Source organism: Hyla sarda, chromosome 1, assembly GCF_029499605.1.
Source record: "Hyla sarda isolate aHylSar1 chromosome 1, aHylSar1.hap1, whole genome shotgun sequence".
Classification (NCBI taxonomy): Eukaryota; Metazoa; Chordata; class Amphibia; order Anura; family Hylidae; genus Hyla; species Hyla sarda.
The window spans coordinates 410,626,951-410,771,129 of NC_079189.1; the positions used below are offsets into that span (position 1 = coordinate 410,626,951).

General features: G+C 42.8%; 1 protein-coding gene, 1 long non-coding RNA gene and 1 pseudogene across 4 annotated transcripts; 1 reads left to right on the top strand and 2 right to left on the bottom strand.

The window, feature by feature from the left end:
- Nucleotides 1–28,348: 28,348 nt before the first annotated feature.
- On the bottom strand, nt 28,349–115,011 carry NF2 (NF2, moesin-ezrin-radixin like (MERLIN) tumor suppressor). Of its 3 annotated transcripts, XM_056528710.1 has the most exons (18): nt 114,360–115,011; nt 107,668–107,966; nt 103,717–103,842; nt 103,507–103,629; nt 103,105–103,188; nt 102,087–102,155; nt 101,110–101,192; nt 100,929–101,004; nt 96,862–96,996; nt 94,628–94,702; nt 93,603–93,716; nt 80,623–80,745; nt 79,521–79,738; nt 76,317–76,422; nt 64,306–64,439; nt 62,521–62,668; nt 61,560–61,606; nt 28,349–32,566 (listed from the first exon to the last, which is right to left on the bottom strand). In XM_056528710.1, the coding sequence occupies exons 2-17, from the start codon at nt 107,779–107,781 to the stop codon at nt 61,583–61,585; spliced, it is 1,752 nt and encodes a 583-aa protein (XP_056384685.1). In that variant the 5' UTR covers nt 107,782–107,966; nt 114,360–115,011; the 3' UTR covers nt 28,349–32,566; nt 61,560–61,582. The 3 variants fall into 3 exon arrangements, with proteins under 3 accessions (XP_056384685.1, XP_056384683.1, XP_056384684.1); XM_056528708.1 differs by lacking the exon at nt 61,560–61,606 and having other exon boundaries at nt 28,352–32,566; nt 114,360–115,010; XM_056528709.1 differs by lacking the exons at nt 61,560–61,606; nt 114,360–115,011 and adding an exon at nt 108,740–108,880 and having other exon boundaries at nt 28,352–32,566.
- Nucleotides 115,012–130,375: 15,364 nt separating this feature from the next.
- On the bottom strand, nt 130,376–131,398 carry LOC130279591 (uncharacterized). The gene is made up of 2 exons (XR_008846011.1): nt 130,826–131,398; nt 130,376–130,725 (listed from the first exon to the last, which is right to left on the bottom strand). It is a non-coding gene; the product is annotated as an uncharacterized LOC130279591 (long non-coding RNA).
- Nucleotides 131,399–131,931: 533 nt separating this feature from the next.
- Nucleotides 131,932–132,097, top strand: LOC130344794 (U2 spliceosomal RNA; annotated as a pseudogene).
- The last annotated feature ends 12,082 nt before the right edge of the window (nt 132,098–144,179 follow it).

A 144,179-nucleotide genomic window follows, 5' to 3' on the forward strand; every position in this document is an offset into this window, starting at 1 on the left:
AACACTTTAGGAACCGCTTGACAATCAGACTGAACATGTGTGACATGCAGGGCATGGTTCAGCCTTGCTTGTCGCAGCGCAGACACGATGTTCTTCCCATTGTACGTCACCATGGTTCCCATTTCCGGTTTTCGTGGAGTAAGCCATGCTCTGATTTCTTTATGAATGACTTTTAGCAGTTCCTCCCCTGTGTGACTCCGTTCACCAAGGAAAACCATGTGAAGAACAGCGTGACACCACCGTGCCCTGCACACATGGTATGCTGAAGGGGCACTGAGACTTGTCCATGCAGTGGAGGATGAGGAGGCGGATTTGCACCCTGTCACAGGACCAATGGCCTGAGAGCGTGGAGGAGGAAGAAGCGTGACCTGTCCATGTTTGTGTTGTGGCTGTGCAGGAACCACATTCACCCAGTGGGCCGTAAAGGACATGTATTGTCCCTGACCATAGTTACAGCTCCATACGTCGGCGCTGCCGTGCACCTTGGTACACACTGACAGGCTCAAGAACTGGCTCAACTTCTCTTCCACAAAATTGTGCATGGCTGGTACAGCCCCCTTCACAAAGAAATGACGGCTTGGGACTCTCCACTTCGGCTCGGCACAAGCCATCAGTTCTCTGAAAGGTGCAGAGTCCACCACTTGAAAAGGGAGAGACATCAGCACCAGCAACTTGGATAGGAGCACATTCAGCTTCTGCTCCGTTGGATGAGTGGGCACATGCTTTTGTCTCTTGGCTTCGTCGATGGATTGCTAGCGGAATGACTGACTCAAAGTAGGAGGAGCAGGAGCATCTGGAGCGACAGGAGGAGAGTATGACATACAGCTCCTTTCGGCTGAGGTGGTGGAGCCTTGGCTGGCTGAATCATGGAGTGGCGTGCCACTGGGTGATGCTGCAGGCTTGACCACCACATCGGAGCCACAGTTCTCCCAGCCCACTTTATGGTGGCGCAGCATATGTTGACACAGGGCTGTGGTGCCAACGTCAGGACCCTGGCCACGCTTCACCTTCTGCTGACACATCATGCATGTGGCAATGTTAACCTCCTTCGGATGCTTGATGAAAAAACTGCCACACCGCTGAGTAGCTGATTTTCCCACCAACAGTCCGCACTAATTGACTGCTACTGCCGCCGTCTCCAGGAACCCCTGTTCCACTACTTCCCGGGAAGGTAGGCTGCCACGAAGCAGGTGGTCTCCCCCGGGCACGTTTGGCTCCAGAATTTCCACTTCTGCCACCATGCTGACTGCCAACCATGCTACCACCTTGCTGGCTCAGCTGCTGCCTCACAGGCAACCTGCAACCCTCTTCTCCTGATTATGATGAAGCCCCTTCTTCACCCGGCTCCCAATTGCGATAGGCTTCATCATCATCAACAAATGTCTGCACATCACTGATGTCCTCCACAGGTTACTCAATAGCATCTGCTCCAGGACCCTGAACGCTGGCAACACCACCTCACACGTCACTATCCTCATCACTACTAGCCCGCCTAGAGGAGGAAGCAGCGGATTTCTCCTCCACTTCTTGGTTGGGCAGTAGCTGCTGACTGTCTTCTATTAGATTGTCCTAACTGAATAGTGGAGCTGAACCCACAGCATAAGATACTTCTGTAGGGTAGGGAACACCATAGGACAGAGGCAATGGGAGGACAGGGACTGCTCCCGGGCCATGCCAACTGAGGGTTGTGTCTGAGGAACCCACTGACTGTTGACTGGGGTATTAGATGTCACTTGTGATGAAGGGGATCACCGTGTTAACCAATCGATGACTGCAGATGGGTTGCTGTTTGAGACACAACCACTAGCTGATACCGGGAGATCAGGCCTCTCGCTGCAACTCCTGCTGCCACTTGCCTTTAGTCTACTGTGACCTCTGCCTGTACCTGATGAATTTAGGCCTCTGCCACTCCAAGACTTTATCAGGAACAAAATGGTACAACACTTAGATGTAGGTATGTGGTATGCACTTATGAGGGCAGTAGAATGCGCTCCACTACGCTTAACAGTATTTGTCTAGAACATCAGCAGGTGTGTACTTTGGCTGTCCTTTCACAGTATCTAGGCCCTTGAGACTTAACAGGAACAAAATAGTACACCACTTAGATGTATGTATGTGGTATGCACTTACGAGGGGAGAAAAATGCGCTACAGTGCACTTAAAAAAGTATTTGTGTACACCAGCCGGTGAGTACTTTTGCCTGGCCTTTCACAGTATCTAGGCCCTTGAGACTTTAACAGGAACAAAATAGTACACCACTTAGAAGTACGTATGTGGTATGCACTTATGAGGGAAGAAAAATGCGCTGCAGTATGCTTAAAAAAAGCATTTCTGTACACCAGTCGGTGAGTACTTTTGCCTGGCCTTTCACATAATCTAGGCCCTTGAAACTTTAACAGGAACAAAATAGTACACCACTTAGATGTACGTATGTGGTATTCACTTATGAGGGCAGAAAAATGTGCTAAAGTACACTTAAAAAAGTATTTGTGTACAACAGCAGCCGGTGAGTACTCTTGCCTGGCCTTTCACAGTATCTAGGCCCATGAGACTTTAACAGGAACAAAATAGTACACTACTTAGACGTATGTATGTGCTATGCACTTATGAAGGCAGAAAAAATACGCTACAGTACGCTTAAAGAAGTATTTGTGCACAACACCAGCAGTACATACCAGTTCTGCAGCACACAGTCGCTGTGTTCTACACCCAAAATTGCACTCTTTCTCTCAATCTCACTCCCTTCCCTATCAGTGCTTCTAGGCAGGATTTGCGCTTGAGCTGAATCGCTGCTGGGAAGTAAATCACTGCACTAAGAATGCTTTTCTGTGAAACACACTGCCCTCTTTCCATCTTTCTGTGTAACAGAACGCTGACTTGACTAGGAGATGAATCACTGCTGGAAAAAAGCTTTTCTGTGCAACACACAACGCTGTCTGTCCCTACTGTCTCTTTGCAGTGAAAGGCTGAAGTGACTGGCTGCAATATGGCTGCAGATTATATAGGGCTGTGACATCACAGGGGTGACTGGCTGGTGATAGGCTGCATGCTGCATGTGATTCAGGGTCATCCCACCTTTCCAGGATTCCTTGCCCCATGTCCTCACATGTGGATCCGCCTTTTTAGATTCCCTGGAGCCTGGACCGCACTAAAAGGAGTTTCATGAAGCAAGGAGTTTTTCCTGAAATTCGTAAAGGAATTCGAAATTCGAAATCTACCTTCCAGATGGAGACTTTCAAGATGACATCAGTTAAACCTGGGCTAATTGCTCCAAACTTATGTGGAGAGGAATACTTTCTTTATAAAAACAAGAACACCTCACTTTAATTCTTTCTTACAGCCCATTTTACAAGGGCTCATTCTACTTCTGTAGCTAAGCACTCCTTAGTTTTTATAGAACAGATTTGTATCACAACCTCCTATTAAACGTCAAATACATTATAGACCTTTCTTGAGAAAGGTCTCCTTCAAGATCTGTACATAAGTAGTGTTGCTCACGAATATTCACAATTCGAATATTCGTCGCGAATATCGCATATTCACGAATATTACGAATTTCGCGATTAAAATTCGCTATTACGAATATTCGTCTTTTTTTTTCAAACTGTTTTAAAAACTGAGCACATTGTAGGGATCTCCTTCGACTGATAAATGCAATGCTTATATCATTTCAATAAAGACCCAGGGATGAGACTGTGAGGCGAAAGGTTTATGCATGGAAATTCCGCCCTACTTATGCCTGTGAGCCAATGAGAGTTCTGCAAGCACAGTTGTCAGAACTTAGCAACATCCCTAGCAATGTCCCTCGCATGATGTTATAGCGCGTATGTGCAGATGAGCGAAATTTCGCTATTAATTTCGCATTCGCAATAGCGAAATTTTGCAATTCAAAAAAACGTCACGAATATTCGAATTTCACGAATATGGGACGAATATTCGTCCTCATATTCGCGAAATATCGCAAATTTCCAATATGGCATATGCCGCTCATCACTATACATAAGATCCTTCCCTAGGGGATTCTTCTTGCTCCACTTCTCTTTACTTCAGGAGATGGAGATGCAGAGTTCGTGCATCCCCATCTCTCCCATGGAACTTAATGGAAGGTGTGTGTCTGTCGACCTTTTAGTGAGGTCGACGACACATGCATTAGCCACGCAGAGTTGGATAAAGGGAAAAGTTGTCTAAGGCTGCAGTACTCCTTTTATGCCAGGCATCACAGCGATCACTGATGTCTGACATTAACCAGGGGTCCCGGCAGCTGGTAGCAGCCGGGACTATCCCACTATGAGCTGAGGGTGTGTCATAGAAGCAGAGCTCTAAGGGTAAAAAGTTCCCTCAGTCCTATTATTTCTAGGGGTGGTACCACAATTGTGCTGCTGGACTGACTAAGAAAAAACTGATTAACATTCTAAATTTTAAACTTTTCAAGTCTTCACACACTTTTCCATTAAAAGGCATCCCCCATGGGAGACGGATACCACTGTTTGGTTATAGAGTGGCATACAGTGAAGACATCCATCAGAGTTAAGTTGACATGAATAGGTCTTAATATAAATTCATAGGACTATGAAATATATGCATAGATTATATTAAACTCTGAAAGGTTATCAGTCTTTCTGATGGCACAGACAGGCTCTATTAACAGCAGAAGAGATGTGCTTACTCAGGACAAGCAGTACCATCCTACCGTGTGTGGCAAAGGTACAAAAACCTTATTAATAATGCTAGCTGATAGGTAAAGTGCTAAACAAACACAACAGATACTTGGACAAACAGCTCTATCAACCCTCAATCTGCCATATCTAAAATGGTATGTCCATCTTAGAACATCATTTTAGTTTATTGAGAGATATAATTATCATTACATATTTGCACTGACCCAAGTTAAAGTTTGTATTATTGCACAAAGTTCTTTATTTCCTATACTAAGGAATAGGATTACCTTGCCATAGCAAACTGTTTGCAGACAATGACTCAGCAAGGAGTGCTGTGAGTCTTCATCTCTGAAGCCTGCAGATGTGTGAATAGAGGCCTGGACTGCAATACAAAACATACGGGGTTCACTGCAAGATAAATAATTCAATGTTATTTCAAGTAAGTTAACTTTTACAAAATGTGGGGCATTCTGGAACCATCATTGACTTTATCAATAACATGTTTATATTGGTAAATTCTTTTTTTAATTAATAAAGTAAGGATGGGTTCACTTATGTCTAGGGTCCAGTGAACCCAGCCAAAAACATGTCGAAAGAGATGACAAAAGTGCATTCAATGATTGACGTTCATTAAATGTGCATGCAAGATATGTTTCCCTGTCCGGCGCTCATGTTGTATGTCCCACCATCAAGCAGTGTCCAACTTGAGACGCCAGATGAATGTGAACTCTCCTTTTCAAATTAATTGGGATCAATGCTATAATCAGTTTCCCCCTGATGCTTTTTTTTTAACAGCGGCAGAGGATTTATTTAATGGATTCATTATTATTATTCATTGTTATCATTTCTGAGAGCTGGACACCATTTTGTTTTGTACTGTATATTCCTACATGGGATGTGGTCCATAGCCATCCATGCTTTTGGACCAAAGCCTGGTGCCTTTTTCTATGTGGTGGTGTCCTGGCCTTCTAGCCTTTTATTTTATTTATTTTCTGATATGTGAAGGGGGCTAACAGTTCTGGAGTGCCGGTGAAAAGATGGTGTTGACTCATACTGGCTAGCTTGCACAGTAGCAGGAATCACATAACCACCTGTGTAATAGGGGATCTAGGCATGTCTGTCCATCAGTACTGGACACATTAGGTGGAAGTTCTGGGGAAAATTCAAATAAACACCAACAGGATGCCATATGAAATGTGTAACCGCAATATGGTTTCCTCAACCTAAAGACTTTTGTAATATTTAATGATGGGACAATCCCTTTAACATCCTTTTCTTAAAGTAGTGTTACTTAAAGGGGTATTCCAGTATTTTTTTTAAATATGTTGCTGTGGCTGGGTTAACAAAAAAAAAAAAAATGATAATTACCTGCCCCCGGTCCCACTCTTATCACCTGTAGCTCCTGTTAGGCTCTTTCCTGTCCCCCAATCTCCTGTCTTCTTCCTGTTTTGGAGACAAAAGCGTTGTGCAGGAGCTGCCTGTCCAATCACTGCCTACAGTAGTGTCCCATCTAGGCAGCGATTGGTTCAGAAGGCAGGTCCTGCACCAAATGTTTGTCTTGGAAGTAGGCAAGTATTTTAACTGGGTCCAAGCAACATTAATCATTTTTTTTAGATGTCAGAATAGCCTTTAAACTGTGATGTGGACATCATTGGTAAGATGCTGACTAGCTGTGAATAAGGGGCTGCTGGGGAGGCAGGTTTGACCTTAGTGCAATGTATGCTGCACAGGTCTTTTTCTGGCTGCAGCTATCTTTGGTTTAGGAAGATAAATGCTTATTTTGGACTTCACATTTAGTTTTCTACTAGAGGCATAGGCCAAGTGGATAAACTGAGATAAATGTTTAATTCTGTTTTGGATTGTGCCCAAAGATGAGCACCAGGCATCATTAGGTTTATGGTTGAGAAGCCCAGAGTGTACTTTCATTTGTTTGTTCTTGCTCCCAACAGAGAATTTGCTGCAAGCAACTGCTTCAAACTGAAGTGCTACCTAAGTGTTACTGTCTGGCATTTAAAGGGGTTGTCCGGAGACATTGAATTTTTGATAATATGGCAGGGGCTGTTGTTAAAATTAGAAATAAAAAAGACCTCTCTGCTGAGGCAGCTCTGATATGAACTACCTAAGCGGGAACTGACTGAGGTGCATTATCGCTGTAGCCAGTGATTAGATGAGCGGTTTATGTAGAGAAGAAGGTCTCACAAGAAGGAACCAACCTTGACGAGCGGAACACAAGATGGCATCAGATTGCGGGGGGACCAGGAGAGATAAGAGTATATATAAATATTAAGGGTACGTTCAAATGTCCTTTATCCGCTGCAGATTTGACATGGTAGATTTCAGCTATTAATTTATATTGATTAAACTCACAGTAGCATTAAATCTGCAGCATGAAGACTGCAGAGGATTAAGTACTTGTAAATGTAAGTATAAAGCGTTACTGTCATTTAATTAAACTTTTGATATGTTGCACAGACATGTCAAAAGTTAAGATCTAAAGCAAACGATCGGAGAGGTTTGGGTGACATATCAAAAGTCTAATAAATGACAGTAAAACCTTTATGTCCCCAGACAGCCTCTTTAATTCAGGTTTTCACAATGAGTTTATTTTTATTTACTGGCTTACCAGTGCCCTGTGTGCCCATTTTGTCTAGAAAATACAATGTTGACGATAGTTTCCACTGTTGCACTTGCATAAAGCGGTCATGCATGCATAGTCCCCCCCCCCCCATATCTCTCTCTGTCTTGTCCCTGTATAGTTCTGTATGTGATATCTCTTCTGTGTGCGCAGGGGAACTGTGGTAGAGCAACATCATGTCAAGAGAAATGTACAGCGTGCCCACATTCAGCCAGGGAGTATGCCAATCCCATGGTTAGTCTAGAACCATAAAGAAATTGGTATTATTAAGAAAATATATGACCACTTGTATCATCTTACATGTGACCACAAACCCCCTTTAATGTGTTATCTAAAGATGTGGACGTTGCCATATAAAGTACCGTATTTTTCGCCATATAAGACGCACTTTTTCTTCCCCAAAACTTGGGGGGAAAAGTCGGTGCGTCTTATACGGCGAATACACCCCTATCGCGGCAGTCCCTGGGGCCATCAACGGCTGGGATCCCGCGGCTAATATAGGACATCACCGATCGCGGTGATGCCCTGTATTAACCCTTCAGATGCGGCAATCAAAGCTGACCGCCGCGTCTGAAGCGAAAGTGACACTAACCCGGCTGTTCAGTCGGGCTGTTCGGGACCGCCGCGGTGAAATCGCGGCATCCTGAACAGCTTACAGGACACCGGGAGGGACCTTACCTGCCTCCTCGGTGTCTGCTCTCTGCCGGGATCCCCTGCATGGCCAGCATTCTCCTTTGTCATCATCACGCCGTTGCGCATCCCGGTCCGTCATCCCGGTCCGTCATCCAATAGGAGTGGCACGCATAGCGGCATGCATAGCGGCATGCATAGCGGCATGCGTAGCGGCGTACGTAGCGACGTGATGGCGGCGACGGAGATTGAGGATACCGGGCAGCAGAGATGTTCCGGAGCGATGGGGACACGGCGACAGTGATGGAGGGTGATATTCAGTGCAGCGGTGACGAGCAGTGACGGGTCCGGAGCGGCGGGGACACGTGAGTATTACCTCCTATACCAGTGGTCTTCAACCTGCAGACCTCCAGATGTTGCAAAACTACAACTCCTGGCATGCCCGGACAGCCAACGGCTGTCCGGGCATGCTGGGAGTTGTAGTTTTGCAACATCTGGAGGTCCGCAGGTTTAAGATCACTGTCCTATACTTTACATTGTATTTGGTTCAGAATCTTTTTTTTCTAGATTTTCCCCCTTTAAAATTGGGTGCGTCTTATGTGTCGGAGCGTCCTATATGGTGAAAAATACGGTAATAGCGGTGAAATACTGTTCCTTCTACCAAGATCTTTTCATTCTCCATTCTCTGCATGTGCTCTGATGAAGTGCTCTCAGGAATGATTACCTAAGATGATGTCATATTATTTGTCGGTGTAAAACCATGTATCAGTGTATTCCTTAGCATGTTTGAGCTCATTGAGGATTCAACGGCAGAACATACTCATGTGATACCTTGAATCGGGAAAATCTATTTGTAAGAAACAAAGCAGGGAGGAGATTTTATATTCCACTCGAGAGCCACAGAGGAATTGTTCCAGGACATAAATTAGATTAAATAAGGGCTATTTATATGGTGATGAGGGGACCCCGGTACTTCCAAATTAAGGATTATGGGAGAGCAGTGCCTCTCCTTCAAAACTCCCTCACACACGCTTGCTTGCTTGCTCCCTCACTCTCTTTCTGCTGTAACTACATGTTCAGCCTGCAGATTAAATAACTGACAAAAATCCCCGAGAGGACATTATAAGGTTAACTCCTTCCTACCCAGCATGAGGCATACATTTAAAGAAAAAAAAAACTTTCATGAGGGAAAGAAAGCACAGCCTTAGGACAGAAATGGCCTTCTAGATCCCCTGAGCCGAGCTGCTATCAGCATCTAGTATAAACATGCTATTGTCTAAACATACATTCAATTACATTTGTTTCTAAGCTATTGTATCATCATAAACATGCAGAATATGATATCATCAAACAGTATTCATGTTTAATGTGAACTGAGCGATTTATCATGTTTGGTTAACACAGTATGCTGTTCATTTGTTTCTTTATTAAAAAAAAATTCTTTTAATATAGATATTGAATACTAAATGCCAGAAATCTTTCCTGATTGGATTTGCTTTGATAAATAATGAAAGTGAATCTGAACTAAATCTAATCAGGTCTAGTGAACCCCAACATTTCCAGGTCAATGTTCTAATGTATATGGAAGCATCCAGACTGTTGTCCAATGTCTGTTGTCGTGGGGTAAAATAGCAAGTCACAGCACAATGCTATAAATGCTGTTGGGTGTAACGTTTATTTAGACAGAGTTAGATTCCAATACATGGAACAATTCCTATATGAAAATAATGCAGTACAGAAATGTGACTGTTTCAAGACAATGGCCCTCATTTACTTAGAAAATCGGGTTGTAAGTCTATCTTGCTTTCTTACCCGACTGCTTTTTTTCCCCTGGTATTTATTAGTATGTCGCATCCGGTTTGTCGCACATGGGTTTTGTTGGTTTTGGTTTCCAACTCCTCTGAGTTGTCAGGAAAAAATCCACAACAATTGAACAAATTCGGGTTGGAAACCTTTATAAATATGTGGGAAAACTCAGAAATGTCGGGTTACGCCCCTTTTTCGGGTTTGGGAGAATCCACATCGGGTCCGTCGGGAAAAAATGTTTCATTGTGTCGCAGACTGGCGCACGATGTCTGCAACATTTCGCAGACAAAGATGCGCCGAAAAAACCCGACAAAACAAGTCGGGTTTAGAATAGTAAATGAGGGCCAATTTGGCCTTTCCAGGCCTTGTTTACCATTGCAGGGTTACTGGAACAGGAGACATTAGGTAATGCAGGCATGGCACTATATGCACTTACCCCCTTGCCTCCTGTTCTAGAACAAGGCCTGGGAAGGCTGAAAAATCTACAGTCACATTTCTCTACTGCATTATTTACATGTAGTCATTTTCCCACATACTGGAATCTAACTTTGTGTAAATAAACCTTATACCTAAGAGCATTTATGGGAGTGTACTACTCTATGGTTGTTTGGGTATTACCCTTCACATAAACACCTCCACCATCATTGGGGTTGAAAGCACCTCATTTTTCTACAGTTGTGGGGTAGAACAGTGGTCCCCAAACCAGTCCTCGAGGCCTACCAACGTTCTTAAAAGATAACTGTAACTATGCATATAGCCAGCTAAAAGATATCTATTTGTCGCCTAAATATGTTACAGTAAATATATTACAAGGATGGGTGTGCTTTCCTATTAGCCACAGCAGTACAAAAATATTCTATCATTTGGCTAATAAATAAAACAAAATAAGTGATAAAACAATACAGCAGACTTTTAGTTATAAGTCCACTAAATTCATAAGGGAAGCACTCCCCCTCCCCAATTCACTGGTGACTGACAGGTGACAATCAATCATTGAAGGGGTGAAGACTCTCCTACTAAACCCTATCAGGCTCATTGCTATCAATCTGCTGTATTGTTTGATCACCCCATCGGAGTCATAACTATGAATCTGCTGTATTGCTTGATCACTCATCTTATTAGCCAAATGATATCATGTTTGCACTACTTTGGGTTAAAGGAAAATGGGCCTAACCTAGGGAAGCAAATTCAAGTGACATAAACGCTTGAAGTGTACACCACATTTCTGAAAACAGGAGGGATGTGACACCCATAGGAAGTGCTATTAAAAAGTTACTTTTATTGGTAAAGTATAAAAACCACCAAAAATAAGTGACCCAAGTAAAATAGTATTAAATCTGATTGTATCAATAGTATATGCCCAGCACATTTCCACTGCTTTCAGCAGCTTCCTCAGGGGACAGTGTTGATACAGACACTAATCTCCTATTGCCAAGACGCAAATACAGGGTCAGTAGAAAATAGTAAGACACTTGGCAAAGGCACTACTCAAGTTAGCTGTACTATTGTGGCCAATATTTTAATTGCTTTTGGCCCCGCATTATGCAATGTACAAAATAAACAAGAGTATATAAAAATACTTAGCGGACTGATCAAGCTCCCCACTGGACCACCTTTCGTCCTGGGGAAAACGTTTAAGATGTCCGCATGCCTAGCCTAGTTATGTGCCTGAGCGCTACCTACAATGGTAGGGAGCCATGTTGCTGGCTTCCGGCACTCTCAACACCATATTTCTGTCATAATTTAATAATGGATAAAATAGCAAAATATCCAAAATATGACCACTGGATTCTCCTGTATGAGCAAAGAGTATGCAAAAAGGCATTTATTTTTGGCATGTTTACTTGTGCCATCAAGACATAATGTCAGGCATACCCTTTTCTTGCTGTACAAAACAACTTCATATGCTGTGCTATCTGTACTTAAAATATAAATTAAAAAGTCTTTCTTTTCCTACGTGGGTCAATGAGAAGCATTTTGAAAATATATAGCTTGTGACTCAAATTGTTTGACATACATTTTCAAATATACTTTTATAGTATGTTTAAAATAGGGGGGGGGGGAACAGAATATGTATATTAATATAGTATGGCAAAATCTAGTTTGTACTTAGCCTTACTCAAAAGAAAACTTTGCTGCCTAGAACCTGTCAATGGCAGGCTAGCTGCTGCTGACTGATCTTATTATGTTTTACTTCTATTTCTTTACCTTAATGTGCCCTCCAGCAAACATTCAAATCATCTGCTTAACATTAATATTCAATACTTGCATTGGGTATTGTATTAATGAGCCTTGTTGCAGAGGGTATTAAATCTTCACTCCTTGCATAACTTTACATGTATTAAGCCCCCATAGTCTATCAGCGATGATAGACTTTGAAGTTAAGTGAAAACATATAAATCCACTATTATTTCGGTCAGGCCGCATGATTTATTGTTTCCAGTTGCCATTTTGTAAAAGTTTCTAAGCCCTGGGAGGAGCTTAGAAGTCACATGACTGTGGGGACCCATCAACAAGCGGTAAAGCATAATTAAAGCGTATCTCCAGTGAATCAGTACAGTTCTCTCCACAGACAGCTTGTCGTTTCCTGTTACAGTAATAAAGTTGTTTTAGCTATATCTCTATTAGACTACCTTGCTTTAACGGTCTCATGGCAGGGAGGACGTAAAGGGCTCATTCTACTCTGTTCTATACTCAATGCGCAGTCTGCAAATGAATGAAGTCTATGAACAGCATAGTTATTACTAATTCTGTGGATTGACTGGAGGTATGTTGTCATAAATAGCTGATAAAATTCTTGCCTATATGACATCAATTGGGTGACGTGTAACTATGCCAATTGGACAATGCATTCTTGTTAATTGTAGAACTGAAATTCTAAACTAGGAAGTAGTAAGTGGACGTGGCAGGGCAGAGGACAAAGCAAATGGATTTTTAGTGACTTCTGAACTAGGGCAGACAGGTAAGCATGCTATAAGCAGCCATTCTTTCCTACCTGACTTTGGAGTATCCCTTTAAAATGGCTTATAACTGCCAATTTTGTTTTCATTATCCCATCCACTTCAGACCAGACAGGGAAGTGATGGTGGGGTGGGTGGTTAGGGGGTGGCAGTGGTGTTAAAGGAGTAGTCCAGTGGTGACTCAGTGGTTAACAACTTATCCCCTATCCTAAGGATAGGGGATAAGTTTGAGATCGCGGGGGGTCCGACCGCTGGGGACCCCTGCGATCTCCTGTATGGAGCCCCGACAGCCCGCGGGAAGGGGGCGTGTCGACCTCCGCAGGAGGCGGCAGCCGACACGCCCCCTCAATACAACTCTATGGCAGAGCCGAAGCGCTGCCTTCGGCAATCTCCGGCTCTGCCATAGAGATGTATTGAGGGGGCGTGTCGGCCGCCGCTTCGTGCGGGGGTCGACACCCGCTATCTGGGCCGAGAGCCGGGGCCCCGTACAGAGAGATCGCAGGGGGCCCCAGCGGTCGGACCCCCCCGCGATCTAAAACTTACCCCCTATCCTTAGGATAGGGGATAAGTTTTTCACCACTGGACTACCCCTTTAAGGGAAGTGAAGTTCCAGTAAGTAAGTTTCCTGTTGGTATGCCATAATTGTCAAAAACGTACATTATCCTTGAATGTATACAGTGCAGAGACCTGCAGTCTTCTGAATAAAACATGTTCAATCTAATATAACATGTTTTTTGTAGATGCTTATAGGATCAAATGTTTATGGTTTATCCAAAATACCTATAAACATTATACAGCTGCTGCCTGATCCAGCTAATTCTTGAAGGATAAGGCACCTTGGCAAACTGATCTCAGGGAAAATATATATATATATTTTTTTAATCAAAGTGCTTTGGTTTCCCTGACCATATGCTGGATACAGAGCCGTCTGGCTGTGCTTCCTATTCCAGCCTGCACTGGCCTAAGAATGAACACTTGGGATATCAAAAATGCATGCTTATGGATCTTTTGGGAAAGCAGCAAGTGCATGCTTATGTATCCTACTGTTAGGTGTTTAGCTATTGTAATCCAGTCAAAATGATCCCTTTATGTCATAAATACAGGTACATTGATGAGGTCTGTGACCTCATGTCACCACCGATTCCAAGAACGAACAGGTTCTGTAGAGACACTAAAGAATAGGTTTGTATTAAAATCGCTATCACCAAAAACATAAACCTAGCCTATAGCTTTTATTAAAATACTAGCTGAGTACCCAGGCATTGCTCAGTTTTTCCTACTCAATGAGTAGGTTTGTATCCTTTCCTCAGGTGGGGCTGAATTGTGATGAAGAGATTGTAGGCCGTAAATAGAAGGAGGTGTGGTTTTGTGGGAGTGGGTGTGACTTGCAAACCAGACCGATAAACAAAAAGGGTAGAAACCAAAAGGGGTGTGGCTTAAATTATGGGTGTGGCTTTGCGAGATGAAGTGTGGCATGCGGGAGGGGTGTTGCTGAACTGGCACACACACCAGGAGATGCAGAACTTGTGGAGTAAGGTACTGGAAGTCCCTATCTTACATTTCACATAAAAGTAATTATATATATTTCACACTGGTGTGGTGCTGTGCGGTGTCCGTTGCTGCCGTGGCGCCGTGTCTGCGGGGGGGTGCGGCCCATAGACTGGTTTGAGTGGCATTGGGGCTGCTCTGCCAGTGGGTTGTTCCCCCCTGTGGGCATTGGCGTCGCGGCGGTGGTGGTCGCCGCCCAGTGCTGCGCCATTTTATGCTAGGGACGTTAGGGACCCACTCTGGATAGGTGGCCTTGACGTGGCGAGTGGGCTTGTACTTTTTGATCAAAAATGTATACTAACAACCTGTTAGTTTTTGATATTATGCTGAGAAGCAAACAGATCATTATACAAGATTGTAGATGTGCACCATGTCTGTTTTTCTACCCGTATTCACATATATATATATATATATATATATATATATATATTGTGGCAGTGTGGCAAGGAAAGGGTGTATTTCCCTTGCTATCTCTGCAGAATGCTCTACCTGTGGCCTGATTAATGAGGTATCAGGAAGGGAAAGTGTGTTTAAAAGGAAAAGAAACAGAATAGTTTGGGCTCTCCCTGGGTAACAGCATGACGCTGTAGGGGGAGACACACGGACCCTGTTGAGGAAACACACAGCGAACTGTGAGCGGTCCAAGAAGTGAAGAAGTGGTGTGAACTGTGAGTAACTGGTTGCAGGGGCACATGTTTTATGCTGGCTGAGGGTAGCTCACCAGGTAGTAGTCAGGGCATGCTGATATGTGTAGTCAGTGACCAGACGGTCTAGGACTTTGGTTTGTTCCTGAGTTATGTTTTGTTTTACCTGCAACCTGTCTAAATAAAGCTGGCAAGGTGCCAAGCTTGCATGAATAACCGTTGTCTGCGGGTTTATTGAGTGGAAATGTGTCCCGTGGCAGTGTCCAGGACGATCCCGAAGCTAATCCCCAAGGAGGAATCCTTACAATTGGTGGAGGATGCGGGCAAACACGTTGCTAGGAGCAACCAGTGGTATGTGGCAGTGTGGCAATGAAAGGGTGTATTTCCCTTGCTATGTCTGCAGAATGCTCCACCTGTGGCCTGATTAATGAGGTATCAGGAAGGGAAAGTGTGTTTAAAAGGAAAAGAAACAGAATAGTTGGGGCTCTCCCTGGGTAACAGCATGACGCTGTAGGGGGAGACACACGGACCCTGTTGAGGAAACACACAGCGAACTGTGAGCGGTCCAAGAAGTGAAGAAGTGGTGTGAACTGTGAGTAACTGGTTGCAGGGGCACATGTTTTATGCTGGCTGAGGGTAGCTCACCAGGTAGTAGTCAGGGCATGCTGATATGTGTAGTCAGTGACCAGACGGTCTAGGACTTTGGTTTGTTCCTGAGTTATGTTTTGTTTTACCTGCAACCTGTCTGAATAAAGCTGGCAAGGTGCCAGGCTTGCATGAATAACCGTTGTCTGCGGGTTTATTGAGTGGAAATGTGTCCCGTGGCAGTGTCCAGGACGATCCCGAAGCTAATCCCCAAGGAGGAATCCTTACAATATATATATATATATATATATATATATATATATATATACATATACACATATATATATACACACACACACACAGAGATTTCAAAACATGTCTCAGCCTCAGATGCAGTCTTGGTCAACACATTCAACTCTCTCCTTAGCCCAAAAGTACAGACACCAATTACTGATCTCTGTGCTGAAAACCAGGCCAAGTACTTTAAAACTAAAATTGATGACATTCGAAATTAAATCCTCTCCCAGTCCCCCAAAAGCTCTGATCCAACTCCCGGCCACATCTCCTCTACATCACTCTCGGTTTTTGAGCTCGTAACAGAATATGAAGTTTCCAGGCTCCTCTCCTCCTCCCGCCCCACTATCTGCTCTAGTAACCCAATCCACTCACACCTCGTCCAGTCTCTCTTCCCTGCTGTCACCTAACTAACATTTTTAACTTCTCCCTCTCCTCTGGTATCTTTCCCTCCTCCTATAAACATTATATCATAACCCCATTACTGAAAAAAACATCTCTGGACCCGTCATGTACAGCCAACTATCGACCCGTCTCTAATCTCCCCTTTATCTCCAAACTCCTGGAACGCTTGGTCTATTCCCACCTAATCTTCTATCTCTCTGAGAACTCTCTCCTTGACCCCTTACAGTCTGGTTTCCGCTCCCTACACTCCACAGAAACAGCCCTAACCAAAGTCACTAATGATATTGAGTGCCAAATCTAATGGCAATTTCTCTCTTGTGATTCTCGTGGACCTCTCTGCGGCTTTTGACACTGTGGATCATCAACTCCTCCTCAGTAGTCTCCACTCCATAGGTCTTAAGGACTCTGCTCTCGCCTGGTTTTCCTCCTATCTCTCTGGCCGCTCCTTCAGTGTGTCATTTTCTGGCTCTACTTCTCCTCTTCCCTTTGCTGTTGGGGTCCCCCAGGGATCAGTCCTAGGTCCTCTACTCTTTTCTCTCTACACATCCCTCATTGGAAAAACAATCAGTAGATTTGGTTTCCAGTACCACCTCAATGCTGAGGACACCCAACTCTATACCTCTTCCTCCGACATCACCCCTGCACTCCTACATAATACCAGCGACCGTCTCTCTGCTGTCTCAAACCTCATGTCCTCCTTATATCTGAAATGATATCTTTCTAAAACAGAACTTCTTGTTTTTCCCCCAACTGATGTACCTAAACCTGACATTTCCATCTCTGTATGTGGAACTCGCTGTCTTTGAGTTGTACTAGACTCTGATCTGTCCTTCACTCCCTTCAGTCCCTTTCACATGCTTGTAACCTGCACATCAAAACCATCTCTAGAATCCGCTCATTTCTCACTATTGAAACTGCTTTGATTCACTCCCGACTTGTCTATTGTAACTCTTTACTAATAGGCCTTCCCTTTTCTAAACTCTTTCCTCTCCAGTCCATCCTCAATGCCGCAGCCAGACTCATCTTCCTCTCCAGCCATTACACCGATGCCATCCCCCTGTGTCAGTCACTACATTGGTTACGTATTCAGTCCAGAATACAGTACAAAACCCTCAGTCTCACACAAAGTTATCCACAATGCTGCACCTCCCTACATCTCCTTTCTTATCTCTGTCTACCATCCTACACATTCTCTCAGCTCTGCTAGTGATCTAACATCTTCTATAATCCGAACCTCCCACTCCCGTCTCCAAGAATTCACTCGTGCTGCACCAGTTCTCTGGAATGCAATATCTCGATCCCTAAGACTCAACCACAACATCAACAATTTTAAATGTGGCCTAAAGACACATCTCTTCAAGCAGGCCTATAACATTCCCTAGTTGGCTTCCATTACTACCACATTTGAGACCTCTGGGTCTTGGAGATATCAAAAGCTTCATATCTGACAGTCTTCCCCTATTCTCTATGTACTTAAGACCTTCTGACATTGGCTAGTGACTGGTTCTGGTTACTGTATGTAATCTTTTTATTTATAAAATATGGCTGGACCATTGTATCAATAAAGCCCTTCATGCCTTCTGTCTCAACCCCATTCCTTGTAGTCTGTAAGCTCTCATGAGCAGGGCCTTCACTCCTTCACTTTGAATAGTTAGTGCGTAATATTGTGTCGGATACTTGTCTTTTATTTGTACCCCAAAATTGTAAAGTGCTGCGGAATCTGTTGGCGCTATATAAATAAAATTATTATTGTGTTAAAGCCAATATTCTATTCACAATCTATCTTGAAAATCCTCCAATGTAGCCACATTAATAAAAAAAAAATTAAAAAAAATGATATAAAAGAGTCATCCCTAATTTGGAGGGGTGGGGGGATTTTTTCTCCACCACGTAACATTTGTAAAGGGGGGAATTTTTTTTCCCCACATAGTAACATTCGTAAGGTTGAAAAAGACATTAGTCTACCAGTTTACGCTATTATGCTGCTGTGTTGGCCGAAACAAAGGATTTTTTTTTTTCATGAAGCAGAAGCCAATTTCTTCATTTTAGGGGACAGCATTTCTTCCTGACTCCAAAAACGGCTATTAGAATAAATATGTTAATCAGCAATCCTTCTCAAGAATCTAGTTACTTCAACTTTTATTTATTTTTACACTCCAGAAATGCATTTAACCCCTTGGGGAAGGAGCCCATTATGACCCTAAGGACGGGAGCATTTTTTGCAAATCTGACCACTGTCACTTTAAGCATTAATAACTCTGGAATGCTTTTACTTATAAATTTGATTCCGAGATTGTTTTTTCATGACATATTTTACTTTATGGTAGTGGTAAATTTTCGTCGATACTTGCATAATTTCTTGGTGAAATTTTTTTTTATGAAAAATGTGAAAATTTTGCATTTTTCTAACTTTGAAGCTCTCTGCTTGTAAGGAAAATAGACATTAAAAATAAATTATATATTGATTCACATAAACAATATGTCTATTTTATATTTGCAACATAAAGTTGACATGTTTTTTACTTTTGGAAGACATCAGAGGGCTTCAAAGTATAGCAGCAATTTTCCAATTTTTCACAAAATGTTCAAAATCTGAATTTTTCAGGGACCAGTTCAGTTTTGAAGTGGATTTGAAGGGCCTTCATATTATAAATACCCCACAATTGACCCAATTATAAAAACTGTACCCCTCAAAGTATTCAAAATGACATTTAGTAAGTGTGTTAACCCTTTAGGTGTTTCACAGGAATAGCAGCAAAGTGAAGGAGAAAATTCTAAATCTTCATTTTTTACACTCGCATGTTCTTGTAGACCCAGTTTATGAATTTTTACAAGTGGTAATAGGAGAAAAAGACCCCCAAAATTTGTAACCCAATTTCTCTCAAGTAAGGAAATACCTCATATATGTATGTCAAGTGTTCGGCGGGTGCCGTAGAGGGCTCAGAAGGAAAGGAGCAACAATGGGATTTTGGAGAGTGAATTTTGCTGAAATGGTTCTTGGGGGGCATGTCACATTTAGAAAGCCCCTATGGTGCCAGAACAGCAGAACCCCCCCACCACATGGCATACCATTTTGGAAACTACACCTCTCAAGGCACGTAACAAGGGGTCCAGTGAGCCCTGGAGTAACACAGGTGTTTGACGACTTTTCGTTAAAATCGGTTGTGTAAATGAAAAAAAAAATGTTTCACTAAAGTGCAGTATTTTCCCCAAATTTACAATTTTTACAAAGGGTAATGGGAGAAAATGCCCCCCAAAATTTGTAACCCCATTTCTTCTGAGTATGGAAATACCCCATGTTAGGACGTAAAATGCTCTGCAGGCAAACTACAATGCTCAGAAGAGAAGGAGCGCCATTGAGCTTTTGGAAAGAGAATTAGTTTGAAATGGTAGTCAGGGGCCATGTGCGTTTACAAAGCCCCCCATGGTGCCAGAACAGTGGACCTCCCCACCCACATGTGACCCCATTTTGGAAATTACATGCCTCACAGAATTTAATAAGGGGTGCAGTGAGTATTTACACCCCACTGGCATTTGACAGATCTTTGGAACAGTGGGCTGTGCAAATGAAAAATAAAATGTTTCATTTTCATGGACCACTGTTCCAAAAAACCACTGTCAGACACCTGTGGGGCGTAAATGCTCACTGCACCCCTTAATACATTACATGAGGGGTGTAGTTTCCAAAATGGGATCACATGTGGGGGGGTGGGTCCATTGTTCTGGCACTATGGGGGCTTTGTAAACACACGTGGCCTTCAATTCCGGACAAATTTTCTCTTCAAAATCCCAACGGCGCTCCTTCTCTTCTGAGCATTGTAGTTCGCCCGCAGAGCACTTTACATCCACATATGAGGTATTTTCTTACTCAGAAGAAATAGGGTTACAAATTTTGGGGGGCTTTTTTCCTATTTTCCCTTGTGAAAATGAAAAATTTAGGGAAATTTTTTATTTTTTTTTATTTGCCCATCCAAATTTAATGAAAATTCGTCAAACACCTTTGGGGTGTTAAGGCTCACTATACCCCTTGTCACGTTCCGTGAGGGGTGTAGTTTCCAAAATGGGGTCACATGTGGGTATTTATGTTTTTGCGTTTATGTCAGAACCGCTGTAAAATCAGCCACCGCTGTGCAAATCACCAATTTAGGCCTCAAAGGTACATGGTGAGCTCTCACTCCTGAGCCTTGTTGTGCGCCTGCAGAGCATTTTACGCCCAAATTTGGGGTATTTCCGTACTCAGGGAAAATTGCGTTACAAATTTTGGGGGTCTTTTTTTCCATTTACTGCTTGTGAAAATAAAAAGTATGGGGCAACACCAGCATGTTAGTGTAATTTTTTTTTATTGTTTTACGCTAACAGGCTGGTGTAGCCCCCAACTTTTTCTTTTCATAAGGGGTAAAAGGAGAAAAAGCCCCCCAAAATTTGTAGTGCAATTTTACGGAAATACCCCATATGTGGCCCTAAACTGTTTCCTTGAAATACGACAGGGCTCTGAAATGAGAGAGCGCCATGCGCATTTGAGGACTAAATTAGGGGTTGCATAGGGGTGGACATAGGGGTATTCTACGCAAGTGATTCCCAAACAGGGTGCCTCCAGCTGTTGCTAAACTCCCAGCATGCCTGGACAGTCAGTGGCTGTCCAGAAATGCTGGGAGTTGTTTTGCAACAGCTGGAGGCTCCGTTTTGCAAACACTGCCGTACAATAAATTTTTCATTTTTATTGGGGGGGGGGGCAGTGTAAGGGGGTGTATATGTAGTGTTGTACCCTTCATTTTGTGTTAGTGTAGTGTAGTGTTTTTAGGGTACATTCGCACTGGCGTGTTACAGTGAGTTTCCCGCTTGGAGTTTGCGTTGCAGCGAAAAATTTGCCGCAGCCCAAACTTGAAGCAGGAAACTTACTGTAAACCTGCATGTGTGAATGTACCCTGTACAACCTCCAGCTGTTTCAAAACTACAACTCCCAGCATGTATTGACAGACCGTGCATGCTGGGAGTTGTACTTTTGCAACAGCTGGAGGCACACTGGTTGGAAAACCTTCAGTTAGGTTCTGTTACCTAACTCAGTATTTTCCAACCAGCGTGTCTCTACCTGTTGCAAAACTACAACTCCCAGCATGTACTGATCACTGAAGGGCATGCTGGGAGATGTAGTTATGCAACAGCTGGAGGTACGCAACTACAACTCCCAGCATGCCGAGACAGCTGTTTGCTGTTTGGGCATACTGGGATTTGCAGTTTTGCAACATCTGGAGGGCTACAGTTTATAGACCACTGCACAGTAATCTCCAAACTGTGACCCTTCAGATGTTGCAAAACTACAAATCCCAGCATGCCCAGACAGCAAACAGCTATGTGGGCATGCTAGGAGTTGTAGTTTTGCAAGATCTGGAGGGATACAGTTTAGAGACCACTGTATAGTGGTGTCAAATTGTAGCCCTCCAGTTGTTGCAAAACTAGATATTCCAGCATGCCCAAACCGCTTGTCTGGGCATGCTGGGAGTTGTAGTTTTGCAACATCTAGAGGGCTACAGGTTAGAGACCACTGTATAGTGGTCTCAGACTGTAGCCCTCCAGATGTTGCTAGGCAACTTACCAGCTTACGTAGGATCCAGGGAGCCGTCCTCTTCTGCCGCACGTCATCGCCGCACGCCGATCACCTTCGCCCGCTGCTTCCGGATGGGTAAGTGGATCTCCTGCCATCGGTCCTCTTCGGTTTCCCCTTTCTGCCTCGCCTATTGTGGGTGGGCAGGATGGGGAAAACGAAAGTTAACCCCCCCCCCCCGCCCCCGATCTGCTATTGGTCGTCGCTTCTGATGACAAATAGCAGGGATAGGAGGGGTGGCACCCCTGCCACCTCACTTCTATCCCTTCAGGGGGATCGTAGGTGTCTTAGACAACCGCGATCCCCCCTTATATTCCGGGCCACCATAGACCCGTAATGACCCGGAATCGGCGCAAATCGCAAGTGTGAATTCACTTGCGATTTGCGCTGATCGCCGACATGGGGGGGTCTGATGACCCCCCTGGGCATTTGCGCAGGGTGCCTGCTGATCGATATCAGCAGTCAACCCGGTCGCCCTTCGTCCTTAAGTACCAGGAAGCAAGGGCGTATGAATACGCCCTTCGTTCCCAACAGGTTAAAGGGGTATTCCAGCTTTATACATCTTATCCCCTATCCAAAGGATAGGGGATAAGATGTATGATCGCAGGGGTCACGCCGCTGGGGACCCTCACGATCTTGGTGCAGCCCCCGGCGCTGCCTCTGAGACAAGCATGTGATTTCATGGCCATGCCCTCTCCATTCATGTCTATGGGGGGGAGGGGCTGCACGAGATTGTGGGGGTCCCCAGCAGCGATCAGGACAGGACCCATGCGATCATATATCCTTTGGATAGGGGATAGGATGTATAAAGCCAGAATACCCATTTAACCCCTTAAGGACGGACCCATTTTTTACCTCAATGACCAGGCTTTTTTTTTTTTGACATGTATCTCTTTAAATGGTAATAACTTTAGAATGCTTTTTCTGAGCAGAGCGATTCTGAAATAGTTTTTTCGTGACATATTGTACTTTATATAAGTGGTGCATTTTTGTTGACACATGCAGCATTTTTTGTGAAAAATGTAAAAATATTGTGAAAAACTGGCAAATTTCTGGCGTTTTTTTTTATGGTGTACACTGTGTGCTAAAAGTGATGTTATATTTATTCTGTGGGTCGGTACGATTATGGCGATACCCATTTTATATAGCTTTCTATGTTCTTTTTCCTTTTCTAAGCAAAATTCTTTTTCTGCCATTCATTTTCCAACAGCCGTAACTTTTTAATTTTTTGTCCGACACTATTGAGTAAGGGCTTACTTTTTGCGGGATGAGCTGTACTTTTTATTGGTATCATTTTTGGTAGCTACGTGCTACCTTTTGATCTTTTTTATTCCGCTATTTGTAACAAAATTGGCGAATTTTATGCTTTTTTTTATGTTCTTTTTTACGGCGTTCACCATGTGGGATAATTTACATTATAGTTTTATAGTAAATGTCATTACGGACGTGGCAATACCTATTATGTATTTGATTTATGTTGGTGATAATACAGGGCTTTTATTGGGAAAGGGGCATTTTTTTTTTACACTTCATACTTTTATTGAAGAACTTTTTATTTTATTTTTTTACACTTTTTACAGATTATACTATGCTGCAATACATTTGTACTGAAGCACAGTATGATCTGATGAGCTGCATACACTACAGCCTGTGCGATCCAGCCTCTGGCTGGATCTCACAGGCTTCCGTAGCTGGCATACAGGAGGTCATGATCTGACCTCCTGCTGCCATAGCAACCAACGGCGACCCGCAATTGTATCGCAGTGCCACCATCGGTGAAGAGCACTTCCCCTGTCAACACTAGGGGGTTAATGCTGCCGGGACCGGCACGATCGCGGCTCCGGCAGGACTCAGATCTCCTGTGATGCCCGCGGCAGTGACGGATATCGCTAGGACGTATGCATATGTCCAAATGCGCTAACGTGTCGGATGCTTGGACGTATGCATTCGTCCCATAGCGGGAAGGGGTTATGCCTCTTTTAAACTCTTCCGTTGGCAGACATTTCTATAGTCTCACTGCTCTTGCATTAAAGAGCCAACTTCTCTGTTGATGTAGAAATGTTATTTCCTCCAGATGGAGAGGTTGCCCCCTTGTTATAAAGCAAATACATCATGGAAGAGATCTCTGTACTGACCTTTGATATATTCATACATAGTGATTAGGTTGCCCAGTCAGATGGCCTTTTTTTAAACTGATTGATGCAGCTTTTTTTTTTTCAAAATCTATATCATTAAAAAGCAGAATTTGTTGTTTTTTTTTTTTGCATTTTGTGTTGCCATTATTTAATACTAACCCCCTTATGTCCTCCGCTGATTTGTGGTTAGAAAAAATTGGAATCAAAATGTGATAAAAAAAATCACATACATGCAAAAGTGGTACTGATCAAAACTGCAGTCCTCATACAGCCCTGTATACAGAAAAATAAGGGTCAGAATAGAAAAATGTTAAAGCATTAAGTATACGTACTTAAGTTGTACCGTAGCAGACAAGCATGTAAACATGGGGATCAATTTAATTGTATTGACCCAAAAGAATAACTAAAAATACCACCACTAGGGGTCCCCATACCTCCTGGGACACTGATGATTCCCACAGCAGCATGAGTGTCTCCAAGTGTCATGGACACGAGATGGCTGATTGACAAGGCTGCAGGAGGAACACAGCTTGCAGCAACACTGCTGTAACACAGTTTTACCAATCAAGTGCCTCCAGCTGTTGCAAAACTACAACTTCAAGCATGCCTGAACAGTCAGTCAAAGAATGTCTGGGCATGCTGGGAGTTGTAGTTTTGCAAATGCTGTAGGCACACAGCTGAAGGCTACAATGCTGTAAAAAAAAAAAAAAATCTTTAAAATACTGTGCCTCCTACTTTTCCAAAACTACAAGACCCAGCATTACAGGACTGGAAAAGAATGATAAACATGAATGACATAGAAACAGATAGAAAATATATGCATAAAAAACCCACTGTACTTTGAACACTAAACCTTTGTACTAATTTAGGAATATGTAAGTTATACACTCACCATATTGTCTTTGGTAATAGAGTACAGGCAATCTACAATAATCATTGTGTGTGTATATATACACAGAATAAAACCAGAGAGGAAAGGGCTACAGAGCGGGGCTGCCAGGCTCCCGAGAGCAGTGAGTCAGCAGAGGGAGGAGTCATCTCAGTCCAGGCAAGAGGACAATTGAAAAGACATTGAGCAGCTGTAATATGCTATTTTTTAGTGAAATATCGGTGATAGAGGCATAAAAATTACATGTTCATGATGAGGTACTGAGTAACATATGACAGTTTAGTTTTTTTAATGGAATCTGACATGTACGCTTTAAGAGGTTTAATACAGATATGAAACATTAAAATGTGGCCCATAGTTATTGAAACTGTCAAATTTCTAGAAAACTTAGGTCAGAAAGTTTAAAGACTTAAAGGGGTACACCGGTGGAAAACAATTTCTTTTAAATGAAAGGAGTACTCCGGGATGTTAAAATTGTGTCCCATACTGCTGACAGTAAAAAAATAAAGGGATACATACCTGCTGCCGCTCCTCCGGAAACCCATTTCAGCCTCCACTGCGATCCTCTTCCTGGTTTCCAGTGGTCGGTGAGTCATAGTGCACTCAGCCAATCACTGGCCCCAGTGAAGTCCCACCTCTGCCAGCAATAGGCTGAGCGGAACTGTGACGTTTTCAGCCCCAGCACCAGTTTTCAGGTTCAAATGTCACACTGCCGCTCAGCCTATCCCCTGCCAAGGGGGGACTTCGCTGCGGCCAGTGATTGGCAGTATGACTCACTGACAACCAGGAAGAGGATCGCGGCAGAGGCCGAAACAGGTTACTGGAGACACTGGGGGAGAGGTGGCAGGTATGTATCCATTTATTTTTTTTTACTGCCGGCAGTATGGGACACAATTTTAACATCCTGGAGTACTCCTTTAACTGGTGCCAAAAAGTTTAACAGATTTTTAAATTACTTCTACTTAAAACTTAATCCTTCCAGTATTTAGCTGCTGTATGCTCCACAGGAATTGCTTTTCTTTTTAAATTTCTTTTTGGTCTGACCACAGTGCTCTCTGCTGACACCTCTGTCCATGTCAGGAACCGTTCAGAGCAGGATAAGTTTACTGGGGATTTGTTCCTGCTCTTGACGGTTCCTGACATGGACAGAGGTTTCAGCAGAGAGCACTGTGGACAGACAGAAAAGAAATTCCAAATGAAAAGAACTTCCTCAGGAAAATACAGCAGCTGATAAGTACTGGAAGGATTACAATTTTTTTAAATAGAAGTAATTTACAAATCTGTTTAACTTTCGGTCACCAGTTGATTTAAAAAAAAAAATATATTGTTTTCCGCCGGAGTACCCACTTAAACCCCTAACCATAAGGCCAATTTGTGTTAATTTTTCCATAGCATATGCTCCAAAATGGAAGAAAAAAAATATTTGAGAGGCGAAATTGAAAAAAAAATTGTGTTTTTTTTGCCATTCACCGTGCGGTCAACCTATCATATAATCTGTATACTTTAGGTAGGCACAATTAAAACCATAACCAATTTGTATCGTTTTCCTTATGTTTTACTAATTTTAAAAATAGTAAACTATTTTTTTTATTTTTGAATTGCTATTTTCTGACCCCCAGAACTTTTTTTTTTTTTGTTCACCAGGCTGTATGAGAGCTCATTTTTTGCACCGGGATATGTAGTTTTTATCGATACCATTGTGGTATTGATCAGACTTTTCGATTGCTTCATTTTTTCTGGGATATGATGTGATACATATTATATATTTATTTTGATATTCAGTTCCTGAGCCATCTATGTTTTCACAATTAGATCCCTGCAGCAGGCATTAAGAGACATCAGAGTCAGGAAGTGAAAGCTAATACAGCTCAGGGACATGCCCCTGCTAGGAAGAGGAATGCAGGAGACCTGAGCAGCCCAAATGGGCTGTTATCTGGGCAGAACAAGAGTCAACACAGGGGAAAAAAAAGAAGGCAGGAATATGATACTAATTACAGTGTGAGTAACATCATTGGGTTAGTTTTTTATTTTAATTTTCTTTGGTGACAGGTATGCTTTAAATATATGCCAAATTTAACAAAGTGTCTCAGGCGGTTTCATAAATCTTTTGAATTTTTAGACTGTCTAGACTGTTAATTGGTCTAAACTATGCAGCATTTTGCACCAGAAATTTGGCACACGGTGGCTCATCTTAACCCCCACCCATGAATATAATTCCACCCACTGTACCTCTGGTATATTATTGCCACACACTGTACTGCTGCATATAATACTGCCACGCACTGGGCCCCTGGTATATTACTACCACATACTATACCCCTGGTATATTACTGCCACACACTATTCCCCTGCAATATTACTGCCACACGTTATGCCCCCAAATACATTTTCGACAAACACTGTGTGCCCTGTAATTGTACCTCTGTGCCCCAGTTATTTATGCCACTATGCCCCCGGAATTAATGATGCCGCTGTGCCGCACAAAATTTATGATGCCGCTGTGCTCTCCCCATCCATCCAGTCTCCTCACCCCCCCAACCCATTCATCCACAGTTAGACTCGCTGCTAATTGTTGCGCTGTGGTGGCACTTCCGCTGCCCTGACACTTCTCTAACTACTAGTGCGGCGAACTGACCTGTTTTGCGGCCTGTGCCCCCGGCGGGGGCCTGGTTCGTCAAACAGCAGGTACGCCACTTTTCATTTGTATCGGTGTCTTAAAGACAACGATACAAATGAATAAGGGGAGATGTGTGTATATTTTTTTTTTGTGGGCAGTCTGCTGTGCTTTCCTATATCCAGCGAAAAAGGGTATATGAAACCCTACCAACCCGGCTGAAGCCAAATAAAGTAAATGGTGCTTATGGATACATTTAATGTATGTGTATGTTGGGCTTTAACACAGTCAGCATTCAGCCTCAGATCATACAAAACAACATTTAGATACCGCGTTTGTCAAAAAATTATGTTTTACATGATCTAACAGAATATTAAGGCACACCTGTCATATTACAGAAAAAAATGATGCTCCTGTGTTACTCACTAGGTTATGCAGATTCTTTCCATTACTTGTGTGTCTAGCGTCTGTATTTGACATTCACTGTTCACAAAGGGGCACGTCAGAGGCAAGCACTGAGCCCGCCTTTACGCACTATGTATTCACTTTTGCCTTGACTCTGCTGTGCATCGCTGGGTCTCTTCATCCAATCACTGCAGGCTGCTCTTTAACCCCTTCCTCTCTGTTTTTAGACAGGACAGAAGTGAGCACAGGGAGTGCTAGTCCCACCCTCACTTACTGGACTTTGTCCCTGTCTGTGCTTTAGCTGGGACAAAGATAATGCTGCAGCTGGACAGGATTATGTTCTGGATGGTATGGGGATCCCGAGTGGTCTTTTTTTTTAGAAACCATGATTTTTTTTTTATAAAAAAGGAGATAATTTTTTTAATGAAGTTTATTAGAAATTTTAATGTTTTGCCAAGATGTGCAACATATAAAATGTTTTTGATACTGACAGTAGCCATTTAATATGTATTCATACAATACGAATTATGAAAGGTTATACCTGTGAAATTGCTCAAGTGAATCCCTACTAATAATAAATAAACTCAAAAATTCCTGTTTCTTGAACATTCTATAAACAATGTATTCAGTTGTGTTTTATTTCCTCTATTGACATATTAAATGTTAGTGCCGATGGTCTCTGTTCATTTGTTTTTTGAAAAAACAAAAGAACTATAATCTTTTATCATGATTACTGTACCAAATGAATCATTCTTTACTGTAAACATTATGAGTAGGTGTATGGATACACACAATACCCTTTTAATATCTTATGCAAGATTAATGAGTCTCATTCTACACCCTCCCAAAACACAAGCCCAATCATGTCAATAAGCCACACACTTTTTTTTTTATATATATTTTCTTTTTTTATTTAAAATCAACACTTTGTTTTAACAAAACAATACTGAAACACTCCCTACACCAGTCAAATAACCTCCAGACTGGCAGGAAGAAACAGAGTATATATAAAATATACATATAAAAATACTGCAGTTTCATTTTTAAAATCCATCAGAGAAACCGGAATTAGGTCAGTACAATTTCATGGCAGCAGCCTCTCTTCAAACAACTCCCTCCGTTCTCTTCTCAGTCCCCCGCCTCACTTGCAATGTCACAGATTTAGAAAATGTTACTCATGCCAAATGTGTAAGGCTGGTGAAGAAAGAGAATTAACAGGACTTCACAAACAAAAGAGAGTCAACTTGTCAGTCAATTTGTTGGAGCAACGAATGGTACATTTAAACCCATTTCATCAATTATAGATATGGCATCCTCATTTATATCAACATGCGGGTAGTCCTGCAACTTTGGTGATATGGCCTGAAGCACCAGTGGCACTGTCAATGGGACTACAGGAGAGTAACGCTGTGTAGTTAACTATTAAAACTAAATGTAAAATCTGATACAAAAATAAAAAGCGATAAAACAAGCTGTGGTCATACAAAAGAAGCATTTGTAACAGCACAACAAGAAAATATTTTAGTGTTCAGAACTAGTTATTAAGTTCTTTAAGGTCTTATTCCCAGGATGGGCCATCAATATTATATCAGCAGGTGTCAGACCCCTGGCATTCCCACTGGTCATCTATTTGAAGTGGTCATTGTGCATGCAGTGCACTCTTTAATGTTTACTTGACCTTACGTTGCTGTACTATTATAGCAGCAGTGGTGTATGAACAGCACAACACTGTAGTATCATTTCAATGGGACAGTGCTGCAGTACCTTGCACCACCAATACAAATAGTATGGTGTTGCAAGGACAAGAAAAAATAAACACTAAAGAAGAGGCTCCAGTGCTCGAATGAGTATCCTAAAGAGAGGTCATCTATTTTACAAGGCTGAATAACCTCATTAAATTACCCGTTCCAACCAAATGAATGGAACAGCAATCATTGTAGCTAGGCAATTCCCAAAATAACATTCAGAAAGATACCGGAAGTTGAGATATTATGAGCTGTTAATGGGAAATTTGTACTAAACTGTTTCTGTTTTATGTGTACAAAAAAACCATTATCTTCAATTGTGGTCCAGACTAGAGTTCAAACACATAATAGTGGTGTGTAGGGTTGGTCATCAATATGCATTTGTTTATCCTCAAAGGAATACTATCTGGGGAAAGAATTATGTAACCACTATTTTCACTCAATGTGCAAAAACCATGCATATAACTCCCCATAACTCAGTTATCCAGGCCTTTGCCATTATGATGAGTGAAAAGTAGCATAAACTGCAGCATGTCTTGAATACTTTTATTAATAAAAAGCATATGTCCACATTTGCCACCAAAATATTGTCGCTGTCATCCAACAGCATTATCAGACTACAAAAGGGTTTGTTTGTAGTCTGTAACAAATCGACATGTGTCTGCATGAAGGTGGACATACCCTTTAAGGTTGGTGTTGCGTTAAACGTGATGTTTATTTACACAACTACCATGCATAATAAATATTCTCGTCTTCATGTTACAATATGATTTTGTACAAGCATTAAATATGTTAAGTGTTATATCTAATAATATAATAACTGTATGCAATAATAAGAACCCCTGAACTAATGAGGGATGCCAAAACATCTGCTAGATACATTCTAGCAGGACAGAACAGGCCTGAAGTACAATAAGTGTTTGTAAAAAGGAACCACTTGCCTGCAAACTTTTTTTTTTCAGCGTAGTCAAACATATAGCTTAATGCAATTCCTCTCACAAAAAAATTCATGAGTTTATAATATTTTTTTTTAATAATAATAATTTTATTTATATAGCGCCTACAGATTCCGCATTGCTTGGTCATCTATTTGAAGCTTCATCACCCTGGAATCTGCTTACCTTAAAAACCACCATATGTTACCAGCGCTTGTCAGGTTTTAATAACTTGCCTACTTTTCACTTAGCAGTAAAAGTTTTGGCAAATCATTTAAATTTGGTTCTGAGCTGAAATCTCAGAGACTTGCAGCAGTATGGAAGTGTTCTATGCATATATACATACAGTATGTGCGCTAGGCATACTTGCCAGCTTTCCTAAAAAGGGTCCACGTACATCAATAAATGGCAGCTTTCATTACTTTCTTCCAGAGGATGACAATGTGTCCTGAGCATGAGATGGACACAATACAAACAAGCTCATTACAGCCAACACAGTTCTATTTGTAGAAAGGGTAGTTTGCCTTTAACCTTGGTTATCTTTACTTATATGTATGAAGATGTAACTGACCATGTCTTTCGTGCGTGCTGCTCATGGTTCAACATTAGGGGAGGTGCTATTTAAAGTGATGGGGTCTATAGAAAGTGCCATGGTTTACATGGTTTGTATGTACAGTCAATTTTTAAGATACAGTTTAATAAAGTTATCAAAACATCAGAAGCTTTAGGTAGAAAACTGATACTATTCTATAGCAGGATTTTGGAGACTGCCACCCCCCCTCCCCCAGCTGTAGAGACAGTGTTTAGCTACCGAATGCATTTGATTGGTAGGGGACAAGTTAGCTGCTTACTGGTACTTCAAACTGACCACTGTTCTTGACAGGAGGGGAAAAAAATGAACACTTAGTTATTCACGGTAAAATACTAAAAAAAATAAGAAGCCAAGAGAGGTTTCCTTTAAAATGTATCTGCTTTTCAGAAAACAAAAAAAAAAAAAAAACTTCTGACATGTAATAGCAGCATAAGGCAAGAGATATGTGTTAAAAAAAAAAAAAAAACCCTGCTGGTTGGGCTACCATATATAGTCCGAAGAGTTAAAACCTATTGATCATAATTTATTGACACCACATAAAAAACTATAAAAAGGTACCACCTAAATTGCATAATCAGAAGTGTCTACATTATAAAAGGAAAAATGGAGTTTAAATAGCCGGTCTGTGGTGCCAAACAAGGGGGCATGGTCATCATACAGACACAGAAATTTTGATCGGTGGGGTCTAAGTGCAGACACTTCACCAATCCCTAAAAACACTCTTGCTATGATATGTCAGAAGTTTTTCAAAGAGACAGTTTACCTTTTAAAGTTGATAATTTCTCTTTTTGTGTGTGTGTTAAAGACACCTTTATGCCAATTGTCTGCAGACATTTGCCCCCTCTTTGTTTCTTGGCCTTACCAATAAGAAATTAATAGACCATCAGAAAATTACAAACAATTGTGTAAAGGCTCTAGAACAGGGCCTGAGCCATCCTGTACACGTTGTGCAGAGAGGGCCACACAATGGATCAGTCATCATGAGGCCCTTAAAGGCAATCAGCTGTTGACCACACATCTATTACGGAAGTATGGACAATGTTTTTAGCAGTTCAAAACAACCCGATCAGCTGACAAACTAGTGATTGCATTATGGTGGTCATATCCACTAGAGACAGTATAAAATAGGAAAGGCGATACTTAAATGTAGTGGAAAGCAACCTATTACACACTTGTCAGCATGATACATAGCACAAATAGAAACTCTTTCCTTTCAGTGTATGGAAATATATGTCACATCATTGTACTATTATTCTTTTTTTTTTTTTATATATTGGAGCTAACACAGGCGGCTTAGTGTAAATAAAATTAAATAAAAAGGCAGTTCCAACAAATTCACAGAAGACCCTGGTTACAGTTGTGTTGATGCCTTCATATGGCTCTTCCCATCATCTTCAGAGAATTTTCTACATCTGCAATTCACGGGTGATGGATTACAGTTCTTCAAAGAATGCTACTCTGCATTGTGTACTCTGCAAAGTGAGCTAAAAGAAACAGAGAAATAGAGAAGGTTATTTCAGAATATGTGAAAAATACGTACAATGCCATAAGAGTATGTTGGATCAGTTCTGAAATGGAAAATGGAGACTCCTGATTGTCCCCACTGACTTCCATAAGCACCTGGCTCAAGATTTTTATTTTTTTTCACACATCAAAAACATTGATAATATGGGGAAGCTCAGCAGACAACAGCACTCTAAAGTGAAGCTGACATCTTCATTTTCTTTTGGGCCTAACACTGATTAATTTCATATCTTTAAAGGGAAACTAACAGCCTGTTCACCTGCACTAAACCTAATACACTGGCTTATATAGTATGGGTGCACAGCATTAAAACGAGGGGTTATTTACAAAAATTGGTCCAGCAGATTAAAAGTTTTGCCTCCCAGTAGCTGCATTGCTACAGCGCATGTGTGTGCAATAAAGGCATACAACCAGCTTTCCAAGCTCCCCTGCCTCCTCTATATGCAGCACTATGTCCGCCACTGACATGAATATTCTCAGTTCTTTACTCTCACGTATTGAGGAGGGCATAGGGCTGCATATAAAGGAGGCAGGAGAGCTCGACAAGCCGACTCCCAGCCTCCATTGCGCACAGAAGCACCGCTACAGTGCAGCTATGGGGGTCCTAATATTTAATTCGCTTGACCAATTCTGTAAATAACCCCTCATTATAATGCTGTTCACCCACACTATAACCCAGTGCATTAGGTTTAATGGGGTAATGGGGCTGTCAGTTTGCCTTCATCTTGTCAGTTTTCTGAGCATCTTTTCATTGGTGTCCAATCCACAGAACAGGCCAATATCTGATCATCAGGGTAATGTCACTTCAATGGGAGCAGTGCTGCGCCTTTTCGGCAAAGGAGCCAGGTGTCATGTTATTAGGCCAACAACGTAAAATGCATGAAAAAAACACTTAATGCAGCTGGAGCTTTACTTTCCTCATACAGAGCTTCAAATTGCTGGCATAGTTTGAGAAAACTTCTGACATTTCTTAGTGAGTTTTCATTGGGTGGGTCCCCTGGTGCAAAGAATACCAATGATGCTGAAAAGAGGGTTTTGCTTGCTAGTGATTAGCATTATTTAATGGCTCGTCAGAGAGGGTGGTAAACAACTATCTATAAGCATATACAGGACTCTCTTCCTGGGACAGCAGAACAAAGCGGATTATGTCCAAATTAGGACAACACTCAGTAGAACATATCTTCCCTTTTGTTCCAGCATTTAGTGGTGGACTGCCTACGACTCGTCTAAATGTTTTTTAAACAATACCTACACTAAACATTTAATCATCGTATGGTGATAACTTCTCTAGATTTGATAATACAGTATATGTATTAATTCCTGTTTTCAGGATTTCTGTTGCCAGTGAATGTAAACAGGCTTCCAGACCTGCAGACACAAGAGAGACACTAAATTGTGACACTTTCCGCCTATGAATACAATAAAGGGTTCTATTCTTTGAGTGTAAACTTAATTCAAGTTCGACGAAGTCATATATTATATAGTTGCATTTGTGTGCTCTTACACTGTGCAATTATAAAGCCAAAACCACATGTGGATCATATGCATCAGATAATATAAAGAACAGACACCATTTCTTCTACTACTTTCTTGAATCCACTCCTGGTATGAAATGTACTCGAAAAAGAAAAATGATCCACATCTGGTCAAAACGGCAGTGTGTAAGAGCACCCTTCGTGTAATTTACACAGCCAATGTCATATGGCTTCTGATAAGGAGCCCCACTGTTTTCCTCCTCAAAAACCATCTCCCAACAAATAAAACAGGAAATCCACATCAAAAACAGCACCAAGATCTGCTTGTCAGCATCGAGACGATGTGGATTTTTGCTGTGTGAAAATGTCCTCATTTTTCACTGGTAAAGCTTTATTAACACAAACCCAGAAATATGGAATCATTTAAAGTGTTAGGCTAGGTTCAGATTACGGAATTTCCGCCTGCAATTCCGCTTTGAAATTGCAGGCGGAAATTCTGCTTGCTAAAATGTATAGTGTAGTGAATGGGTTTCCGTTCACTAATTCACCCTTTGGAATTTGTGAAGCGGAATTTGTGAACGGAAAATCCGCTTGGAAATTTCTGCCTAAAGAATTTTGCTGCTCTTTCTTCAGGCAGAAATACTCACGGAACACATTGCAGTCTATTGGAGACCGCAGTGTCCACATGGTCCTGATTCAGTCGGCGCTGGCCGCACTTGGAATCTCAGGGCGGAAATTTTCTGCCCGGAGATTCCGTAGTCTGAACCTAGCCTTACTGTTACTTAAAAACATTTTGGCATGTCAAAAGGGAAGTTGTTCTCAGCTGAATGTTCCCTGGGCTCAAAGAATAGCTAGAGTCTGCCTCCTGCAGCAAGGAGATGGCGTGTAGAAACAGTGCTCAGCTGAGCGCTTCTCCCTGCTTATTCAAGAGATTGGTGGGGGTTTAAGCACCCAAACCACCACAGACCACCACTTTTGACATGTTTCTTAGCCTTACTTAGTGTTAACGTTATTTAAGAAAAGTGTCTAAGATTTATGGTACGTTCGCATCATTTTAGGTTCTAGGATTGGCATATACACCACTCTGAATATATGCGCTAAAATGCATACTATAGGGCTCCATTTGCCTGATGGAGACTAAAAGATTGTTCTTTTGGTCTGTGCAGGACAAAATAAATGTTTTGAAATAATATTGCAGTAGACAATGCTATTCCAGTATAGTAAAAATTCTTACATTGCTCAGTATAAATTTCCTTTTGTAAATGGGTGTCTATAGGCAATGTATCCCACTATATGTCTATACAGTGGGATAGGTTCCAGACTTACATTGAAAGTACATATCAGGGGATCTTTCTGAAATCTACCTCCAATGAGTACAGAGTGTAATACCTGAATAATGTTGTTGGCATTAAATGGCATAAATTAAACTATCCAAGGCAGGGCTCAACGAGCCTCATCCCTATAGACCCTTTCTATTACATTTTCCCCATTGTTGAATCCACTCCGATTTGTGGGTTTAAAAAAAAACGCATCAAATCCATGTGTAGTTCCAGCCTAAGGCTATTTACACACAGTATTTTGGTCAATATTTTTAATTAAACCCAGAGTGGGTTCAAAACACAGAAAATTGTGCAAAGCATCCCATTATAATTTTTCTCTGTTTATTTTAGAATGTATTCAGATGTGTAGATTTGTTGTGTTAATTTACATGACTGTCAAAATCAACTAAATGGGGCTTACATGAATTTGTATGTTAGCGGCCAATACATCCCTATTCACATGAGTAGAGCAGCTTTTTAGCAGCAGAAGTTTCCTCAACAAATCTCCCACACATTAATTTCCCCCAAAATTTTTAGAAAACCGCCACTGCAGTTTTTTTTGCTGCAATTTACATCTATAATCCCTTAAGAACATGCACCGTAAATGTACACTAACGGCGCAGCTATGAAGCAAGTGAAGATGAGCTCCCAGATAATAGTGGATTTCAGCGATCAAGCTGATATTTCCCCTTAACTCCATAGATGCCAAGATCAATACTGATCATGACGTCTATAGGGAAACTGGAGGATTGGGTGGGTTTAACAGACCACCCGCTGTGAGTCCATTAAGTGCAGATAGCCGCCAGAGGTGTCCTTACCATACTCTGGCGTCAGGATAGCCGATACTTTTTTGTACAGCCCGGCTCTCCAGGCTGCACTAAAGATTGCCGATAGTACTGTTAAAACATAGTACTGAACAATACATAGCAATCTAATGATTGTTATTAATAGTCCGTTACACAGACTTTAACCCCTTAAGGACCAGGCCATTTTACACCTTAGGACCAGAGCGTTTTTTGCACATCTGACCACTGTCACTTTAAACATTAATAACTCTGGAATGCTTTTAGTTATCAATCTGATTCCGAGATTGTTTTTTCGTGACATATTCTATTTTAACATAGTGGTAAAATTTTGTGGTAACTTGCATCCTTTCTTGGTGAAAAATCCCAAAATTTGATGAAAAATTTGAAAATTTTGCATTTTTCTAACTTTGAAGCTCTCTGCTTGTAAGGAAAATGGATATTCAAAATATTTTTTTATTTTATTCACATTTCCAATATGTCTACTTTATGTTTGCATCATAAAATTGACGTGTTTTTACTTTTGGAAGACACCAGAGGGCTTCAAAGTTCAGCAGCAATTTTCCAATTTTTCACCAAATTTTGAACCTTGCTTTTTTTCAGAGACCAGTTCAGGTTTGAAGTGGATTTGAAGGGTCTTCCCATTAGAAATACCCCACAAATGACCCCATTATAAAAACTACACCCCCCAAAGTATTCAAAATGACTATCAGTAAGTGTTTTAACCCTTTAGGTGTTTCACAGGAATAGCAGCAAACTGAAGGAGAAAATTCACAATCTTTATTTTTTACACTCGCATGTTCTTGTAAACCCAATTTTTGAATTTTTACAAGGGGTAAAAGGAGAAAATGTATACTTATATTTGTAGCCCAATTTCTCTCGAGTAAGCACATACCTCATATGTCTATGTAAAGTGTTCGGCGGGCGCAGTAGAGGGCTCAGAAGCGAAGGAGCGACAAGGGGATTTTGGAGAGTACGTTTTTCAGAAATGGTTTTTGGGGGGCATGTTGCATTTAGGAAGCCCCTATGGTGCCAGAACAGCAAAAATAACCCACATGGCATACCATTTTGGAAACTAGACCCCTTGGGGAACGTAACAAGGAATAAAGTGAGCCTTAATACCCCACAGGTGTTTCACAACTTTTGCATATGTAAAAAAAATATTTTTTTTTCACTAAAATGTGTGTTTCCCCCCAAATTTCACATTTTTTCAAGGGTTAATAGCAGAAAATACCCCCCAAAATATGTAACCCCATCTCTTCTGAGTATGGAGGTACCCCATAAGTTGGCATGAAGTGCATTCCGGGCGAACTACAATGCTCCGAAGAGAAGGAGTGATATTTGACTTTTTGAGAGAAAATTTTGCTCAGGGGGCATGTCGCATTTAGGAAGCCCCTATGGTGCCAGAACAGCAAAAAAAAAACACATGGCATACCATTTTGGAAACTAGACCCCTTGAGGAACGTAACAAGGAATAAAGTGAGCCTTAATACCCCACAGGGGTTTCACGACTTTTGCATATGTAAAAAAATATATATATTTTTTTCACTAAAATGTGTGTTTCCCCCCAAATTTCACATTTTTGCAAGGGTTAATAGCAGAAAATACCCCCCAAAATTTGTAACCCCATCTCTTCTGAGTATGGAGGTACCCCATAAGTGGACCTGAAGTGCACTACGTGCGAACTACAATGCTCAGAAGAGTAGGCGCACCATTGAGCTTTTGGAAAGAGAATTCGTTTGGAATGGTAGGCAGGGGCCATGTGCATTTACAAAGCCCCCCGTGGTGCCAGAACAGTGGACCCCCCCACATGTGACCCCATTTTGGAAACTTCACCCCTCACAGAATTTAATAAGTGGTGCAGTGAGCATTTACACCCCACTGGCGTTTGACAGATCTTTGGGACAGTGGGCTGTGCAAATGGAAAATTACATTTTTCATTTTCACGGATCACTGTTCCAAAAATCTGTCAGACACCTGTGGGGCGTAAATGCTCACTGTACCCCTTATTACATTACATGAGGGGTGTAGTTTCCAAAATGGGGTCACATATGGGGGGGTCCATTGTTCTGGTACCATGGGGGCTTTGTAAACACAAGTGGCCTTCAATTCCGGACATATTTTCTCTTCAAAATCCCAATGGCGCTACTTCTCTTCTGAGCATTGTAGTGCACCCATAGAGCACTTTACATTCACATATGGGGTATGCTCTTACTCAGAAGAAATTGGGTTACAAATTTTGGGGGGCTTTTTTTTTATTTTCCCTTGTGAAAATGAAAAATTTAGGGTGACACCAGCATTTTAGTGAAATTTTTTTTTTTTTTTTTTCACTTTCCCATCCAACTTTAATGAAAATTTGTCAAACACCTGTGGGGTGTTCAGGCTCACTATACCCCTCCTTACGTTCCGTGAGGGGTGTCGTTTCCAAAATGGGGTCACATGTCTGTATTTATTGTTTTGCACTTATGTCAGAACCGCTGTAAAATCAGCCACCCCTGTGCAAATCACCAATTTAGGCCTCAAATGTACATGGTGCGCTCTCACTCCTGAGCCTTGTTGTGCGTCCGCAGAGCATTTTACGCCCACATATGGGGTATCTCCGTACTCAGGAGAAATTGCGTTACAAATTTTGGGGGTCTTTTTTTCCTTTTACCTCCCGTGAAAATAAAAAGTAAAGGACAACACCAGCATGTTAGTGTAAAAAAAATTTTTTTTTTACACTAACAGGCTGGTGTAGACCCCAACTTTTCTTTTTCATAAGGGGTAAAAGGAAAAAAAGCCCCCAAAATTAGTAACACAATTTCTCCCGAGTTTGGAGATACCCCATATGTGGCACTAAACTGTTTCCTTGAAATACGACAGGGCTCCGAAGTGAGAGAGCGCCATGCACATTTGAGGACTAAATTAGGGATTGCACAGGGGTGGACATAGGGGTATTCTACGCCAGTGATTCCCAAACAGGGTGCCTCCAGCTGTTGCTAAATTCCCAGCATGCCTGGACAGTCAGTGGCTGTCCGTAAATGCTGGGAGTTGTTGTTTTGCAACAGCTGGAGGCTCTGTTTTGGAAACACTGCCGTACAATACGTTTTTTATTTTTTATTAGGGGGACAGTGTAAGGGGGTGTATATGTAGTGTTTTACCCTTTATTAGGTGTTAGTGTAGTGTAGTGTTTTTAGGGTACATTCACACTGTTTACAGTGAATTTACCGCTAGGAGTTTGCGCTGCGGTGAAAAATTTGCCACAGCCCAAACTTGAAGCAGAAAACTTACTGTAAACCCGCCAGTGTGAATGTACCCTGTACGTTCACATGGGGGGGCAAACCTCCAGCTGTTTCAAAACTACAACTCCTAGCATGTACTGACAGACCGTGCATGCTGGGAGTTGTACTTTTGCAACAGCTGGAGGCACACTGGTTGGAAAACCTTCAGTTAGGTTCTGTTACCTAACTCAGTATTTTCCAACCAGTGTGCCTCCAGCTGTTGCAAAACTTCAACTCCCAGCATGTACTGATCGCCGAAAGGCATGCTGGGAGATGTAGTTATGCAACAGCTGGAGGGATCGCAACTACAACTCCCAGCATGCAGAGACAGCAGTTTGCTGTTTAGGCTTGCTGGGAGTTGCAGTTTTGCAACATCTGTAGAGCTATAGTTTAGAGACCACTGCATAGTGGTCTCCAAACTGTGGACCTCCAGATGTTGCAAAACTACAACTCCCAGCATGCCCAGACAGCAAACTGCTGTCTGGGCATGCTGGGAGTTGTAGTTTTGCAAGATCTGGAGGTGCACAGTATAGAGATCACTTTGCAGTGGTCTCAAACTGTAGACCTCCAGCTGTTGCAAAACTGCAACTCCCAGCAAGCCTAAATAGCTCTCTGGGCATGCTGGGAGTTGTAGTTTTGCAACATCTGGAGGGTTACAGTTTAGAGACCACTATAGTGGTCTCAGACTGTAGCCCTCCAGATGTTGCTAAGTAACTCACCGGCTTCCGTTGGATCCAGGGAGCTGCGTCGCGGTCCTCTTCTTCCGCCGATCGTCGCCCGCTGCCGCCGCTGATCGTCGCCGCTGCCGTCGCCGATGGGTAAGTGGATCTTCGGCGCCGGTCCCTGTCGGTTTCCCCGTCCTGCCCCGCCTATTGTGGGAGGGCAGGACGGGGAAACCGAAAGTAAACCCCTCCGCCCCCGATCTGCTATTGGTGGTCGCGTCTAGACCACCAATAGCAGAGATAGGAGGGGTGGCAACCCTGCCACCTCACTCCTATCGCTACAGGGGGATCGTGGGTGTCTAGGACACCCGCGATCCCCCTTCTATTCCGGGTCACCGGGTCACCATAGACCCGCATGACCCGGAATCGGCGCAAATCGCAAGTGTGAATTCACTTGCGATTTGCGCCGATCGCCGACATGGGGGGGTCTAATGACCCCCCTGGGCATTTGCGCGGGGTGCCTGCTGATAGATATCAGCAGTCACCCCGGCGCGATCCCCGCCCGGCGCGCGGCGGGGACCGAAATTCCCACGGGCGTACAGGTACGCCCTTGGTCCTTAAGTACCAGGGAGCAAAGGCGTACCTGTACGCCCTTGGTCCTTAAGGGGTTAAAAAGTGTAAAATAAGTATTAAAAAATAAGTTTTAAAAAATATAAAACAAAAAAAATAAGAAAACTTATAAGATAAAAACACACTTCATATCTGGTATTGCAGAGTGCGTAAATGTCTGATCTATTGAAGTATAATGTTTATTCTCCTGCAAGGTGAACAGTGTAAACGTAAAAAAAATACCAGAATTGCTGATTTTTGATCAAGTTTAACAAAAAATAAAAAAAAGCAATACAGTAATAGTAAAGCATGTAAACATGGGTATTATTTTAATCGTATTGGCTCACAGTATAAAGAAAGCAACATGTCAGTTTAACCATAAAGTGCACCGTGTTAAAACAATGGAAGAAGCAAAAAAAACAGATAGCTAGGTCGAGAAGACAGACTTATGAGTTTAGCAATAACATTTGTAAAACACTAGCGGCAGCAACAAGGCACAAAAAATAAGCTCATACATACCTAAAATAAGACAGGAATCACAGAATGTCACATGCTGCCCATCCGAGATAGCAGAAACTTTCAAGAAATTCTATGAGAAGCTCTATCATATCGATAGAAACAACCCTGCTATATTATGTAGCAAATTCAGAGAAAAGGTAAAATCATACATAGCTGACTCAGGTTTACCACGGTTAGACAGTAAGGTGGTAGAGGGATTGGAAGAGGAAATAACATCTGAAGAATGAGAATGTAATAAAAACTACAGCATAGAGGAAGGCCCCTCGGCCCTGATGGGTTTTTCGTTGAGTTACTATAAAAGCTTAAAAGGAAGTTCTTGCCCCTTATTTTTTTTAAACATTTAACACAGTTCGTTTGTGAGCGCCTTTACCCAGAGATGGCAGCAGGGCAACAATAGTTATTCCAAAAGACGGGAAAGATATAACGCAATTATAGGCCAATCTTGCGGTTGAATGTAGATTATAAATTGTTTTCCAAGATTTTGGCCTCTAGATTAGCAAATGTCATAGGGGAAATTGTCCATTTAGATCAAGTGGGGTTTATTGTAGGGCGAGAAGCTAAGGACAATACTATTAGGACCATTAATTTAATCCAGTTCGCCCGGTCGAAAAAGGATTCCGGCGATGTTATTGTCTAGACGCTGAGAAGGCGTTCGACCAGGTGAACTGGATTTATATGGAAGAAACACTCCAATATCTGGGAATTCAAAAACACTTTTTAAATTGGGTCCTCAAGCTCTATAGATACCCTACGGCTAGGATACGAGATAACGGGATCCTCTCGGGTGAGTTGGAGATCAAGAATGGCACGAGACAAGGGTGCCCACTCTCACCCCTGATTTTTGTTATTGTATTGGAATCATTTTTATGCAGAATCAGGAAAAATACAGATATCTTGGGGATAACAGTTCAGGGCGTCACGCACAAAGTGGCAGCGTTTGCGGATGATTTAACTTTATTTTGAAACCAATAGTTACCCTACCCACCCTTATGAAGGAATTTGAGATTTATAACCACTTATCTAATTTTAAGATTAATTTTAGCAAATCATCAGCCCTTCACATTACATGAAAGAAAGATACTGTGACGCACCTTCAGAATAATTTTAGTTTTACTTGGGCGGTACAAGCAGTTAAACTATTAGGGGTATGGATCTCGCCAGATAGGAAGGAACTATATAACTTAAATATCCCTCCCCTGATTAACAAGATTAGTCAACAGTTCCAGAGATGGTCCCCCAATCTCTTCTCCTGGTTTGGACACTGTGCATTGTATAAGATGTCAATTCTTCCGAAAATTTTGTATATTTTTTCCAATGCGTCCCAATTAAATTCCCAATAGTTTTTTTTTAAGGAGATGGCTTTAATTCAGTAGGAGAAGACTGACAGAAAAAACCAGCAGGTGTCTGAGGGAACAAGACATAAAATAACCAAACTCTACCCCTCAGACAGAAAACAAAACCGTAGTAACCAAAACAAAAAAGGGTGGGTGCTGTGTGCCCCAATGGATACCTCAGAGAAAAAGATTTTACGGTAAGCAGAAAAAAAAAATTCTCGGTCGGCTCCATGGGGGGGTGGCACAGAGACTGTGGAACGTACCAGAGCAGACCCCAGGGTGGAAAAGATACCCAAAACGGAATCAGACAGAAGACTGAGCCACTGCCGCCTGCAAAACATTGCGACTCAAACCGGCGTCTGCAGACACAAAAGTGTGCACCTGCTAGAATCTAGTGAAGGTGTGCAACCTTCCCCTTACGACGGTACCATTCCGACCCTTGCGACGACGCTCTGGAATCAAAGAAAGTGTCACCCTGCCGCAAAGAGGAGGAGATGGAAAGATAGATCCAAACAGCGCGAACCACATCCAGACAATGGAGGGAACGCTCCTTGGTGTTGGATGGAGCCAGACAGAAGGAAGGAAGAACGATATCCTCGTTCACATGAAAGGAGGAGACAACCTTGGGCAAGTAAGACAGGCAGCCGAAAAACAACCTTGTCCTGGTGAAGGACCAAGAAGGGAGAGCGACAAGATAGCCACCAGCTGAGACCCTCTGGTGATGAGGAAGGCGACCTTCCAGGAAAGAACGCGAAGGGAAGCATCCCAAAGAGGTACAAACGGAGCTTCCTTCAAAGCACTGAGCACCAGGTTGAAATCCCAAGGAGGGTAAGGAGACCGGTATGGCAGAGCCGCAAGGGCCATGCCCTGCAGGAAGTCACGGACGTGAGGGTTGGAAGCCAACGGCCAATGAAAGAAAATAGAAAGAGCTAAACTTGACCTTTAAGGTAGCTGAGCGCCAAACTATGATCCAGACCGGATTGCAAGAAGGCCAGGAGACGCAGAAAGGAAAAAAGATAACCGGAGAGAGGGACTGAGCCTCCCACCACCTGATATAGGCCCGCCAGGTGCGGTGGTAAATCCTAGAGGAGGAAGGCTTACGAACCTGCAACATGGTGCCAATCTCCCGGAAGAAATACCCCGAGCCCTAAGAACCGCAGTTTCAACCGCCACGCTGTCAAATTCAGCAACAGTAAATTGGGGTGGCAGAGAGGACCCTGGGAGAGCAGATCGGGGTGTACCGGAAGATGCAGAGGTACATCGGCGCACCACACACGTCTGGCCCAGTCTGGGGCCACCAGAATGGCGGGAACGCCCTCCGCCTTGAGCTTCCTCAGAACCCATGGCAGGAGAGGCAGGGGGGGGGGGAAGAGGTAGGGAAGACTGAAGGACAACCATGGAATTACGAGCGTGTCCATCGCCAGAGGGTCGCGTGACTTTGCTACAAAGCAGGGAACCTGTCTGTTGTGGCGAGACGTTAAGAGATCCACGTCCCCCAAAGAGCGCAGATCTGCGTGAACTGATCTCCCCCGGCTTCCCAATTCTCCATGCCCGGAATGTGAATCGCGGAGAGAGCAGGCACTCGAGTCTCGGCCCAGAGCAGAATCTTGGAGACTTCCTCCATCGCGAAGCGGCTGCATGTGCCGCCCTAGTGATTGATGTAAGTCGACTTGAACGGGACTTGACTTGGACAGGACGACCCTGAAGGAGCATCTCCCAATGGAGGAAGCATAGAAAAATGGCACGAATCTCCAGAAGATTAATGGCGAGGCGAGCCTCCTGAAGAGACCAGCGACCCTGGACCGTCAGATCCCAAAACACACCTCCCCAACCCAGGAGACTCACATCGGTCGTGATGATCTGCCAGTGGAGGGGAAGAAACGACCGCACCTGGAGGAGGGGAGAGTGGAGCCACCACAGAAGAGACAGACAGAGGGGGCAGAAGAATCCAAAATGGCCAGCTGGAGAGGGCGACAGCGGAACTGGGCGAAAGGAACCGCCTTCATGGCCGCCACTATCCTGCCCAGGACCTCTATGCAAAAGTGAATCAGAACAGGAGAGGGGCGCCGTAGTTGACGGACACACTCCGACAGGGAGCGCCACTTGTCCTGCGGATAATGAACACGGGCAACCGCCGTGTCGAAGAGGAGACTCAAAGACAAGGGACCGAGTGGGAGAAGGGTGGTACTTTTTCCCAGTTGATCACCCAACCGAAGGCGGAGAGAGAGTCTGCACAGTGAAATGAAGGCTCTCCAAGTCTTGGAACTGGGACGGAGCTTTGATCAAAAGATTATAATCCAAACAAGACAAACAGACCACACACTATTATAGAGAGCACACCAATAATTTATAAGAATTCCATAATTTTATTTTTAAGTACAAAAAAGGGAAAAAGGCACATATAAAATTTAATACATGTACAAAATAGTGAACAAAGCTCTAAAACCAATTAAAAAGGCTCATTAGGAGCCACAACACAGTCCTAGCCAGGGGCCATGAACCCCCTCGGCTAGTAAACCACAGTCCTGAAATATACAATAAACATATGACATATACCATCCGTGTCACAATAAATAAACAGCACTATGTACAGGTAAGGAAGGTATGATGCAATAGTGTAGTCTAGCAGAATGAATTCATAAATATCAACTGAATGTATGCACAAATAGAAAACCCTGGCCATACAAACATCCTACAAGTGTATACAACCTGTGAGTGGACATATAGAGGTGACCGGCATGGAAAAAATCAAACAAATAGAACAGGACGGTGCCACGGAGCCCCACGCGTTCCGTCGCTACTCGGCGACTTCCTCCCCTGAGGAAGTCGCCGAGTAGTGACGGAACGCGTGGGGCTCCGTGGCACCGTCCTGTTCTATTTGTTTGATTTTTTCCATGCCGGTCACCTCTATATGTCCACACACACTAATTATATTGCTTTTTTGCACACTTGTAGAGCACCCATGTCATGTATTGGATAGATTGAGCCCCCCATTATCCACTTGATCAAAAGATTGTCCAGGTAAGGGAGGACAGAAATCCCCCGAGCCCAAAGAATGGCAATCACCGACACCACGACTTTGGTGAAAACCCTGGGAGTCGTCGCCAGGCCAAAGGGAAGAGCCACGTACTGGAAGTGGCCCGTCGGAACAGTAGAGCGGAGTAAACGCTGATGGGTGGGAAAAATGGGAATGTGCAGATAGGCGTCCCGGATATCTACTGAGGAAAAGAACTCCCCTTGATCCATGGACGCGGCCACCAAGCGGAGGGACTCCATGCGAAAGTGGCATAGCCGCCAAGTGGCGGTTGACCAACTTGAGGTCCAGAATGGGGCGAGCAGAGCCCTCTTTCTTGGGGACTACAAACAGATTTGAGTACAACCCCAGAAAACCGCTTCCCTGGAGGAACTGGAACAATCACCCCCTGAGCAAGGAGGGTACTCAAAGCGACCTGAAAGGCAGCCGCCAAAGAAGGGGAACAAGGAGGACGGGATCGGAAGAACCGGTCCCAGGGAAAAGAAGCGAACCCTATCAGGTAACCATCGGATAGGACGTCCAGGACCTAGGAGTCCTGAACCTGCGCCAGCCAAATGTTCCGGGAAAGAGACAGATGTCCTCCCACCCGAGAAGAGGATACGGGTGGGGGAATGTCCCTTAGGAAGAGGGAGGCTTGCGGTTACCGGACGTGGCTGAGAAACCGCCAGCACAGTTGTCTTGTCTCCAGGAAGGACGTGCTTTGAAAGAAGGGGCATTCCATGCTTGGGAGGGCAGCTGCTTGGGAGGACAACCCGATGCAAAGGACCGAAAGGAAGCAGTCTTATGACAGGGGTCAGAACGGCGTGGTTTGTTCTCCGGCAGCAGAGAGCTTTTACCTCCAGTAGCTTCGGATAGGATCTCATCCAGCCATTTCCCAAAAAGCTAAGAACCTGAGAAGGGCAACTCATAGTAACATAGTTCAAAGGGTTGAAAAAAGACCACCAAGTTCAACCTATATCCCTAATCAGTCCCTACTGAGTTGATCCAGAGGAAGGCAAAAAACCCTCATACTAGAGGTAAAAATTCCTTTCCGACTCCAAATATAACAGTCAGAACAAATCCCTGGATCAACCTTCTGTCCCTATAAATCTAGTATACATAACCAGTAATATTATTACTCTCCAAAAATGCATCCAGACCCCTTTTGAACAATTTTTCAGCATTCACCATGACCACCTCCTCTCAAAGAGAGTTCCATAGTCTCACTACTCCGTATGTGCTGGTGTAGAAACCTTCTTTCTTCAAGATGTAAAGGATGCCCCCTTGTTATAGATACAGTGCTAGGTATTAATAGATAATGGGAGAGATCTCTGTACTGTCCTTGAATATACTTATACATAGTTATTAGGTCGCCCCTAAGCCTTTTTTCTAAACGAAACCACCCCAATTCTGATAATCTTTCTGGGTATTGTAGTCCTCCCATCCCCCATATTACTCTGGTTGCCAGTCTTTGAACCCTCTCCAGCTCCACTATTATTTATTTCTCGTACACTGGTGCCCAGTACTGTACACAGTATTCCATGTGTGGTCTGACGAGTGATTTGTACAGTGGTAGAATAATTTCCTTGTCGTGGGCATCTATGCCCCTATTGATGCACCCCATGATTTTATTTGCCTTGGCAGCAGCTGCCTGACACTGGCCGCTACAGCTAAATTTACTGTTAACTAAGACTCCATGTCAGTCGTTCCAAGGGTGCTCCCATTTAATACATAATCCCAACTCGGATTTCTCTTCCCCATGTTCATTACCTTACATTTATCAGTGTTGAACTTCATCTGCCACTTCCCAGAACTCAGATTTCTTCGAAGCAGCATCTGCATCCCACGCCTTCAGCCACATGGAGTGACGAATCGCAACAGATTTAGGGCAAAAACCTGAGGCAAAAGCAGTACATCATGCAGACTCCAAAGCAGCCAAACAGAGGAAGTCCCAAGTGCCCCCCCCCCCACCCCCAAGGCCGGAAAGGATGCCTTGGCGCAGCTGAGAAGCCCAAACCGAGGCGGCCTTTGATACCCAGGCGGAAGCGAAGGTAGGTAACAAGGAAAACCCTGCCGCTTCAAAGGCAAACCGACAAATTCTCAATCTTCTTGTCCGCTGGATCCTTAAAGGATGCTGCATCCACCAGAGGCAGAGTAGTAGACTTTGACAGACGCGAAACTGGAGGATCAACTGCTGGCGGCGTCGACCACTTGGAAATCAGTTCCTGAGGGAAGGGAAACTGAGCTTGTATCTTCTTGGCTCCCTGGAACCGTCGATCTGGATGCTTCCAAGCCAAGTCTAGCAAGGTTTTAAATTCAGCATGAGAGCTGAAAGCCTTGAGGGGGGGTGGGGGGGGGGGGAGAACGACAAGAGCAGCGAAAAGAAACTTCCGGATCACAATCCGACATTCTTAAGAACGTGTCCCTGATGGCTGACCCCAAACTTTCCACCATATCCGACACGGCAGAATTCTCCTCTTGATCCGAGGTGGCATCTGACACGTCATCCACTAATTCCCCTGGAGAGTGGGAGCGTGCGGAGTTCGCCTTAGACTGAGGCGTATGTGACCTGAAACGGGGAGTCGGGAGACCTGGGACGGACACCAGTGGAGCGGCCCCTAGAGCGGAAGTGCTGCCGGTGAGCTGAGGAAGTGGATCGAGATCTACGGGAAGAATGACTATCCCGATTGCGTGGCTCAGGAGAAGAGCCTGAAGAAAGCACTTTTGGGCGCTTGCGAAAGTGCTGGAGGTAGGGGTCAGGAGAAACTGAGCAGGACTCCCTGTGGGAAAAGCGCAGGGAAGACCAATCCAAGGCCAAAACCACTGACATGGAGACCCAAGCCAGATCAGAAATCAACTGGGAAAGGGAGGAAACCCACTCTGGAGGGGGGATGGATAACGCAAGTTCCAGGGGGACATCTTGAGAAGTAAGTACAGGAGGGATGGTGTGCATGGTGGAGTAGGTGGAGCAGGTGGATTCAGTGGAACTACCGGGCATTTCAGTCTTGCAGCCCACACAAGAGTAGTAGGTGACCATGGCTGCAGCCGCCTGTCTGGGAGGAGGTTCGGGTCTGGGGTCAGACACAGGAGCTAGTAAACAGCAAATAAAATGGAGAAATCTCCCCCAGGTCCTGTGTCCCGCAGCTGGATCTAAAAATCAGGCTGAGATGTCCTGAGACCGGAGCTGAAGAGGGAGGTAGCTGAAGACAGATGGTCCGCAGAGCAGAGGATGGAAGAGGAGGAGCGAGCTGCACAGACCCAGGGAGTGACCTCCACACCAGGATGTACCCCATTGGAGGAGAAGGGGGAGGAGTACCGCAGATGACCCCCCCCCCAAGTAGCAAGAAGACTACTGGCCGGAGGAGGGCGGGAGCCCCGCCAGCATACAGTGAGTGGGCGGAGCTAAATCCCAGACTAGGCCGCAGCCTTGGCCTCAAGTAAATTTCCCCCACCGTGCGCACCGTCCGTGAAGCAAAAATAAAGTGCGGCTGGCCGCACGATCGTGTCCCTGCTGACAGGGATTGCGGTAGCGCGCTGAAGAAAGAAAAGTACAGGCTGCTGCAAAAAGTAAGCAGTGCCGGGGAGTGGGAAGGGGAGGGAAGCTGCCCCGCAATCCTCGACAGTGCCTATAGTGAGCTCTGAGCAGATCAATATCCCCAGCCCCAAGCCCCAGAATAAAGAAAAAGTCATCCAAATGCCCAGAAAAAGATAGATAGGATGAGGGAAAGAGGGAGGGAGGGGGAGGGATGGTGTGTTGAGAAATCTACTCACCCTGCATACAGCCACACTCACCTAAGATGTCTTCAGCCAGCAATGGTCACCTGCATCATATCGGGCTGAGACAGTGGGACGAGCAGGGAAGATAGGGGGACCCGGACCAAAGGTGCAACCCCAGGCCATTGGCGGGAAGGGGTTAACGGTGCATACTCTATGCCCATGCCCTTTAGCTGCATATGGGGGAACAGGTAGTGCCATGCTCCTGAACCCCCACCTAAAAACCAGAAAAGAAAGGGAGATAACAACCTAATTACAGGCCCTAGCTAGAAAATAAAAAGAAGAGAACTCCAGACCTGTGTCTGCCTCCTACTGACACTAAGCTAAAAGGATTAGCTGAGAGTCAGTAGGCAGGGTATATCCTGCCAGGAGGGACAGACTTCTTTTTGTATGCCTAGTGTCAGCAAGTTATACTCACTGTATCTATGTCCCCCAATAGAGCCGACAGAGTTTTTCTTTTTTTTTATCCATTTCTGGCTACTGCGCTGTGTGTGGCATAAATACTACATTACCCACAATACATTACATGCACTGAATGCTAATAAATGAAGACAAATGGCAATGGACAGCTGTTTAAGTAATAATAAATGGATCGGTGGGGGCCACCAGAGTGGAACATTGGTTCATAGATAGGTGTCATCCCACCCACAAGATGACTATTTGCTTTAATAGTGCATATAGAAAGGGACAAGATAAGACTTTCATGTACAGCGCAGTACAATGCCAAAAGTTATAAATAGAGATTAACCTTCAGCGTATAGTGGTTCACATGTGTCCCACAGCAATGCTATATTGCTCTTTTTAAATAGGCATCTATAACAAATGTAACCATTCCACAGAACATTCAGAACCATTGCTCAGATGGGCAGACACCTATCATATTTTCTGGCATATAAGACGACTTTTTAACCCCGTAAAATGTTCTCAAAAGTTGGGGGTCATCTTATATGCCGTGTGTTGCAGTCGGCCGGGACGCCCGGCCGAGATTAACTCCCCCCCCCCCCCCCCCCCGTCACATTCGGTACATCCCTGTGTCCAGAAAGATCTTTTCGGGACACAAGGATGTCCCAGTTACCTTTCTGTAGGCCCACGTTAACTTTAAAAATGCAGGGGCCGCCAGGGGAGTAGCGCACACAGGGACACAGACATACAGCCTCCAGCCAAGGCTGTATGTCTGTGGGGTCCACTGCCTAACTAATGTGGGGGAACTACAACCTGATGTGGGGGGAACTATACTGCCAACCTAATGTGGGGGAAATACAACCTAATGTGGGTGAACTACAGTGGGGCTCAAAAGTCTGGAACCCCAGGTAAAAATTTGTATTAATGTGCATAAAGAAGCCAAGGAAAGATAGAAAAATCTCCAAAAGGCATCAAATTACAGATTAGACATTCTTATAATAAGTCAACAAAAGTTAGATTTTATTTCCATCATTTACACTTTCAAAATAACAGAAAACAAAAAAATGGCGTCTGCAAAAGTTTGGGCACCCTGCAGAATTTATAGCATGCACTGCACCTTTGCAAAGCTGAGACCTGCCAGTGTCATGGATTGTTCTCAATCATCATCTGGGAAGACCAGGTGATGTCAATCTCAAAGGTTTTAAATGCCCAGACTCATCTGACCTTGCCCCAACAATCAGCACCATGGGTTCTTATAAGCTGTTGTCTAGAAATCTGAAACTAAAAAAATAGTTGATGCTCACAAAGCTGGAGAAGGCTATAAGAAGATAGCAAAACATTTTCAGATGTCAATATCCTCTGTTCGGAATGTAATTAAGAAATGGCAGTCATCAGGAACAGTGGAAGTTAAAGCAACATCTGGAAGACCAAGAAAAATATCAGACAGAACAGCTCGCAGGATTGTGAGAAAAACAATTCAAAGCCCACGTTTGACTGCACAATCCCTCCAGAAAGATCTGGCAGACACTGGAGTTGTGGTATACTATTCCACTATAAAGAGATACTTGTACAAATATGGTCTTCATGGAAGAGTCATCAGAAGAAAACCTCTTCTACGTCCTCACCACAAAAATCAGCGCTTGAACTTTGCAAACGAACATATAGACAAGCCTGATGCATTTTGGAAACAAGTTCTGTGCACCGATGAGGTTAAAATTGAACTTTTTGGCTGGAATGAATAAAAAAAAGGTACGTTTGGAGAAGAAGGGGGAACATAATTTAATGAAAAGAACCTCTGTCCAACTGTTAAGCATGGGGGTGGATCAATCATGCTTTGGGGTTGTATTGCAGCCAGTGGCACAGGGAACATCTCATGAGTAGAAGGAAAAATGGATTCAATAAAATTTCAGCAACATTTGGATGCTAACTTGATGCCATCTGAGAAAAAGCTGAAGTTAAAGAGAGGATGGCTTCTACAAATGGATAATGGAGGATATTTATCAAAACCTGTCCAGAGGAAAAGTTGCCCATAGCAACCAATCAGATTGTCTCTCATTTTTAACAAGGCCTCTGCAAAATGTAAGAAGCAATTTGATTGGTTGCTATGGTCAACTCAGCAACTTTGCCTCTGCACAGGTTTTGAAAAATCTCCCCCAACGATCCTAAACACACCTTGAAATCCACGGGGATTACATCAAGAGGCAATACAACCCCAAAGCATGATTGATCCACCCCCATGCTTAAAGGGTACCTCTCATCAAATAAACTTTTGATATATTTTAGATTAATGAATGTTGAATAACTTTTCAATAGCATGTTAATGAAAAATATGCTTCTTTCTATTGTATTTTTCCCGATCAGTCCTGTCAGCAAGCATTTCTGACTCATGCTGGAGTCCTAAACACTCAGAGCTGCCAGCCTGCTTTGTTCACAGCCAAACAGGCTGTGAACAAAGCAGGCTGGCAGCTCTGAGTGTTCTCCTTTGTGAACAAAGCACACTGGCAGCTCGTGGTGTTTAGGACTCCAGAATGAGTCTGAAATGCTTGCTGCCAGGACTGGTAGGGAGACCCCTAGTGGTCATTTCTTCAAAGTGGAAAATTAAATAGAAAGAAGCATATTTTTTAATAACATGCAATTGTAAAGTTATTCTGCATACATTAATCTATAATATATCAAAAGTTTTTTTGATGAGAGGTACCCTTTAACAGTTGGACAGAGGTTCTTTTCATTAACCCCTTAAGGACCCAGCCAATTTTCAGTGTAGGACCCGGCTATTTTTTGCACATATGACCACTGTCACTTTAAGCATTAATAACTCTGGGATGCTTTTACCTTTCATTCTGATTCCGAGATAGTTTTTTTCATGACATGTTCTATTTTATGTTAGTGGTAAATTTTCATCGATACTTGCATCATTTCTTGGTGAAAAATGCCAAACTTTGATGAAAAATTAGAAAATTTTGCATTTTTTTTTTACTTTGAAGCTCTCTGCTTGTAAGGAAAATAGACATTCCAAATACAATATATTTTGATTCACATACACAATAGGTCTACTTAATGTTGGCATAGTTGACATGTTTTTTACTTTTGGAAGACATCAGAGAGCTTCAAAGTTCAGCAGCAATTTTCCACAAAATTTTCAAAATCTGAATTTTTCAGGGACCAGTTGTTTTGAAGTGGATTTGAAGGGCCTTCATATTAGACCCCATTATAAAAACTACACCCCTCAAAGTATTCAAAAGGACATTCAGTAAGTGTGTTAACCCTTTCGGTGTTTCACAGGAATAGCAGCAAAGTGAAGGAGAAAATTCAAAATCTTCATTTTTTACACTCGCATGTTCTTGCAGACCCAGTTTTTGAGTTTTACCAAGGGGTAGTGGGAGAAAAAGTCCCCCAAGATTTGTAACCCAATTTCTCTCGAGTAAGGAAATACCTCATATGTGTATGTCAAGTGTTCGGTGGGCGCAGTAGAGGGCTCAGAAGGGAAGGAGCAACAATGAGATTTTGGAGACTGAATTTTGATGAAATGGTTTTTGGGGGGCATGTCACATTTAGGAAGCCCCTATGGTGCCAGAACAGCAGAAAATCCCCACATGGCATACCATTTTGGAAACTACACCCCTCAAGGCACGTAACAAGGGGTATAGTGAGTCTTAACACCCCACAGGTGTTTGACGACTTTTCGTTAAAGTCGGATGTGTTCCTGAAAGATTTTTTTTTTCACTAAATTGCATTTTTTTCCCCAAATTTTCAATTTTTACAAAAGGTAATGGGAGAAAATGCCCCCCAAAATTTGTAACCCCATCTCTTTTGAGTATGGAAATACCCCATGTTAGGATGTAAAATGCTCTGCGGGCGAACTACAATGCTCAGAAGAGAAGGAGTCACATTTGGCTTTTGGAAAGCAAATTTTGCTGAAATGGTTTTTGGTAGGAATGTCGCATTTAGGAAGCCCCTATGGTGCCAGCACAGCAAAAAGAAACCCACATGGCATACTATTTTGGAAACTATACCCCTCAAGGAACGAAACAAAGGGTACAGTGAGCCTTAACACCTCACAGGTGTTTTACAACTTTTTGTTAAAGTTGGATATGTAAATGAAAAAATAAAAATAAAAAAATTTCACAAAAATGCATTTTTCCCCCCAAATTTTACATTTTTTTTTTACAAGGAGTAATAGGAGAAAATGACCCCCAAAATTTGTAACCCCATTCCTTCATAGTATGGAAATAACTTATGTGTGGACGTCAAGTGCTCTGCTGGCAAACTACAATGCTCAGAAGAGAAGGAGCGCCATAGAGCTTTTGGAGAGTGAGTTTGTTTGGAATGGAAGTCAGGGGCCATGTACGTTTACAAAGCCCCCCGTGGTGCCAGAACAGTGGACCCCCCACATGTGACCCCATTTTGGAAATTACACCCCTCACAGAATTTAATAAGGGGTGCAGTGAGTATTTACACCCAACTGGCGTTTGACAGATCTTTGGAACAGTGGGTTGTGCAAATAAAAAATTACATTTTTCATTTTCACGGACCACTGTTCCAAAAATCTGTCAGACACCTGTGGGACGTAAATGTTCGATGTACCCCTTATTACATTACATGAGAGGTGTGGTTTCCAAAATGGGGTCACATGTAGAAGGGGGGGGGGGTCCATTGTTCTGGCACTATGGAGGCTTTGTAAACACAGGTGACCTTCAATTCTGGACAAATTTTCTCTTCAAAAGCCCAATGGCACTCCTTCTCTTCGGAGCATTGTAGTTTGCCCGCAGCGCACTTTATATCCACATATGGGGTATGTTCTTACTCAGAAGAGATGGGGTTACAAATTTTGGGGGGGGGGGGGGATTTTTTCCTATTTTCCCTTGTGAAAATGAAAAATTTTGGGTAACACCAGCATTGAAGTGAAAAAAAAAAAAAGTTTTTCTCATTTTCCCATCCAACTTTAATGAAATTTGTCAAACACCTGTGAGGTGTTAAGGCTCACTATACCCCCTGGTACATTCCGTGAGGGGTGTAGTTTCCAAAATGGTGTCACATGTGGGTATTTATCTTTTTGCATTTATGTCAGAAACGCTGTAAAATCAGCCACCCCTGTGCAAATCACCAGTTTAGGCCTCAAATGTACATAGTGCGCTCTCACTCTTGAGCCTTGTGCATCCGCAGAGCATTTTACGCCCACATATGGGGTATTTCCGTACTCAGGAGAAATTGCGTAACAAATTTTGGGGGTCTTTTTTTCCTTTTACCGCCTGTGAAAATAAAAATTAATTTTTTATTTTTTTACATTAACAGGCTGTTGTAGCCTCCAACTTTTCCTTTTCATAAGGGGTAAAGGGAGAAAAAGCCCCCCAAAATTGTAGTGCAATTTCTCCCGAGTACGGAAATACCCCATATGTGGCCCTAAACTGTTTCCTTGAAATACGACAGGGCTCCGAAGTAAGAGAGCGCCATGCGCATTTGAGGACTAAATTAGGGATTGCATAGGGGTGGATATAGGGGTATACTACGCCAGTGATTCCCAAACAGGGGGCCTCCAGCTGTTGCTGAACTCCCAGCATGCCTGGACAGTCAGTGGCTGTCCGGAAATGCTGGGAGTTGTCGTTTTGCAACAGCTGGAGGCTCCGTTTTGGAAACACTGCTGTACAATAAGTTTTTCTTTTTTATTGGGGAGCCTGTATGTGTATATGTAGTGTTTTACCCTTTATTATGTGTTAGTGTAGTGTTTTTAGGGTACAATCGCACTGGCGTGTTACGGTGAGTTTCCCGCTAGGAGTTTGCGCTGCGGCGAAAAATTTGCCGCAGCTCAAACTTGTAGCAGGAAACTTACTGTAAACCTGTTTGTGTGTACCCTGTACATTCACATGGGGGCAAACCTCCAGCTGTTTGAAAACTACAACTCCCAGCATGTACTGACAGACCGTGCATGCTGGGAGTTGTACTTTTGCAACAGCTGGAGGCACACTGGTTGGAAAATACTGAGTTAGGTAACAGAACCTGTGTGCCTCCAGCTGTTGCAAAACTTCAACTCCCAGCATGTACTGATCACCGAAGGGCATGCTGGGAGATGTAGTTATGCAACAGCAGGAGATACGCAACTATAACTCCCAGCATAGCGAGACAGCTGTTTGCTGCTTGGGAATGCTGGGATTTGCAGTTTTGCAACATTTGGAGAGCTACAGTTTAGAGTCCACTGCACAGTGATCTCCAAACTGTGGCCCTCCAGATGTTCCAAAACTACAAATCCCAGCATGCCCAGACAGCAAACAGCTGTGTGGACATGCTAGGAGTTGTAGTTTTGCAACATCTGCTGGGCTACAGTTTAGAGACCACTGTATAGTGGTCTCAAACTGTAGCCCTCCAGATGTTGCTAGGCAACTCACTGGCTTCCGTAAGATCCAGGGAGCCGCATCGCCGTCCTCTGCTGCTGCCGATCTCCACCGTCGATTGTAGCCTCCGCCGCCGCTGATGGGTAAGTGGACTTACCGGTCCCCACGTCCTGCCTGGCCTATTGTGGGTGGGCAGAACGGGGAAACCGAAAGTTAACCCTCCCGCCCCCGATTTGCTATTGGTCATCGCTTCTATACGACCAATAGCAGCGATAGGAGGGTGGCACCCCTGCCACCTCACTCCTATCCCTTCAGGGGGATCGTGGGTGTCTTTGACAACCCCGATCCCCCTTATTTTCTGGGTCACCATAGACCCGTATGACCCGGAATTGTGCAAATCACAGGTGTGAATTTGCGCCGACATGGGGGGTCTGATGACAGCCCTGGGCATTTGTGCGGAGTGCCTGCTGATCGATGCCAGTAGTCACCCCGGTCCGGTCCCCGGCCAGCATGCGGCGGGGACCAAAATTCCCACGGCCGTACATGTACGTCATGGGTCCTTAACTACCAGGGTCCCATGACGTAGCGGTACGACATGGGTCCTGAACAGGCTAAATTCTGTTCCCCCTTTTTCTCCAAACGTAACTTTGCTCATTCTGGCCAAAAAGTTTCATTTTTGCCTTATCGGTACACAGAACTGGTTTCCAAAATGCATCAGGCTTGTCTATATGTTCATTTGCAAAGTTCAAACGCTGATTTTTGTGGTGAGAACGTAGAAGAGGTTTTCTTCTGATGACTCTTCCATGAAGACCATATTTGTACAAGTATCTCTTTATAGTGGAATAGTGTACCACAACTCCAGTGTCTGCCAGATCTTTCTGGATGGATTGTGCAGTCAAACGTGGGCTTTGAATTGTTTTTCTCACAATCCTGCGAGCTGTTCTGTCTGATATTTTTCTTGGTCTTCCAGATCGTGCTTTAACTTCCACTGTTCCTGATGACTGCCATTTTTTAATTACATTTCGAACAGAGGATATTGACATCTGAAAACGCTTTGCCATCTTCTTATAGCCTTCTCCAGCTTTGTGAACATCAACTATTTTCACTTTCAGATTTCTAGACTTCTTCGAAGAACCCATGGTGCTGATTGTTGGGGCAAGGTCAGATGAGTCTGGGCATTTAAAACCTTTGAGATTGACATCACCTGGTCTTCCCAGATTATGATTGAGAACAATCCATGACAATGGCAGGTCTCAGCTTTGCAAAGGGGGCAGTGCATGCTATAAATTCTGCAGGGTGCCCAAACTTTTGCAGACGCGTTTTTTTTTTCTGTTATTTTGAAAGTGTAAATGATGGAAATAAAATCTAACTTTTGTTGACATATTATAAGAAAGTCTAATCTGCAATTTGATGCCTTTTGGAGATTTTTCCATCTTTCCTTGGCTTCTTTATGCACATTAATACAAATTTTTACCTGGGTGCCCAAACTTTTGATCCCCACTGTAATGTGGGGGGGAACTATGCTGACAACCTAATGTGGGGGAACAATGGTAAGGTACCATATCCCGATAGAGGGGTAGTCTTATACGGCGAGTATATCCAAAACTCTATATTTTAACTGTAAAAGTTGGGGGTTGTCTTATACGCCAGAAAATACGGTACATTTTCTCTGATCAAGTATTGTATAGACTTGGCACATGTTTAAAAGAAACAAATTTAAATCACCAAGGTAGCCTGACTATAAATGATTAATGCAGCTTGACCAAGCAATAGACTTTACAAGGAGAGGTTATCCTTAGAAACTGACAGCTGGCAGCCCTGCATACACTGTCCATTTACCAAGGCCTTTTCTAACCTCAATTAATCTTCACACATGCCAGGCAAAATGAATTGAGAATCCCCTATGACCTTTCCAGTCAGGTATTGGAAAGTTCTTTTGTCCCTAGATTTTTATGTTGCAATCTGTATCACACTGTGCATGTCAGATATATAGTATGATAGGCAACAGCAGCACTAAACGGAGGGCAAGAGCACACAGAGGATAAGTAGATTGAGCTTGTGAGTATAGGATATATAGTATTGAAACATGGTCTTATTTCTAATGCAGTTGCTCTGTCCCCAGGGCTCTACACTGACCATAAGACCTAACACTTACAGGCTCAGAGATCCCAGGACAATTTCCCAGGGTAATTCGGTACCAGGACTGGAGAGGTGCATAAAAATATATATTTTTTTAAATAGATAATATACATACTTTTCTGACTTTTTTTAATCTTCTGACCTTGGTACCTGCCTTACAGCCTAATGGAGCAGAGGTGTCTGTACTACTGCTTCATTCACTATTCTATATCTAGAAACCATAGTGGTGCTCCATGTTCAATGGCAGTGAATGGCAGTCTGAAGTCATGTACAGTACTTTGCAACTATTTAGTCAATGACACTTTGGTAAAGCACTATTCCCTGCTATGCTTGGAAGTCTCAGTGAATAAATGAAGCACTTGCTACACATGCACAGCGTGCTCTGTTAATTTAGGGTCACATTTTATACATGTTCTTGGGATTGGCAGTGGTCCCATTGCTTGGATTGCAAGGTTCCTTTAGTTATTCTCTAACCCATGGATACCTCTTTACTATCACACTCGCTCCAACCTGACATCTTGCATTTGGCTCAGATGTCAATACATGTGGAGGAATGCAGACAATGTCAGACAGTAAAGTTAGGTGGAAGGCACCCATCTCTCCCCCAAACACCTGAGACAAAGCCAGAAGTGGATCGAAAGAGTGTGTGAAAGGAATTCCTTAAAAATTCTCATTCCAGTCCACTTTTAGCTTTAGCTAAAACAACTGAATGAAAAACTGCCACAAAAACAGCTAAGTCTCTCCAATAATGCATAAAGCTACCCTAAGTGTACGGTCACACTATTTGACGCTGCAAATGCACTACTGACCATCCATAGAGTGAGCCTCCAGCTGTGCCCATGTGTCCTACTTTGTCAGCTCGTAGCAGCAATCCACCCCTACAAGCAGACACACAGTGATCTGCGAGTTGCTACACGCACATGAAGCGTGCTCACAGACATTGTGGCCACTCTCAGGCTAGCTAAGGGAGCAGGGGGAGTAACTGCGATGTCTGAGTACACTGCGCATGTGCGCGGTGACTCTAAGATCACTGTGTGTCTGCTCGTATCAGCGGATTGCGGCTAGGAGCAGATAAAGCAGGACACTCAGGCACACTCTAGGGACGGTCAGTAGCGCATCCGCAGGTTCAAATATGCTGTAGATGCGCTATGTGTGACCCTACCCTAAGGCCATGTTACCACATGGCAGTTTTTGTTTGATAAAAAACCACGGCAGTTTTTGAGCCAAAGCCAGAAGTGGAACCAGTAGGAAGGAAAAGTATAAGTCCTTCCTTTATATTTCTCATTCCTTTTGGATCCACTTCTGGCTTTGGCTCAAAAACTGCAGTGGTCGTTTACATAAAAAAAAAAAAAAAAACTGCCATGTGGAAACGCAGCCTTACTGTACTCATAATAAAGGAGAGTTGTGCAATATAAATAGTGGGCTCATTTGGCTAGAATCCTTCCTCTTTGCAGAGAACAGTTCTCCATTGACTTCTTTATTGAGCTCTTCATGTATTACAGGATACCCACGATTCTTGTGACTGAACCATCATGGGAAGCAGTAGGCCAATGGCATCACACATTGACTGCATTAAAGATGTATTAGCATTTACATTGTATAAACGAGTTAGAAATAAATATTTAAGTGGCCAAACACAGACAGGATACATATTTTAGACAGTTCTGAGCTCAGTGCTGAGGCCCATGTGATAGAAATGTGTTAAGGATTCTGAGAGGTTATCACAGGCAGCTGGAGCACATAGAACTCAGGGTTTCTGCTCTGGTGCACATCGCAATGTGAACAGGGAAAGCAGGAGAGGGGAGGGGGATTCCCTTGGGGCGCCTCCGGCTGCCCCCATTCTCTCTGTTGGCCGGCTCAGCTCTCGCATCCAATTAAGAGTGATGCAGGGCGGCTGGCTTCCCCTGGAATATGGAACACCTCGTGTGTGAGAAGAGGAGGGCGGCGTGATGAGACAGAACTGTGGCATAGAGGAAAACCCTGTGCACGGGAGGGGAGCTCACTGATTCACACTGCAGCTCTGAATACCTGTTCCAGTGCAACGTTTAACCCATGGATGATCTAATATGTGTATATAGGTATAGGATCATTTAGGAGCAAAAATTAAAGAGTATAGGAGAACATACAAAAAAAAAAATTTAATTTCCAGAGCAAAGCAAGAGATAGAGGCCTTCTTTACAATCCTTATAATACACAGCTGGTGAAGATAACCTTTAAGGATACGTTCACATGGACATAATCCACTGCAAATTTTCTGCAGACCCGTTGAAGTCAACTGGTAGGAACAGTCAGCTTGCGGAATTCCCGAGTGGATCATGTACATGTGTAGGTACCCGAAGAAAGAAACGTTTTATGTTAATGAGCATCTACTGTTCTCTCATGGTTCACGTCCCTGAGAAGGGGCATGCCTGGTATAAATTAAATCTGTATAATAAGCACCAACTACAATAATGAAAATCACCACTTGGGTCTGCTTTTTCACGTTCAGGTTTTGAGATGCAGCTTTAAAACTAGTATATTTTATTTTTTTTAGGCAGGGTTCCCATGCAGCAATTACCGCACGTCAAAATAGCCTTACCCTTTTTTCCGCCATAATGGTCAACAACAGGTTTTGGATTCATCTTCTGCATCGCAAATCCTGGAAGAGTAAGATTCCCCATGCTGCAGTTTTCTTTTTAAATCTGGTCCCCCAGTGGTCCTATTCTTACTTGTTCCAGTTGCGTGTCGTGGAACTCGGCACATCACAGAAACTACAAAAAGGAGGACTGCGATAGGGACAGACACTCAGGAAACTGGCAGCAGTGGGGTATCGGACTCTTATTTTCTCTGTAATCTTGGTCACATATTAAAAAACCCTCCATGCCTGGAAAACCCCTTTAAACACAAATTCTGGATCTGGAAAATAATCTGCTCTTATCTTTTTGGTGAACTAAGAGATTCTGCTGAAATCAAAAATGGCCAACCTTTCCTATCTTCATATATCAGGAGACGGTTCAGTTGCTCCCATATGCATTAGACTGGTGGTCAATCATGCAGAAATCAGTTACTTCCCCTAAAAAAATGAGGGTCCACTTATTGGTGTGCCATTTATCTAAGCTCGCACAATGCACTGTTCTCTGGTATCAGGAATCCAACAGAGCTATGAATTTATCATTATCATTACAAGAGAAAATACTGTAAATGTGTTAGAAAAAAGCGGGATACTAATCTGATATAAACAGCTCCTCATGCTATAGGAGAGCTGTGTTCACATACACACACACGCACAGGTTAGTTACATAAAGATTAAGATTACATGCTCACACACATACACAATACCTGGCACACACTATGCGTCACTCTCAGATGCAGACTGCTCTCCTTCCCTGACAGGAAAAAAACAAAAATGCCACGACATGTGAACAGGATATTATGCAAGCAGATAAAACCAGCATGGCTGTCTCATATAGGCAAGCACACTGTAATTCATTTCAGCTTCTGCACTGTTGATGAATTCATCCCTATCACTACAGCAAATTGCATTTTCCTCTCTTACTACATGTTCCTGAGTGAGAATTAAATGTATAAACAATAACCAGAACACTGCCACCGCAGTATAATGGAAGTGTGACTACATCAGGACTGTAGAGATTTCACCTAGCCTTCAAAGCCACACTCATGTCCATGAACATTGGGTAAAACTGGGAATCTTAGTGACTTCAATGTTTCCCATGTAAAAGGAAGTTTGCAATATTGAACAGTGCAACAATTCCATTTCATGCAATCTGCTGCGATCTTACTGAAACAGAATGGTAACCTCTAGAGATGAGCGAAGTTACAGCAATTTGATTCGTCACGAACCTCGCGGCTCGGCAGTTGCTGACTTTAGCCTACATAAATTAGTTCAGCTTTCAGGTGCTCCGGTGGGCTGGAAAAGGTGGATAGAGTCCTAGGAGAGAGTCCCAGGAGAGACTCTCCTAGGACTGTATCCACCTTTACCAGCCCACCGGAGCACCTGAAAGCTGAACTAATTTATGTAGGCTAAAGTCAGCAACTGCTGAGCCGAGACGTTCGTGACGAATCAAATTAATGTAACCTCATGTTGTTCTGGAATCCTAGCATCCTACTATCACCAACATGGCTTTAAAAAGGAAATATCAATTCATTCTGTGGCATGAAATAGTTATGAAGTCCCGGTGACCTGATCTAAAATTTCTTAACAGTGTTAGTGACAATCTCAAACTGTAAGAACTGATGACAGTCCTTCTAGCCACACAAAATGTGACATAACCCGTCTCACCTTTTTGATCGTATTCTGCTTGCTGCCAGAATTCTCATGCATTATGTCCATTGCACTTTCACGTTCCTTTAACTTTAGGGATTCAATTTCTGTTTTCAGCTCATTCAGCTGTTCCTGTAAGTGTCGGCTTTTTTCCATGTACTCCACCCTGAATAACATAATATATAAATATATATGTTATATCTTACATTAACATGAAAAAATAAATAAAATAACCTTGCAAACTAATGTCATTACAGTTTTAGCTCTTGACCATCATACCTGGTCAAAAAAAGTTGTCACCAATATAATAATCAAGTTACCTATAACGTCCACTCATTTTATCTTTAATTTAATTGAGATTATATATATATATATATATATATATATATATATATATATATATATATATACATACATACATACATATACATACATACATACACATACATACACATACATACATACACACATACACACACACATTATATATATATATATACACACACACACATATACACACACACACACATACATACATAAAGAGGAGAATACAGCAGCACACTGCCAGCACAAAGATACAGATAAAACATGAAATGCTTTATTACTACAATGCAAAACATGAAAAAATGTAGGTGCTTTGCTCACCATTTGGCCAAATAGTTTAGACCATCCCACCGCGATAAGGTGACCTCATTGGGACGGACCCTACGCTGTGAATGTGCCTCTGTGCAATCAGTTACCAGGCTTGTAAGGTCTGGAACATCCAGCACCTTATAAGATGGTTGGGGTGCAGGAGCCAACACAAACAAGGATAACATACCCTTACTGGCCAACTTATCGTTGTTTATTTTTTTGTGTGTGTGTATGTATGTGTATATATATCACACACAGCCCTGTGCGTCAATCAAAGGCAGTGACATAGGTGAGAGAGGCATTTATAGGCACAGGTGCATTAACATATAGGAAACTGGGACATACGCATACATCCTGCGGCGGGAAGGGGTATTAAAAAAAAATAAAAATAAAAATAAAAAAAGGCCATGGTCAAAATAGCTTTGGTGGGAGAGGGGTTAGTCCCTATTACTGCACTTATCATAACTGTCCACTGTCCATTATGAATTAATTGAATACTGGCCATATGTATACGAGTCCTAAGTGCCATATTTTTTCTAAAGAAAGGACATTAGTTAATGTCAAGCTTAGTAACAATATACTATAATGAAATGCCATTAATAAGCATAATCACCTGGTGGGCATGATATTAGCATAAATCTTTCTTTCACAAAACCATTTATAGCCAGACCTCTATCTACATACAAATTATTGTTAGCTCAGGTCCTGTCATATGTAGAAGTGCATGGGCAGTCACGCATCAATATCCAGGAACCCGCCTTAAAAATGCATATTCTGAAGTACATCTTAATGTACTTATTCACAGAGATTAAAGAGGTTGTATTGTGGCAAAGCGGTTGAGTGTTTTGTACTGTTCCCTCGCAGTGCTTGGGTCTGACCAAGGACAAAACCTGTATGGATTCTTTGTATACTAGGTATTTTGGCGGCTCACTAAAATATATGTTTAGTGGTGGCTTTGTATAAAAATAAGCCCTAGTGTGTGTATGCTTGCCTGGGATAGTAAAATTACACTGTGATTCCAGCGGAGGACAGACAGCAGTAACAATCAGTATACATGGCTGTAGAATATACTGGCACTATATATTAAATTAAATAAACCATAAAGAGAATTCAAAGATTTCATTAAATGCTTAGATCATTTACTAAATATACAGGTGAGACATCTCTTACTTTTCCTTTTCAATTTCCATAGACAGACGTTTCATATCTGTGTCCTTGAAATCATAGGGCAGGCTGTCACCGAGCATGCTGAAACTTGGCACGTCGACAGGGGGCACAGAGCTACTGCTAGTTCCTGCTGCTTGCTGGAAAAGTAATGACTTCCGTTTAGAAAAATTGCATGTTTTACAAAAGAACAGGAAAAAAGAAAAAGAAAATAACAACCAGATTGCCATTCAGAAGTATTAAATTCTGTTCAATGTTTAGTGAAGTATTGTAGCATTTAAAGAGGTTTTCTTTCCGATAGAGGTTAGCACCATAGGGAATAACTGTCTCAGGAATGGTACAGTGTTTTCCATCAAAATAGATTAGTCCTCTTTGACAGAGGAGCACTGTACTCTGCTAGCTCAATAGAGCGTTAATGGAGTGTTGATGTGCATGTGTGATCATAGCTTCATTCCGATGGAAAAATCGGGTCTCCGTTCTTGAGGTCGTGGGGTGGTCTCAGAGGTTGGACCCTCCCTGCAATCAGACAGTAAGGGCCCATTCACACTACTGAATTGGAACCCATTGGGATTCTGCTGCTTAGTTCTCACTACTGAAGTAACTGAATTGAATTCCGCTGAAGATTGAACATGTTCTATCTTCTGGCTGAATCCACCAGAGCAGTCTGGTGTGCCATTTTTGGCTTTAGATACAGAAATTACATCTGGAATAATGAATAGAATAAAGTAAACCATGCTCATATTTTAATAAAAATAAGTAGGGTAAAGAAATTGGACAGCATCTGGAATACTTGGGGCTCATTTCCACTACGGAATCTCCACCCAGAGATTCTGTCTGCTGCAGGCTCCAACTAGGACATGGACCACTTAGACATGAAACGTATCTATAGATGGCAATGCATTTTTGAGCAGATTTCGACAAAAGAATGAACATGTTCATTCTTTTGGCAGGTTTGGAGTGTGGAAATACTACAACGTGAACAGTGTAGCAGAAACCCATTAAAAAACAACGGGAGGCTGCTGCATCGGAATTTCCAAGAGGAATTCTGCTTGGAAATTCTGTAGTCAGAATGGGCCCTTAAACTCTTGGGGACGAAGAGCGTACAGGTACTTAAGGACCAAGGGCGTACCTGTATGCCCGTGGGAATTTCGGTCCCCTAAGAACCCCCATGTTGGCGATCGCCGAAAATTGCCGTTGAATTCACACCGGCGATTTGCGACTATTCCAGGTCATACGGGTCTTCGGTGACCCGGAAAATAAGGGGGATCGGGGTTGTCCAAGACACCCACGATCCCCCTGAAGGGATAGGAGCAACGAACAATAGCTGAATCGGGGGCGGGGGGTTAACTTTCGGTTTCCCCGTTCTGCCCACCCACAATAGTTGGGGCAGAATGGGGAAACCTTCGAGGACCGGTGCCGAAGTCCACTCACCCATCGGCGGCGGCAGCGGGCGGCGATCGGCGGCAGAAGAGGATGGCAATGCCGCTCCTTAGATCCTGCGGAAGCCGGTGAGTTGCCTCGCAACATCTGGAGGGCTACAGTTTGAGACCACCATACAGTGGTCTCTAAACTGTAGCCCTCCAAATGTTGCAAAACTACAACTCCCAGCATGACCACACAGCTGTTTACTGTTTGGGCATGCTGGGATTTGTAAGTTTTGCAACAGCTGGAGGGTTACAGTTTGGAGATCACTGTGCAGTGATCTCTAAACTGTGGCCCATTAGATCTTGCAAAACTACAACTCCTAGCATGCCCACACAGCAGTTTGCTGTCAGTATATGCTGGGATTTGTAGTGTTGCAACATCTGGAGGGCCACATTTCGGAGATCACTGTGCAGTGGTCTCTAAACTGTAGCTCTCCAGATGTTGAAAAACTGCAAATCCCAGCATGCCCAAACAGCTGTCTCGCAATGCTCGGAGTTGTAGTTGCGTACCTCCAGCTGTTGCATAACTACATCTCCCAGCATACCCTTTGGCGATCAGTACATGCTGGGAGTTGTAGTTTTGAAGCAGCTGGAGGTTTGCCCCCCCCCCCCATGTGAAATTTTTCGCCTCAGCGCAAACTCCTAGCGGGAAACTCACCGTAACCGTCCAGCGCGAGTGTACTCTAAAAACACTACACTACCCTTTACACAGTCCCCCCCCCCCCCCCCCCCCCCAAAAATGAAAAACTTATTGTTTCCAAAATGAAGCCTCCCAGCATTACCGGACAGCCACTTACTGTTCAGGCATGCTGGGAGTTTAGCAACAGCTGGAGGCACCCTGTTTGGGAATCACTGGCGTAGAATACCCCTATATGTCCACCCCTATGCAATCCCTAATTTAGTCCTCAAATGCGCATGACGCTCTCTTACTTCGGAGCCCTGTCGTATTTCAAGGAAACAGTTTAGGGCCACATATGGGGTATTTCCGTACTCTGTAGAAATTGCTCTACAAATTTTGGGGGCTTTTTCTCCTTTTACCCCTTATGAAAAGGAAAAGTTGGGGGCTACACCAGCCTGTTAGTGTAAAAAAAAAAAAATTTTACACTAACATGCTGGTGTTGGCCCATACGTTTTATTTTCACAAGCGGTAAAAGGAAAAAAAAAAGACCCCCAAAATTTGTAACACAGTAAAAGTACGGAAATACCCCAAATGTGGGCGTAAAATACTCTGCGGGCGCACAACAAGGCTCGGAAGTGAGAGCGCACTATGTACATTTGAGGCCTAAATTGGTGATTTGCACAGGGGTAGCTGATTTTACAGAGGTTCTGACAAACACAAAAAAATACCCAATTGTGACCCCTTCACGGAACATAACAAAGGGTATAGTGAGCCTTAACACCCCACAGGTGTTTGAAGAATTTTCATTAAAAGTTGGATGGGAAAATGAAAATTTTTGGGTATCCACCAGCATTTTTGTGAAAACATTTTTTTTTTTCATTTTCACAAGGGAAAATAGGAAAAAAGTCCCCCAAAATTTGTAACCCAATTTCCACTGAGTAAGAATCCCCATATGTGGATGTAAAGTGTTCTGTGGGTGCACTACAATGCTCAGAAGAGAAGGAGTGCCATTGGGCGAGAAAACTCGTCTGGAATTGGAGGCCACGTGTGCTTACAAAACCCCCATAGTGCCAGAACAATGCCCCCCCTCACGTGACCCCATTTTGCAAACTACACCCCTCACGTAATGTAATAATGGGTACAGTGAGCATTTACGCCCCACAGGTGTCTGACAGATTTTTGGAACAGTGGTCCGTGAAAATGAAAAATGTAATTTTTCATTTGCACAGCCCAACTGTTCCAAAGATCTGTCAAACGCCAGTGGGGTGTAAATGCTCACTGCACCCCTTATTAAATTCTGTGAGGGGTGTAGTTTCCAAAAAGGAGTCACATGTGGGGGGGGGGGGGGGGGCATTGTTCTGGCACTATGGGGGTTTTGTCCACTGTTTTGGCACCATGGAGGCTTTGTAAACACACATGGCCCCTGACTTCCATTCCAAACAAATTCTCTCTCTAAAAGCTCAATGGCGCTCCTCCTCTTCTGAGCATTGTAGTGCGCCAGCAGAGAACTTGATGTCCACACATGGGGTATTTCCATACTCAGAAGAAATGGGGTTACAAATTTTGGGGGTCATTTTCTCCAATTACCCCTTGTAAAAATGTAAAATTTCGGGGGGAAACTGAATTTTTGTGAATTATTTTTTTTTTCATTTATACATCCAACTTGAACAAAAAGTCGTCAAACACCTGTGGGGTGTTAAGGCTCGCTGTACCACTTGTTACGTTCTTTGAGGGATGTAGTCTCTAAAATGATATGCCATGTGTGGAGTTTTCTGCTGTTCTGGCACCATAGGGGCTTCCTAAATGAGACATGCCCCCAAAAAACCATTTCAGCAAAATTCACTCTCCAAAATCCCATTGTTGCTCCTTCCCTTCTGAGCCCTCTACTGCGTCCGCCGAACACTTGACATACACATAGGAGGTATTTCCTTACTCGAGAGAAATTGGGTTACAAATTTTGTGGGGCTTTTTCTCCTATTACTCCTTGTAAAAATTCAAAAACTGGGTCTACAAGAACATGCGAGTGTAAAAAAATAAGGATTTTGAATTTTCTCCTTCACTTTGCTGCCATTAAACACCTATAGAGTTAACACACTTACTGAATGCCATTTTGAATACTTTGAGGGGTGCAGTTTTTATAATGGGGTCATTTGTGGGGTATTTCTAATATGAAGACCCTTCAAATACACTTCAAAACTGAATTGGTCCCTGAAAAATTCTGATTTTGAACATTTTGTGAAAAATTGCTGCTGAACTTTGAAGCCCTCTGATGTCTTCCAAAAGTAAAAACATGTCAACTTTATGATGCAAACATAAAGTAGACATATTGTATATGTGAATCAATATATCATTTTTTTGGAATGTCTATTTTTCTTACAAGCAGAGAGCTTCAAAGTTCATAAAATTTTGGAATTTTTCACCAAGAAATGATGCAAGTACCAACGAAATTTTACCAATAACAAAGTAGAATGTGTCACGAAAAAACTCTCTCGAATAAGAATGAAAAGTAAAAGCATCCCAGAGTTATTAATGCTTAAAGTGACAGTGGTCAGATGTGCAAAAAAACGTTCTGGTCCTTAAGGTGAAAATAGGACGAAGCCCATTTGGGCCTTAAGGACAATTTTATTTTTACATTCTCGTTTTTTCCTCCTCGCCTTCAAAAAATCATAACTCTTTTATATTTTCATCCACAGACAAGTATGGGGGCTTGTTTTTTGTGCGACCAGTTGTCCGTTGTAATGCCATCACTCACTTTACCATAAAATGTATGGCACAACCAAAAAAATACTATTTGTGTGGGGAAATTAAAAAGAAAACCGCAATTTTGCAAATTTTGGAAGGTTCCGTTTTCACACCGTAGAATTTACGGTAAAAATGACATGTTCTTTATTCTTTGGGTCAATACGATTAAAATGCTACCCATGATAACATACTTTTCAATTACTGTTGCGCTTAAATAAAAAAAAGCAAACTTTTTAACCAAATTAGTACATTTAAAATCCCCCTATTTTGAAGACCTGTAATTTTTTCATTTTTCCGTATAAGCAGCGGTATGAGGGCTAATTTTTTGCGTCATGATCTGTACCTTTTATTGATACCATATTTGCTTATATAAAACTTAATACTTTTTTTTATTTTTTGGGGGGAATAAAATGGCCGTTCACTGTATAGTATCCTTAACATTTTATTTTAATAGTTCGGATTTTTTACGCAAGCGGCCATACCAAATATGTATATATAAAAAAAAAAATGTTTTCTTCTTTTTACACTTTTTAGGGGTGAAATATGGTAGAATGGGACAATTTACGTTTTTATTGGGGGAGGGGTTTTTTAATTTTTATTTTTTTTTAAAAACTTTTTTTACTTTTATTTTTACACTTTAATAGTCCCCATAGGGGACTATTTATAGCAAACATTCGATTGCTAATACTATTCAGTGCTATGCATAGGACATAGCACTGATCAGTATTATCGATCATCTTCTGCTCTGGTCTGCTCGATCGCAGACCAGAGCAGAAGACCCATGGAAGGCAGCGGAGGCAGGTGAGGGGACCTCCATCTGCCATTCTGGATGATCGGATCGCCGCGGCAGCACTGTGCGCGATTCGATCATCTATTTTAGTGACCGCGATGCTGCAGATGCCGTGATCTGTATTGATCACAGCATCTGAGGGGTTAATGGCAGACATCCGCGCAACCGTGGATATCCGCCATTACCGGTGGGTCCCTGGCTGCTATCAGCAGCCAGGACCTGCCGCGCATGACCCGAGCATCGCTCCGATGCTCGCGGTTATGCATAGGATGTAAATGTATGTACTGGTTTGTTAACCTCCCTGGCGGTATGATTAGGTCTAGAAATTTTTACCAAAAGTGGTACAATTTTTTGCATTGAAATTTCACATCTCCCCCCCGTCACATTCCCCTCCCCCACTGTCACATCCCCCCCTTGTCACATTCCTCCTCCCTCCATATCACATTTCCCCTCCATGTCACATTCCCCCCCCCCCCCACATTCATCCCCCCTTGTCACCTTTTCCCCTTATCACATTCCCCCCCCCACCCTTTGTCACATTTCCCCCTGTCACATTCATCCCCCCTTGTCACCTTTTCTTGTCCTGCAGTAACATAGACTAGGTTTGCTGGGCAGATTTCAAACCTAGTGTGTTTGCTACAGAACAAGTCCTTTCCCCTTCGGCCAATCACAGGCTTGACACAAGACACCACAGTGGCCAGTGATTGGCTGAAAAGGGAAAGGTCCTACAAGGTGAATAATGGAGAGGACACCTCGGACCGCACGGAGGGGAACGGCATCTGCAGGGACCGGGACTAGGTGAGCAGAAGGTTTTTTGTGTTTTTCTACCAGGGTGCCTCCAGCTGTTGTGAAACTACTACTCCCAGCATGCCCGGACAGCCTTTGGCTGTTCGGGCATGCTGGGAGTTGTAGTTTTGCAACAGCTGGAGGCCCCCTGGTAGGGAAACATTGACTTTTAGTATTTTGTCTTTACCTGCTCTGGCCGGCCCCCGCCACGGGAGCCGACTCGAGCAGATAATCGCATGTTTTCCCGGGGGCTGTATAGCTATATCGCAGAAAGCTAAAATCGCCATTCCATTGCTTTTGCGATATATCGTGCAGCCCCGCCGGAAACTCTGCAATTCTACCCTGAGCGTGATTCGTGGTTACCGCTCTTGGCAGGGAAAATTAACCCCGAGTCACGCTCGGGATAAACGCTAAGAAGGTTAAGTATCAGCTCACCAGGACGTAAATTTAAGTCCGACATCGTTAAAGGGGTTATCCAGGAAAAAACTTTTTTTTTTTTTATTTATCAACTGGCCCCAGAAAGTTAAACAGATTTGTAAATTACTTTTATTAAAAAATCTTTTTCAGTACTTATTAGCTGCTGAAGGGGACTAGTGCTCTCTGATGACACCTGTCTCGGGAACTGTCCATAGTAGAAGCAAATCCCCATAGCAAACCTCTCCTACTCTGTGCAGTTCCCTGAGACAAGCAGAGATGTCAGCAGAGAGCACTGTTGCCAGACAGAAAAGAACAACTCAACTTCAGCAGTTGATAATTATTGGAAGGATTAAGATTTTTTAATAGAAGTAATTTACAAATCTGTTGTACTGACGAGGGGCAAACACCCCGAAACAGCTGTCTGCAGATGGGTAGAAACTTCCCTTTTGGGGAGTAGTCTGGCTTGGCATAAAACCCGATCAGCTTTTTATATTCCTTAACAGGAGTCAAGCTGATACCAGGGAACACTACCTGAAAAGGTGGTGTAATGAGCTGCTTTGCATATTCCCCTACCCAGAATGCCTGCGGAGTGCTAACTGGCCTAACCTGAATCTCCGTTACACCTGAAGAGGTGTCCTCTCCCCAAGGAAAGTACTGACCCGTTTAAAGCCTCAGGCCTCTCACCCACAGCCAAGCCAGATCACCCTGCTCTGTACTGACGAGGGGCAAACACCCCAAAACAGCTGTCTGTCTGATCAACAGGGAAAACATGTCCATCCGGGACTGCCGCAGGTTCATCAAGAGCCTTCTTAGAGACTATTCCATCTTGGACAGCCCGGCCGTTGATGAGGAAGAGGAGGAGTGAAGACCCCTCTCCTTCTCCCATGTCTCCCTGAAGATATAGCCCAGCAGTTTGTCTCCCTATCGATCGATATATAAACGGGATCAGTATTTTCCTCAGGGAGAGGACGCCACTTCTGACATAGAACGGAGATTTAAGTAGGCCATTTAGCACTCCGCGGGGTCCTGGGTAAAAAAATATGCAAATTAACTCACCACACCACCTATACAGGCAGTACGTCCTGCAAAACAGCTCAGGCTCCATTTAAGAAGTCTCAGAACTGATTGGGATTTATGCCAAGCCAGAACACTCTCTACAGAAGGAAAAAGGACCCATCTGCAGACAGCTGTTTTGGGGTGCATGCCCCTCGTCAGTACAGAGCAGGGTTATCTGGCTTGGCTAGGGTGAGAGGCCTTTGACTAGTTAAACGGGATCAGTATTTTCCGAAAATACTGATCCCATTTAACTAGTCAGAGGCCTCTCACCCTAGCCAAGCCAGATAACCCTGCTCTGTACTGACGAGGGGCATGCACCCCAAAACAGCTGTCTGCAGATGGGTCCTTTTTCCTTCTGTAGAGAGTGTTCTGGCTTGGCATAAATCCCAATCAGTTCTGAGACTTCTTAAATGGAGCCTGAGCTGTTTTGCAGGACGTACTGCCTGTATAGGTGGTGTGGTGAGTTAATTTGCCTATATCTATCTCTCTCTCTCTCTATCTATATCTATCTATATCTATCTATATCTATCTATATCTATCTATATCTATCTATATCTATCTATCTATCTATCTAAAGTTTTTTTCCTTGAATACCCCTTTACAGAACATTATATTTATTGTTCCACATTTGTGTCACTTTAACACTGTAGGAATAACTTCATATTATCATGAGAAATTAAGCCTTCCATTCCCAGTGGCTGGTAGTAAGTTATCCATCCTTCAGTTAGCAGTCATTAAGACAGTCAGCATTTACTGAATACTGCTGAATAAATACTTTTCAAACTACAAACATGATTATGTTTTCTTTGAGGATGAAAAATGCTGTTGAAACATTCAAAGAAAAGCAATTATAGGATAAGAAACACAAATTTACTCTCTCTGCTTTTTCCCTTTTGAACTTCACCATGAGATCTGCCAGATGTAATGAATTTAAGGAATTGCTAATCAGACCTAACAAATCTCCAGACAACATTTACTATAGAACATGGAAAAAAACATTTAAAGGGGTTAAACACAAAGCAAACTTGGTCAAATCAGATGTGTACCCCTTTATATATATGTAAAGGGGGCACAAATGTGCTTTTTTTTGTTCGGTCAAATGAGTCTCTGCACTTGTTCCCTTCCCACATGGATCTGATCACTTCCTGGTTTCCTCTCTGAACTGTGACCTTGCTGTTCCATGTAACAGGACACAGTTTCCCACAATTCTTCTTGCTTGTATACACAGCATTTGCAGTTGAACTGAGCGTGCCATGGTCAACAGGCCAAAGCAAAGTAGGCACATAGGTTATTTTAGTAAGTACTCTATATATCAGTGGACTTCAACCTGCGGACCTCCAGATGTTTCAAAACTACAACTCCCAGCATGCCCGGACAGCCGATGGCTGTCCGGGCATGCTGGGAGTTGTAGTTTTGCAACATCTGGAGGTCCGCAGGTTGAAGACCACTGCTATATATCCCTCTCAAACAGTACTTTTTCAGAAATGCTTGTACATTGGGGGTCGGCTTAATTTCAGAAAATCCATCAGTTTAGACCTGTCTGTCTTTGTGGTAAAACCTCTTTAAAGAAAATGCTGGCGTTTATATGGACAGCCGAGTTTTCCTGAGGTGTCTTGCTGAAAAAAAAATATACTTTACAGAAAATGCACCTCTTTGTCCCAGTGAAGCTTCAAATAACAGCAGCAATAATTTGCAGAGTAATTTCACACAGCAGGAGATCAATACAGTTTAAATTCACATTTGTATTGGTGTCTTATTAAAGTGAAGTGTCTCGCTACAGAACCTTATCCTCTAGCTTTATCTACCCAACCGTCCACAGAATTGCTGGTTAAATGATATACAGTCAGTCATTCTGTTCTCCCAAAAAAACTCATGTATGGTAGTAAGGTGGACAACAAATTACTGCAGAGCATAGAAGCCAGTAAGGCCACTTCAGGAGAAAGTTTGATTTTAAGAGCCATACAGTAAGAACTCCCATAGAAATCAATAGGAAAACATTTAAAAAGGGTATTGACAGGATAGGCGATACGTGATTACTGGGGGTCCTATAGTGGACATGCTTTGAAGTGGCCTTTCTTGGTCCTAAGCTTTGCAGTAATTTGTCATTCACAATATACATGTACATATGTTTTTGGTAAAACAAAATGACCGTATAGGTGTTGATTTTGGAAAAGTACTTTTTATACACCATTATACCAGAGTGCTTGTCCTTTCTCTCACAAAATGTCTGTACATACCCCCCTCCCCTCTTTATCCACTTCTGAGGCACCTCCTCAAAGTCTTGGTCCTTTGGTTTGTGTTAGGGTGCATTCACACCACGTTTTGTACATACGGGTGCCGGATCCGGCCGGGGGAGGGGCAAACCCCGGCCAGATCAGCCCATGACTCCATTTACTTTTATGACCCGACCGGAGTCAAACGGTGACTCCGGTCGGCTCAGTTTTGACCCGTATGCGGTTTTGGACCGGACCTAATACCGTAGCATACTATGGTTTTAGGTCCGGTCAGGAAACCGCATACAGGTCAAAAATTAGCCGACCGGATTCACCGTTTGACTCCGGTTGGGTCATTAAAGTAAATGGAGTCACAGGCTGATCCGGCCGGGGTACAGGAGCGCCCGGTTTGCCCCTCCCCCCGCCGGATCTGCCACCCGTATGTACAAAACGTGGTGTGAATGCACCCTTAGAAGGTGGGTCAAGGAGGACGCTTACCCCTAGCCTCAATTGCCATCTCTAAGCCAGTCTTTTGCCTCCGGTCATGCCAGCACATCAGCAATCATGTCACCGCACAGGCTTAGGCTGGGTCCACACTACGATTTGAACTACCGACCGGAGGCTGCGGTTCACTCTGGTCGGCTCATAGACATACATTAACTACGGTTCCCGAATACGGCTGAGTGTGGGCGCCGCGATTAAGCCCCGCCCACCCCTCCTCCCAGCCGTATACGGGAGCCGTATACGGGAACCGTAGTTCAAATCGTAGTGTGAACCCAGCCTTAGTGAGCAGTTTTCAGAACAGTTTTAAGCTGCCAGTCAACCCATTTACTTTAGTTTTATTGCCTACATAGCTCCTGGGATTTGTCCAGTTCACACTATAAACATTTTACTACATCTTTCTAGTTTCCAACCATACTCTCCTAATCATATGACTTAAATGTCTGATTGATGGGGGTCCTAAGTCCCCACATTCACTATAACTGGGACAAAAGAGGGAAGAAAAGAAGCATCTATGAGAGCTGTAAACAGCCTATGGCTAGTCTAGTCTAGGGAATATACAGGAACAGCAGCAGAGTGAAGTGAAGGCTCAGGAACAAAACTTATTTGATATTTAAGGGGTTGTCCGGCACCTCTCTCCTGTCCTAGCTGAGAATGGGCATGAAGAGATGCTGCAGCATGCCTGGCAGAAGAGTTGCCAAGGCCAATAAATAAGATAGATGAACAAGACCTGCTGGGCACCGGACATTGCCTCAGCAGATGTCCTGCCCAGCATGCAACATTGTCTTTCCCTGTCCGATCTCAGATTTCACAAGAGAGAAAGGTATATATGTAGAAATGTAAAGCATTGAAATATTCTGTAATGGTGCATTCACACACCGGATCCACTGCAGATTCACAGTTGTGGATTCTACAAGGCGACCACCTTATTGGCATGCCAAAAATATTTAAGAAATTGCCTTGTAAATGTTACAACTTCAAACACAGAACCACAGCACGGAACTGGACCAGGTAAGCATTGTTGTCATCTGTGTCACCTGTACTACCTGTCTGTACCGACAGGTTAGTAAAAGTGACACTGATGACAGATTTCCTTTAGGATAAAAGCCTTTTTAACATTATTGTGTATGTAAAATATATTGAAACTTATCACTATCCATTTTGATATATTTAAACGTACACCTAAAACATGTAGAAACCTAATGCTACAGGTCTGCCGGATAAGATTTTTATATGTATCCAATTAGATTTTTTAGCTTACCATTTCATACATTTTTAGGCCATCTGGTTTAACAATACATTCAACAGATGCAAAAATTGTGATGTGAATGAGGACTTCGCTTTCACTTAATAGATGGACTGTTTCAAAACTTATGTGGAGAAAAAATTAATAAATGACACACACTAAATAAGCAATAATGAATAGATGCTCACATATAAAAGAAAGTCATGACAATAATAGGTCTTACCGTATAGGCTGTTTTGCTGGTTATTTCCAATAACTTTTGTTTGGCTCTACGTTCAGACTCCCGGGCTTCTTGTAAATCTTGCTTAAGCTGCTCTGCTTCTTTAGCCCTTAGGGAAAAAATTATGAAGAAAAACATCAGTACAATGAAGAACCTATTTAAAGACCTTGCTCAATATAAATGTCTTCAACTAAACCAATTTTTTTGTTCTTTAAATTTACTATTTTTAAATGTAAATTTTTTTTAATTTTTTTATTAAGCAACTATACTTAAAAGGGATTGTCTATGTGCAATCCCAATAAATCTGTAGGGTAATTCTAATATTAAGTCATATTACTGGGGGAAGCAGCTGGTTATGCCTCATTACCTCTGCAGCAATGCAGATGGAGTAACTGAGCATATCATGGGGCCTAATAAAATCAACAGGCTGCCCGTGAAATGTACAAATGAGCAAGGTATAGCAATGGTATGCAGAGTTCTTTTTTCAGATGTTGGGACCGTTTAGCCTATGACATAGATTACTGGCAAAAGGCTATTTATAAAACAAGGTTTTTTGTAGGTTTTTGGTAACTTATAAATGGCCCAGTTGCATAAGGTAAGGGTCCTTGCTGACCTACACTCCCTTGTCCCAGTTCCAAAATGATAAGTCACTGCTGCAACCACTGATTGGCCGAGAAGATAATCAGTGTTGATAGAGCATCGACAGTAGAAGCAGTGGTGCATCAGGCAGGCGAGTATCTTTTTATGTTTTTTTTGTTTGTTTTTAACCTACCTGGCCACTTAAACTGCTGGAAAGCTTCTTCAAAAGGAGTTCTGTAGTGAAAGATAACTTATTCCCTATCCAAAGGATAGGGGATAAGTTATGGATCGCAGGGGGTCCGACCGTTGGTACCTCCCGCAATCTCCTGAACGGAGCCCCGGCAGTCTGCTTGAAGGGGGGTGTGCCCATAGAGAAGGAGAGGGCATGTCAGCTGTGGCTTCCTGCAGGGTCAGAACGGTTGCTTCCGGCAGACTGCCAGGGCCCCGTTCAGGAGATCGCAGGGGGTCCCAGCGGTCAGACCCCCCACGATCTATAACTTATCCCCTATCCTTTGGATAGGGGAGAAGCTATTTTTCACTGCACTATTTCTTCAATACTTTAGTGTTCCGCTCAGGTCTAGATTAGTAGGCTGACCCTAACAATAGCATATTTATTCAGTCACAAAGTTCCTAGTGGGTTTCAGTGTCACCAGAGTAGCAGTCACCTAACTAATAATTTTGCCAACAACTATAGTGGCGACAGCCTAATTTTAGAACACGATTTGCACAAGAACTTTTGGAAACAATTATTTACTTATTAAAAAGGGGTATTCCAGGTACTAAAACATTTTTGTAATTTAACCCCTTAAGGACCCAGCCCAAATATACCTTAAGGACCCGGCCATTTAAAGTCTGACCACTGTCACTTCAAGCATTAATAACTCTGGGATGCTTTTACCTTTCATTCTGATTCCGAGATAGTTTTTTCGTGACATATTCTACTTAATGATAGCGGTAAAATTTTGTCGATACTTCTATCATTTCTTGGTGAAAAATTCCAAAATTTGATGAAAAAATTGAAAATTTTGCATTTTTTTAAATTTAAAGCTCTCTGCTTATAAGGAAAATGAATATTCCAAATAAATTATATATTGATTCACATATACAATATGTCTACTTTATGTTTGCATCATAAAGTTGACATGTTTTTACTTTTGAAAGACATCAGAGGGCTTCAAAGTTCAGCAGCAATTTTCAAATTTTTCACAAAATTTTCAAAATCAGATTTTTTCAGGGACCAGTTAGGTTTTGAAGTGGATTTGAGGGGCCTTCTTATTAGAAAAACCCCATAAATGACCCAATTATAAAAACTGCACCCCTCAAAGTATTCAAAATGACATTCAAAAGGTTTGTTAACCCTTTTGGTGTTTCACAGGAATAGCAGCAAGTTGAAGGAGAAAATTCAAATTTTTTTTTTACACTTATTTTTCCTACCTTGCCCTGGGGGTTTTTCTGTCCCTGCTCTATGGGGGAACGTCAGTCCTGAGGGGGCTCCAATCCTCACAGGGGGGGGTCCCTGGCACCTTCGAGCAGCTTTGCCCGCTGACTGAACTCAGCTAACGGGCAGAGCTGCAAGAAGATGCAGTTAACCCCTCCCCCGCCAGCTGCTATTGGGGGGGGGGGGGTGACTAAATCGCCACCTCCCCATAGATACAGTGGGTGATAGGGGGTGTATTGTACACCCCCGATCACCTTGTATCTTCGGGTCAGCGGGTCACACGTGACCCGTATGACCCGAATCGCGGCAGATCGTTAGTGTAAATTCACCAACGATCTGCCGCGATCGCCGACATGGAGGGGTCTGATGACCCCCCCCTGGGCATTTGCGCGGGATGCCTGCTGAACGATAACAGCAGGCATCCTGGTCCGGTCCCCGCCCGGCGGGGACCGAAATTCCCACGGGATACGCCCTGGGTCCTTAAGTACCAGGACATCAAGGCGTATCCATACGCCCTAGGTCCTTAAGTGGTTAAGCCGGCAATATACTATCAGAGATCTGGCACCATTTTGCTGTTTCTAGACTTCACCACCTAGAAATAGACTAAATGGTGCTGGCTGCAGTCCTCTTCATATCCCTTCTGCTTCTTTCCCCTACCATACAAAGCATGGGCCACATGACTCCTGTCCTCCCTGGGGACTTGCTAGATTGTCTGCTTGCAAGCCAGTACCACCTATCAACGTCATCCCTCTGACTACCGAGGGGGGGAGAGATACACTGTGACTGCAGGGGTAACGGAATAGATTATCTGGGAAGAGTTTATTTCGGCTCATTGTGATTGCCAGGAAAGGTAGTTTCTATATGGCCTTGGAACCCATACCAGAAGTAAGGAATAGAGTGTTCCCACAATTTCCGAACTGCATTCCACATAAATATTCCGCTTCCATTAATTTCAGTGAAGACAGAGCATTTCAGGCGATCCTAGTGCCAGCAGAACATGAACATATGCCTTAGGATTAGGGAACCAGTGACATTACTTTTGGCAAGGATGCATGATCTTATTCCTACAACAGGCAACTACTGGCTCCTACACCTGACTTAGAAATGTTCTATTGTACAACAAAAGGTTACATAACCCAGAAGTGCACTAAAACAGAAAAAAAAAATCTTATGTTTGCATATACACTTACCGTCGCTCAGATTCTTCTGCCATTTTCAGAGCCAGCATCTCAGTCTCCAGCACCTTTTGCTCCATGAGCCTCTTTTCCTCTTCACTACGAATGGCTGTGGCTTTGATTCTCTGCATCTCCTGCTCAGCCTCGGCAGCTTTCTGGGCAAGTAGTTTGGCTTCCTCCTCTGTAATCTGAGCCTTCTCTGCTAGAAGGTCAGCGGTTTCTTCAGATCTCATCTAGAAAAGAGAAATACATAGTTAAGACTCCTTCATTCCGTGAATTTTGGTATTTTGCATTAGTATTTGTCAGCTAAAACTAAGAGTAGGCCCAATGCACCAAAGAGGGGCAGATCATTCCATTATATCTTCTCTCTGTATTGGCTCCACTCCCTGTTCTGTCTTACAAATACTTCGGTACTATGGTCACTTCTGACTTTGCTGGGACTGGAGTTAGCTCTGACCCCAGCCATTGCATCTGTCACCCACTCAGCATCTAAGCTCAAGCCTTTCAGCCTGGTGCTGTAAATATACAGCATGGTCTTGGAAGGAATTACCAAACCACAACAGATGCAAAAAAAATTACATAACCGGACAGATTACAATAAAGGAATAGATTATTCAGCGCAGACCATGCAATCATCAATGGTTGACTGATTAAACTCCAACATCAGGATATTCGTGTGACGCGTTTCAGGTACCAGTATACACCCTTAGTCATACGTGTCGCACGATTTTGTCCTGATGTCGGTTTTTAAACAATAAACCATTGGAGAATGCTTGGCCTGGGCTGGACAATCCGTCCTTTTATTGTGCTTTGCCGTTGGTGCTGTGGGGAGTTGAGGTTGAGCTGGACATTGCTTACTTTTCACATAACCGGGCAGATATAGTGTAAATACATCGAATTAATGCATACACTATATTCATTCACACTGCATGAGGTCTGTTGATAAATGTGGTGCAGGCTACATGAGGGAAGTAGACTGGTTTACTAGTATTCCCTAATGTGTGTAAGCAAAGTTACAAATTGCATATACATTTTTATTATATGCAGATGCAAAACACATACAAATCAAATAACAGGGATGAATTTAAAAACATTTGATATTCTATATTGCACTCACAAGGGCATCATTGGCCATCTGTGCCTCCTCCTTCAGCTGCAGCAATCTCCTCTCTAACTCATCCCGGGTCCGTTCAGCCTCTTCCCTCAATTGCTTTTCCCGTGCTAATCTTTGGCGTTCCATCTGAAATTTAAAGAAGAAGAAGAAGAAAAGGGAATATTTAACACTATAACTATTCCAACTTCTTCAATGGACTTTTATCTTTCTCTATTATATTTATAGACAATTCGAATAAATAATCATTGCAGATGATAAAGCAAGGCGTGGAACTGAAACGACAAGGTAATTTTAGTATTTTGACTAAAACTGATATTGGAGGTTCGGTAGTTTACACTCAGCACAAATTTTGCAGGCCACACCTTCATTACCTGTGGTGTACTGTTACTTCAATGTCATGGCCTGACAAAACAAAATACATTTCTACATTTTAACAGTATACAAAAAAGAAGGCTGCAGCAGCACTCGTTAAAAAAAATGGAAGCTCTTAGTGCACTTTTTGATCAAAATGTGTCCCCCATCCACCACGCGTCGGATGGGACGTTTTGATCAAAAAGTGCGCTAAGAGCCTCCATTTTTTTTTACCAAGAGTGCTGGTGCAACCTTCTTTTTTTTGTATACTTTGTAATTGTCAGAGCAGCTGCACCTGTATATTAGGTAGTAGTGCTGGCTATTTTTCTTTTTTGTGTTTTTGCTATGCAAGTTAGGGGGAGTGGCAACCTCTCTAGCCATGCACCCCTCCCTGTTCATAGGTGGTTTTTAAATTGATAGTGGATCCTGCATGTCACCCAGTCAGAGGCCATATGCCCAGCAGAGGTGAGTGGATTAAGCATGTTAAGGTCCCATCCGACAAGAGGCCACCTCGGCATGGTGGATGGGGGACACGTTTTGATCATAAAGTGCGCTATGATCAATTTTTTGAACAAGAGTGCTGCTGCAACCTTCTTTTGCCTGGATTTTGTTTCCAGGCATTGCACTTTTCAGTAAAAAGGACTCATATTTATTCTGTAGGTCCATATCATTACAACAACGTGTTTGTCCTGTGTTAGGCAATAACTCCTCCCCCTTAGGTCATATTTAGCCACATGGTAGGTCCCAGAAGAAAAGGAACACCAGAATATCATTTTAGGATGAAAAAAATGATAGGCCCCATTCAATCCCTCCAAAGGATGCCGTCAGCACCATACCACATCCCCAAAAGTGACCCAATTTTGCAAATTAGACCCCATAAAGTATTTACCTAAGGCAGTAGTGGGTACTTTGAGTCCTTACTGTTGGATTGGAATTAGCAACAACAATTAAAATTTTTTTTAACAAATGCCTCATTTGTGCGACATATTTTTTGTATATTTTTGGATATATGGGGGAGGGCCGGTAACACCCTGTTCATACTGCGTTTCTGGGTATCCATCTACTTTATGTAAAGAAAAAAGAAATGCTAACATACTGTAGCGCTTGCCACTTGTATATGCTAAGGGCCGCTTGCCACTTGTATATGCTAATTTGATGTTAAATACACAATAGCATAGTCTGCTGCTCTATTTCGTCCCACCAAATTAGCGTATACTAGCAGGAAGTGACTCAGACAGACTCATTAGGTGACCCTGGTAAGGGGGTCCAGAATTAGACAGAGGGAACTCCTCCTGTCAAATACAATACACGATTGCTATGGACCGCCATATGTAAGGGGTTAAACTGCCGGGATCAGTGTTGGCTTCAATCCTGGCCCTGTGCAGCCTAGGCCAGGCTGTGTGTTACAGCTTAGCTCCGGCCACAATCTTATGTGTACACTGGACAGTACCCACAAAATCAGATGACAGGTTCATCCCTAATGTAGCGAGTCTGTGCATATCAGTCATCAGAGGGGGTTAAGGGGTTAAATACAATTTTCTGAAACTGGAATATTTATTGAAATGAAAAGTAATTTATTATAAACAAGTTTCATTTATGGCATTCGTACCCTTGAATTACTGTAACTAGAATAAATGCCCTTGATATGTTCAGTCCATCCATTTCAGCCATCACAGACAGGTCACTTTCTGCTGCATGAGCTGCATACTCATCTCTTTTTGTGCACATCATTTTGATTTAAATGTCTATAGGTAATGACATCAACCAGTTAAATGTGAGCAAGGTAAAGCTACACTCACAGCACAAGGCCACACGTTTACTGCAAGACAAAAATTCTCTCTCTCTCTATAATATTATATATATATATATATATATATATATATATATATATATATATATATATATATATATATATATATATATATATATATATATATATATATATTTTTTTTTTTTTTATTCTTTATTTTTTTTTTTTTTAAGAAGTTCTAGGAAATGCTCTCAAAATTGCATCAATGGAATGGAAAATATGATTTCCCTATAGAAATTTCTGCAATAAATCAAGTGTAAACATACTTTTAGGATATGTTTTTTTTATGGGGACTCCAAAGTGTATTTCATGCAGAAATATTCAGGAAAAAAGCCTTGCAGGGAAAAAAAAAACACATAAAGGGAAATGTACTTCATGACATGAAAATCTTGTCATGTAGTCACATGTAGATTAGCATGGGCAGCAAGGTGACTTAGCACTGTTGCACTGCAATGATTGGGTCCTGGGTTTAAATCCAACCTGGGCAACATCTGCATGGAGGTTGTATATGCCCCCCTTGTTTGTGTGGGTTTTCCTCCATGATAAGGTAACACACAGTGGGTTTAGACAAAGTCCATGATTTTCAGAGACCCAGCAGGGTAATAACTCACTATTTTGAAGCTTGTTTCTGAACTTTTCAGAGGCTTTTTATTTTCATGACTTAATTTTAAATCTTCTTACAAAGCTGGTAAACGGAGAAATAGGAGCTATGATCTTCACTCTGCTCGACACCTTGGAGGCAAAGGCATTTCAGGGGCATGCCCCCTAGTCTTGACGCATGACTAAGTGGGCATGCCCCCGAAACGCTGTTGCGTCCAAGGTGTCGAGCAGAGTGAAGATCATAGCTCCTATTTCTCCGTTTACCAGCTTTGTAAGAAGATTTAAAATGAAGTCATGAAAATAAAAAGCCTCTGAAAACTTCAGAAACGAGCTTCAAAATAGTGAGTTATTACCCTGCTGGGTCTCTGAAAATCATGGACTTTGCTTAAATACATTGTCTTAGCCCACGGTGTGTTATCTTATCCTGGTCTAAAGGGAGGAGTGGAGCTCCCTTGTGGGATCCTACACAATACTGTGTGAATTCAGGTAGACTTTGTTACTACGTGTGTTTTATATGCAGGTTTTCCTCCATGTACATGATAATCTGTGTACTGGGCTGTGTGAATCAGTGTTACAGAAATTTATAAAATAAGTTATTCCCAGTAAAAAGATCTAATACCATGGCATATCAAAATACATATCCATAGCAGAAATCAGACATTTTATCTCAGATTCTCTTTCCAACAGAAAAATCTATTGTGTAAACACTGTCTTAGTTTCCACTGCATCTGTCTATTGTCATTGTCTGATGTGACCGTACCTCTTTATCGCCTGCATGTCGGGCACATTCAGGGGACAACGATAACAACCCTACTGATGCTGCCAAATAAAAATGTCACATAATCACAAAGATTATTTCTAACTCTAAAGTTAATCCTTTAAACGTGAACATTTCATTTTTTTTGTCTTGTGCAAGTACAGAGATAGGCTTAATATTAAAGATTGACTTAAATAGGTTGTTTATGAAAGACAACTTATCCCCTATCCACCGGATAGGGTATAAGTGTCTGATCGCAGGTGTTCCAGCTGCAGGGCAGACCCGAAATCTCCAGAATGGGGCCCCGGCTCTCAGTGAATGTGTGTGCTATAGACACAATGCGCTCCATTTATTTCTATGGAAGGGTCGAATACACACCTGGGCATCTTTGGCGCTCCCATAGAAATTAATGGAGCGTGTGCAGTCTGCAGCACATGATCTCTGTGAGAGCTAGGGCCCCGTTCAGAGGTTAATTTATCTTTCTTTGTTTGACACGTGAGTGTTGATTCCTTTTTCACCCATGCATCCATGAGTATATAAATGTTACATTTGCTTGGTATCCTTGCCATGATTAAGGGCTACTTTTGAACCTGAAACGCTTTGGCGTTTATCACTCTTACTGTGAAATGTTGCTTTTGTTTTGTTTGTAATCTGGATTATTGGTGTTTGAAGATTTTACTCTTTTTCCTGGAAGCTGGATTTTCACCTTTTTTGCTGCTAAATTATCTTTCACCAGGCAACCCCTTTAACACATTACCTTGCCTTGTTCCATATAACTAGTATCTCAGTAACCAGTAAGCCTTATATTGGCCCAATTTGTGTCAGATATATATTATATACACTTACATACAGTATGTATGTATGCAATTTTGGGCGGTCATCTCAAAAAGGTTTCAATATGCAAACAAATGTTATTTATATATAGGATCTCTTTTTTTTTTTTGCATTGCCACATTTAAAGAGCCATAACTTTTCTATTTTTAGTTGATGTAGCTGTAGGGTTTATTTATTTATTTATTTTTTTATCTATGTCGAGTTTTAATTCACAATAGTCCCATTTTGGAATACACAATTCATTAGTAAGAAAGGCAAAAAAATAAACTACAATTACTTTATACATTTTTGCATTTAAAATGTTCTGCCATTCACTGTCATAAATAACATGCAAAATTTATTATAGGTGTCGGTACAATTACAGTGATACCAAAGATGTATAGATTCTTTTACTCTATTACTACTACTTACTACAAGAATAGCACATTTTTTTATCTAATTAATTAATTAGTTGCTTCTGTGGACAAGTGTCTTTTATACAGGTAACAAGCTGACATTTGGAGCATTCCCTTTAAGAGAGTGCTCCAAATCTCAACTTACCTGGATAAAAGACACCTGGGAGTCAGAAATCTTGCTGACTGATAGGTGTTAAATAATTCATAAACTCATAAAATATTTGAAATGCGTTTTTCTGTATTTTTGTTGTTCTGTCTCTCACTGCTATAATAAACCTACCACTAAAATTATAAACTAAACATTATTTTGTCAGTGGGCAAAAATCCTTCACCTGTAAATGTTTGCTTTCTATCACTTCAGAGTCAATATGTATACATGCAGTATGCTATATTACTGCACAGTACAAATTATCTTCGTGATGTAGCACTAATGCCCAAGTTTTGTTATGTGATTATTATACTGTAAATAGTGACCCCTTATGGCCAAGTTTGAAACTGTAGAAAAACGCAGTGAAATCTGTATGCTAGTCAGGCAGTCAATTGGATGAGTGAGCGGGTGGGGATGAGTCAAAGGCTCAGGCCTGTGCGTTTGAATGCTAAGTGCTGCAGAGGCGTCACACTGCGACGGCCCATTCCCCCCGATAGCATTAACATTCCTGTCCGGCTGCATCAACACTTAACACAGTTGTCATCAAGGGACTAGGTTATTGCAGAGCACACTAAGATGCAGTATTAGAAGAAGACTGGACCAACCGCGTAGCTTGCACATGTGCTACCCTGCCCTCAGTAGAAGATTGAAGGGAGCAAGGGTTAAGTACAGCTTCATTGTGGAAAGTTGCATAGAAATCCATCAAATTCATGAATGAAGTATACCATCATATCCATTGTATAAACATGTCATTGGCCAAAGACAGGTTTACAGTCTATAAGTGGTCTTTTCAGAGACATTGGCATCATGAGTGCTAGAAATTACTTTGGTTGACTCACTGTTAACATGAACTAAATATAGATTTGTTCTCTAAAGCAAATAATCCAATAAACAATCAAAATATCATTTATGTAAGATAGCATACCACAAAGGTTAGGATTAGAGATGAGCGATCAGAGCCTGGTGAACCTGGTCTCGCTCAGAACTTTAGGGTGAATTTGGCTTGCAGAACTTTCAAAGTTTGCCAGGCTTACGCAACCCTGGCATTGGCACTATTATTAGAAAGGATGAGAAACACATGGTGTTTGGCACCTAAATGAATGGAGGAAGTACTAGAAACACTAAGATGAAGTCAGGGTAACCAAGCATACTTTGCAGCTAGCAAGATCGTATGACCCCTGGTTATCCAATCATTGATTGAATTATGTGACATACAGCTCCCAGGCCAGGAGACACCATGGAGGTTGGTTTAAGAGGCTGATGAAACCCTATGCACTGCCTTGCAGCTCTATGGGCACCACCCATTTGCCTAACCCCCTTACAGGTAGCAGAAGCAGCCTGTTGGTAATTATAGCAGCAGCAGCTTAAGCAGGGAACAGTTCTCACTGTCTTTCAGGGGTTGTGTGGTTTTGGAGGATAATAAGGCCCTTGTGGACTGGTTGACTCGTTATCAATCATTTCAGGAAGAGAAAGAGTCTGACGATAGTACATTAAAACCGGTGTCACTGGATTCCTTATTGTCTATAGTTACATGGTGCAGTGGAAATGTCCGTCCTAGATGGTCTGTTCCATCATCTCTGTCTTTGCTTCCCCCACTAGTGCTAAGCAGAAGGATAGCATTAGCTCCAAGGAGAAGTAGTGTGAGGACAGTCAGCTTTTGGAGTGTATTGTGGAGGTAGTGGAGGTGAAAGCTGTGGCTGAGTATAGCATTAGTGGGGATACTGTAAGGCATCATGGTGGATATGATGAGGAGGCGCAAAGAGCACGATAAGTAATCAGAAGTTCATGCTGAGAGGAGTTTGATGATGATGATGATTATTTTGGGCAGGATGTGGGAACCAGGTGACAAGGTGGTGAGGTCATTAGAGCAAGAGAGCTTAGTGCTAATGTCAAAGAAGAGTGAACCAAAACCTAGGCCTGCCAGTATGATCAGCTCAAAAAAAAAAAAAAAAAAAGTTATAACAGCCCAGAATTACCTCCTCAGTTACTTAACTCCTTAAGGACCAAGCCCATTTTCACCTTAAGGACCAGGCCAATTTTATTTTTGCGTTTTCGTTTTTTCCTCCTCGCCTTCTAAATTCCATAACTCCTTTATATTTCCATCTACAGAACCATATAAGGGCTTGTTTTTTGCGTGACCAATTTTACTTCTCCTTTTACCATAAAATGTGTGGCGAACCGCCCCAAAAATTTTTTAAGGAGGAAATTTAAATGAAAACCACAATTTTGCACATTTTGGAGGGTTTTGTTTTCACACTATACACTTTACTGTAAAAATGACATTTGTTCTTTATTCTGTGGGTCAATATGATTAAAATGATAGCCATGGCTAGATACTTTTATATTTTTGTACCGCTTAAAAAAATCTAAAACTTTTTGTACAAAATCAGTAATATTTGACCACCTATAACTTTTTCATTTTCCCATATATAGGGCGGTATGAGGGCTCATTTTTTGTGCAGTCATCTGTACTTTTTATCAATACCACATTTGCATATATAAAACTTTTAGATCATTTTTTTCTAAAAAAATTTTTTTAATAAAATGTGACAAAAAAGCTGCATTTTTGGAAAATTTTTTAACGTTTACGCCATTCACCGTACGGGATCCTTAACATTATATTTTGATAGTACGGACATTTACGCATGCGGCAATACCAAATATGTTTATTTAAAAAAAAAAAAAAAAAAAAAAAAAAACGCTTTTTGGGGGTAAAATGGGAAAAACTGACAATTTTCATTTTTATTGGGGGAGGGGATTTTTCACTTTTTTTTACTTTTTATTTTTACATTTTTCAACTTATTTTACACTTTTTATTTTCACAGCGCTGCGGGCGATCCGATCATCCATTCAAAGTACCGCACTGCCGCGATCTGTATTGATCACAGCATCTGAGGGGTTAATGGCAGACATCCGCGCGATCGCGGATGTCGGACATTACCGGCGAGTCCCTGGCTGCTGATAGCAGCCGGAACCTGCCGTGTATGACGCGAGCACCGTCCCGCCAAACCAGGACGTACATTTACGTCTGTGGTCATTAAGGGGTTAATAAATACTTTTCCTGGTGTGCACTAGAACTGACAAGTTAAAAGTTTACATTTTTTCAAACTTGACTGTCAAAAAAATGGTTTCAATATTTTCAATAGCAATAGAGGGACTGGTGGTGGTAGGTGTGATGGTGATACTGTAAGGCATCATGGTGGATATGCTGAGGGGAAACAAGAAGCCCATATCTGACATCAGAAGTATGCTGAGAGGAGCGGAAGGGACGATAATGAGGAGACTTAGCCTTTGGAAGAGAACAAGATTTGTCAGCAAAGACAAAAGTAGAATAAGTGATATTATGCCGCTGATATGCCTTCTGAAACAAACAACATTGTGATGATTGAGCAAGGATGGATGGAGGAAAGTTCACATCTGGCTGGCAGCAGTTCCTAATGAGGAGGAGTTGCATGAGGAAGTGGAACCTGAGGAGGAGGATTTGGAGAGGAATCTGTTGAAGGGAGAAGGGATAAGGGATGAGGAACCTACAGAGTGACAGCCATGATGACCAAGCTTGGCAATATGGGACAAAGGCAGAACAAGCCAGGCCCACGCTTAAGCTGAAAAGGATGGCAAGATGTAGGTTTTTTTTTCTTGCGTAATGTCAGAAATATTTAGCGCTTATAGGAAAAAGAGGAGTACTGGATTGCCACACACTTAGATCCTTGGTTTAACACCAGAATGGGGGGAATTTTTTTCACCTTCTAGGAAAGAGGATAAATTGGGTTATTATAGAGAAGTTGCGCAGTCCGCTTGCCACAGCTTTCCAGTACCAAACACCTGTAAACAAGGGTCCACTGTCTGCTGAGTCAACGCTCCACTCCCTCTGCCAGCGCTACCCCTGCAAGAGGAAAGAGCAGCAACATCTTCAAAAGGGAGTACAAGATGAGAAGTTTTTACATCCAGTATTCCCCCCTGACATGAGTCGTATTCCCCCCACTTAAACAACCAGGTTGAAGCATTCCCAAGCCGTGCTGTTTCTTAGACAGACATCATAAGCTCACACCCCATGGACTTCTGGGCTCAGATTAGACCATTGGCCATAACTTTCCCAGTTTGTCATGGGTGTTCTGTCATATCCACCCTCCAAGTGTAGCATCAGCGAGAGTGTTCAGCATGGCAGGCGGCGTTACCCCTAAGCAAACAAGATTGTTTGCCAGCAATGTGGAAAAACTCACTTTTGTTAAAATCAATCAGGCATGGATCAGTGAGGAATTTAAATCTCCTGTTCCAGATGCCACCGATGAGACAGTACAACCACCCCTGCTGTCTGTCGGCTACTACAATTCCCACCAGTTCACCACTGCCAGCTGTTCGCTGGTTACTACAACTTTCCCGTTTACCACTGCCTATGGTCCAATGGCTACTACAACTCCCAACAGTCCATTTCTGCCTGCTGTCGTGTCCGCTGGCTACTACAGTCGCCACCAGTCTGCCACTGCCGACTGTCCAGTTCATTGGCTACTAAAACCAGTTCACCACAGCTTGTTGTTGGCTGGCTACAACTAACACCAGTCCACCATCACCCATGCTGCTGCTATTACCATCCAGACCTACACATATATAACCCATGATCCCCATAAAAGGGATACACCAATCTTTTTTGGAGTGCTTAGAAAAATCCATTGCATCTTCCAATACCACAATGTTCATTTTAACACCAGCAGTCATCTGCCAACAAACAGGAATACTTCATGCACCTTTATTTTAATGTTAGAAAGCATTAAAAAGGCGGAATATCGCTGCGGCCGGCGATAGGCTGAAGGCTTTCCGACGTTCCATTCCCTAGGAAGCTGGTCCGGACCGACGGGGAAGGTGAGTTAAAGTTTATTTTGTTTACCTTTTGCAGCCCGGGCATAGGGATACAGTATGGAGCAGTGGTCTTCAACCTGCGGACCTCCAGATGTTGCAAAACTACAACTCCCAGCATGCCCGGACACCTGGTATAGAGTGTCAGCGCCGGCGGCCGCCAGGAGGACGAGGAGGGCAGGGCTTGCAGGTGACATATGTGAGTAGTACCCTGAAGGGGACAGCGCAGCGCTGGGCTAATAATTAATGGGGGGGGCAGAACCGCGCTCGCGGGTCACATATGAACAGTTCCCCGATGTGAGGACAGTGCAGCGCTGGGCTGATAATTCAGTCATTCCCGAGGGGGAGGGGCCAAACCGGTATTGCGGTATGGGTTAAAATTCATATCGTGCAGCACAAAAATTTCGGTATTTGGTATGAACTGGTATACCGCCCAGCCCTACTCAGGACCCAAAGTTACACCAGGTGAAATTGCTGCAGACTTAGGACCTGCACTGAACACATAGTCTCCCCCCCCCCCCCCCCAACAAACAAATCCAGGCCTGACCAGGGCACTAGTAATAACTAAAAGAAACGTATACAGACAAGTCCGGCACTACGAGGGTAGTACCATGGCAGGTAGGTCATGGCCAGATGAAGTACCAATAGGTACGAAATGGAGCTTGTCATCTGTGGTATCCCCCTGTATATGTCCCCTGCCTACTATGATATGTGAGTATTTTATCCAATAAAGAAGTAGTGGCCTTATCCATGGCTGAATGAAGATTTGATTTTTATCTTGACACTGGATGGCTACAGAGTTTTTCATAGCCATAGGATTTTCCTTCTCTGGGACCTGCATCTATCTCTAGAATGGCACCTCAGAAAACTGAAAGAAGCACCCTGACTGGTTCCTATAGGCAACTGCCCCATTTTTCCTTTGCACAGATTTTGATGAATCTCCCCCAATGTCACTGACCTTGACATCTACGGCTATGGTTGTGTTCTGCTAGTGAGCTGCCCTAATTTTATCTTTAACAGTGCAGAACAGAGTAGTGAAAAGCACTACGCTAGTCCAAAATTTTGCGGACAAGGCTTTTGAACAAATTTCTTGTTACTGTCGAGTTACTGGAGGAAGTGAAATACATTTATTGGAATCTTTATACTAGACATCAATATTTCTAAAACACTTCTAGTCTGCTGGGAAGCGTTCCAGTTTACCTCATTTCATATTTCTGTGCGAAAATAGCAGCATGATTCAGAGTTATAAAACTGTCCACGTAAGAGCTACAACAATAGAGGTGGCATTATCTCTACTGGAATCCACTAAGCAAGCTACACACTACACATGCTGGAGAATACAAATACTATGAAGGAAAACCTATGATCAAGAGATATAGGGATTTAACCATTTGGTTAAATAGTCAGGCTGGCATAAACTTTGTTTCAAAAAGGAGAGAATGATAGAATGCTAGACTAGGTGTGAATAGGAGGCTGCAGGGGCATGAATCAGGTTCAGGGGTGTGGACCAGGCTCAGGGGGGTGGGTGTGACTAAGAGGAGTTTATCAAACTTGGGGTTTAATCAGACCGAGTGTGAATTAGAATCTAGGAGAGAAGCTAGTGTGCCTATGAGGTTTAGAGAGTTTTAATCGGGCTCATGAGGGTTTGAGTATGAGGCTGAGGGGCATGAATTAGCCAATCAGGCTCAGGGGGTGCAAATGGTGCATTTTCAACTAGTCCACAAGCTTAAAGGAGTAGTACAGTAGTGAACAAGTGGTGAACAACTTATCCCCGATCTCCTGTACGGGGCCCCAGCAGCCCGCACGAAGGGGGCGTGTTGACCCCCGCACGAAGCAGCGGCCGACACGCCCCCTCAATATAACTCTATGGCAGAGCCGGAACGCTGCCTTCGGCAATCTCCGGCTCTGCCATAGCGATGTATTGAGGGGGCGTGTCAGCTGCCGCTTCGTGCGGGGGTCGACACCCGATATCTGTCCGGAGAGCCTGGCCCCCGTACAGAGAGATCGCAGGGGGCCCCAGCGGACTGACCCCCTGCAATCTCAAACTTATCCCCTATCCTTAGGATAGGGGATACGTTTTTCACCACTGGACTACCCCTTTAAAAGGGGTACTCCATTGTCCCAGCTTTCCAAACATTTTGTTCCGAACGTTGGGTGCGGGCTGCGCCCCTTGTGACATCCCACCACACCCCTCAATGCAAATCTATGGGAGGGGGCGAGGCGGCTGCCACGCCCCCTCCCATAGACTTGCATTGAGGGGGCGTGGCGTAATGCCACGAGGGACATGACCGTGAGATCATGACCCCTGCAGCCCACACCCAGTGTTCGGAACAAAATATTAGGAAAGCTGGGGCAGTGGAGTACCCCTTTAAAGCCTGCCTGTCAGATTCCACAAGAAAAATGTTAAAAAGTACGCCCTTCGTCCTCAAGAGGTTATTCTGATGTACCATTTCACAGCAAATTTGTTATTGATAAATAATATACACAAGCCATTTAGGAAGTTGTTGGAGTTGGGGTCAGAGCGTGGAAAAATAAGCCAGATGTCTCCAAAATAATGGCATGGCCAGCACAGAAGCATTTATTTACTTACACGCCTACAAGGAGTTTAATTTATCTTACAATTAATCATGCTTTACAGACAAAGCTGGGCATGCCAAGCAATGCTCCATAGCAGCACTTTTCAAACTGAGAGGCCTCATTGGTGAAGTGCAAGGTCTGTGCCTGTGCCAAGCATCCAGACTCCAAAGCAGAGACTTTACTGATATTGCCAGCTCTGGGTTAATAATGTAGGCTTCATGTTTAGAATATATAAAGGTCCTGTGATGATGTCATTGTCACATGACCATGAGGTCATAGGTCCTTTAACCAATTAGTTCAGCTAAGTGTGGAGAGTAAAGGGAGCAGTTGAAGCTATGCTATGGTGTTGGTTTGACACTGGTGAAGAAGTGTTTACTGCCGCACTGTGGTGTTGTTTTGGCATTGTTATTTAGCGCACAGGAGGTATTTAGCAGTGTGTAGTATTACATGTTTGTCGGTGAATCCCCCAAATCAACACGAATTGGTTGGGGAGGCCAGAGTAGAAAAAGTTTGACAAGTCCTGTTCTAGTAAGTATTTCAAGTGTTAATCTTTTCAAACGCTTGACCCTTCTGTACATTCACAACAGGCACTGAAAAACAAAAGTTGACCTAAAGCAAGGACATATGCATATAACTGGCAGTGAGCCAGTGGTGACTCACCTGTTTTCTGGCCTTCTCTTCCCGAGCCTGAGCTTTCATCTGCTGAACTTCGAGCGAGTCAGCTTTCCTCCGGCGCATAAACAAGTCATGGTTTCCAATACAAAGCTGTAAAATCTAGGGCCAAAAAAAGGAAATCAGATAATTATAAGAAATGTATCCCCTAGATTTTCATAGCCAGATACTGAAACATGAAAACATGTGCTTCTTTCAAATTTGTGTCTATTTTTTAGTTGAACATTAGTAAATTTTATTTTTTGTACATTTATAGGGGCTGCCATCTTGCCTAAGCAGTTAATAACAGCATGTAGAGCAGTGTTTCCCAACCAGTGTGCAACCAGCTGTTGAAAGACTACAACTCCCAGCATGTGCAGCCAGCCAAAGGCTGTCCGGGAATACTGGGAGTTGTAGTTTCGCGAAGGCTGGAGAAACACTGGTTTGGAGACACTGATTTAGAGATATGCTTTGTGGCCAGCACTACAGATGAGCGAACTTACAGTAATTCGATTCGTCATGAACTTCTCGGCTTGGCAGTTGCTGACTTTAGCCTGTATAAATTAGTTCAGCTTTCAGGTGCTCCGGTGGGCTGGAAAAGGTGGATACAGTCCTAGGAGTCTCCTGGAACTGTAGCCACCTTTTCCAGCCCACCAGAGCACCTGAAAGCTGAACTAATTTATGCAGGCTAAAGTCAGCGACTGCCGAGCCGAGAAGTTCATGACAAATCGAATCACTGTGACTTTGTTCATCTCTAGCCAGCACCATGGACATGGGCAACAACAGACTGAAGCTGTCCCATTCATATAAATCGGAAATGTGTCTGGGGGTGTTCTGTGATCCTTTTCAGAGGTCATTCTACAGAAAGGGGGAGGCTATAATGTACTCCTGTCTGTGATGATAAGAAGGGTACTGCTGGGAAGTGATCTGTACGGAACAGAAACTATCAGCGTGCAAACATGGAGGCAACATGTGAATATCACAATTAAACCCAACAAAAATATCATAAATCATTTTCAAATATGATAACTCACCAGCTTGTTTACCCTCAATTTTGAGGAGTTAAATTTAAAGACATCAATCTTTTTATCGAGTGGTTTAATGGTAAACTGAAAAAAAATAAAAAAATAAAAAACATTTTAAAAAATAAAATACATCGACTAATAATAATTACAACAACATTATTAAGTAAAGTGTTTTATCAGGGTAGCTGTATTTCAACTAACAAGCTTTAAAGTGTACCTGATGTTAGCAAATACGTAATATAATGTATATAATACCATTATGTATATATAGTTGTTATATACGTTGGTTAAAAAATGTATATATTTTTGGGTGAAAAAATGCTGTCCCTGCAGCTATTGCCTGCGTGTCTCTGTGAGGAGGCCAAATACAGGAAGAAAGGGTGCGACAAGCAGGGTTCTGTGCAGGCTTCCCTGCATCAGCCTGCAGTGTGAGCCGGGGGGGCATGTCATAAAGCCTCACTGCACAGAGCCCTGCTTGTCCACCAAAACAGGCAATAGCTATAAAAATACACTTTTTTTTAACCACTAAAGGTCTCCCTTCTGGTCCAGACCACATTTCATCTGCATAAAAGCACAGACTTTGGTCTCCTGCTGGACTGGCAGGAGACCAAATTCAGGAAGTGCTGTCTGGCCATAGGCAGTGAATAGCTCTTGCTCTTTGCCTCTGTATGAAAAAGGGAAAACAAGTACTATTCACTGTCTATGGCCAGACAGCACTTCCTGAGTTTGGTCTCCTGCCAGTCCAGCAGGAGGCCAAAGTCTGTGCTTCTGAGCAGACAGAATGTAGTCTGGACCAGAAGGGAGACCCATAGTTGCCAGATTTATAACGCCATGAATGCCATGAGTGGCATAAAAAGACAATTTATTTATTTATTTTTACAGGGAGTAAATTACAAATCTTGTTTATTTTACCTGCTGTATCATATGCAAACATTTTTTTTTAATGGTAGTGCCCATCTAAGGGAAGAAAGTGAAAAAGGTTCTTTGGCTCAGATGAAGTCTACCTCACCAATAAAGTGTAATTCTTAACTGGTCCCCATTATTCCAGAGATTTATGGGGGTCTTCATACAGGCTGTACATTCAGTCCCTGAACAGCAGATTTCATGAACTGCACAGCAGCCTGTATTAGAAATAATTATCTACGCTGCTCTGGACCTGAACATGCAACTGTGCTGAAGGAGCCTCTCATAGACCTTTGGAACAGTGGAGACTAGGTGTGGGAGAGTAGCCTCTGGGAATAAGTGATGATTTCACCTTTCTTTTCTTAATAAAAAATTTAGTGTAAGTTCACACAAAGTAATTTGAGCTGGATTCCACACGGACTAGTATTATGCGTTAAAATCTGTGCGATATCTGCATAAATCAAAAATCCAATTGATTTAATGGTATTTCTCACACACAATTTTCCAAAGCATATATACAATTACACTTTAAATGACGTATCAATTGTTGACCTGGTTTTTCTGTAGACACATCCCTCAGCACTGAAATTCCTCTTCAAATCAACTTTGAAGCAAATTTGATGCAGATTTTGTAATGCATATTTTGATTTGGTTTTACTTCTAATTTGCTTTACAAAGCTGCATGAAACTTCACTCAACATAAGTCTACCCTGTATGAACATATTCTATTCTCCGCCTATCCAATCATACATAAAATATTTAATATTTACAAGTTTTATATTTCCCATAATCTTACAGAAATGGTGTCTTAGTAACAATACCATTATAGGAAAGTCACACGCTGTATTTTGACACTGCGTATTTTCCTACCCGTTAACTTCAATGGGTAGGAAAATATGCAGCAGGAAAGACGGAACATGTGACCCTACCATTATTTTTATGCTACAGCTGAGATCTCTGACTTGTGGGTCTGCGGAGGTTATAAAACTACAGCTCTTATTCTTTGAAAGCTGCAAGTTTTAGTTTTACAACAGCGGGAGGAGACATGTTGGAGACCACTGTACTAAATGAATATTGTTCTATGTAAATGATTTCTATAAACCACTCTGTGATCATTGGTGGGTGTAGTATTTACTATGTATCTTTAATGGTTCTACAATTGCAGGGACCAATTACTATTTCTAGCTGCCGAGATAGGTCACTATTACAATATCATAATCCAAGGGGAAAGTATCTGTTGTAGTAGCAAAGTGCACATAAACAAGTCAAATATATAACAAATGTAAAAACTGTACAGCCAAACTGTCCTAGATCAAGAGAAACCAGCAGTATAGTGTTACCTCCTTATCACTATAAGAGATATTCCGAATTTCATTCCAAGGGAAGGAGGTTTTAGGGGTCAGTTTATTTTCAGGGTCATAAATATGAAGTCCTAAGGCATCAACTCCAAGCAACAGTTCAGTGCCTTTCTTGTTCTAGTTTTTTAAATAAAAAAAGACACACAAGGAAAATGTAGAGTTATTGAAGCATTTCCAACCAATTAAATAAAACATATATAGCCAATATAGAGGGGTAACAATTCAGGTACATTTGCTCACTATTACATATGCTCTGCATATAAATAATACAGGGATTACACAGAAGATGGTATTTAAAGGGGTACTCCACCAAATAACATCTTATCCCCTATGCAAAGAATAAAATGTCTAATCGCGGGGGTCCCGCCGCTGGGGACCCCCGTTATCTTCCCTGCAGCCCCCCAGTCATCCGGTGCAGGGAGCAAACTCTGCTCCGTGCCAGATGGGCGATGACAGCCACCACACCCCCTCCGTTCATGTCTATGGGAGGAGGGGTGACGGCTACGTACTAGCTGTCACGCCCCCTCCCATAGACATGAATGGAGGGGACCTGGCAAGAAGTCACAAACACGGAAGCTCCAAGCTTCTCAGTTCTCAGGGGTATTCCAGGAAAGAAAAAAAATATTCTTCAACTGGCTCCAGAAAGTTAAACAGATTTGTAAATTACTTCTATTAAAAAATCTTAATCCTTCCAATAATTGTCAGCTGCTGACGCAGAGTTGTTCTTTTCTGTTTGGCAACAGTGCTCTCTGCTGACACCTCTGCTTGTCTCAGGAACTGCACAGAATAGAAGAGGTTTGATATGGGGATTTACTTCTGAACCTGAACAGTTCCTGAGGCAGGTGTCAGAGAGCACTTAGAAAAGAACAACACAACTTCAGCAGCTCATAAGTGTTGAAAGGATAAACATTTTTTAATAGAAGTAATGTACAAATCTGTTTAACTTTCTGAAGCCAGTTGATATAAATATAAATATAATACATACATAAAGTTTTTTTTCTTGGATAACCCCCTTTAAGCTTCCTAAAAGGTGGAGGGGAAAAAGTAAACACGTCCCGCAACCCAGCCATACTGCCTAGTCCTACCCCATTACATAGATCCAATTTAAATAGATGTCACACACCCATGTAATAATGCATGTAGTGAGAATATACTGTTAACCCAAAGTTACATACATTAGTTGTCATTATGTGTATATGTCTACCCAGCCTCCTAATAATTGTATTAAAGTGGTACTCCGATGGAAAACAAAAAGTTTAAACAGATTTGTAAATGACTTCTATATAAAAACGTGATCTTTCCAGTACTTATCAGCTGCTGTATGCTCCACAGGAAGTTCTTTTCTTTTTGAATTTATTTTCTTTCTGTCCACAGTGCTCTCTGCTGACACCTCTGTCCATGTCAGGAACTGTCCAGAGCGGGAGAAAATTCTCATAGCAAACCTGTCCTGGACAGTTCCTGACATGGACAGAGGTGTCAGAAGAGAGCACTGTAGTCAGAGTGGAAAGAAATTCTAAAAGAAAAGAACTTACTTTGGAGTTCACAGCTGATAAGTCAGTGTTTCCAAACCAGGGTGCCTCGAGGTGTTCCAAAACTACAACTCCCAGAATGCCTGGAAAGCCACAGGCTGCCCGGGCATGCTGTGAGGTTTAGTTTTGCAACTTCTGGAGGCACCCTGGTTGGGAAACACTGTGAAAAAGTACTGAAAAGATTAAGATTTTTATTTATAAATAGTTTACAAATCTGTTTAACTTTCTGGCACCAGTTGATGTAAAAAAAATATTTTTTTTTTCCACCAGAGCACCCCTTTAAGACCCTGTACAAAAGTACTTTGCACTCTGGGCAATCATTTGCATAAAAACCCTACAACTCTGGCCAAGTACCTACTTCCCCAATACACCACACTGACCATGTAACATGCGTTCAAAGAAGGAAGACTGATTTGACAAAACACTTACAGTGCAAGTCTGTTTTACTGAATACACACTTTACTGAGACACACTTGCAAAATGAAAAACAAAAGAATAAGTGGGGGGTTTTACTTGCATTTCGTGGCTGTTGTTCATTCAGCTAAGCAAAAGCCAGAAGTGGATCCAGCAGCACAGAGAAGAGTTAAGGCTCGTTCACACTACAGAATTCAGCAAAGAAAATTTCCTCACTTAAAGGGAACCAATCATCAGATTTTACCCTATAGAACGCTTGGCAAAGCGTTATGTAGGGTAAAATCTTTATTTTCACCATTCCCGGGGGACGCTCCTGCCCCCAGGGATGGTGAAGATATGAAGTTATAAACTTGTCACCACCGCCGCCGCCGTAAGTAGTCACCTGGGCGGGGAGCTCTTTTCATCTACTCCCGTTCTTCGTTCGGGAACGACGCCCCCTCCGCTTGATTGATGGGCCGCGTCATCACTCTGCTCCGTCTGTTCAGTGAGCGGAACAATGATGCGGGCCATCAATCAAGCGGAGGGGGGCGTCGCTGCCGGCCGAAGAACGGGAGTAGGTGAGAAGAGCTCCCCGCCCAGGTGACTACTTACGGCGGTGGCTAGTTTATAACTTCATATCTTCACCATCCCTGGGGGCAGGAGCATCCCCCCGGGATGGTGAGGACAACAATTTTACCCTATATAACGCTTTGCCAAGCGTTATATAGGGTAAAATCTGATGATTGGTTCCCTTTAATTATTTTGGGACCAGCACCCTTCAGCTCATGGGCAAATGTGCAGAAATGATGCGGAATCAATGCTTATTTCCGTGGAAATTTTGCAATAAGCAGCTAGCCATCAGTGTCAGCTCAGAAGCGCTCCCCTAGCTTTCTTGGAGGAAACCAGTTGCAAGCCCTTTTGTTTCTGTGTGGTCAGGGCTCTGCTCCCTTCTGATCAGCTGGAAGGCTGCTCTTCTGAGTGGCAGCACAATGAGCAAAGGTTCTCTCGAGTGTAAAGAAGAGCAGTCTTCGACATGTCATCCAGCACCAACAGGACCTTCCAGGATGTCCTCCAAATGTGGTACATGGGGCTTTTTGTGAGATCTTCACTCACTGATTGAACACACTCTGCTATTGGACATGAGATCAATGGGAGTCTACTGCAAGCAGAATCCGTGCAGAAATTCCGTAGTGTGATCAGGGCCTAAAGTATTTTCTTTATATCCCCCCCCCCTCCCAAATCTAAATTCACTTCTGGCTTTGGCTCAAAAAAATATATATATTAAAAAAAAAGGTTTAAAGACTTCCACACAAAGCTGTATATAAAATCCCGCTAAGGCCCATTGACACATGACTTTATGCCTGCTTTTGGCGTAAACTGTGCTTTAAAAGGTCACAAATCATTGCACACAAATCTTTATAGGTGCAAATAAAAACATGCACGATTTTCAGTAAGAGTGTGCAGATGTAGTTTTAAACCGATAAGAAGCCATAAAAAGGTGTAAATTAAAGGGGTATTCCGATGGAAAACATTTTTTTTTTTTTTTAAATCAACTGGTGCCAGAAAGTTGAACAGATTTGTAAATTACTTCTGTTAAAAAATCTTTACCCTTCCAGTACTTTTTAGCGGCTGTAAGCTACAAAGGAAACTCTTTTCTTTATGAATTTCTTTTTTGTCTTGTCCACAGTACTCTCTATTGACACCTCTGTCTGTGTCAGGAACTGTCCAGAGCAGCACAGGTTTGCAATGGGCATTTTCTCCTCCTCTGGACAGTTCCTGATATGGGTATCAGGTGTCAGTAGAGAGCACTGTGGACAAGACAAAAAAGAAATTCAAAAAGAAAATAATTTCCTCTGTAGTATACAGCTGCTAAAAAGTACTGGAAGGGTAAAGATTTTTTAATAGAAGTCATTTACAAATCTGTTTAACTTTCTGGCACAAAAAAGGTTTTTCACCGGAGTACCCCTTTAAGGCACAAATCTACGCCTGCCCAAATGCACTAAACTTAGAGATTTGCACCTTTGAATAAATCAAGTGTCAACCACTTTTTTCCTTAGACTAGCATAAGAAACAGCCTTAGTAAGACCTTAAACAATTTCATAAGTGAATAAAATATCTATTGCTCACCCGTATAAGAAAATAATTTACTCCATACATCTCTGTGTCTTGTGCTATTTTCAGGTATTCCATTTCAGCTTCATCTCTGAAAAAAAATTCATAGGGTTTATGCTTATTTTTTTTTTTTTTAAGGAATGCACCAAACAACAACAATCATAAAAACAACCAACTGCTGTGGTTTCCAGCTTACCTAGTGCGTCCACGGTGTTCTGCATACCATGCTGTGATCCTCTCCTCCCACATCTCTGGAGTCATCTGATATAGGTTTATTACCTGAATAATACAAATAATGACCAACTCAATAATATTCAAATAAGGTATTCCACTCATCTGTTGTAGGCTGTGGTTGGGTATGGCAGTACTGTTGCTCCACTCACTGGCATATACATGCAGCTGACGTAGAACTGGGTTTTGCCATGTAAAGTCAGGAAAGCCTTTTCCAACACTGTTAGTAAATTTGGTCTGAGAAATTGGAGCGGAATTGAAGAGAAAGAATTAGTCAGGAAAATGTAGATTTTTGCCATTTTCTCCCTTCAGTGGAATGGGGGGAAAATTTGGGCAAAAAATAAGAAATCCGCCTAAAGGAGGAACATGTTTAATTCTCAGGTGGAACAAAATGCAGCGTCAGAATTCTGCTTGCGGAAATTTCTCAGTGTGAACATGGCAGCAGAAAGTTAAAGTTAATAAAACTCATTGAAGGATGAATTGGAGCATAATAAGTGAGCAAAATTACTCGAGTAAATTTCTTAGTGTGAACATACTCTTACAGACATCTGGCCATCACAGCTCTGCTGAACAGCTGATCAGCAGGGGTACCAAGAATCCAACCAAGAATACATTGATGGCCTATCCTGAGGATAGGCTAATAGTCACCAAGTCCTTGAAAGCCCCTTTAAACATATGACTGCAACATTAACTTTAAAAGATGATGTCTGGCTGAGCTGCTGTGTTTAAAGTTTCACACACAGAAGGTCAGCTGGTACAAACATGCCCCCTCCATTCATCTCTATGGGAGAGAAGGGAGACCCAGTGTTCCACAGCAGATAACCTTTTTGACAGACACAGTGTCCCAAAAATGCAGATAATTATGGCCTCCTTAACAAAAGTGAATTGACTCCTAAATATTACCATTTAAAGGATAAATAGACAATTGGAAAAAATGCTCACCCTTTTTGGAAGTAGCTCCTCCTCTGCCAAGAATCCACGTTTGTGTACAGATGCATCATAATCACCATACTAAAATCCATAGAAATAGAAAGGATAATGATTAAAGACAAGGACTAGAAGACCCATATAAAATATTGCCCAATTCTCGTAGCCTTTTAATCACTTATTTTCTCAACTAGATTTTTGCCATTAAAGTGGTGACATCACTATGTTACATTTACAACTTGTAGTTAATGGGTGTCCATTTTTGATACCCTGAGAATGAAGGGGCAACAGAGCTAGTTTAGCACCAATGCCCCTTCTGATGGTTTCTGTACAAAGCTTTACCCACTACAAATAAATTGTATGACATGCTTCCTTAAAACAGGAACAGGAAGCTGACGGATGTACCCCAAAAAATATGCCAATAAAAACTACATGTTGTCCCAGAAAAAATAAATACATAAAGCTATGTTGATAGAAAAATAAAATAATATGGCTTTCAAAATGTATGGCAGTATCATTCAATGTAAAGCGACTCACCATTCTGCAGAAAATTTCTTGTATTCCATAAGGAAATCATCATCATGCAGGGGGGGGGGGGAAGACAGGGGGTGCTGGTAGGACAGCACGGTTTTGTGCCGGTCAGGCACTTCCTCAAGCTACATGCACTTTAAGGCTGTGTTCACACACTCAGGTTTGTAATTGCAATTACTGAATACAAAGCCAGGAACAGCTCATTGATTGAGAAATTATATATATATATATATATATATATATATATATATATATATATAGGCTTTGTATTCAATAATTGCAATTAAAAACCTGAATGTGTAAACACTGAGCACAGCCTAGCAGGTAATTATTGTTCAAACTGGAAAACCTATTTCAAACCTATTTCCTAACGCTGAATGATAAATGATTGAACACTGAACCAAATTAGTGTATTTCTATAGAAAGCAGCACACTGCAGATTAATAAACAAACATGTGTAGGCAAAATAAAATATCCTACAGAAGCTGAGGAGAAAACTCACTTTAGCTTGAACAGCATATGATGCTAGCAGCACAGAAGCTTCTGGTGGACAGTATATTTTCTCTTCCAGTATCTGCTTCTTAACCTAGTAAAAAAGAGAAGAAGAAAATAATAGAAAAGTGAGAATTATGAACATACAGAAAAGTAGTAAATGTCCAAAACCAAAAAGAAACAACAAAATAAAATAAAAACTTTGAATTAACAGTAGTGTAACGCGACACTTCTTGGCCCTAATGCATGCAAAATCTATTACCCATGTCTACCATGTGTCCTTTATAGTACTGATGTCTACTTATGAGGAGGAGGTGCCTCCTTAGGCACCAGGGCGCCGATGCGACTGCTACCTCTTCACCACTTACAGTTAAGCTCCCAATAATAGATATAACAGCAATAAGATTCATACCTGCAGGAAAAAGAGGTGCTGAGTAATCTCTTGTACAAGTTCTTCCTCAACATTTTCTGGGTAAAACTTGGCTAAAAAATGGAAAGTGACAGGCTCTTCTTTTGGGACATCATGTTCCAATACCTTTAGGATATTACATGGAAATTAAATTAGACGAGGACCTCAAGTGATTAATCTATTACTATATAAATGGTGCTGTGTTCAGGTTACCTTTTTATCCATTTTCAACCACGCTATGGTGTCTTTAACAGTGTACTGAAGCCCAAAGAACCAGGTTTCACGAAGCCCCAAGGTGCGACATACCAGGTCAAAAAGATCTTTCCCTTTCCACTTTACCTAAGTAAAATATAAATACATTTACATTTGGTGGGTGGCACTCTTACAGTCCCATTACTTTAATTATACTTGATAGCACTGTGACAAACCATAGGAATAATCCTTATGAAAAATTGTCCTCCAAGGATAGGTGTCAGGCACCAAAATTAGCACGGGGTAAGGATTGTTTACATGACTCATCCAAGCTTGGGGCAACAAATGATAGAGCTTCTTACATTTAATTCCCTATGTGGTAACTGCACAGTTTTTAAAGCAACTAACAGTCGTTTAAACCCACATCTGTATATATCATTAACAACATATGCAAACCAACCAGTCAACATTTGAAGACAACCTGTCACCTGTTCCATGGTGCTCAAACCACAGGTAGCATAAAACAGAAACGGGGAACAGGATGGCGGGGAACAGTTACTCTGGGATGCTTGGGAGTTTCAGAGAAATCATAGTTTTAAACAGCGCAGATCCTGCAGCTGCTTCCTCCCTGCCCTGAGTGACACATCTGTATAGCAGTGGATAAGGAGAGACAAGGGCAAATGGGGCGAAAAGCAGCCAAGAGGACCGCCCTTGAGACTACTTACCCGAGTCAGAACCTGTAAATTATAGTGGCCCGCGAAGTTGGGCGGGACTTAGCATGTGAACTGGGCAGAAGAAAAGGGGGGAAAAGGCTCTGCACCTTCAAACTATGTCAGTTCTCCTGAGGATGTGCACTGTCCATGAAAGGTTTATCAAGGATTCTCTGAAGCAGTCCAATGCTTAGTGTATCCCCTTCCTTGCTGTGCTGCTGCTGTATGTACCCAGTGCTGGCTCCTGTATTTAATGAAACCTATTCCTTTCTGTGCAGCTGCTTCTCCGAGCAAAAAAAATTTAAAAAAAAGTAACAAAACCTATGCATATAAAGTTTGAGTAATTAAACAGAAGGGAAGTGCTAAATAACTAAAAACTTTCATTATGATCATAAAATCCACCACTCCTAGGATATGGACAATTCCATAAATACCCTCCACCAACTGTTAAAGAGGTTTCAGATACACTTACATATATAAATATAAAGATGGTCTATACAAATGCTGCAAAGAGATGTCACACCACCATCCCTACGTGTTTCAGTCTATCAGTCAATGTGACCTCCTCAGGGGCAACTCAGGGGTGCATAAATCCATATGATCTCTTGCTTGATTTAACTCATATGTATTTATGCACCCCTGAGGAGGTCACATTGACTGTTAGACCTTACGGTCTATTTACAAAATTTGTATAGACCTTCGTTATATTTATACCTGAGACCTCTTAACAGTTGCTTGGGGGTATTTATGGAATCATCCGTATCCTACAAGACCCATACCTAGGGCTCCAGAAGTATCCGTTACATCGGCACTATAGAGGCGGATTTTATCATATAAAGTTTGCCTAAAATGAAAGCAAAGTATCTAGTATCAAAAAAATAATAATATTAAAAATAAAATCCATGATGTTGTTTTCTGGAACTTTTTATATAGTTAATTTAAAATGGGCACTGTCACCAACTTTTATATTATTTATATATATATATATATATATATATATATATATATATATATATATATATATATATATATATATATGTTTTAGTACTTCTGTACTACAACATATCTCTAATATATATTCATATTTTTTATTAAAATATTGTATTTTACATTTGAAAACCGGCCACTAGGGGTTTCCCTCCTAGTGGCCGGCTGCAGCCTGCCATGATATCACGCTTGAATTCGGACCGAAGCTGGCCGGGCAATCAGTCTTAATTCAGTCAGGCTGCGCTCGCTCCCTGTCTGTCTATCAGACAGGCGGGAGCGAGCGTAGAGAACAGAAGATGCACGCATTGGCTCCCTGGCCAGCCCCGCCTCCCGGCATATACTCGTAGCTGCTGCCGGACTGTCCTGCACTTTGGTATGTATGTCTTCTTTGGGGGGAGAGTGGGTTGCGCGGTGGGGTTCAGGGGGGGGGGGAGGCCATGGAAAGATATTGTTTTCAACACAGGGTGCCTCCAGTAGTTTCACCACTACAACTCTCAGCATGCCCTGACAGCCAATAGATGTCAGGGTAAGCTGGGAGTTGTAGTGATGAAACAGCTGGAGGCACCCTGTATAGATGAGCTAAGGGCGGAAGTCGGCCCCACCAGCAGGCATCAGTGATGTCGCGCCTGCTGGGTAAGTCTGCCTGGTAAGTGAGCACACTACCAGGCAGACAAAAAGACATTTTAAATATAGTAAAAAAAAATAATAATTTAAGGCAGGCAGGGGGTTAGGGATAGATGGGCAATAGGCAGGGACAGAAAAAAAAAATAAAAGGATGGTGGGAGCTACTCTTTAAAATTAAACAGTAAGTGTTAAAGGGGTATTCCAGGATTTTTCTTTTTTATTTGACTATGCTACAGGGCCTGTAAAGTTAGTGTAGTTTATAATATAGCGTCTGTACCTGTGTGTTGCGGTTTTATCACAATTCGTCTGTGATTTTCACCCCAATAATTATGTTTACCAGCATACAAAATGACTGTTGTCTCAGATTTTTCCCAGACTGCAATGCGGCCGTGACCTGACTCCCTAATCAGCTGATGACAGGGAGCCTGTCTGCTTCAATGGGTGGACAGATCGCTTGGTGGGAGAGAGATCAATCTGCAACCAATGCAACAGCTGGAGGCACCCTGATTGAAAACCACAGGTCTTTTGAATGGATGCAGCTCATTTATGTTTCAATGGGTGGGGTGGCTGATGTGTGTGAGGGAGGAAAATGGAATTATGGGATTTGCAGGCAAAGAACAAAACAAACAGGAAAATACCAGTTCACAAAAAGCTAGCCACAGTGTTATGGTCATCTCACAACATAGCCATTTAGCCCCAAGACAAGCGCAGATCCTTCCTAAGCAACTCACTTACTGTCTGGCAGGTACGTACTAAAATAACCTCATGGTGAATAACCCCTTTAACTTAGGCGTTCAACTGTCTAAAAATAAAAATGTCATATTATTTCAGCACAATGATTCTGTGTGCTATATGTACCTGCAATGAAACAATGCTAGTCAGGTAACAATTGTCACTGTGTTTTTCTAACATTAAAGGGCTCAATGTATAAAGAGTTTTCTGAAATGTAAAAAGAAATTGCCTACGATTGGCTATCGGGGAGAAAAAAAATGATTAAAAAAAATAAAAATATTATATACTGTACTTGCCTCAGTTCACAGCCGATCTGATTTTCCCCAGGAGAATTGCTACAATAATGCCATATATATTGTGCACACAAAACTGCAGCCAATCTCTGGCCTCTGTGGTCATATGTAGTACATGCAATAAGAGAGCCGGACAGATATTGGCGCAAAGTCACATACTGAACGTATGGGACGTTATCACGGTACCTTAAGCAAATCAAATTGTAATATTTGGAACATGCAGATATAAGTGACTTTACAATTAACTCCATATTTGGAACTGAACGCCCCCTGCTTCCCCAGTTCAACCTGGCATAGCCAAGGAACAAGGATAATGTAATCTCCACCATACTGGGTCCTACGGACACAAAAGATACTAGACTTCACTGTTTACGTCACCCATATTGGGGCAGCTTCATAGCTGGGGTAAAGTATCGTAATTTAGTCATATTTGCCAAAAATTACAGTTTAGGGAATTTTAGGAAATGTTTATATAAAGTGGCTAACCCTTCAAAATTACTAATATATATATATATTTTTTTTTTTTTTTTTTTTTTTAACAAGAGCCACCCTTTGATTGCCTTTTTATATGAAAATAACTTAACACAGCACTATATGATGCAGTTTACAAGTACATTCATCTTTACCTCACAGTTGAATTCCATTTCTGCATCCATTGTCATGATTCTGACCGTAAATGTTTTAGGCTGTTTGCGCTTAAGAGAACTGAAGCTCATTCTTGAAGCAATAGCCCCAGCCATATTAATTTCCTTCCTAAGTTCTTATCTAAATGAAACAACCCAACCAAAAAGGTCTTCTTGGTTATCTTATAAAACAACAAGCTTCTTCATCCATGCTTCCTATTGTTGTAGCAACATTTGAAAATTCTGGTTTTCGTCATGTCAGCCTGCTCTACGAAACATGGCAAGATCTTAGTCCCAATATTCTTAAAAAGAAAAAAGAAAAACAGAGAAAGAAAATAAATTAGATAATGCATACAATTTTCCATGGATCATAAAGTCAAACCAATTTCAAAGGTATATTTCATTTTTCTAATACCCCCAACAAAAATATAAAAGTAATATATATAAAATGTAAAGTACCATTTGACCACAAAGGGAAAAGTGGTGGTCATGGATGCCATAGCACAGGGTCTTGGTCGGTCATAGTTTGGGTTTCTATTGCTACATATATGTTCCTGACAGGATAGAAGTATAAAGAAATGGCATTCTATCTTGGCTGAAGCTGTGCACTCTCTGGGACTACAAGTTCTTCACTGTGCCCATCCTCTTTACTGGATATGCTCCTGAACAAGTATTATTGGGTATTGGGAGCACAAAGAGCTGACAACAACTTTTGGGAGACAGGATTAAAAAGGTACTCCAGGATATTTTTTATAGGTGGCTCAACCTCTTTACAAACCAATATCTGATTGGTGGAGGACCAACACTCCACACCCCCGCCAATCAGCTGTTTGCCAGGGCCACATAGCTTACCTATACAGTACAGTGAAGAAAAAGAAGGGAGCAGACAGCGCAATATATTGTGTAGTGGTTGTTCTGGGTTACTGCAGATCAGCTCCCATTGAGATCGCCCTGTCAATCAAATAGGACCCCCACAGATCAGATATTGGTGACCGATAGGCCATTGTTTTATCAAAAGAAAACCCCTTTAAGAATTCACATGACTTGTAGCACAGTAGGTTCCACTATTTTATACCTAGTTTTGTGTGTTGTGGGCTTTGTTCAAATATTTCATTTGCTACTGGATAAAATTCTTCTGGAGACATTTTAACAGAATTAATAGGTTCTCTCACTTCCATCACATATCCACGTGTGTGCATACGTAAAATACATCAGGGAGATTTATCAAATCCTGTCCAGAGGAAAAGTTGCTAAGTTGCCCATAGCAACCAATCAAATCGCTTCTTTCATTTCTTGAAAAATGAAAGAAGCGATCTGATTGGTTGCTATGGGCAACATAGCAACTTTTCCTCTGGACAGGATTTGATAAATCTCCCCCATCAAGTTTTAAGAAGGCCTGTATGCCAGATGCTAGAAAGGGAGCATTTTTTATCATCTTAGTTATTACCCAAGACTAATATTTCTCATATCTCCATACAGCCATGGCGTCTACATCTTGCACTGATGAAGGTTACTAAGCTGGAAACATCTGCACAAAAAGGATTTTTTTTTCTGGTTACATTCCATTAGTGGTCTGTTCACAAGGATTTATGTCCACACTAGTGGATGTGTTATGGCAGTGATCATGTGAAAACTTTTGGTATTTTATCACACATACAGACTGTGAAATTTTGTATTTTGCTGCTGCGTATTTTCCTACCCATTGAAATCAATAGATCGCAAAATACACAGCTGATTTAGCCATCCATTGACTTTTATGGGTAGGAAAATATGCAGCAACAAATGCACGGCAAATTCCAGAACACATGACCCTATACTTAAAAGAAACTGTCCCCCACGATCAGACATCTTATCCCCTATCCTTTGGATAGGGGATAAGATGCATTAGGGCCGGAGTACCCCTTTAAAGAAAAGAAAGATTTCACTTCACGTCTCCAGTGGCTGGTTGCGCATGCGAAGGAGAGGGATGTAGCTGCAGAATGGAGCATCCACATAGGGGATAAAAGGGTTTCTTAAGAAGACAGACGTCATCGTGCACCGGGGGTTGGGAACACTCACTTTGCACCAAGATGCCTCACTAACATATTAGGAAAATCAGGAATATCACCAGAACGGAGGTATATATCTGGGAATGGCAAGTACCCTTGTCATCAATGTCACCTGAGTTACAAGCCTATACTTATAGGTTAGTGCGGGTGATGCTGGTGACCGATACCTTTTAAGAACACCTTGTGCATGGTGTACTTTTAGGAACTAATAACAGATGTAACATATTTTTCCCCTAATCTGCAATCCACAAAAGGGGTTTCCAAGGATTTCACTCTTTGCATTGTAAAAGTAAAATCCACTGTACATGCAAAACATATAGGGGGAGATTTATCAAAACATGTGTAGAGGAAAAGTGCTGCAGTTGCCCATAGGAACTAATCAGATGGCTTCTTTTATAGGTCTCTAAAAATAAAAGAAGCAATCTGATTGGTTGCTATGGGCAACTGAACCACTCTTCCTCTACATAGGTTTTGATAAATCTCTCCCATAGAACATGCCTAGGATTTATAAAGCTGCAGCAGGTTTTAACAATATTCTTCTCATGACAGGCATCATGTATTATACAGCACGTTAATGCTAATTCTTCCCCTGATGATCCACACAGAAAATTACTACATCTAAACTGTATTTAGTTTTATTGTATTAATATTATATTTATTTGTACTTATTTATTCAAAAACATGGCAAATGTTACAAGATTCATGTTATGTGGTCCACTTCACAAAAATAGCTATGCATAACCGGTGACAACTGCCCTCTAGGACCAAAGCAGCTAGCCGCTAACTTATACCGGAATAAGTTATCGGCTATCGCCCCTAACCTCCACAGAGTATCAGTATCGGCCCTAAAAAAAAAACGATATCGGTCGATCCCTAATGTGAACATTTGGTGATGTATAGAGCTGGGGCACCACTTTCCTGACTGTGGAGACAACTGTTAGACTTTATGGGGGAGATTTATCAAAACCTGGCCAGAGGAACGTTGCAGAGTTGCGCATAGCAACCAATCAGATCCCTTCTTTCATTTTTCAGAGGCATTTTCAAAACTGAAAAAAAGAGATCTGATTGGTTGCTATGCACAACTTAGCAAGTTTTCCTCTGGACAAGTTATGATAAATCTCCCCTTGTGTGTCAAGCCGGTGTTTCCCAACCAGGGTGTCTCCAACTGCTGTAAAACTACAATTCCCAGCATGCCCGGAAAGCCGACTTGAGGCACCTTGGTTGGGAAACTTGTCTGGCCCTATATCTGAAAGAATAAAATACTGCAATACCACTTTCTCCTGCCAGCCAGGAAGGAGACCAGCAATTACCAGCCAAAAAGAAGATCCCTGCCACGAATCAGACCATCACCACTATACAGCATTGGTCAAAGCGCAATCAAAACCACAACACAGACTACTACTATGCTCCCCCCACCAACGAAAGCACGAGCCGCAGTCATTGCAGCCCGCCTTTACTTCACACTGCCAATCACAACATAGACCATTACAACTCTCCTTAACATTATTTAAGGACACTCCTGAGGTAGAGATAGTATATACACACAGGGATCAGCACTGGATGGCCTCAGGTCCTGTGCAGTAGTATCCAATAGCTTGCCACCACTATACTCCAAATACTCTCCACCAAAAGACACATCACCAGGGACAAGGTCCGGTATAATGCAGGATTTGGTCTTTATTGTGTACAAGAACACACGTGCAAGGTTTCGGCTACAAAGCCTTTTTCAAGCATGCTTGAAAAAGGCTTTCTAGTCGAAACGTTGCACGTGTGTTCTTGTACACAATAAAGACCAAACCCTGCATTATACCGGACCTTGTCCCTGGTGATGTGTTTTTTGGTGGAGAAATATATATATATATATATATATATATATATATATGGAAAACATCTATGTCCTGTCCCAAGCAACAAAGAATTCTGGACAACAACTTAACAATAGCAAAAATATATACAGCAACCATCAGTTTCTACTTAAAGTTCCAGCATATACGACCACTCCCCACCACCCTCTGCCCCAGCATAGTCCACCACCCTCTGCCCCAGCATAGTCCATCACCACCACCACCCTCTGCCCCAGCGTATTCCATCACCACCACCACCCTCTGCCCCAGCGTATTCCATCACCACCACCACCCTCTGCCCCAGCGTATTCCATCACCACCACCACCCTCTGCCCCAGCGTATTCCATCACCACCACCACCCTCTGCCCCAGCGTATTCCATCACCACCACCACCCTCTGCCCCAGCGTATTCCATCACCACCACCACCCTCTGCCCCAGCGTATTCCATCACCACCACCACCCTCTGCCCCAGCGTATTCCATCACCACCACCACCCTCTGCCCCAGCGTATTCCATCACCACCACCACCCTCTGCCCCAGCGTATTCCATCACCACCACCACCCTCTGCCCCAGCGTATTCCATCACCACCACCACCCTCTGCCCCAGCGTATTCCATCACCACCACCACCCTCTGCCCCAGCGTATTCCATCACCACCACCACCCTCTGCCCCAGCGTATTCCATCACCACCACCACCCTCTGCCCCAGCGTATTCCATCACCACCACCACCCTCTGCCCCAGCGTATTCCATCACCACCACCACCCTCTGCCCCAGCGTATTCCATCACCACCACCACCCTCTGCCCCAGCGTATTCCATCACCACCACCACCCTCTGCCCCAGCGTATTCCATCACCACCACCACCCTCTGCCCCAGCGTATTCCATCACCACCACCACCCTCTGCCCCAGCGTATTCCATCACCACCACCACCCTCTGCCCCAGCGTATTCCATCACCACCACCACCCTCTGCCCCAGCGTATTCCATCACCACCACCACCCTCTGCCCCAGCGTATTCCATCACCACCACCACCCTCTGCCCCAGCGTATTCCATCACCACCACCACCCTCTGCCCCAGCGTATTCCATCACCACCACCACCCTCTGCCCCAGCGTATTCCATCACCACCACCACCCTCTGCCCCAGCATAGTCCATCACCACCACCACCCTCTGCCCCAGCATAGTCCATCACCACCACCACCCTCTGCCCCAGCATAGTCCATCACCACCACCACCCTCTGCCCCAGCATAGTCCATCACCACCACCACCCTCTGCCCCAGCATAGTCCATCACCACCACCCTCTGCCCCAGCATAGTCCATCACCACCACCCTCTGCCCCAGCATAGTCCATCACCACCACCCTCTGCCCCAGCATAGTCCATCACCACCACCCTCTGCCCCAGCATAGTCCATCACCACCACCCTCTGCCCCAGCATAGTCCATCACCACCACCCTCTGCCCCAGCATAGTCCATCACCACCACCCTCTGCCCCAGCATAGTCCATCACCACCACCCTCTGCCCCAGCATAGTCCATCACCACCACCCTCTGCCCCAGCATAGTCCATCACCACCACCCTCTGCCCCAGCATAGTCCATCACCACCACCCTCTGCCCCAGCATAGTCCATCACCACCACCCTCTGCCCCAGCATAGTCCATCACCACCACCCTCTGCCCCAGCATAGTCCATCACCACCACCCTCTGCCCCAGCATAGTCCATCACCACCACCCTCTGCCCCAGCATAGTCCATCACCACCACCCTCTGCCCCAGCATAGTCCATCACCACCACCCTCTGCCCCAGCATAGTCCATCACCACCACCCTCTGCCCCAGCATAGTCCATCACCACCACCCTCTGCCCCAGCATATTCCATCACCACCACCCTCTGCCCCAGCATATTCCATCACCACCACCCTCTGCCCCAGCATATTCCATCACCACCACCCTCTGCCCCAGCATATTCCATCACCACCACCCTCTGCCCCAGCATATTCCATCACCACCACTTTCTGCCCCAGCATATTCCATCACCACCACTTTCTGCCCCAGCATATTCCATCACCACCACTTTCTGCCCCAGCATATTCCATCACCACCACCACCCTCTGCCCCAGCATATTCCATCACCACCACCACCCTCTGCCCCAGCATATTCCATCACCACCACCACCACCACCCTCTGCCCCAGCATATTCCATCACCACCACCCTCTGCCCCAGCATATTCCATCACCACCACCACCACCACCACCCTCTGCCCCAGCATATTCCATCACCACCACCACTCTCTGCCCCAGCATATTCCATCACCACCACTTTCTGCCCCAGCATATTCCATCACCACCACTTTCTGCCATCTGCCGGAGCATATACCACCACCACAAAGATCACCATCACCCTCCTGTCCGCTATTATAACTTCTGCCACAACTTGACTGCAGACACATGGAGTGACCACATCGCTACTTGCCACATGTACACCACTAGCCATCCTGCAATCCAAACAAACCACATACGTGCGCACTCCCACAAGTACACAAGCCGTACCTGTACCACCCCACAGTCATGAGAGACCACCAAGCTCACAGAAAGAAGCCCAGAGCACCCACCCGATACACCGCCCGGTCACCACACACTACACCGGGCACACCACCTTCCTGACCCCAATGAACAGACGGGCTCTGCACACAGCACTAGAACACCCGACCAGCAGACACATATTCGAGCGCCATGTACTCCGACCGGGAACACCGCACATAGGACCCGAGCACAGGACTTATTATACTTACATTCGATCCGTAACGGTGTTTACCGGAAGCTGCGAAAATATAGAAACACAAGAAGCACTTCCCTGCTGCCTGAAGCCCCGCCCACCATCAGAACCCGCCAATGAGTGCCTAGGAAAATGCACCAATAGCAGACGGGCTCTCAAGTGACCCTGCCTGACTTATGTGGGAGAAGCGCTGTGATTGGTTACAGGCGATAACCACGTGAGTGGTGCTGATACTACTGCTGTGTGCGCGGAGCATGGGATGGATGGGAGCAGGAAGCGGCATCTTCTCGGCACTCTGATGCTTATGTGCAGCCATATGAACGAGATCGCGGGCCCAGGGATCCTCCTGTACTCGATCAGTAATGTTATGGAAGTACACCACATCCGACATTGGTGACACCACAGAAGACTTTAGCATTGATTAGAAGGGCTCACATAGCCGCCTGCTCCGTCAGGAAATGCCCCTTCTGCAATCCGTTTACAAATCCGTTTACTCCTTTTGCAAACTGTTTTCAAAGGACTGTTAACGGATCCCATTGATCTCAATGGGATTTTTTGACAGTCCTTTATCACCCGTTTGCACCCGTTCTGTTTGTAACCTGTTAGGCTGGGTTCACACGGCTTTCTAGACCCGTCCCGTTCTTCTCTCGTCAAAGATAAAAAAAAAAAAAAACGGACAATAACGGATGTTATCCGTTTGTATCCGTTTTTGTTCAGTTCATAAACCCAAAAACATTTTTTTTTTGTTCTGAGCATGCTCAAAAGTAAAAACGGATCAAAAAACGGATGACATTAAAGGTTCATCTGTTTTCCATAGACTTCAATGTTAAATTGCATGTGCCATTTTTTCTGCCGTCAAAAAAAACGGAAATGAGTGCAAACGGATTGTAAAAAAATCCCATTCACATGAATGGGATTTTTTTTTAAACAGTTTTGAATCTGTTTAAAGCCTGCAAGAAAGGAAACACAACGGGGACGAAATAACGGGGACAGACGGCCGTGTGAACGAGCCCTTATTTTTGATGGCCAAAAGACGTTCCATGCAAAATTGTTTTGCCCGTCAAAAATAACGTATTTAAATCTGGTCTTTTAAATTTAACATTGAAGTCTGTGGCAAACTGATAAACCTTTATGCGAAGTTACTACTTTTTCTCTTTTTTTTTTTTTGCTTTTTTTTTAACCCCTTAAGGACTGAGACCTTTTTCACCTTAAATGGGCACTGTCACCAACTTAATTTTTTGATATGTTGTAGTACTTATGTACTACAACATATCTCTAATATACTTTTATTATTATTATTTTTTTTATTAAAAAGGTTTAATTTACATTTGAAAACCGGCCACTAGGGGTCTCCCTCCTAGTGGCCGGCTGCAGCCTGGCGTGACGTCACGTCTGAAAAAGGACTGATTTGGCTGGGCATCGGTCCTTTTTCATTCAGCCTGCGCTCGCTCCCTGCCTGTCAATCAGACAGGCGGGAACGAGCGCATTGGCTCCCCGGCCACTCCTCCCGCACATCGCCGCCTTGTCGCCGCCGCTGTCCCTGCACGCCCGCTGCCGGACTCTGCAGTAAGTGTAATGAGGATGGAGGGGACGGGGTATGGCGCGCGGGGGGAACGGAGGGAACGGGCTAACGCCGCATGTAACTAACTAATAGTTTATCTACACAGGGTGCATCCAGCTGTTTCAATACTACAACTCCCAGCATGCCCTGACAGCCAATAGATGTCAGGGCAAGCTGGGAGTTGTAGTGGTGAAACAGCTGGAGGCACCCTGTGTAGATGAACTAAGGGCGGAAGTCCCCCCCCCCCCCCCCAGCAGGCATCAGTGACGTGGTGCCTGCTGGGGAAGTCTGCCTGGTAGTGAGCACACTATCAGGCAATAAAAAAGTTCTTTTTAATATAGTAAAAATAAAAATTAAAAGCAGGGAGGGGGTTAGGGATAGATTGGCAATAGGCAGGGACAGAAAAAAAAAATAGGATGGTGGGAGCTACACTTTAAGGACTGAGCCCTTTTTTGCAATTCTGACCACCGTCACTTTAAGCGTTAATAACTCAAACGCTTTTACTGATTATTCTGATTCTGAGACAGTTTTTTCGTGACATATTCTACTTTACTTTGCATTTTTCTAACTTTGAAGCTCTCTACTTGTAAGGAAAATGGATATTCACAATAAATTTTATTTTTATTCACAAATACAATGGCCCAGATTTATCAAACTGTGTGAGAGAAAAAGTGGAGAAATTTTCACATAGCAGCCAATCTCAGCTCAGCTTTCACTTTACCAGAGCTCCTTAGCTGCGCTGTGATTGGTTGCTATGGAAAAATCTCTCCACTTTTTCTCTCACACAGTTTGATAAATTTGGGCCAATATGTCCACTTTATGTTGGCATCATAAAATGGACATATTTTTGCTTTTTGAAAAAAAGGGCTTCAAAGTAGAGCAGCAATTTTCAAAAATGTCATGAAAATTGCTAAATCTGAAGGGACAGATGTTACAGAACTACAACTCCCAGCATGCCTGGGCGGTCTAGGCATGCTAAGAGTTGTAGTTTGGTAACATCTGGAGGGCTACCGTTTGGGCACCACTGTAACAGTGGTCTCCAAACTGTGACCCTCCAGATGTTGCAAAACTACAACTCCCAGCATGCCCAGACAGCCTTTGGCTGTCTGGGCATGCTGGGAGTTGCAGTCCGGCCTTCCTAGTGGTTGCCACAGTAAAGATCACTTTACTTTCACTTTCATTTCTCCCCCCCCCACCGTTGTTTCCCTACCTGTGCCGTGATCTCCGCTGATGTCTCGCTGATCGCCGGGCCCCACGCATCTGGTCCTCAGGTAAAGGCCTCCATCTTCCCCCCCCGTTCTGCCCGACATCCAGGGGTGGGCAGAATGGGGGGTTTCCATGGCAACCCCCTGTCCTGCGCTGCCATTGGTCAGAACTCAGTTCTGACTAATGGCAGGGGATAGGAGGAGATCGCATCACTGCGACCTCACTCCTATCCCTTAGGATGATCAGGGCTGTCACTGACCACTCTGATCATCCCTATTTTCCGGGCGATCGGTTTCATGGGAAGGTCTCAGGACCCCCCTCGGCAATGTGCCGCGATGCCTGCTGAAATCCCGATCCGGTCCCCAACTGGCTAGTGGCGGGGACAGGAATTCCCACATGCATATCCATACGCCATCAGTCCTTAAGGACTTTAAAACGGGGGTGTATGGATATGCCCGCCGTCCTTAACAGGTTAAACGCCAAGAAAAACGCCAATTCTGCCGCATGGCGTTTTTTCGGGCAAAAAATGCTGTGGCCAGATGTTAGCTGTAAATCAATGAGAAATCGCAAAATTTTTATTCCACTTGGCGTTTTTCACTTTGGCGTTTTTTAAATCCTTTTGGTGTTTTTTCACTCTTTTTTGCCGTTTTTCTGCTCCCTGGCGGTTTTCCAAAATCGCAGCATGTTGAGCCACTGTCGATTTTTTTTTTTTTTTGAAATCGTGGCGTTTTTCTCCCATAGAAGTTTTTATTCTTTTTTTGGACTTTAGCGATCCAAAAAAGTGATGGAGATACCGAGGATGAAGAGAAGAGCGCTTGCGGGTGACATGATTAGTTCCCCAATATGGGGGACAGCGCAGTGCTGATAATTTATTTGGGGTGGGGGGGGGGGTTGGGAGAGAAGCAGCGCCCACGGGTCACATGATTGGGGGGTGGAATTTACTGTTAAATACCGTGGAACCGCCTTAACTTTCAAAAATACAGTGATACGCATTTTTTGTCATTCCGCCCAGCTCTAGCCACTAGACCTGATTCAGGCTTAAGAGACAAAAAAGAAAGGAGGTATAATGCGATAATAAATATAATAGAATAACATATCTACACAGCCATATAGACATGCTAGTCAATAATGGTCCTCAAGCTGTGCTTAGTGTGGATTACAGCAATAAAGAGATATATAGCTATATTGCCACATTAGTTTCAAGAGGCTACACACCTATAGATAGAGTTGTTAGAGTGATACTTCGGCCGAATAATTGATGCCCAGTACCTACTTAGCAACCCCAATATTATTAAAGACGTTGTCGGCTGTACAGAATAAATATGAGACATAATTCCATAGATTAATGTGAGATAAATTAGTAAAAATCATGTAAGTATAAGCTGTATCAAGGTGTTAAATAGTTCACAAAAAGCACGGAAAATATGAGGCAAAATTTAAAAGAAACACATTGTAAAAAGTGCATCCATATGTAAACATAATAATAATTAAATAATTATTGCCCGTCTAATAAACAAATAATGCTGGAAGGGATGGACAAACAGGTTTGAATACCAAATTTTTTTCACTTTGGCGTTTTTTAAATCCTTTTGCAGTTTTTTCACTCTTTTTTGGCGTTTTTCTGCTCCTTGGCGGTTTTCCAAAATCGCAGCATGTTGAGCCACTGGCGATTTTTTTTTTTTTTTTTGTCGAAATGGTTTTCTACTTCTTTAATTACTGTGTTTTTAACCCCTTAAGGACGCAGGACGTAAATGTACGTCCTGGTGAGGTGGTACTTAACGCACCAGGACGTACATTTACGTCCTAAGCATGACCGCGGGCATCGGAGCGATGCCCGTGTCATGCGCGGCTGATCCCGGCTGCTGATCGCAGCCAGGGACCCGCCGGCAATGGCCAACGCCCGCGATCTCGCGGGCGTCCGCCATTAACCCCTCAGGTGCCGGGATCAATACAGATCCCGGCATCTGCGGCAGTTCGCGATTTAAATGAACGATCGGATCGCCCGCAGCGCTGCTGCGGGGATCCGATCATTCAGAACGCCGGACGGAGGTCCCCTCTCCTTCCTCCGTCCGGCTCCCGGCGTCTCCTGCTCTGGTCTGTGATCGAGCAGACCAGAGCAGGAGATGACCGATAATACTGATCTGTTCTATGTCCTATACATAGAACAGATCAGTATTAGCAATCATGGTATTGTTATGAATAGTCCCCTATGGGGACTATTCAAGTGTAAAAAAAAATGTAAAAGTAAAAAAAAAGTGAAAAATCCCCTCCCCCAATAAAAAAGTAAAACGTCCGTTTTTTCCTATTTTACCCCCAAAAAGCATAAAAAACATTTTTTATAGACATATTTGGTATCGCCGCGTGCGTAAATGTCCAAACTATTAAAATAAAATGTTAATGATCCCGTACGGTGAACGGCGTGAACGAAAAAAAATAAAAAAATGTCCAAAATTCCTACTTTAAAAAAAAAAAAATATAAAAAATGTATTAAAAGTTTTTTATATGCAAATGTGGTATAAAAAAAAAGTACAGATCATGGCGCAAAAAATGAGCCCCCATACCGCCACTTATACGGAAAAATAAAAAAGTTAGAGGTCATCAAAATAAAGGGATTATAAACGTACTAATTTGGTTAAAAAGTTTGTGATTTTTTTTAAGCGCAACAATAATATAAAAGTATATAATAATGGGTATCATTTTAATCGTATTGACCCTCAGAATAAAGAACACATGTCATTTTTACCATAAATTGTACGGCGTGAAAACAAAACCTTCCAAAATTAGCAAAATTGCGTTTTTCTTTTTAATTTCCCCACAAAAATAGTGTTTTTTGGTTGCGCCATACATTTTATGATATAATGAGTGATGTCATTACAAAGGACAACTGGTCGCGCAAAAAACAAGCCCTCATACTAGTCTGTGGATGAAAATATAAAAGAGTTATGATTTTTAGAAGGCGAGGAGGAAAAAATGAAAACGTAAAAATTTAATTGTCTGAGTCCTTAAGGCCAAAATGGGCTGAGTCCTTAAGGGGTTAAATACCTCTAGACTGTCATTATTTATAGGAGGATCATAGGGGGAACTCCTTCTAAGAGACAGTGGAACGTCATCACAATCTCTTCTTCTTTCTTTTGTACGGTTTATGTCAAAAAGAAACCTTTGCATCCGAACACTTCTACAGAATTTATAAAATTCTACTTTAAATTCAAATTTGGACTTTTCGTGAAGAGGAACATAATTCAGTCCCTTATTTAGTAAATTAAGTTCTTCTTGCGATAGTGTCCTATATGAGATGTTAATGACTAAATTGTTCACTTCTTCTTTTGTTTCTTTTTCTTTGTTGACTCGTCGTCTTCTTCTTTTTCTGATTGTGTGGATGTCCCCCCTGTCGTCTCTCCTATGTCCGTAGCTGTTTGATCCTTCTTCTTTGTAGTCTTTGCCCGACCTAAGAAACGGGGTGGTTCTTGTCCTGAGCGAGTATTCATACGTTGCGGTTTCCTATTGTCAGCATCAGAATTCTCGGTGGAAGAGGCATTGCTATAATAATTTTGTTGTCTTCTAGTCCGCTGTTGCCGGCGTTCTTCGGCCCATGTATATACACGGTTATGCAAATAGTCCTGCATATCTCGCTCGAACTTTTGTAATTTACTTTGCAATGTAGTGGTTTTCAATTTTTCCATTTCACAGTTTAATTCACTTTTAATCTGTTCAAGCTCTGTTTCAGATTTAATTTCTTTAAGTTTTATTTCCATTTATTTTATCTTTTTTCAATGGGTCTATGGCCAGTTGTAGATGCTGCACAGTTAATAGCATTAGAACTAATGAGTGTCTATTGTTCATAGCGTACCACTTTTGATGGAAAACCGCATCATCCGGCAATAAATTAGGAGTCAATTTACACCGCAATCCTCTGGGTATGCGTTTCACTTTTAAATATTCAGTTAGCGTTGAGGCATGAAAAGACAAATTCATTTCTTTCTTAGTGAGCGTTTGAAGTTTTTTAACATAATCAACTTTACACTGTTCTCTTATGGTTGAAAATGAAAAAGAAAATTAAAAACCCGCATGTGCAGCTTGAGCGAGAATGTCATTACGCTCATGTTCGGAAAATGAAAACACTTCTGCTGCATTATCGGTCATATGAGATATGTCTGAAAAAGAAATTTTCTCAGTAACTCTAGGTTATCTGGAAACCACAAATCCAATATATACAATTGTAACCGAGTTATATCAATTCATTGTATGTATGAACACCTCCCATACAACAGAGCTCCAGCCTCTCTGTTCAACAGTTCATGATTAGACACACGTGTATAGGGCACAATTCCAGCTGACACACCGGCAACTAAGACTTAGGTGAGTGTACACATAAATGTTAGCTACTCACTATTTAGTAGAAAGTTTCTTTCAGATTTATTCAAGTATTTTCAGGATATTTGTTGTCTCGCAGGACATCAGGTTAGCAGCAATACATCAAAGCAGCATAGGTGGAAACAAGCTCCGTGCTCCCTTCAGTCATGGCCCAACGTTTCAGGGGCAAGCCCCTTTAGTCATGCGCAGTAACTGACCGGAACATGAACATATAAATAGTAATCCTACAGCTGTGAATATTAACCCTTTCAATAATTTGATACTATGCTCATAAATATTTATAAATCAGGTTCAGCTATAACATTGCTATAGAAATACATTAAAATGACAACATTCATTCATACCTCTCGGTGTAAGTGTGTCAAGTTCTGTTATCCAAAACGTTTCCCGATGTAGTAGCCGTTTGCACATGAGAGTATAAAATTTACACTTACCTATGATAAGTTTAAAATACACTTCTTAGAGGTAGAAGTGACAATGACTGGGACAGGCTTTTCTACTACGCTATACACTAAACCTACGGATCGGAATAACATGCAACATTAGAATAGTTATCATGCACCTAACATTTTCAATAGTTTACCCCGTAGTCAGTTTATAAGAGCTCGTTGTATAACAATCACAGATACAGAATATGAAAAAAACTGCGAGAAAATAGCAAAAAAAATTGTATTGAAGGGATACAATAAATATAAAATTCAAAATGAGAAAGAAAAAGTAAGGAAATTAACAATGGAACAACTTACGACTAGATCGGTCAAAAAAGAGAAGGATAAGAAACAGATTCTATATGTAGGTACATATGACAAAAGGAGTAAGATGGTGAAAAATACAATTAAAAAATATTGGGGACTACTGAAAAATGATGAAAAATATGGACATCTGTTTAGTACACTACCTATGTATGTAATTAAAAAAGGTAAATCCATACGAGACCAATTAATTAAGAGTGACATTGTTAAAAAGGACAGACAGACTTTTCTGGCTGCTAAAAAACATGGTACATACCCCTGCCTCTCATGCTCTAACTGTAATAATATCATCAAGGGTGACAATGTCACTCATCCAAGTAAAGGCAATAAAATTAAAAGACAATGTTGTTTATTTGTTAAAATGCCCGTGCGGCAAGGGGTATGTTGGTCAAACTTCCAGAAATATAAAAACTAGAATTACTGAACATAAATCAGCCATTAGAAAAATGTTACAAAAAAAACATTCAAGATACATTAGACAGTGTTTCCACTAAATATGGAGAAACTACCATAGCTCGGCACATCAAAGAGGCTGAACACCAAATTTCAGAGCTTAGATGGCAAGTGTTAGAGCAGGTCCCTATTTAGACCAATGAAGACTTAAACCGCAAACGGCTACTACAGCGGGAAACGTTTTGGATAACAGAACTTGACACACTTACACCGAGAGGTATGAATGAATGTTGTCATTTTAATCTATTTCTATAGCAATGTTATAGCTGAACCCGATTTATAAATATTTATGCGCATAGTATCAAATTATTGAAAGGGTTAATATTCACAGCTGTAGGATTACTATTTATATGTTCATGTTCCGGTCAGTTACTGCGCATGACTAAAGGGGCTTGCCCCTGAAACGTTGGGCCATGACTGAAGGGAGCACGGAGCTTGTTTCCACCTATGCTGCTTTGATGTATTGCTGCTAACCTGATGTCCTGCGAGACAACGAATATCCTGAAAATACTTGAATAAATCTGAAAGAAACTTTCTACTAAATAGTGAGTAGCTAACATTTATGTGTACACTCACCTAAGTCTTAGTTGCCGGCATGTCAGCTGGAATTGTGCCCTATACACGTGTGTCTAATCATGAACTGTTGAACAGTGAGGCTGGAGCTCTGTTGTATGGGCGGTGTTCATATATACAATGAATTGATATACCTCGGTTATAATTGTATATATTGGCCTATCGCCATCCTTCCCAGAAACGTTAGGTGCGTGCAGAAATAAACAATTGTCCACGGCAGTGCTGAACTTGAACTTGCAGGAACTTTACTGATGAATTGCGGTACATTCAGTAACGGTAACAGTCTTAGTAACAAAGTCTATTATTAGCACGGCATTGATTGACGGTTGCTTAGGACCGATAGGTTATCCTGAGATTTGTAGAATTAGGTTTTGCAGAGATCCGCTGGATTTAGGGTTCTGTTTAGGTCCAGTGATCTTGAGGAGTAATAGGGAATTGAAGTAACTCACAGTTTTGGAATGATGGCCGATGCCGAAAGGCTTTGGCCTAGTGGTTGCCGATGACAGCTGCGCAGATCCGTCCTCAACCCATGAGGAAAGAGAGAAGATTAATGGCCACCGCTCCCTTATATGGGCAGGGGCAGGGCTGTTTTGGATTGGACCATGTCAGCTGTCACTCATCGTTACAAAGCATGGTGGGTGATCTCCTGACTACCTCCAAAGGTCCTTGAGTAAAAATCATAGAGTTCTGGAACGCATCACGTGACCCGCAGGTCCTGCGACACTACAACAAGGTAAGTACACTTTATATACATATAGACAATTAGAATTTTAATAATTTTAATTATTAAAGGGGTGACTAGGGGCTAACTATAGATGAGGATCCCACTGGTACCTAGGGACTCTGACTTTGGGGACCTCACCACAAGGTAATGGATGCAATCCGGTACCGGGACACCACAACTGTATCACGGCCGTGTGAAGGTGGAATGTCCTCTGGCGCGGTAAGATCATTTTCAGATGCCTGAGTCAGGTGGAGCACCGGGTCTGAGGTAGAGCGGCGGTGCAGCGGAGTATGGAAAATATCGCTGCAACTTGCTGGTCCTTCAGCGAAAGCGTGCACGCAGTGTTGCCGCCGCCATCTTGGGAGCAGGCCGCGTGGGGGGTGAAGGGGACTTTTGTCAGCGTGGAGTGCTGGACTGGCTTGCTTCTCCTGTTAGGCATGGCGGGGATGTTTGGTGCAGCTTACCGGTGAGTCAGGCAGGTGAATGAACCGGCGGGGAATGCTGAATATAGTCTCTATGCAGGCCTAAGGACGGAGCTCAGCTAGCGCACGTCTATCCATCTCGGCAGCCGGGCCACGCCCCCAGTTTCTTTCATTTTTAACCTCTTCAGGACGCCGGGCGTATGCATACGCCCTGCATCCTTTCCTTAAGGACGTGGGGCGTATGCATACGCCCGTGGGAATTCTGCCGCTAGCCGGTTGGGGACCGGACCGGGATGCCTGCTGAAATCATTCAGCAGGCATCCCGGCACATCGCCGAGGGGGGTCCTGAGACACCCCCCCCCCCCCATGTCGGCGATCACAGAAAAACGCATGCTGAGAGTTGTAGTTCTGTAACATCTGTCCCTTCAGATTTTGCAATTGTCATGACATTTTTGAAAATTGCTGCTCTACTTTGAAGCCCTCTAATTTTTTCAAAAAGTAAAAATATGTCCATTTTATGATGCCAACATAAAGTGTACATATTGTATTTGTGAATAAAAATAAAATTTATTTGGAATATCCATTTTCCTTACAAGTAGAGAACTTAAAAGTTAGAAAAATGCAACATTTTCAAAATTTTCATGAAATTTGGTGGTTTTTGGTGACCAAAAAAGGATGCAAGTGACGCAGAAAATTTACCACCAAAATAAAGTAGAATATGTCACGAAGAAAACAATCTCAGAATCAGAACATTCGGTAAAAGCGTTTTAGAGTTATTAATGCGTAAAGCGACAGTGGTCAGATGTGCAAAAAAGGGCTCAGTCCTTAAAGGGGTACTCCGCTGGAAAACATATTTTTTTTTATCAACTGGTGCCAGAAAATTTAACAGATTTGTAAATTACTTCTATTTAAAAATCATAATCCTTCCAGTACTTATCAGCTGGTATTTGCTCCACAGGAAGTTATTTTCTTTTTACATTACCTTTCTGTCTGACCACAGTGCTCTGGAGTTCTTTTAAGTATGACCACAGTGCTCTCTGCTGACACCTCTGTCCATATCAGGAACTGTCCAGAGCAGGATAGATTTGCTATGGGGATTTGCTTGTACTCTGAACAGTTCCTTAAATGGACAGAGGTGTCAGCAGAGAGCAGTGGTCAGACAGAAAGGAAATTCAAAAAGAAGAAAACTTCCTGTGGAGCAAATAGCAGCTGATAAATACTGGAAGGATTAAGATTTTTTAATAGAAGTAATTTACAAATTTGTTTAACTTTCTGGCACCAGTTGATTTAAAGAAAAAATGTTTTCCAGCGGAGTACCCCTTTAAGGTGAAAAAGGTCTGCGTCCTTAAGGGGTTAAAAAGGACTCTGTAAAGTGAAAAAAGCGATCTGATTGGTTGCTATGGACAACTGGTCACTTTTCCTCTGCACAGGTTTTCATACATCTCCCCCAATATGTATTACTATTATTATAATAGGCTTCTTTTTTTTTCCCTTTTGGTGTTTTTTTTTTTTCCTTCCCCAGCTTTTCTCGTTACAAGTCATGTGATTCTTTCATCATGTGATTTCTATTGAAAAATTGGGAAGAAAAACGCCAAAATTTCATTTAAAAAACTATACTCGCGGCCTCCCACAAATTTGATAGCCTAATAACCCCATAAAAGGATGAAGGAAACACCATTGGTGTCTGGGGTTTATACGGGCCCACAGCGAACATTGTTTTATTTTTTTTTTACAAACGTGTCAAGTATAATCCCATCCTAAATGAATGTTCGATAGGTTGGAACAGGCTGCAGGCTGTGCTATATATTTGAGTCGCGGCGTACAGCGCGTGCTGCATTTATGTGGCGGCTTTCCGCTGGCATATATGGCTTTCTGTGCTGGTGAATGCAGTGGGCACTTACTGGGTGTGGTTTCCTAGGTGCACAGTTTAGGCACTGATTTATGACATTTTTGCACAACAACCACTCTGGCCGTGACCAGACTGACCGAGCTAATGACCAAGATGCCGCAGTGAATGGCTTTCTTCAGGGGCCAAGTCCTGGAAAAGAAGGGTGGGAAATCACCCAAGATTTCCAGCCACACCCCTACCCCTAACCACACCCTCTGCCACGCCCCCAGAATATATATATATATATATATATATATCTAGCACCACTGAGGTTGGCACAAATGGAGGGCTGGCATTTGATTTTACAGGCTTTATTTGCGCTGGCAGCAGAATTTCCACTGGAGGAAATATGGCACAGATCTAATTGACTGCAATAGGGTCTGCAGCGGATTTTCCTCAGTAGAAATTCTGCTGTCAAAAAGTCTGCTGTGGACAGCCCGCACTAATTCATACTTGTAGCGGGAAACACACTGCAAGTTTGCTAGCAAATCCGCCCGGGTGAACAAGCCCTAAGGGTCAGTTCACACGTGCATGTTTTCTGCTATAGATTTGCAGTAGCAGATATTGCTACCTATCGAAGTCAATGACCAGCAAAATCTGCTGCAGCAAATCTGCAGCAAAAATAGGGACCCCTAAGGTTCCATTCACACAAGGGGATTTTGTGCATATTTCAGGCAGCACATTTTCTGCAGAAAATCTGCAGGGGATTTTGCTACCATTGACTTTGGGTCTGCTGATCTATTGAAGTCAATAGTAGCAAAATCCGCTGTGAAATAGTAGCAAAATCTGTGCGAAATCGGCTTGCGTTTACAGACCCTAGGGGCTCGTTGACATGGGCGGATTTTATTGCGAGTTAGCAAAGTGTGTCCTGCTGCGAGTTTGAATGGGGGCGGGCTCTCTATTGCAGATTTCCGGCAGCAGAATTTCCACTGCGGAAAATCAGCCGCAGACCCCATTGAAGGCCTGCATCCCTCACCCTACCAATAATTGTAATGATTAGTGTTGAGCGGCATAGGCCATATTCGAATTCACGATATTTCGCGAATATATGGACGAATATTCGTCATATATTTGCTAAATTTGCATATTCGTAATATTCGCGTTTTATTTTCGCATATGGGAAAATTTGCATATGCAAAAATTACCATATACGAAAATTTGCATATGCGAATATTCGCACGCCAGTCTCACACAGTAGTATTAGAGCCTTCTTTACACCACACAAGCTGGAAGCAGAGAGGGTGATCACTGTGATGTGTACTGTGAACAAAAAAAAAAAAAAGAATATTCGTAATTGCGACTATATAGTGCTATATTCGCGAATATGCAATATTCACGAATAAAATTTGCATTGCGAATATTCGCGAGCAACACTAGTAATGATACTTCAAATTGCGCCCCCAGCAGACTGCAGTGCACAGGGGGACAAGCCAGCTACAGTCCCCTCCAATATACAGTCCCATGTAAATATCACTTCCCTATCTTCCAATTTCTCACAGAGAGCTGTGATTGGCTGGAACCATCTGGCCAATCAAAACTCTCTACGGGAAATATGAATATGTGTATATATACGTCAGGGCAGGGGACCAGAGAAGAGCTGCCGCCGCATCTATACATAATACAGGAGGATTGCAACGGGCGATCTGTCAATTAGTACAGGTACTACTACTCCCATCATGGAACAGTCTGTTTGGCTGGAACCATCTGGCCAATCACAACTCTCTGCGGGAAATATGAATATGTGTATATATACGTCAGGGCAGGGGACCATAGAAGAGCGGCCGCAGCATCTATACATTATACAGGAGGATCGCAATGAGCTATCTGTCAATTAGTACAGGTACTACTACTCCCATCATGGAACAGTGTGTTCCATGCTGGGTGTAGTAGTACTACCTAAAAAATGTACAAAAATAAAGTGATAAACACACACACACTACATTTTTATTGCCCTGCCTGCCCACATAAATTGATCCCTGTTTAAAAATTAATAAACATTTCGTAATAAAAAGATACATTTCGTTAGGTACAATCTTTCCCATCACTACTGTATCTTTTTTATTATTATTTTTTTTAATGGTACCCTACGAAATTTTAATATAAAAGGTATCTCCATCACTTTTTTGGATCGCTAAAGTCCAAAAAAGAATAAAAATGCCACGATTTCAGGGCAAAAAAACGCCAAACTAGGTTTGTCAGGCGTTTTAAAATTCAGCCTCTGAGCCCAAACTGAAAAACGGCAAGTGAATCTGGCATTTTGTAGTTTACTATTGACTTGCAGCTAACATCTGGCCGTGGCGTTTTTTCACTGAAAAAACGCCGTGCGGGAAAATTGGCGTTTTTAATGGCGTTTTTGCAAAAAAAATAACTCAGTGGAGTTCCAGCCTTAGGCCGGATGAAGCGCATATAGCGCAAAATAACCGGTTATCGCCTCACACCTGAGCGCCTGTTACAGCATGGTCCCCGTTCCGTTGGTCTAACCATCATTAATTCCTAGGAGCCGGCTGTCGCTAACCTAATGGTGAGTGCGGGTATTTTGTCTTTGAATATATCTTCTATGCACATTGATTTTTTCCTATGTTCGGATCTTCACAGCACCACCATAGCTGACGGCCTTTTCGGACCCGCCTCCGTGTAAGCTGTTTGTTTGAAGTTTAACCCTATCAGTTCTGTAGTAATCGCAAGTAGTGCTATTCCTTCCTTTCTTACTCACTCCATGGAGTTCCAGCCTTAGACCACGTTCACACGTTAGGTTTTCCATGCAGAATTGCACAGGAATATACCGTACGGAAATTCTGCTGCAGCAGAGTCCCATTAATTTCAATGGGGTTCTGGCGCACTGTGCACACAGCAGAATTTCCGCACAGGAAATATCTGGCACAGAAATTCAAATTCTGGCATCCACAGAAAGACCAATCCACTTTCCAGGAAACTGTTCATCTAGAAATGCTCGGACCTGACACCCATAATGTGGTGGTGCACCATCTTGCTGGAAAAACTCAGGGAACGTGCCAGCTTCAGTGCATAAAGAGGGAAACACATCAAGTGGATTGGTCATCGTGGGCCAGTTGAATGGCCCCCAAGGTCTCCCGATCTGACCCCCTTAGACTTTTATCTTTAGGGTCATCTGAAGGCAATTGTCTATGCTGTGAAGATACGAGATGTGCAGCACCTGAAACTACGGATACTGGAAGCCTGTGCTAGCATTTCTCCTGCGGTGTTGCTATCAGTGTGTGAAGAGTGGGAGAAGAGGGTTGCATTGACAATCCAACACAATGGGCAGCATATTGAACATATTTTATAAGTGGTCAGAAACTTGTAAATAACTAATGAAAGAATAAAGTTACGTTAAAACCAAGCATCATTGTTTTTCTTGTGAAATTCCCAATAAGCTTGATGTGTCACATGACCCTCTTCCTATTGAAAAAACAAAAGTTGGATTCAAAATGGCCGACTTCAAAATGGCCGCCATGGTCACCACCCATCTTGAAAAGTTTCCCCCCCTCACATATACTAATGTGCCACAAACAGGAAGTTAATATCACCAACCATTCCCATTTTATTAAGGTGTATTCATATAAATGGCCCACCCTGTATATTTACACCCTGTACATGATACAAACAATGGACCGGTGCTCGCATCATGTATGACAGGTCCTGGCAGCCAGGGACCTGCCAGTAGTGGCAATCATCAACAATCGCTCTAATGTTTGTCATTAACCCCTCAGATGCCTTGATCAAAGCAGGTTATGGCAATGTGGGCATTATATTCAAGGATGGAATCACCTGTGGCGATCTGGTGATCATTCAAAATGGTGGATAGAGGTCTTCTCACCTGCCTCCTCCGCTCTCCTAGGGTCCCATTCATCAGAAAAAGGCTCATGCATGGAACTTGCTGGGTGTCCTATGGTTGCCTTGGCAACTGTACCACTCAGCATCAGTTGCCTCTCTCCGCACCCCATTATGCAGATCGTGCAGGAGAGCAGCTTTGGACACTTAAAAAAAAAAACTTATGTCATCTCCATATTGCTAACACTATTTTTCACACACAAATAAAATAAATGAGTCAAACAAGTCACAGAATGGTTTAAAAAGGGGAACTTTATTTATTATATATAAAAATGTTTGTGTCGGGATTTTTTGTAACCTCCATCACTCACAAAGAGCGTACAGTAACTAATACTCAGGACAGGAAAAACCTCCAGAGGGGAGGAAACCTGTAGGGAATCCATGGCTACTGTATTGCCCTTCCTCTGGGCATACTAAAGGAGGTTACCTCTAGAATTTGGGCAAATGTGTCTGTGTATGTGCGTGATTCGAGGGGCTGTGCCTTCATCCAAATTCTTCTGGAATAGGTCTGGAAATCTCCGTCTTCATCCAACGTCTTGCTGTAGGTCCGGAAATGCTACTCCACATCCTGGAAATAGTGCATCTAAGATAGGAAAACAAAAGATAGATTATTTACATGTTTATTATAGAAAAGCACATTGAACTGCACTAAAGACCTTTTGGCACAACAATGTGACACTTACCAGTCACAGTAGTGTATGTGACTTTGCATTCTCGGCCCCTACAGTGTCCAGCATCAGCCCCTCATTGATGAAGAATGAGCAGGAGCAGTGTTATATCTGCTCAGTGCTGCTCTCTGGTGGACAATGGTTATGACATCACATGTGTGACACGCTGTTACCTCCTGAGAGTTCTATTTCAGTAGTGCTGCTCTCCGATTGGCTGAAAAACAAAAAAGCTTTCTAATGTATTCTGTATGACTGTTATCTAAGGGATTTTGGGCAATTTTTTTTTATTAAAATGGCGCTACTGGAGCAAAGGATGTCACTCGTCAGACGTCCCTGCAGCCATTGATTTAAAGTGGTCGTGGCTCCTGCTGCCAGTTCAAGATCAGACACCATGGTCCTAGATTGACATACTGCACCACTGATCCCTTGTGGCTTTCCATCTGTTGCAAAACTACAACTCCCAACACCAAAAACTGTACCCCCCTCATTTCCTTTCTCTGCCATCTTTGTGGCATTTTTACTAAAAACACTGGGGGGGGGGGTAGTTTATTAAAACCTGTGAAGAGGAAAGGTTGACCAGTGGCCCATAGCAACCAATCAGATTACTTCTTTCATTTTTTAAAAGGACTCTGTAAAGTGAAAGAAGCGATCTGATTGGTTGCTATGGACAACTGGTCAACTTTTCCTCTGCACAGGTTTTCATACAACTCCCCCAATATGTATTATTATTTTATTATTATTATTATTATTATTCTTTTCCCCTGGCTGTACTTATTACGAGTCATGTGATTCTTTGATCATGTGACCCAAGAATTTCGATTAAAAACATTGGGAAGAAAAACACCAAATCGGCATCGGCATCCCACAGATTTGATAAGGCCATAAGAGGATGAAGAAAACCCCATTAGTGTCTTGCATTTCATATTATCCTATTGATTCCTACATAACATGTGCCCGCAGCGAGCATGGTGTTTTAAGTTCTGACAAACACGCCAAGTGTAATCCCAGCCGAAATTAGTGTTTTCACAATAAGTTGGAACAGGCTGCAGGCTGTGCTATATATTTGCATAGTTGCGGCATACAGCACGTGTCGCATTTATGCGGCTGCGTTCTGATGGCATATATGGCTCTTGGCCTTTTGGCTAAGATCAAGTGTAGTATCTGTTCTTATCAGTGGTCTAGTCTCTGCCATTGATGTAGGATGGATGCTGCATGGAGGGGACAGGTGCCTCGGGGCATTCCGGGTTCTGAGGAATCAGCTCGACGGCTGCTCTGATGTGACCTTTCCCCTCCAGGTCTCACCATGAGGCTGAGGGGGTTGAAGGCTGAGGTACTTCTGTGTCTCTGGGAGTGGTGACCCTGAGGTGCCAAAACTCACTGGGTGGAAGCACTGCACCATGCACTCTTCACCTTTGGCAATCACCCTGGCTAGGATCGGGGACATTTTTAAAGATTGGGCCATACTTCATGGCGCACATTCACTTAAAGGGGTTATCAAGGAAAAAAACTTTTTTTTATATATATCAACTGGCTCCAGAAAGTTAAACAGATTTGTAAATTAGTAGCAAGCAGAGGAAGTCAGCTCACACAACCCGTCCGCACGGCAAATCTCCAACGTATGGTAGAAAAACAGCAAGTAGCCAGCGGTAAACGAACTTCACTTTATTTCACGATAACATCAATAAAAGCTCTCAGCAGCAGTCCATAAAAACAGGAATGTAGAAACATGCATAAAGACGTTTCTGGTCTTGCGACCTTTATCACATGCAATGAACTGATGGCATGGGATAAAATATATGGGATCTAGACAGGTGAAGGTCATTGTGACTGATGATAATGGAGGAGGAGTAAGCTTTACAAACCTCCAACCAAATTAGGCACCAGTTAACCCCCGTGAGACCACCTGAAAAGATTCATACCCCATGAATCACTCACGATAGATTAAGTTGCAAAGTATAATCAATTTTAACAACAAAAGAAAAATATACAAGACAGTATATAAAAGAGGATACAAACGCATGAAAAAACGCAAACGTGTGAATAAGTGCCAAAAAAAAACACAAATAAAATTGGGCCTGGTCAGTGGGTATCAATAGTGGAGGATAAGATCGGTTTTGAGATTTAACCCTTGCAGAAAACATGTATGCAAAAGGTAAATCCAATAGACTTCTCTGGAACGAAGGATTATTTCCCGATCGGCTCCTCTATCAGGCACTCTGACAGTTTCTATGCCCTGAAAGTGAAAATTACTTACTTAATGAATTTCTTTAAAATGTTTTGACACTGCGGATATATTCATATTCACAATAGACTTAGCACCTCTCAGGTGTTCTTGAACTCTCTTTTTAATCGATCTGATGGTACTGCCTATGTATGATAGTTTACATGTATCACACCATATGTGATAAACTCTAAACGTGGTCTGGCAATTGATGAATTGTTTAATTTTAAACTTTTTGACATCTTTGCCAGTAACCTCATTGGATTTAACAGCATATTTGCATGTGACACAGCGGGCCAAGCCGCATTTGAAAAAACCGCACATAGACAGCCACCTATCGTGTGAATTGGAGCCTTGTCGTGAGGGCAAGACACTAGGAGATAACAGATTCCCTAGGCTAGGTGCTCGCCGGGTAGAGAAATTACAGCCAGACTAGAGGAACTTGCCAAGAGATGGATCTTGATGTAAAATGGGTAAATGTTTAGATATAATTTGTTTGACCTTCGGGTATTCTACACTGAAAGTGGTAACAAAAGAAATTTTAGGTGGAAAATCATGATTCAGCTTCCTCGCTCCCACATTGTGGTTAAGCAAGTCCGAACATGACTTAGATTCCACTCTTTTCTTAGCTCTATCAAGTGCCCAAGTAGGATAGCCGCGATTAATTAATCTGGTACAAATATTGTTACAAGATTTGTAAATTACTTCTATTAAAAAATCTTAATCCTTTCAGTACTTATGAGCTGCAGAAAATTGAATTGTTCTTTTCTGTCTAAGTGCTCTCTGATTACACCTGTCTCGGGTCCAGAGTAGAAGCAAGTCCCCATAGCAAACCTTTTCTACTCTGTGCAGTACCCGAGACAAGCAGAGATGTCAGCAGAGAGCACTGTTGCCAGACAGAAAAGAACAACTCAACTTCAGTAGCTAATTATTGAAAGAATTAGGATTTTTTAATAGAAGTAATTTACAAATCTGTTTAACTTTCAAAAGCCAGTTGATATAAAAAATTATGTTTTTTTCCTGAAATACCCCTTTAATTGTTTATGTCTGTTTTTTCACTGTGCTACTTGTACATGTGAGTGTTTGTCACAGGATTTGTCAGGATGCGGTAAGCCCTTCTGGGTGTCCCTCCTGGCGGCCCAGGGGAGGTGTGTGTGGCCATTAGATTCCGCACCTGCCTGCAAACTTTTGGCATCCCTGCATAGGCAGGATGCCATAGTATACGGCTCTGCGGGTGGATTCTTGGGCTAACACCTAGGATGACGCCGGGAGCACTTGTGGTCCCCTAGTAGCTTCAGCGAAAAGGGACATTGAGCCTGGACCCTTGCCGGTGCTTTCTGGCCCAGAGGTGAAGGGCAGTTTAGTTGGGGGGGCTCTCTCATTTCAGCAAAGTGCTTTGCGATGGACCGCATCCTTGTGCACGTTTTTTTGAGTGTGACACGTTTGCACTTTTTCTTGCGCTTGGGTGATAGAAAGCACGATCCTCGGCTATTCAAAAACTAGGTGTGGTTTTCTAGGTGCACAGTTTACACACTGATTTATAACATGAAACTTTTGCAAAAGTAGCAAAGTTTTGCACAACAATCACTCTGGCTGGGACTAGGCTGATTGAGATGGCACATTGGAGGATCAGAGGGGGAAGGGGGATTGAAATGGCACAGGGACCCTGCCTTTTCAGCACCAGGGCTGCTGCAAGGATTTTTGCCACCCTGGGCAAAACCTTATTTGGCCGCCCCTTTGTCCCTGGCCCTTTGACCCTCCCTTTGGTCTTACCCCTTCTTTGCACCGCCCACCTTTTTATTGATTGTTCCGCACGGAAATTCTGCTGCAGCAGAATCTTATTAATTTCAATGGGATTCTGGCGCACTGTGCACACAACAGAATTTCCGCAAAGCAAATATCTGGCACAGATATTCAAATTCTAGCATCTGCAGAAAGTTCGGCCTTTTGGCTAAGATCAAGTGAAGTATCTGTTCTTATCAGTGGTTTAGTCTCTGCCATTGATGCTATGTGGTAGCTTAGGGGTGTAGGGTATATGGGGTGTAGCTGTGCGGTACATCAACAGGGTCTGTTTAACCCTTTCTACTCGTGATGCCAGGGTAAGGGGTCCTCTGCAATGCTTGTCCTACCGCCACCCTTCCCAAAAGCGATAGGGAGGTGTGAAATAATTGAATGTCCACAACCGGAGAGTTTGCTGAAAACAATCTGAACTTTTACTGAAGATTTTATGCAAGCTTTATAACCGGAACAGTCTCTAAACAAGCAAAGTCTCTTAGAGATTGACAGTGGTTGGAACCTTAAGCGTTTTAGAGTCCGAAGACTGATATGCGCTGTTCCACTGAATTTAGGGGATTTATTTGAGGTCCAGCAGTCAGGCTAGCTTTAGCTGGGATTCAGTTTAAGACTCACGTTTTGAGTTCACGCTGAGACCAGCAGGCTTCTGGCCTAGCTTGTCTTTGTAAGTTGCGCAGATCCGTCCTGATAGTCTGGCATCCACGAGAGCAGCAACCCAAGAGCGCGGTCATTGGCTGCAGCTCCCTTATATGGGCAGGGGCTAGCCTTAAGCTGATTGGTCCAATACTTCTGTCAATTATCTGTACAAAGAGTTAGGGGTAATCATGTGACCCAAGGACCTCCAAAGGTCCTCCAACATACTATAGAGGAATCAACATAGTCACATGACCAAAGGTCCTGCGACGCTACCAAGGTGAGCATACTAATATACATTATATTAACCCCTTAAGGACTCAGCCCATTTTGGCCTTAAGGACTCAGACAATTTAATTTTTAGGTTTTCATTTTTTCCTCCTCGCCTTCTAAAAATCACAACTCTTTTATATTTTCATCCACAGACTAGTATGAGGGCTTGTTTTTTGCGCGACCAGTTGTCCTTTGTAATGACATCACTCATTATATCATAAAATGTATGGCGCAACCAAAAAACACTTTTTGTGGGGAAATTAAAACGAAAAACGCAATTTTGCTAATTTTGGAAGGTTTTGTTTTCACGCCGTACAATTTCTGGTAAAAATGACATGTGTTCTTTATTCTGAGGGTCAATATGATTAAAATGATACCCATTATTATATACTTTTATATTATTGTTGCGCTTAAAAAAAATCACAAACTTTTTAACCAAATTAGTACGTTTATAATCCCTTTATTTTGATGACCTATAACTTTTTTATTTTTCCGTATAAGCGGCGGTATGGGGGCTCATTTTTTGCGCCATGATCTGTACTTTTTTTTGATACCACATTTGTATATAAAAAACTTTTAATACATTTTTTATAATTTTTTTTTTAATAAAATGTATTAAAAAAGTAGGAATTTTGGACTTTTTTAATTTTTTTTCGTTCACGCCGTTCACCGTACGGGATCATTAACATTTTATTTTAATAGTTCGGACATTTACGCACGCGGCGATACCAAATATGTCTATAAAAAATGTTTTTTACGCTTTTTGGGGGTAAAATAGGAAAAAACAGACGTTTTACTTTTTTATTGGGGAGGGGATTTTTCACTTTTTTTTTACTTTTACTTTTACATTTTTTTACATTTTTTTTTACACTTGAATAGTCCCCATAGGGGACTATTCATAGCAATACCATGATTGCTAATACTGATCTGTTCTATGTATAGGACATAGAACAGATCAGTATTATCGGTCATCTCCTGCTCTGGTCTGCTCGATCACAGACCAGAGCAGGAGACGCCGGGAGCCGCACGGAGGAAGGAGAGGGGACCTCCGTGCGGCGTTATGAATGATCGGATCCCCGCAGCAGCGCTGCGGGCGATCCGATCGTTCATTTTAATCGCGAACTGCCGCAGATGCCGGGATCTGTATTGATCCCGGCACCTGAGGGGTTAATGGCGGACGCCCGCGAGATCGCGGGCGTCGGCCATTGCCGGCGGGTCCCTGGCTGCGATCAGCAGCCGGGATCAGCCGCGCATGACACGGGCATCGCTCCGATGCCCGCGGTTATGCTTAGGACGTAAATGTACGTCCTGGTGCGTTAAGTACCACCTCACCAGGACGTACATTTACGTCCTGCGTCCTTAAGGGGTTAAATATATACATTTAAACATTACAAAATTAGAAAATAAAAAGGCGACTATGGGCTGTCCCACCTGGGGAACCCTACCTGAACGTAGTAACTCTGACTTTGGGGACCACCATACAAGGTACGGTATGCAATACGGTTCCGGGACACCACAGTAGGATGGATGCTCCATGGAGGGGGCAGGTGTACTGGGGCGTTCCAGGGTTGGTTCTGAGGAATCAGCTTGAAGGCTGCCCCGATGTGATCTGTTTCCCTCCGGGTCTCGCCATGAGGCTAAGAGGGTTTAGAGCCTACCAGGCCAGTAACAGCGCCCTAGGTACTTTTGTGTCCCGGGGAGTGGTGACCCTAAGCTGCTGAAACTCACTGGGTGTTATAGCTCACTGAGTGAACGCACTGCACCATACTCTTCACCTTTGGCATTCACCCCTGGTATCCCGGCCTTCCGGCTAGGATCAGAGAAATGTTTATAGATCCATCTGGATGACTGGGCAGTATATCTGCACTCATTGACTTATTTTTGTTGTCACTGTGCCACTTTTTCCTGTTGTTTGTACACAGGATTTGTCAGGATGTAGTAGCCCTTCTGGGTGTCCCTCCTGGTGGTCAAGGGGAGGTGTGTGTGGCCATTAGGTTTCTCACCTCCCTTCAAACCCTGGGCCTCTTGGCTTTAGTCAAGATGCCACCAGTATACGGCTCCCTTACAGGTGCCTTTTGGCCTGGAGGTGAAGGGTAGGTTTGTTGGGGGGCCTCTCTGCTGTAGGAGAAGGGCTTAGCGATAGACCGCATACTTTGTGCACTTTTTTTAGTGTGACACGTTTGCACTTTTTCTTGCACTTTGGGTGATAGAGAGCACTTACTATAACTCCCAGTGTGGTTTAAAATTGGCATCTTCTTACCCCTATAACTTTATTATTTTTCCGCATGCTGGGCAGTATGGGGTTTCTTGTGCCATCGCCTGTAGTTTTTATCGGTACCATTTTTGTTTTGATGGGACTTATTTATTTATAAAATTTTTTATGGTATATGAAGGGACAAAAAATGCACAATTTTGGAATTTGCTATTTTTTTGTGTGTACACCATCGACTGTGTGGTTTAACTAACCTTAAATTTTAATAGTTTAGACATTTATGCACGTGGCGATACCACATATGATTATTTTTATTCTTTATTACATTATTTTATTTAAAAAATAGGGAAAGGTGGGTGATTTAAAGGGATAATCCGACGCAAAACATCTTATCCCCCATCAAAAGGATAGGGGATAAGATGTTAGATCACGGGGATCCCGCCACTGGGGACCCCCGCGATCACTGGCGCGGCACTCTAGTCATCCGTGCATGGAGCAAAATCTGCTCCTTGCCGGATGACTGGCAACCACAGTCGCCGCGCCCCCTCAATTCAGATCTATGGGAGGAGGCGTGATGGCTACGTACTAGCCATCATGCCCCCTCCCATAGACATGAATGGAGGGGGGCGTGGTGTGACATCATGAGCACGGGAGCTCCACGCTCCCGTGTTCTGGGCACCACTGCTGTCATCCCGGAGATGGTGGGGGTCCCCAGCAGCGGGACCCCCGTGACCTAACATTTTATCTCCTATCCTTTTGATAGGGGATAAGATGTTTTGCACCAGAGTACCCCTTTAAACTTTTAATAGGGAAGGGGTTAATGAACTTTTATTACATTTTTCTTACACTTTTTATTTTTAGCCCCATAAAGGGGTTTAACCATGCAATCTTCTATTTACATATAATGATTAATGCTATGCCATAGCATAGCATTGATCAGTGTAACCGGCGCTCTGCTGTTCCTGCCTGCTGAGCAGGCATGGAGCAGTAGATCGCCGATCGGATGACAGAGAGGCAGGTAAGCACCTTCCAGTTGTCCGGTAAGCTGATTGGGACATTGCGATTTTGTCGCAACAGTCCAGATCAGCTCTGCTGACTTCACTTGTTTTAGCATAAACTGTTAAAAATAAAATTGACAGTGGAGTCAAGGAGTGGCTCACAGGTTTAGGCCTTAAATATGAATGACTGCCTCTGTCCAAATTAATATTAGCTGGATGTCGACACAAAGAAAGAGCACTACACAAAGAGTTGGTACAAATCTCCTTTTCCAGCAGATGTTGGTCACACTGGCCAAGGAGTTCTGTTTATTATACGGAAGTTACAATTGTTTTATACGGTTATCAAAGTGGGAGGTTAATTATCACATCAACCCATTGTGTTACTTTTTGATTGGTCATTTTTGTATATATGCAAAATCATCTTATTAATATGTATATATAGATATAACGCACTTTCATCACTGCACAGCTACACCCTACCTACCCTACACCCCCAAGCTTACCACAGCACCAAGCAGGATACTATTGTAACTCCTGCACAACCACAATACCCGAGAGAGCAGCAGCCCGAGCCCCGAAACGTCCACCACAAAAGGGAAAACACTCACCAGGCCAGTAACAGCGCCCACCACCTCCAGCCTCCCTCCGAAATATGGGCATAATTCAACCAGCCCCTGCCATAGTATAGCGACTTTCGGCGCTACACAACTACAGGAACTCCATCCTGCTGCAGAGGGCAGAGACCCCGTGCCAGCACCGCAAAACATCATACATTAACCAGTCACTCACTGGTCTGAAAAGCCAGAGACCCCGCACCGGCCCTATAGAATAATACTTAATGGGGTTCTCTGGTGCTTAGACATCTTATCCCTGATCGAGGGAGTCCCGCCGCTAGGGACCCTCCCTGATCTTGCACGCGGCACCCCGTTTGTAATCAGTCTCTGGAGCGTGTTCGCTCCGGGTCTGATTACCGGCGACCACAGGGCCGACGGCGTGTGACGTCACGCCTCTGCCCCCATGTGACCTCACGCTCCGCCCCTCAATGCAAGTCTATGGGAAGGGGCGTGACAGCTATCACACCCCCTCCCGTAGGCTTGCATTGAGGGGCGGAGAGTGATGTCACACGGGGGCGGAGGCGTGATGTCACACGCCGTCGGCCCTGTGGTCGGCGGTAATCAGACCTGGAGCGAACACGCTCCGGGGACTGATTACAAATGGGGTGCCGCGTACAAGATCACGGGGGTCCCCAGCAGCGGGACTCCCGCGATCAGGCATCTTATCCCCTATCCTTTGGATAGGGGATAAGATGTCTAAGCACCGGAATACCCCTTTAAGTCTTACCAGGACTCCACACTGGTATCATCCAGGCCAGAGACCCTGCAGCGGCCCCACAGAATAATTCTTAAGTCTTACCAGGACTCCGCACTGGCATCATCTAGTCCCGAGACCCCACACCGGCCAAGTAGTAGCCAAGACACCGCAAGGCCAAATCCTCTGGAAGGGATGATCCACATCTGGAAGGAGGACTAAAGAAAAAAAAACACAATGTGCGGAGTGTGTTGGATACCTATGTGGAGCCTCTGGCCCAACCCAGCAATTATGTTAATTAATTTTATTCTAGGGGATGGTCCTGATTTGGGATGGCGAACTAGTAATATCCCTTCTGTGCTGCTGTAGGGATGATGAGGAAACAGGTATATATGAGGTATCACACAATGTATACAGGTATATATGAGATCACACAATGTATACAGGAGGTATCAAATGCTGTATACAGGTATATATGAGGTATTACACGCTGTATACAGGTAAATATGAGGTATCACATGCTGTATACAGGTATATATAAGGTATTACACGCTGTATACAGGTATATATATGAGATAACACGATGTATACAGGTATATACAGGGCTGCCATCAAACATTTTGGGGCCCTTTACACAGCTCAAGGCTTGGGCCCCCTCCCATGGCCCACGACAAAGTCTACCTTCCATGCCCGCCCACTATCTTACCCATAGGCTATAAAAAAAAATACATATTTTAAAACACAGGACAAGAAAAACAAGAGCCCTTTAGTTGAAAGAGTAAAGAAGGAGGAAATATCACTATAACTATTACCATCATACTGTTACTGACCAAATCCTGTATACTGAGATCAATATTAGTAATAATACCAGTATACAAGGAAGAATGTTATCACCATACATATTATCATCATATTGTTCATAGTAGTGACCCTGGCGCTGCAGTTCCTGTGATTACAGTGCAGTTACATCTACTGATGTCTACTCACAGAAGGTGTTTTCTTGGAGTCGCTCTCTTCTCTTCTCTGTCTTGCTCTGACCATCATGAAGTCTTCTTCCAACCATGACTCATGTTCATAGAATCTGCCAGACAACAAACATATTAGGCCCTGCACTTTTTTAGCACATTCCCCACATGCTCCCTACCTTAAGTGCCCCAAAAATCCCCCCCTAGGTGCCATGAATAGTATAAGGAAGTAAAGTGTGTTAAGGGAAAGGGTAGGGGGATAGGGTGGAAGGTAGGTTATTTAAGGTAGAACCCCACCAGTAGGTCGATAATGACCCTAGTAGGTAATTCCCCCAGTAATGCTCCCAGGTAGGTAATATCCCAGTAGTCAGGCAGTAGGTAATGCTGTCAGATAGATTGTAGTTAATGCCCCCAGCAGGTATGTAATAGGTAATGCCCCCAGTAGGTAGTAAGTTATTCCCCCCAGGTAGGTAATGCCCCCTCAGTAAATAATGCTCCCAGTAAATAGTGCCCCCCAGGTAGGTAATGCCTAGTAAAACGTACCATCATTAACAGTGCCCCAGTAGTTAGTTCCCCTAGTAAATAGTGCCCCCATGTAGGTCATGCCACCAATAGGTTGGTAACACTGCCAGTAGATGTAGCAGCCCCTGTTCTATATGTAAAGGGCCCACAGCCCGTTCTGGTGTCTACGTGAATAGGGGCACGGGGAGAGCAGTGTTAGGTGGGAGACCTGGGATAAGGGGCTGGCAGTGAGGTAGATAGATATGTGATAGATAGATATGAAATAGATAGATATGAGATTTATATGAGATAGATAGATATGAGATAAATAGAGATAGATATGAGATATATAGATAGATATGAGATAGATAGATATGAGATATATATGAGATAAATAGCTATGAGATAGATATGAGATATATAGATAGATATGAGATAGATAGATAGATAGATAGATAGATAGATAGATAAAAAATATCCAAAGAGGCAGCAGCACACAGAAGGTAAGTGAAAATTGTGGCAACATTTATTGCATCATTCCAGTGTACAGAGAGCAACGTTTCCACGGCCTCTCGCCGCCATTCTCAAGCCCAAATAAGTGACCCTCAATGTGGGTTATATACACACATGAATTAGATAATTACAAACATCTGTGCACAAAGTATACAAAATCATTGTTGGTGTTCAGAGACGCATGTCATTATATTAGTGATTCAGTGACTTCAAATATATTCATAAAATTTTCCTCCCAGTGTTCATAGTGAAGAAGTGGGCGGATGCTTGAAAACATACAATATTAATAACTCAAGTAGTACTTACCAACAGAAGCATGTGGACATGTATATCCCGCTATGCGAGAGTGGTGTATTTTGGACTGCTCCTGCGTGAAGCGCAGCTCCAATAGGAGATTACCAGCCTCGTACTCAAGCGTCCAATCGGGGTGCAGAGTTACTTGCACATGCGCACATAGTTTGTGTGCGCATTGTGCGCCATGTTTGTAAAGGGCACATGTCCCGCACCACAGTCCAGACATGGCGCATGCGTGTTGATGTAATGAAAGAAATCACGTCCATCTTTAAAGAGGTCTACTATCCCATAGAGTGTATATATAGTTATTGTTATTAGTTAATCCCGTGTCCTGTTTGCTTAGGGAGTCAGCAGATAGAGCTGGCATGGCTCATACCCATAGACCATAATTGAGCTGTGGGTGTATGCATGCTGTTGTCACTCGCAAAAGCGGATTTCACTGCACGCATAAAGTAAGGGACAGACTAGCTCCAGCTGTTAGACTGTTGCTGCTGTCCGAACATCACCCTGTGCCCTAGGTCAAAGTACAACATTCTGCAACCCTCAGGACAATTCAGATACCATGAATCACTGAATAAATATTAGATTATACACACTAAGTGATTTTGATTAGACATTGATGGTCGTGATATAAGGTAATTTTATTATTAATTCAACAAATAGTAATAATAGTAGTAGCAACATGTACGTGATGGTATATATTTCTCTTAGCAACATGTCCACACTTTTGTTGGCATTCACACATATGAAAATTCCAAAATCTGAAATACAAAAAGAAAAACAAAATTAGTAGGGTCAAAATACAAAGTATACAGTAAGTGCACATCAGGATCTAGGGCTACATATGGAGAGCTAGGTCCTAATCATTTTGGAAGTAGATTTAAACTCTGCGTTCAGGCCATGCGGCCTCATCGTATTTAATCTGAAAATCCACATAAGTTCACACTTTTTTAGAAGAGTAATTCGATCTCCTCCTCTTTTTGGAGGTGGAACATGGTCCAGGATCATGAATTTAATTTCATACTCCCTTTTAGTTTGTGGGTGGACAAATTTGGTTCCTTTTACCATGTACCTACAGTTGACGCAACTGAGGCAGGGGAAGCAGCCTCTGCTTTTGACAGTCAAATATTTCTGCTGTCCCTTGATTTTAGAAGAAACATCGGTTTTTACAATTTTGTCTTTTATATTTGGAGACCTGCGAAAAGACATCAGAGGGGGTTCTCTAAATTCTTTCACTTGCGGATGACCATCTCTGACCAAATGCCAGTATTTACGTATGACGGACGAGATCTCATGTGAGCTGTCACTATAGGTTGAGATAAAGGGGATTCTACTTAACATCTTTTTGGTAGAATCAGTACCTGAACTATTTGGTACAATGCCTCTCCTTTTTTGTTTTCTCAAGTCTAGAACTCGTGTCTTTTGTTGTTCAATTAGTCTCCTAGGATAGTGTCTCTCCCAAAAATCGTTAGTCATTTTAGAAAGTGCTCTTTCTAATTTAATGTCATCGTCTGTAATCCGTTCCGCACGGAGCATCTGACTGAGGGGCAAAGACCTCACCATCGGCCTTGGATGTCCACTATCGAATCTCAATAATGTATTACTGTCGGTGGGTTTGTAATATAAGTCAGTAGTCAATTTGTCATCCACTCTAGTT

Bases quoted from the DNA above. Each gene is read 5' to 3' on its own strand.
- NF2 (XM_056528708.1), bottom strand. From the start codon at position 107,781: ATGGCTGGGGCTATTGCTTCAAGAATGAGCTTCAGTTCTCTTAAGCGC. The intron at 101,005-101,109 runs GTAAGCTGGAAA...ATTTTTTTTCAG, and splicing joins GAACACCGTGGACGCACTAG to AGATGAAGCTGAAATGGAAT. The intron at 94,703-96,861 runs GTAACACTATAC...ATTTTTTTTCAG, and splicing joins TCTCTTATAGTGATAAGGAG to TTTACCATTAAACCACTCGA.